The following is a 144,179-nucleotide window of genomic DNA, read 5'->3' on the forward strand; positions in this document are numbered from 1 at the left end:
ACTGCTACTTACCATCGCCAAGTGTACCATTAAGGGCACGTCTGCCCTCCCTCTTGGCCCATACTAAAGTGACCAAGTGAAGCCCCCTCTCTTCACTCGCCTAACTGTGGTACAGAGCGAGAGATCCTGACCGGTGTCCAGCGTAGTTTCTGGCGATTGTTTCAATTTCGAGTATGGTGTCTTATGATTCGTGCAGAGTGTGGCACATAAACCTTAGAGGTCCCAGCAGAGCGAAGTCACGTTACGTGAAAGCGTTCCGCCTCAGTGGCCGTTAAAAGTCTGCCTTGTCTTGGGGATATGGGATGGGAGCAGCCAGCTTCCAGTTCGAGTGGTCTGTTACGCGATTGGCCGTTTGAATGCCTGAAACCTTACCTCCAACGTGGCAGAGTTTTTCCTCCGTCCGTGAAATTTTATGTCGACCATTACTCCAAAACTCAAACTTCGCTGGCCTCTAGATGTCGGTTTATGGCATTACCGGGTGAGCTCTTTCGGCCATCTTGTCGTCTGCTCCTTCTACATTGCTACAATGCTAATTTAGCTTAACAAGCTGTGTGTTCCGCCTTAGAATGAAGATTATTATAGCGATGGCGATTTTGATGATGGTGATGCAGACCCTATATTGAAGCAAGGAAGCATGCTTAATATAAGCAATGACAGTTCTATTGTAAAACTTTGTATATAAGATATTTATGCCACATTTTGTCAACCGCCTTTTTGAGACTAAGACATGCTCATTTTTGTTGTGATGGACTGCGCATATGCGTTAGCAAGTGTCGTAGCTTTGTGACGTGCAGGTGCTTGTGTCAGGAATGAAAACGCAATAAATATATGATTTTTCTACACTTCAAAGATATTATTGCAACTTTAGTAAAGTTGTCTCGAAGAACTTCTCAAATCCACGCAGGAGAGGATATCCTATGAAATTTTGCGGAAAACATTATTGCCAGCTTTGTTATTGTGGCTACTTCAGCAAGTTTCCGTGGCTTTCGAAAATAAAATTGATCAAGTCATGTAATGCATATGTTGGTTTTAGAAGTGGTATGAGCATTATTTATTGAACATTCCTCGTAATACTTTTTACCTCGGTTTTCTCCAGTGCTGTCCATGGTAAGGAAATGATACTTCTTTCATAATTTAGAAAGAACTAACTTGCTTATATAAGTCAGAATTGGAACAGCGATGAACCTTAATTGCGTATAACTGTGGTTTTTCGCCTTGGAAGAAAAATGCAGAAAGTTGGCGGAAACGCTTGGCTGATGCACGAATTCCCACCGACGAAATGAATCATCTTGTCTGAAATATCTCGCGGTGACCGCGGCAGTTCTTGGCAGAAGTGGTGCATCGCAGTTGCAGGTGTCAACGATCTCGAGCCATCACAACGCGCGTGACCTCGATCGTGGCCGTCGCAGACACATTAAGAGCGCCGCCGCCTGGCAAGCGCCACTGCCCCGCCAACAATGCCGCCTCTATTCCCGGCTGCCGTTGCACGCTCTGCGCTCTGCGCCCAGTGTCACCGGGGCAGTGACTGTCACCTTGCCGTCCTGTGTGCTTTGTACAGCACTGCGCTGTCCTCCTGTCCCGTGCCCGAAATCACCTCTTCGTCCACAGTACGTTAACGTACGATTACATGTTTTCCCTATTCGTTCTGCAAGTTATTCGTCATTCTCACATACGTTCTCTATTTTTCATCACTGCCGTACTTTCCTGTTTTATTCTTTATTCCTCAATTAAATAGAAGGTCGACTATAAACTTCGTCTTGTTTGCAGTTTCGCTTCTCTCTGGCCCTTCTAGACAGTCCGATTCCGAACGCTGTTAATACTAGAACTGGTCATCTCAGTCTTGACCCACTCGATACACTCACAAGCTCGTCACCTCAGTGTTTAAAACACGCAGCCAAAAAAAAAAAAAAAAAAAAAAAACCTGAGCACTATGGGACTTAACTTCTGAGGTCATCAGTCCCCTAGAACTTAGAACTACTTAAACCTAACCAACCTAAGGACATCACACACGTCCATGCCCGAGGCAGGATTCGAACCTGCGGCCGTATCGGTCGCGCGGTTCCAGACTGAAGCGCCTAGAACCGCTCGGCTACCCCGGGCGGCCACGCAGCCAAGAAGTGAATCAAGGCAAGAGCGGGCGATAGACATCGGGCACAAAATCCCGTGAGCTGTCTACAGGGGGCTTCGCTTCCCCTACAGCTGCCGCAGCCTCGCCACAAGACGCAACTGTACCTCGGCGGATGACCCAGGGAAAGAGGGAGAGGCATAATGATGTAATGACTCCACCCTCACGCACTCTGAAGTATATTTTGCTAAAAATGTTTCTGATCTTTCATTTGTTAGCTCTCAAGTTTTTCAGACAAATTTTGGAAAGGAAAGTAGCATCAAAACCAAGTCTCGAAAATGCCGAAGCATTATAGAAAGTTTCAAAGCTGTCCATAAAATAGGACAGTTTTAAGTTGCTTACAAAAAAAAAAGCATTATAGAAAGTTTCAAAGCTGTCCATAAAATAGGACAGTTTTAAGTTGCTTACGTGAGAGCCTGCCCACATGGATACGTTTTCGACCTCACCGGCTGCAGAGAACATTCCAGCCAGAAAGATCCACGTTTAGCTACCTGCTGCGAAGACAAATCTGACACGGTTCAAAAGTCCACAGGTTTTTAAACTATTTTTCCCTGCCGAACGGAAGCAGTAGGGCTGAAGGAAACATTATCCCCATTCTATATGCTCACATAACCGTAGATAGCATGCTTGTGTTCACAGTGGTGGTGCTGAGTGAAATACTGATAATGGTTCCTGCATGTCTGGATATTTTATAGCGTGTAAATGATGACGTCATCCACTGAACATTGATGCAATTATATTTCTGAAATCCGTTGTGGTACAAGTGAACTTTCTCGCCTATTCAAAAGATTGATTTTAAAATTCAAAATTTTTCTGAATTCCAGTTTCTTGCAAATTACGCTAAATCGAAATAATCATCAGTTCCTCATTTATGTGGACATATTTCCCGTAGTTGCTTTACAATTTCTGTTGTTACAACTACAAGAAAATGCCTGTTTTTTTTTCTCTCTCTTCACCAGACGCGGTTCGCTTTATTGAGATATTGGATCATCAGCGGTCTTTAGTTAAAGATGTTTACAATTTGATTAGTTCTTAAGATCGAAAACCAGTTCGGTTCGTTAACAATGTGTTATTTATTTACGGTGATTTCCGTTTGGTCTCTTGCCTACTTCTGGAAATGCCTTCTGCTAGCACATCTTTGGTTTCTTTCTTCACTACACACCGACACTTATAGTCAAATTTTTCGCTGCTCTGCGAAACTATGCATTTCTTGTGTTTTACACTGCACAGTTTTTCGCATACCACTTTTTCAGTTTATTTTTATAGTTGTAACTGTGTATTGCGTTTCGTAGAGTTGCCAGCATAAGATTGTCACTAGTTTATCTTTGACTTATACGTTTTAAGTTAATTGTATATGTGTTATTCTGTTTAATTAAGTTGCTGTGTATTTATATGAAGTGCATGAATAATGAAGGGACACTGATGCAGAGTTTTTTCTTTTCTTCTCGGGGAGGGAGGAGCTATGATAAGTGGACATACACTATGTGATCAAAAGTATCCGGATACCCCCTGCCACCTACTGCAAGGTACTCCGTATTAGCGACCTATGTAGTTAATAGACATCGTGAGAGAGCAGAATGGGGCGCTCCGCGGAACTCACGGAATTCGAATGTGGTCAGGTGATTGACTGTCACTTGTGTCATACGTCTGTACGTGAGATTTCCACACTCCTAAACATCCCGAGGTCCACTGTTTCCCATGTGATAGTGAAGTGGAAACGTGAATGGACACGTACAGCACAAAAGCGTACAGGCCGACCTCGTCTGTTGACTGACAGAGACCGCCGACAGTTAAAGAGGGTTGTAATGTGTAATAGGCAGACATCCATCCAGACCACCACACAGGAATTCCAAACTGCATCAGGATGTCAGTTAGGCGGGAGGTGAGAAAATTTGGATTTCATGGTAGAGCGGCTGCTCATAAGCCACACATCCCGCCGGTAAATGCCAAAAGACGCCTCGATTGGTGTAAGTATCGTAAACATTGGACGATTGAACAGTTGAAAAATGCTGTCTGGAGTGACGAATCACGGTAAACAACGTGGCGATCCGATGGGAGGTTGTGGGTATGGCGAAATCTCGGTGAATATCATATGCCAACAGTAAAATTCGGACGTGGTGGTGTTATGGTGTGGTCGTGTTTTTCATGCAGGGGGCTTCCACTCGTTGTTGTTTTGCGTGACACTATTACAGCACAGGCTTACAATAATGTTTAAGCTCCTTCTTGCTTCCCACTGTTGAACAGCAATTCGGGGATGGCGACTGCATCTTTTAGCACGATCGAGCACCTGTTCATAATGCACGGCCTGTGGCAGAATGGTTACACGGCGATAACATCACTGTAATGGACTGGCCTGCACAGTGTCCTGACCTGTATCCTATACAACACATTTGGGATGTTTTGGAACGCTGATTTTGTGCCAGGCCTCGCCGAACGACATCGATACCCCTCCTCAGTGCAAAACTCCGTGAAGAATGGGCTGGCATTCCCGAAGAAACCTCCCAGAACCTGACTGAACGTATGCCTGTGAGAGTGGACGCTGTCATCAAGGCTAAGGGTGGGCCAACACCATATTGAATTCCAGCTTTACCGATGGCGGGCGGCACGGACTTCCAAATCATTTTCAGCCAGGTGTCCGGATACTTTTGATCACATAGTGTAAGAGTGATGGATTGTGAGTTGGAGGATAGAATGAGGAGCAAGAACTGAAATGAAGTTGGGAGTGGGAGGTATGGATGGGAGAGGATGAAGGATGGAGAAAGCTCTTTTCGTTTCCATGTAGTTTTAGGGCTTCAGGATGTTTTTGTACAAGTCTCTGTTTCTGTATGTCTCTAACTTGAAGTGGCAACCAAAGTTCTGTAAAGAATGCTTCCCCGTCCGTCCAGTAGTGAATTTCGACACAGCTTCTACATACCTATTAGGAAAACAAATGCAGTCACAACTTACCTAATACTACGAACTAGAAAATGATAGATAAGAAATGCCACTCAACTAATAGAACATAAGAGACATTAAAATACCTGACACAGAAACACTGCTTTCCTTTGATGTAGAAAGTATGTACAGTTGCATTCCTGTTGTCGTAACCATAAAAATAAGTGAAGAAACCGTGAAAACACACAACCTGCTAGCTCATGAACTCGCAGATGAAACAGTAAAATTGTTACAGCTAATAACACAAGAAAATCGTTTTGGTTTTAATCAAGAACACTATATACAAGAAGAAGGTTTTCCCATGAGTACAGGTATTTCAAGAACATTAGCCAACATTTCATGAATTATATAGAAATATTAATGTTTCGGGACATAATAACAAAGAAAAGCTACAGTGGCATCTGTTGATACAGGTACATGGATGTCATAATATGCAGGTTAAATGAACCTAAAAATAGCTTACAGCAACTTCACAAAGACATAAATACAGTACACAAAAACATAATGTTCACAAGAACAAGAAAACTCGCTACGCTTTCTAGACGTAACCATAAGAGAAGGCAATAATCAAAACAAAATTTACATATACAAAAAAAACAAAAACAAATAACAGTTTCGTAAACAGACTGAACATGATCCTCCAAAAACGTCTGATTACCAGAAAGAGCTGGCCATTGTAAAACAAATAGCGCAGACAAGTACATGTGTCAAGTTGAAATTATCTGTGATCGCTTGGCAATGTAAAAATGTTAATTTTCTTAGCTGTTTTAGTCAAAAGGTACTACCAGTTATATAACGTATTTTGATACTCGCAAACTCACTCAACATAATCCGTCGACTTCGAATGACGAAATTTGGCAAGAAGCAAGGTCTCACAGTACAAGTAAAGTAAAAAAAAACCGAAATTTGTTAAACAGGATGTGACGTCGCAGGTTATTAGGGGATAACATTTATTGCAGTAAGATACGTAGATGTGCAGCTGGTGGCTGTTAGGATGCTGCAGAAAGCCGCCTCAGCTGTGAATCAAAGCGCAGCTGACGCTATGAATGTGTTTTGCCGACGGGCTACCGTGTCACCTAGTTCCACCGTATATTTACACCCCATACGAATCTAAATAAATCGTAGCAAATATTAACCAATTGGTTTCAAACTTGGTATACTTCCATTTGTTATTCATTAGAAGATCTTTAAAATTACAGCTTCCTAACTATTATAGTTTCGGAGATTGAGAAAATTACCTAAGAACCATGAAACCGATACTTACAGTGTACAATTCAGTTAGGAACAATAACCGTTTGTCTTTTGTTATCAGTTGAAATCATTACCAAAGTTCAGAATGTGTAGCATCATTTAATTGGGATTTTTAATTTCAACAACTTTAATTATTTCGCACTTCGTAGTATCAAATTCATGAAAAATTGATATTTGTTTATTATATTGTTGTGGGAATAAATGGGAATGTATGAGAGTGTGTATGTGGGACATACCTAAAATCTGATATTACATTCTGTAAAACATTACGCAATCTGATCGTGGGAAAGCTGTATTGCACCCACATTGCTGATGTATGTCAAGGTGTGATTGCTTTTGTAAGAAGGCAGCCAGAATATCAGTTTGAAGTCTAATCGGTTTCTAAATTAATTTCAAGATTATTTTCTTTTCGGTATTTTTGTTAAATATTATATTAATATTTGCATTTTAGAATTACGTAAATTACTTTCTGTTTAGTGATTGGCTCAGGCAAGTTTTGCTGCGAGAATGATCCAGAAGGATCATTCTGATTGGTCAGTCAGACTCATCAGCCAATCAGAATTCAGCTGTTCCCGCGCGCAGGAAGTTAGATGTCCAGAGAGTGGGGAGGCATCGAGAGAGTCGATCGCCAGCTATCGGACGCGAAACGTCAGGGTAAATGTCACGGTGCTCATTATGTGTAATACGAAGAAATATTGAGTTATTGCGTTTAGTACGAGTTTTGACTAAAGCTATCGGAGTTACGAACATTTTGATGAATGTTTGAAGTTTCTGGATTGTTTTGTTGGAAAGTTACTAGCGTGTGAACTTTCGCCCTTAGTGAAAATTCAGCGTGGCATATTCTGTATTCATTTATGAAGTATTTGGCGAGCACGTCTTTTATGTAAAACCACTGAATGAGACCGAATGTAAAACTCGCAAAAAGTGGTGAATCAGAGACAGAGAGATCGCAAACATGAACGAGTCGGACTTGTATAGACTTCTGGCTGCTTTGCGTGTGAAATTTGTTGGACTTGATAGCAATAAACGTGTGTTCCAAAAATGGCTCTGAAGACTATGGGACTCAACTTCTAAGGTCATCAGTCCCCTAGAACTTAGAACTACTTAAACCTAACTAACCTATGGACAGCCACACACATCCATGCCCGAGGCAGGATTCGAACCTACGACCGTAGTGGCCACGCAGTTCCAGACTGTAGCGCCTAGAACCGCTCGGCCACATCGGCCGGCTAAACGTATGTTATTAAGCAATAAACATTACTGGGCTTGAAATTTTAGGACGCGTATTTCAGTTAAAAATACACCATATTACCACCCGAAATCTTGATAAATAGGAACTCTCAGGAACTGTTTCCACCACGAGAGTTACGCTGACTATACCATGTAGGTATTAGGCGACGTTTTCTTCAAAGCTGATTTTTCGCCGTCAAGTACATACCTACGATTGCAGAGTGAAGGGACGTCGAGCGAAAGCCGTACTGAAGTAGGTGAACATTTAATATGAACAGTACGACGATGTTCGAGACAAATATATTTTAACCCGCTACGCCGCAAGTAATTGCGTCATACAAAAATATATTTTTGCTGATAGTACTAGCACTGCATTCATCATACTCCAAAAGTATAACAGAAAAACACTACTGCATTCAAACATAAAATACAAGTTGAATTCATGTTTTAGTATGTAAGTACAAAAGATTTTAGCACGTATTCTGTCCGTGTTTATTTAAACTTAAGTCCACTGCTCATTTCTTTCTGTCTGCCTGCGCTTACCTCAGGAATTACTGTAGAGATTTCGATACGGTCTTGGAAATATCTTGCGGTGTCGATATCATTCAAAAATCGTCGACATTCTTCATCCTCGGGATGGACAAACTGTAACTAAGTTTGTGAGGAACACTCAGTGCGTGAGTCATACTCGCACCACACACACACACACACACACACACAACACACACACACACACACACACACACACACACACCGTCAATAGGGCTTCTTTATTCGAATCTGCTAAACGTGAACATGTTTTAACTGATAATCTACGAACATTAGGCGTATAAACAGTTTTTATTTGTTTTGTCATTAGCTTGTATTTAGATTGCAAATTATGCAAACGCGAGGGCTTGCTACGTGGTATGGGGCGCCTTGCCACGGTGCGCTCGGCTCACCGCGTCGGAGGTTCGAGTCGCCCCTCAGGCGTGTGTGTGTGTGTGTGTGTGTGTGTGTGTGTGTGTGTGTGTGTGTGTGTGTTGTCGTTAGCTAAAGTTAGTTTAAGTTAGATTAAGTAATGTATAAGCCTACGGACCGATGACCTTAGCAGTTTAGCCCATATGAACTTACCACAGATTATCCAGCATACTGTGTATGTTATCGGGCACTCGAATCTTGTCACTTGCGACTAAATGACGTTTCATCTAAATGATATTAATGTGAATTTGTTAGACGAGTGAACACACCGTGTTACATCCAAACATGATTTTGTTGTGCGAAGATATTTCTGGATTATGTTTGCGATTAGTTCCATTTAGCTTTAGCAAATCCTTCTTCATCTGCATTCGGATGAGTTTTTGAGAAGCGCACAAAAACACTACACATGTTTTGTAGCCATGTACACAGCTATTACTTTTGAATTCGTTTGGATTTTTAATAACAAATTTCATAAGTATATAGGGTTATTACAAATGATTGAAGTGATTTCACAGCTCTACAATAACTTTATTATTTGAGATATTTTCACACTGCTTTGCACACACATACAAAAACTCAAAGTTTTTTTAGGCATTCACAAATGTTCGATATGTGTCCCTTTAGTGATTCGGCAGACATCAAGCCGATAATCAAGTTCCTCCCACACTCGGCGCAGCATGTCCCCATCAATGAGTTCGAAAGCATCGTTGATGCGAGCTCGCAGTTCTGGCACGTTTCTTGGTAGAGGAAGTTTAAACACTAAATCTTTCACATAACCCCACAGAAAGAAATCGCATGGGGTTAAGTCGGGAGAACGTGGAGGCCATGACATGAATTGCTGATCATGATCTCCACCACGACCGATCCATCGGTTTTCCAATCTCCTGTTTAAGAAATGCCGAACATCATGATGGAAGTGCGGTGGAGCACCATCCTGTTGAAAGATGAAGTCGGCGCTGTCGGTCTCTAGTCGTGGCATGAGCCAATTTTCCAGCATGTCCAGATACACGTGTCCTGCAACGTTTTTTGGGACCGTAAACTTTAAACCGTGAGATTGCACAAAACACGTTAACTTTTGGTGAATTGCGAATTTGCTGCACGAATGCGTGAAGATTCTCTACCGCCCAGATTCGCACATTGTGTCTGTTCACTTCACCATTAAGAAAAAATGATGTTTCATCACTGAAAACAAGTTTCGCACTGAACGCATCCTCTTCCATGAGCTGTTGCAACCGCGCCGAAAATTCAGATCGTTTGACTTTGTCATCAGGTGTCAGGGCTTGTAGCAATTGTAAACGGTAAGGCTTCTACTTTAGCCTTTTCCGTAAGATTTTCCAAACCGTCGGCTGTGGTACGTTTAGCTCCCTGCTTGCTTTATTCGTCGACTTCCGCGGGCTACGCGAGAAACTTGCCCGCACGCGTTCAACCGTTTCTTCGCTCACTGCAGGCCGACCCGCTGATTTCCCCTTACAGAGGCATCCAGAAGCTTTCAACTGCGCATACCATCGCCTAATAGTTAGCAGTTGGTGGATCTTTGTTGAACTTCGTCCTGAAGTGTCGTTGCACTGTTATGACTGACTGATGTGAGTGCATTTCAAGCTCGACATACGCTTTCTCGGCTCCTGTCGCCATTTTGTCTCACTGCGCTCTCGAGCGCTCTGGAGGCAGAAACCTAAAGTGCGGCTTCAGCCGAACAAAACTTTATGAGTTTTTCTACGTATCTGTAGTGTGTCGTGACCATATGTCAATGAATGGAGCTACAGTGAATTTATGAAATCGCTTCAATCATTTGTAATAGCCATATATATATATATATATATATATATATATATATATAGAGAGAGAGAGAGAGAGAGAGAGAGAGAGAGAGAGTGAGAGAGAGGATACAGTCAAGATTTCTAGCTCTTTAAATGTCTGCAGGATGATCTTCGATGAGCTCCACCAATTATTCTGATTACACGCTTTTGTGCAATGAACACTCTTTTAGTCAATGATGAGTTACCCCAGAATATGATGCCATACGAAAGCATATGGACAATCCTTCTTTCCGCGAACAATACGAGACTGGAATAGAAGGGAGAACCGATAGAGGTACTCAGGGTAGCCTCCGCCACACACCGTCAGTTGGCTTGCGGAGTATGGATGTAGATGTAGAAAGCGGAGAATGAAAATATGCGTGGTAAGCTAATTTACTGAGATGTATATCGCCAAAATTTGCAATGACCCTAACAGCATAAGTAGCCGAACTCAAACGTTTCAACAAATCCTCAGTGTGTTTTTTCCAGTTCAACCCCTCATCAATGCATACACCTAGAAATTTTGAATATTCTACCTTAGCTATCGATTTCTGATCGAAGTCTATATTTATTAATGGTGTCATTCCATTTACTGTATGGAACTGGATATACTGTGTTTTGTCAAAGTTTAATGAGAACCCATTTGCAGAGAACCACTTAATGATTTTCTGAAAAACATCGTTTACAATTTCACCAGTTAGTTCTTGTCTGTTGGGTGTGATAGCTATACTTGTATCATCGGCAAAAAGTACCAGCTTTGCATCTTCGTGAATACAGAATGGCAAGTCATTAATACATATTAAGAACAGCAGAGGACCGAAGACCGAACCTTGCGGCACCTCATTCTTGATTGTTCCCCAGTTTGAGAAATCACCAGTTTTTTTGCATATTATGTGAACTGCTTATTTTAACTATCTGCACTCTTGCAGTTAGGTATGATTTAAACCATGTGAGCACAGTCCCATTCATGCCACAGTACTTGACCTTATCTAGAAGAAATGGATTCTCAGAGTTTTGTTTCAGCTATTCTTCGTACTCATATTATTTTCATTCTCTCAACTCGTTCCAGTCCTCATGGGATTTTCTGCGAGGCCAGCTGTTCAGTCGTTAATTTTCTGATTAATCGTTTTCCTTCTTGGCATATCAAGTTGTGTTGTTCGTGCTTCCTTCAGGCCTCCTTTCACAGCATCGAACCTACTGTTTCAGTTTTAGCCTTCCTTCTATTTTCGTGCAAATTCAGAACCGTTCTGGTTAATTCGGTTGATTTCATTTTTTTTAACATACTCACAGAACTTCTGCCTGCGTTTTTACACCTCCGAATATCTTCGGTACATTTTGATTAAAATTGTGGACATATGGATCATTGAAATCGTGTTGATAGCAATTATACAGGGTGGTCCATTGACCGTAACCAGGCCAAATACCTCACGAAATAAGCGTCAAACGAAAAAACTACAAAGTCCGAAACCAGTATAGCTTGAAGGGGGAAACCAGATGGCGCTATGGTTGCCCGCTAGATGGCGCTGCCATAGGTCAAACGGATATCAACTGCGTTTTTTAAAATAGGAAACCCCATTTTTATTACATATTCGTGTAGTACGTAAAGAAATATGAATGTTTTAGTTGGATCACTTTTTTCGCTTTGTGATAGATGGCGCTGTAATAGTTACAAACATATGGCTCACAGTTTTAGACGAACAGTTGGTAACAGGTAGGTTTTTTAAATTAAAATACAGAACGTAGATTCGTTTGAACAATTTATTTCGGTTGTTCCAACGTGATACATGTACCTTTGTGAACTTATCATTTCTGAGAACGCATGCTGTTACAGAGTGATTACCTGTAAATATCACATTAATGCAATAAATGCTCAAAATGATGTCCGTCGACCTCAATGCATTTGGCAATACGTGTAACGACATTCCTCTCAACAGCGAGTGGTTCACCTTCCGTAATGTTCGCACATGCATTGACAATGCGCTGTTGTCAGGCGTTGTCGGTGGATTACGATAGCAAATATCCTTCAACTTTCTCCACAGAAAGAAATCTCGTGACGTCAGATCCGGTGAACGTGCAGGCCATGGTATGGTGCTTCGACGACCAATCCACCTGTCACGAAATGTGCTATTCAGTTCCGCTTCAACCGCACGCGAGCTATCCCTCATGTTGGAAGTACATCGCCATTCTTTCATGCAGTGAAACATCTTGTAGTAACAACGGCAGAACATTACGTAGGAAATCAGCATACATTGCACCATTTAGATTGCCATCGATAAAATGGAGCCAATTATACTTCCTCTCAAAATGCCGCACCGCCGAGGTGATGTTCCACTTGTCGCAGCCATCGTGAATTTTCCGTTGCCCAATAGTGCATATTATGCCGGTTTACGTTAGCGCTGCTGGTGAATGACGCCTCGTCGCTATATAGAAAGCGTGCAAAAAATCTGTCATCGTCCCGTGATTTCTCTTGTGCCCAGTGGCAGAACTGTACACGACGTTCAAAGTCGTCGCCATGCAATTCCTGGTGCATAGAAATATAGTACGGGTGCAATCGATGTTGATGTAGCATTCTCAACGCCGACGTTTTTGAGATTCCCGATTCTCGCGCAATTTGCCTGCTACTGGCGTGCGGATTAGTCGCGGCAGCAGCTAAGACATCTATTTTGGCATCATCATTTGTTGCAGCTCGTAGTTGACGTTTTACATGTGGCTGAACACTTCCTGTTACCTTAAATAACGTAACTATCCGGCGAACGTTTGGGACACTTGGATGATGTCGCCCAGGATACCGAACAGCATACATACCATAAGCCCGTTGGGCATTTGTTCACAATAGCCATACATCAACACGATATTGACCTTTTCCGCAATTGGTAAACGGTCCATTTTAACACGGGTAATGTATCACGAAGCAAACAGCGTCCGCACTGGCGGAATGTTACGTGATACCACGTACTTATACGTTTGTGACTATTACAGCGCCATCTATCACAGAGCGAAAAAAGTGGTCCAACTGAAACATTCATATTTCTTTACGTACTATACGAATATGTAATAAAAATGGGGTTCCTACTTAACCCTTTCAGACCCGAAATATTTCTGGAGGAAGAAAAATTTTTCTTTATGTGATAGTGGTCTTAGGCGATTTTTTAATGATTTTAGGAGCAAGATTTATACAAAAATATGTACCCGTTTCCAAAACGTACTTTGTTCACTTGGCTTCACTTTAAGGACTAAAATAATTAATTATGAAATATTCTCTATTGTAAGAAATAGTAAAATGACCATTCAATAATTTCCATGCAAAATAACAACAGCAATATTCAATTATGCCCTGGAACATAGCGAACCGTGTATTCTGGTAGTCACGAGTTGCTGCGCACTGCTACATTGACTTGCTGATATTTTTGTAGTGATGCCCATTGGTTGGCAGCGCTTGCGCGTGATGAAAAGGTTGAACATCTACAAGTGTGTAGCTTCTGTTGCAGCTAACAGACTGTAAAAGTTAAAGTACACAATTGTAGCCAGAGGGTCTGAAAGGGTTAAGAAAACGCAGTTGATATTCGTGTGACCTATAGCAGTGCCATCTAGCGGGCTAGCCATAGCGCCATCTGGTTTCCCCCTTCAAGCTAGACGAGTTTCGTTCTTTGTGGTTTTTTCGTTTGATGCTTATTTCGTGAGAAATTTGGGGTCACTTTCTATGGAGCACCATGTATTTTGTGTGTATGTGTGTGTGTGTGTGGGGGGGGGGGGGAGCGGAGGGAGCGGTCGGGGCAATGGGGGGGGGGGGATAAAGTAACCAAACGTTACGCCCTGAACCCAAACCTGAAACCGCTCCGGCATCCCCACTCCTTGTCTGATGGTACCTTACCCAGCCGTCGGCTGCTGCTGGACAGATAGACTCGAAGCAGTGCGGTATCTCGTGTAAATACCGCTGGCGCGCAGTTACCGGTACGCGCTGTTGACACGAGACGCCGACGTGGACGCGATGCTGTTTTATTTACGAACGGTCCGTGGCAGTGACTTCCGCCCCCCCCCCCCCCTCCCACGTTGCATGAAACGCGAGCGCCGACCGCCGACCGCAGCACGCCTGCCTTCCGTTTGTGCGTCGCGCGGCCGCGCAGGTGACCTGGCTGCACGGTGGCCGCCGACAAATGCCGGGCGCTGCGTATCAGCTACGCCTGCAGGCGGTCACGTAATGTTACATCAGATCTTTTGTTTACACATCACACGCCCATGTACTGCGGCATCGCAGTGTCCACTAAGCCTCTGACATATGTGGCATAGAGCAGGCAGAGCTCTGAGGTTCAACGAATGGGAGAAACACGAGTATTTGTAAAGCAAAGAATATGTCAAAAATTCCTTAGCGTTTTAACTGGTTGCAACACAGATGTGCCCTGCACCTTACAGTGGTTTTTATGCTCCCACAGTGGAAGTAAGTTATGTAGTCGCTTTGCTTTGGCGCCCTGCACTGGAAGCTAAAATGAGAGGGCTGTTCATAAAATAACGTCTGACCGGCTATTAAAATGATAATATAGGGGATAAGTTTATTTTGTATACAAACTGTAATTACATCTTGACATAACTTCACAACATAGTCGCCCCTAAAATTTTAGCCTTGTGTCGCAGCGTGACACATTCATCGAAGAACGGAGACTCCTGGTGCTTCAGGCAGCTGTTCCTTGTGCTCATTGTTAGTCGTGAATTGATGACCAGCCACCCAGGCTTTTATCTTCGGAAAAAGATGGAAGTCGCTTGGGGCCGAGTCCGGACTACTGGGAGGAAATCGGAAAATCTGCCAGCCAAGTTTTTTCTTCCATTAGCAGTATGAGGTCGCGCATTGTCGGAAAAGGGTATGATGCTGTCGATAACCATCCTGCGCCGTTTGTTTTCGGTTGTACTTTGGGGTTTGATTCAAATGGTTCTGAGCACTATGGGACTTAACTGCTGAGCTCATCAGTCCCCTAGAACTTAGAACTACTTAAACCTAACTAACCTAAGGACATCACACACATTCATGCCCGAGGCAGGATTCGAACCTGCGACCGAAGCGGTCGCGCTGTTCCAGACTGTAGCGCCTAGAACCGCTCGGCCAGGCCGGCCGGCACTTCGGGGTTTCTTAAAGTGTTCACTCCAGTACCTTCCGCCGCGGAAGTCGAACACGCGCCAGAACAAATGGACGTGGTCAGCCCATAGAGGGCTCCGCCTCCGCGGCGGCTATTCCGCGCAGCGCCACCGCTATGCCACGCGCAGACAGCGGCCAATAGCCGCTCCCTCCGGTTTCGTATATAGGGACCCGCTCTGCCCTAGTCCGGTTTCCCCCGGGCTTCCCCTCCCCTGTCCCTCTCCTCTTCCCCCCATCTCCTCAGCCATTGGCATCCTTGTTCTCCCCTCTCCCCCCTCCCCCTCAGCCTTCTTCCCCTATTGGCAGGTCCCCGGACTCGCACACGCTAAGTGGACATTCGCGCGCCGGAGATCATCGCCATCAGTGTCTCGTGTGTGCCGTCGTGTTTAGTGTTCAGCGTTTACCGTCACACTCCAACGTTCACCAGTGCTATCGACATCTTCAGTGTTTGTGCTTCGTGTCAACAGTTTGTAGTGTGGATTGTCATCGAGTGTGAACGTCTTCATGTTTTTTTATGTTCATGTGTCTACTGTTTTTTCCCCGCCGTTTTGTTCCAACTCATGTGTCTCCTCTGTTTTTATCATTGTACTATTTTTGGCTGAAGAGCGGCGTATTGTGCTGCTGCCAGCCTACCTGTTCTACGGGTTTTACAATCACAATAAAGAAAAAAAAAAAACCCTAGTCCGGCCAGTCTGGTACTCGCTCTGGATTTCGTTTCTATCTCGGCGGTACTGCGTTCTGGTCGTTGCTCGTTGTTGACATTTGCCTGGCTCTGGTTCCGAGTGGATTTACTGTTGGTGTTTGGTTTTGTGGTTTCCACAAGCCTCCGTTGTTTATCTCTTCCTTGTTGTGTCGGTCATAGTCTGTCGTGGTCGGTTGTTATTAGTTGTCGTTGGTCTGTCGCCCGACTCTTCCTGTGTTTTACCCGATGGTGCGTGCTCCACCGCCGGCGGCTTCCCCGCCTGGCGGCTCCGATCCGCAGCCCAAGGCGTTCCCGCAGTTGGTTTTGGTTACTACATTCACCAGCCTGGAGGTGATCGGCCACTGCTCCTAAATGGCTTGTGGCCGGAACATACTTGGCTGCCATACATATTTATGATTTCCAGGTGTTTTCCGAAAACCATTGCAAGAAAAAAAAAAATAATTTTAAAGGCCCTGCCAGTAACCAGAACCTCGCTGGAGCGCCTTTAGTGCGAACAAGAAACGGCCAATGGCTACATTCTGCAGAGTGTTACATTATTTCGTGGAGGGTCTGGAGCTCAATGAAATCGAAAATTGAACCGGGAGTCCGCGAGTAGAGTGGAAGTTGTCTGACCTCTTCGGATGAGCTGGTATTTCCGTAGAATAATTCTCGCGGCACAGAAAATTGATAGATCCCAGAACTGCGTTCTCGTGTGGACGAGTGTTGGCAATAAGCATGTCTGTAGTCACTCTGTAGATAGTGGCCTCCAATTAGGTTGTGTAGTCAAGTAATTATTTGGATGGTGCTATTAAATGAAAGAGGTTTCCGTTTAAGTCAGTAAATTGTTTTCGTTTCTGTGGAAATTTGAGGTTGGTGTTTTTAATGTAACTATTCCCCTGTTGATTTAGAATAATATTCCTGCTCTGTTGTTATAAAAGTTATTGGCGGCTGCAGGAGGTGTTTGAACTATTAGTGATGTTGCGCTTACTCCCGTCCAGCGATCGGGTGTCGGGATCCTTCTGGACGTGGTTCGATTGCTAGAGAGCTTTAGTTACTGAGAATGGAGTGGTGAGTTTAACCCTTTCACACATGTGAAAGTGGACATTGCGACACTTATTTAGACTGATTTGTAGCACTGCAGACAATTGATCTGCGCTTGTCAATAATCTTTTCTGAATAAACTGTGGAGGGATCGCTCTATGTGTGGGATTGCACGTCTACCCTATAGACTCAGCTACATCTCACTTGTCAGGGAAAGAGAAGAGTGTAGTTATGGGAAGAGAGGTTCCCCGGGCTCGTCGTAATATGCTGAACAATTGTCACACAGGCCAGACACACACACGAGGAGTTTTACAATAAGATTAGAGGTGAAAGAAGATGGAAAGAAGTCAACAGCACGGCAGACTCGGTGACACCTAGGACACTGCAAACAATCAACATGACAGTTACATCACAGGAAGATGGCGAAACTGACCAAAAGAAGACAATACAGACGATGATGAAAACAACTTCATTGACTTTCACATGGTACACTACTGGCCATTAAAATTCCTACACCACGAAGATGACGTGACACAGACGCGAAATTTAAACGACAGGAAGAAGATACTGTGATATGCAAATGATTAGCTTCTCAGAGCATTCACACAAGGTTGGCGGCGGTGGCGACACCTACAACGTGCTGACTTGAGGAAAGTTTCCAGCCGATTTCTCATACACAAATAGCAGTTAACCGGCGTTGCCTGGTGAAACGTTGTTGTGATGCCTCGTGTAAGGAGGAGAAATGCGTACCATCACGTTTCCGACCTTGATAAAGGTCGCATTGCAGCCTATCGCGATTGCTGTTTATCGTATCGCGACACTGTTGCTCGCGTTGGTCGAGATCCAATGACTGTTGGCAGAATTTGGAATCAGTGGGTTCAGGGGGGTAATACGGAACGCCGTGCTGGATCCCATCGGCCTCGTATCACTAGCAGTCGAGATGACAGGCATCTTATCCGCATGGCTGTAACGGGTCGTGCCTGCGATGGTGTACTCAATGACGAACCTGGATGCACGAATGGCAAAAAGTCATTTTTTCGGATGAATCCAGGTTCTGTTTACAGCATCATGGTGGTCGCATCCGTTTTTGGTGTCATCGCAGTGAACGCACATTGGAAGCATGTATTCGTCATCGCCATACTGGCGTATCACCCGGCGTGATGGTATGGAGTGCCATTGGTTACGCGTTTCGGTCACCTCTTGTTCGCATTGACGGCACTTTGAACAGTGGACGTTACGTTTCAGATGTGTTACGACCCGTGGCTCTACCCTTCATTCGATCCCTGCGAAACCCTACATTTCAGCAGGAATATGCGCGACCGCATGTTGCAGGTCCTGTACGGGCCTTTCTGGATACAGAAAATGTTCAATTCCTGCCCTGGCCATTACATTCTCTAGATCTCTCACCGATTGAAAACGTCTGGTCAATGGTGGCCGAGCAACCAGCTCGCCACAATACGCCAGTCGCCACTCTTGATGAACTGTGGTATCGTGTTGAAGGTGCATGGGTAGCTGTACCCGTCCAGGCGTATCAAGGCCGTTATTACGGCCAGAGGTGGTTGTTCTGGGTACTGATTTCTCAGGATCTATGCACCCTAATTGCGTGAAAATGTAATCACATGTCAGTTCTAGTATAATATATTTGTCCAATGAAACCCGTTTATCATCTGCATTTCTTCTTGGTGTAGCAATTTTAAAGGCCAGTAGCGTATCTCACGGCGTCTGATATCATGATGTCTAGTCACGCTAATACGAGTTGAGTAATGCGCAGGTAGACGGGATCCCGGCGGGGTCAGGGATTTTCTCTGCCTCGTGATGGCTGGGTGTTGTGTGCTGTCCTTAGGTTAGTTAGGTTTAAGTAGTTCTAAGTTCTAGGGGACTGATGACCATAGATGTTAAGTCCCGTAGTGCTCAGAGCCATTTGAACCAGGTAGACGGGAACTGTATCTGGCTCATGAAGGCCATCAGATTTAGGAATTTTTGAACTGGGTACATTAGTAGACAAAGATTTTATTGTTACCTATTCGCATGATATACGTGAAGGAATTTGTGGTTGGTTGGTTGTTTTGGGGAAGGAGACCAGACAGCGAGGTCATCGGTCTAAAGGAATTCGTGGCTGCTCTGCTTAAAGCAAGCCTCGCACAACACTTTGGGCATGACCACACTTTAACACACTCCTCCTCAGTCATTTGTGGTGCAGGCTAATGTCGACCCAACGTGGCTGAAAGACAGCAGTCGCAGAGCAAGATTAACCCTTCAGTTCAATGTTGTAGTCTATTATTTATTCGTTTTATCTGCCACCGGGGCGATATCAGAAGAAGGGAAATTCAGAGAGCAGTATTTTAAAATCCTCTGAGGCACCGAACTTCAGCATTTCATGAGTATTACTTTAAGGTAATTCTGTTGTAACTATGGTGCAAAGACATATTCTACAATTAGAGAGAGACACTAAAGTTATTACTGTATCATAGCTCATCTGCAACTTGCCCAAACTGTGGCCGGCCAGCATGGTCGAGCGGTTCTAGGCGCTACAGTCTGGAACCGAGCGACCGCTACGGTCGCAGGTTCGAATCCTGCCTCGGGCTTGGATGTGTGTGTTGTCCTTAGGTTAGTTAGGTTTAAGTAGTTCTAAGTTCTAGGGGACTGATGACCTCAGCAGTCAAGTCCCATAGTGCTCAGAGCCATTTGAACCCAAACTGTGTTGTCGGAGGCAGTAGCTGTTTTAAAAGCATTTACTCCAAACACATTCCACAACAGTGAACGTTTAACGCTGCGTTACCTTAATTACTTGAATTTCAATCACTAACGTAATTATCCGGGCCGATCTGCAAGTGCAAAACAGTTTTAAACGGTCAAATAGCTCCGGGAGAAGAGCATGAAGTTATCTGCACAGTACAAAATGTCGAAGGTCATATTTATTTCAGCTGCATGTCCACGCTCACGGGCTTTAACCTTACTTTCTACAACACGTCTTTCTCCCATTAACTGCATTCATTTTCTATCTCTGTCACGCGTTAAAACAGATAAAAACGCTATTAACCCTCAAATGGAGTTGTGGGGTCCTTTTTGATACCAGTCAAACTGTACACGCGTGCCATTTCTTCTGTTGGTCATCGTATTGCTGGCGGTTCTACATACCTTCTCGGCAGTTGATAGTGAATCTCCTGACGAACTAGCAGCATTGTCGAGTTGTTCTCTTTCTCAGTGCACAGCTGTAAAGTTTGGCCGGTGCCATTATTGACCCCACGACACCGTAAGTGTTTCTGTTTGCCCTACGTCAAAAGTTTACTTATCAACGAAATGTCATTTTATTTTTAGGCTTAGTGAGTGTTTTTATTTATTTTCAGTGTTACTATGGCTTCGAGCTCTCATTCACGTGTGTCAATGATCGATCCAAGTTTTCCAAAGCTAGAAGAAGGAGAAGAGGGTTGTGATGCAAATTATCTGGACGATGAAACTGAACCTTCTTACAACAGTGAACATGAAACTGCTTCAGAACAAAGTCGTGACTCTAGTGAATCAGATAAATTAGAGGGAAATAAATATAGAGGGGAATCATCTAGTTTCTATGGCAGAAATAGGTATAAGTGGTCCACTCTAGAACCTCAAAGGAATGTGAGAACACCAGCCCACAACTTAATAATAAAAGTTCCTACACTGAAAGGCCCTGCAAGCCGATTGGGAGACTCATGCAGTCCATTGGAAGTGTGGGAGTGTTTGTTTACCAGAGATATATTAGAAGAAATTGTGAGTCACACCAATGTGAAAATTTCTTCATATCGATCAAAATTTTCCTATCAGCAGCTCACAGAACTACAAGACATTAATGTCAATGAACTTAGGGCACTATTTGGATTATTATACTTCAGTGCCATTTTCAAATCCAGTCATGAAAATCTGGAGTCTATGTTTGCAACAGACGCCACTCGAAGAGAGATTTTCCGCGCCACACTATCCATGAAGAGAGTGCTGATATTGCTTTACTGCCTAAGATTAGATGACATAACTAGCCGAGATGAGAGGAAGAAAACTGACCCTGCAGCAGCGATTTCTTGGATTTTGGATAGAATGGTTCACAATTCTCAGGCATCTTATAACATATGTTCACATGCATGCGTGGATGAAATGCTGGTTGGTTTTCGTGGGAGATGCGCATTTAGGTTTTATATGGCTAATAAACCAACGAAATATAGGATGAAAATAATGATTTTAGCTGATGCTCAAACAAATTAGTTTCTGAATGCCTATTTATACACTGGAAAAGACAGTGATGGCGTTGGCTTGACACCACAAGAAAAGAAATTTCAGAAACCTACTCAATCTGTCCTGAGACTAGCGAAGCCCATTTACAGTACAAACAGTAATATTACAGCTGACAGCTATTTTGGCTCTATTGAATTAGTTTCGGAGTTGAAAAAACGAAAGTTGTCCTATGTCGGTACATTGAGGAAAAACAAAAAGAAAATCCCACCCGAGTTCCAGCCATCTAAGCGGCGTGTGGAAGGTTCAACACTTTATGGCTTCACAAATGACAGAACATTGAGTTCTTATGTCCCTAAAAAAGGAAAAGCTGTCATTTTGATTTCCAGTATGCATCATTCAAGAAGTACAGATCCAAAAACAGGAAAACCAGAAATAATTTCCTTTTACAATAGCACAAAAGGTGGAGTAGACTCTCTTCACAAGAAGTGTGCTACCTACAGCACAGGCAGACGAACACGCAAATGGCCTCTTGCTGTATTTTATGCAGTTCTGAAAGTTCTCGGAGTTAACTCGTATGTAATACAAACGTCCTGCAAGAAGTACGTACCTATTTCCCGGTTTTAATTCATCAAGACACTTGCCAGGCAGCTTACGGAACCCTATCTCAATAGAGGCTGATGAATGGCAGACTACCAAAAAAACTAAGAGTTTTGAAGAAACCTTTCCCAAAATCACAAATATCCACTCTGGATTCAAAGAGGAAATGATGTGCTCTTTGGCCACGTGCCAGTGAGAAAAAGACAAACCAGTATTGTACCTGCTGCAGTCGCCCAGTTTGCCAAACCTGTCGTTCGGTTGTGCGTAAAGAGTGTGGAGAGGAGAATGCCGGTGATTATTGACGATTTGTGAAAAACTCTGTATCAATTCATATTTGATGTTCATTACACGCAGCTAATTTTTCAAACACTATATATTTATCTCGCAGCAGTCTATTACTATTTCGTGTTAGTTTGAATTTTTATATTGCATTTCATTTCAATGTTAAGTAGTGTTGCATAAACTTGTTTTCCTTTTATGATTTTTATAGAGATTTTTTAGTTTAACTGGAGTTTTGTGTTGTAACAAAGGCAATTAAGGCATTTATAAATAAATATTTCTAATGAAAGTAAAGTAAATTAATTTTCTTGGATAAAATTGAGTGGTATCCTTTTGGACCCCACAACACCATTTATGATACTAAGAAGTCACCACTCCGTTTGAGGGTTAAGATGAAGGAATCCTGACACCTTGGAAGCAAAATACCGCGTGTCTCATGAAGCAAGGAAGATATAGCAAGCAGACTAGAACAGTCAATGATGTCACTACTCGATATAAACAGACTACAAGTATCAATGAAAGGCCCTGAGTTGAGGGAGAATTTTTTTTTAATGTACGTTGGGGCACAACATTGTATAGGACTGGACAGTGGAAGTCGTAAAGCTACAAAAGAAAGCATTAGTGATGTTGTGATGCAGATGCATGCTGAAAATTAAGTGAATTGATAAGATGTCACGTGGTTCTCCACAGACTCACCGCTGAAGGGATTATATGAAAAATAGCGAGTACAAGAAGTGACAAGATTACGGAAGATCACAAGATTTCTTGAGACATCAAGGAAAGACGTGCACAGCAACAGAAGGAACCTTGGGGGGCAAAAATTGTAGGTGAGGGGAGCAGAGATCACAGTATATGCAACAAAATATTGATGACGCTATTTTAGGTGCTTCTCTAAGAGGAAAAGGTTGGAACAGGAGAGTAATTCCTGATAGGTCGCATTAATCCAGTCAGAAGACTGGAAAAGAAAGAAGAAAATTATTTCACAGTCACTACATACGTAGATAACACTCGATGTGAAATGAGCAGTGAACCACGCCTGAATGTCTGCCAACATCACTGAGTACTGAACATATTAGGAACTAGTGGAATGACAGACATTTCAGTATGTTTACGAATTACTTTACAGCCTGCCGGAGTGGCCGTGCGGTTCTAGGCGCTACAGTCTGGAACCGAGCGACCGCTACGGTCGCAGGTTCAAATCCTACCTCGGGCATGGATGTGTGTGATGTCCTTAGGTTAGTTGGGTTTAATTAGTTCTAAGTTCTAGGCGACTGATGACCTCAGAAGTTAAGTCGCATAGTGCTCAGAGCCAATTACTTTACACTTTTTTGGGACCAGTTCTACGTTCCGAAAAATTGGAATACAGTTGTAAATTCGCTGTACAGAGCAACATCCAGCATGCTCTGTCTCTTCTGGTGATAGCGGGGCAGCGTTTGTCATCCCTACAGCGAATAACCGCATAGAGTTCGGAGAACGTCTTTTATACTGAGAACCGCCCTTATAACCGCAGAAGACGCCAGCTGACCAAAGTAAATTAAATTAATCGTTATTAGTGAGATACACAACACAACCTTCACCCCCGCGGGCATTAATTTCGTAGTAAATCATTTATCCACCGTTGAAGTTTCTAGCACAGATTTACCAATTTTTTCTTGTCTACGGAATTCAAGTACATAATAAAAGGACTTACTCTCAAGCACTCGCCGTGGAAAACATTCCCATCCTCATTTGAATGTTCACCCATGAAAGACAGAGAATCTGCAGAGAGAAAAAAGAATTTGAGTTTGAAATAATTATCCCTTTTATAGGGCTCATAGACCCAAAATTATCATGTTCCATCAGACCAGTTGTCAATCGCAACAGCACATGGGTATCAACAGGCTAGTGTGGTTTGTGTAATAAATGATTGACCGCACTCAATCTATGATACACATTGAGATTTTTCGTTGTGTACGGTAAATCACTGCTGAAAGGTACCGAAAGATTATGTGCCATTTTTGTCGTAAGTATTTACAGTTTTCGCTAGTTTTGTGTAAATCACAAATGGCTAGTTCTAAGAACATTGAACTAATTAATACATAAATTAACCACATTATGAAGGTTTTATGGAGCTGCTTCGTCTAATCGTTGGTTGGAAAATGCACGAATCGTTTCAGTAGTGAACCATCCAAAAGGGAGTGATATATTTGTAATCGCAATACTTCCTGCGGTGTTGGCAAATGACGTGGAGTGAATGTGGCGTACTTCCGGCGTATGTGAACGTCGCATGTGCCTTTTCCAACACCCGCCTGTTGCAGATTTCGGAAGGACGTTGGTGTAGCAAAAACTTTGACATTAATTGTTAAGTAAACTCTGTCCTACCAGAACACAGAAAAGTAACCTTCGTCTTATTTTCTACAGGTGAAAAGTCCCTCTGCGTCTTCTGTTTATGTACAGTGGAGTGTCTAATTTCTTGTTCTTCAAAATGATGATGATGATGATCATCATCATCATCAGTCTTTCTACTGGCTGGCAGATATGGATCTATTAGGAATTCTCATAATGAGAGAGGTTCCTGCGTTATGTGTAGCTGGAGTAAAATATGGCAGCCGTGATCTCCCTCGGGCTTTCTTCCGTTGCTCAAATGTTCAAATGTGTGTGAATTCCTAAGGGACCAAACTACTGAGGTCATCGCTCTCTAGACTTACACACTACTTAATCTAACTTTTGCTAAGAACAACACACACACCCATGCCCGAGGAAGGACTCGAACCTCCGGCGGGAGGGACCACGCAGTCCGTGACATGACGCCTCGAACCGCACGGCCACTTCGCGCGGCTCTTCCGTTGTAACGTTCCATATACGACTTCAGACTTAACCAGTTCTTTGTAGGACTTCTTGTTTGGTAGTTTCATCTGTCCACTTTGTTTTTCATATACATGTTGCACATATTCTACGTCCAAAATTGCAGCACCCCAAATGCATCTCACATCATATCATTTTTGGCTTTTTGAAGTTTTTCTAATCTATTGTTATGTAAACGAGTCGTCACACACAGCAGAGAAATGGGGAGCCATGCGTCTTCACAACGGCATCTATCGACAAGACACAGGGTCAACCTTTTTGTGCAGTTAATGTATTACCTTGCAACAGTATAGCAGGCCTCAATGTGACAAATGCAGTACTGCAACTATTTTGCAACTCTTACAGGTGATTATGCCCTAAACATATTTTGAGTATGGAAATAATTGTAGCGCCGTTTTGGGCGTTTCAGTTGGTCCCCTCCTAGAAGATTATCTGACTCTCCATTCTTCGCTGAAAGTGAAGTAATCATGATTTGTCGTTAGTTTGGTAGCACAAGTTTCCTTGAGAGTCCCTGGTTCGATAATGGAACTAAGGCTCTCCTCCTCCGTTTTTCTACAGTGGTGATATTCCCATGATGGGAGAATCTGAAGATGCGCGTTTGGTTTAGAGGGGGCGTGGCTGGGGGAGGGAGGGAGGGGGGGGGGGGGTAAAATTTAGTGTTGTCGAGAATTTGTTTTTGGCAGGAAGATATGCGTCGATAGCGGATTTCACTTCTTTCCCCTATTTTTGGAGGCCTCTGAGGGAAGTCAAACTGAACGCTCTGAGGGAAGTCAAACTGAACAACGGATGACAGCTGCATGTTACAAGAAAGAAATTCATACCGAACGACATCAATCACAATAAAATGATTGGGGCTTCTTTAAACTGTCTATTTTTACGACTCATATTATTCTCCTTTGCAAAGGAGATATAACAAAAGTAATAGACAAGATATGTTAATTGTGAGCTAAGTGATAGCAAAATGTAGGAAATTCAGCAACACATTGTGGTTCCGTCAAAATTTTTCGATTTTCAATGGAAGTAGTGTCCTCTTTGATTTTATTCACTTTATTTCTGTCAGATTTCTACCCCTTGAGAATGAAAATAATCATAATAACTGTCGCGAAATTAAAAGACATTTGATTTAGCTTAAGTATTGAGAACTTTATACAAATTTTATGAAAGACGTGTAGCACCATAAGCTTCGATTAAACGATACCTTATCCTGCTGGGACTAGTTTTGATATAGTTTTATACTCTAGCAGACTTCACAAAATATAGGTACACTATAATTATGTATATGTGTTTCATGCCTTTTTGAGCAGCAAAGTCTGCCTGATGACGTATATCAAACTAGTCCCAGCGTCATGGGCTATTATTTGATGCCAGATGTTAGTGCTATAAAAATAAGTCTTTAATGCCATGTATCCTACGTGTAGAACACAATTTATGCAACTCCTGTCACGAAAGACCCTGTAATCACACTTTTCAGAACACCTTAGAATGACCTGAAGCCGCAGGATGAATAGAAATGACAAAATATTAGCACTGTTGGTGAATAAGGTTGAAATACCAAAGACATAGAATCTACACAGCAAGGTATATATTGCTGACAATGAGCTAATTAGTTATATGAAGCTTGGATTGGTTGTGCTCTTCTTAAGGAACGGTCCTGGCATTCACCTTAAATAGTTTAGGGAAATCACGAAAAACCCTTTTTATATGGCTGGAGAGGGATTGAATTGCCTGCCACTGCTAATGGACTGCATCTGCATGGCGAAGACGTGTGAGTAGCACTCGCTCCACACCACTGACTTTTCATATGGCTCAGGATCACTTTGCTGGCATTTCCCTCCCTACCCTTAAAGGAGAGGGGCGCTCGCCGGGTGAGATCCAGCACGCACTTCGAGCTACTACGTGCCTAAGAAACGTGGGCAGCTCGAGCTTCAGTCCGCCTGCGTCTTGCAATCTACTGTAATGTTTGGAAAAAGCAAAACATTAAGAGCGAGAGGTTTCGAGGCGCGTCCACAAAGAATTTTCTGTGGATGCAGAAGGGCCTGAACGAGCTAGTTGCCGACAATCCACATCCCACACACGTTCGAGGGGCGCCATGTCAGGCGAACGCGCAGTCCAGGGAAGCAGTGATACCCATCGTTCTTCGGGTAAGGCTTGCATATTCCCCGCCACATGCGACCGGTCGTTGTTCTGCTGAAATATGGCATGTGGAGTTGCCTTAGGAGGGGCAGTGCTTCGGCTGCAAAACTTCCCTTATGTAGCAGTAGCTGTTTAGATTGCTCTCAAGAGGTAGGAGGCGAGATCGCGTGTTACAGACAATGGCGTCCCAGACCATGACACTTGGCGTTTGTTCGCTATGCCGCTCAACGATGCAGTCTGTCCGATTGCGTTCACCACGGTAGAATCGAAAACGTACGCGGCCATCGTTGTTGGACAGGCTGAAGCAGGGCTCCTCCGAAAACACTACATTTTGCCACTCAGCAATGTTCGCGTACATATGCCCATTCCAGTCTGGGACGTAGGTTGGCAGTGGTCAGTGGATGCCGACGAAATGGCATGCCTGCCACCAGTCCAGTCCTCAGAAGACAGCGTCGAACCGTCGACGCAAACATTTCCACACCCGTTACAGCGCTCCAACGTCACTCCAACACTGTGGACCAAGCTCTTTTGTCCTTCACGCCCAGGTTGACAAGATGGCGGTCAGCTCGCGCTGTGGTCACATTGGGTCGTCCAGTACCCTGTTAGCGCTGTGGTACGGGTCGCTTCTCTCCAGTGGTATCACATACACCTCACTGTTGAAGCAGCGTGCCCTGTACAGGCGGCCGTGTCACGGAACGACAGACCAGCCTCCCAGAGACCAATCATTCCTTATCATTCGAACGCACACATTCCGATATTCCACACTGTAATGTCGGAGAGGCGAAGTGGCGCTTGGTTACACGTTTCCACGTCGTATGGCGGTCCCGCACCGACTGAGCGTTGCGTAATAAGTCTGCCTGACCGGTCACAAAAAAGAAAGCGCTGTTGGGCCAACGTACACGCCACCTCTCTGCCACGCCCTCTTGTCGTGACGTGTTGCAGACCACTGCTTCTGTGTGTGCCACTTTTTACAAACAGTATAAGCAAGTGGGCAGTGCGGAGAGAGCAGCAACTGGCCATAAACGCCCAGCATGTGGCTACGTCATTAGGCGAAGTAATGTCGGTCCGATCACTTTCGTTAACTTTCACCATACTATGCGAGGTTTCTTCGCCCTCACGCACCACAGCCCTGTCACGCTCGGCCGTATCCAGTCATCCAGTGTCTTACGATTCCGCTAATTCAGTACTTAAACGTCAGTCAACTGACATAAAGACCAGTGTTCGATGGTATGAGTGGTTGTAGTGGTAGTGGTATTTAGAGAACCGAGAACGTGATGGGCTGGTGGACGATCGCCCAGTAGGAGGAGCCGTAGCGGCTATTTCTCCGCCTGCCGTCACTCCGTGCGGCGCGCGGCCCAACTCATCCGCGACCGGCCCGCAACAGCTCGGTGTGGTGTGGTGTGGCGGGGCGCAGAGCCAGTGAGTGAATCGCTCGAAATTTCGGCCGTAATTCGGCTGGTTGCCAAAGCGGCAGCGGAGCCGAAATTGTAACCGAGCCGGAACGCCTCAGCTTTCGTCTCGAGGAGCAGCTCCGTCTCATGAGCCCTACACTAGCTAGAGATGAGGAGCTGTGGGTGAAGTGTACGGCGCGAGACCTCGTACAACAACATAGCATCGGATACCTGAATAAAACCGGCATAGGCAGAGGTCAGATCGGAACAGAGAGATCCTACTCGCATCTGCACAGGATCGAAAGCACCCTTATCCGCAACTGCATCCGCAAGTCGTATGCGCATCTTATCGACGAATATTAAAAAATTGTAAACCAGTGCGTTCGGTTCGCAGGAGCTCTGACGATATGTCGTCTGGCTTGATTTTCGTGTGCGACCTCGCAGTTTACATCGGATTCACTAAAAAATAGAAGCAGATTATGACCGCATCTTAATGAAAGGCAGTCTGTGGTGCTCTTGATACGTCATGGAAGTTTCAGTGTCTCACAAGTTACAGTTTGCTGTTGTACCTACTGAAACCAATTTTGGGAATTTTTCGTTGGGACATTTCTGCAACGCTGTGAAGTCAGAAGTAGTCCTTGAAGTTATTGTCACATTTCGCATTCTGTTAGAAGTTTGTAGTATAGTTCGTTTATCAAGTGAACAGTAATTCTCGATGGCATTAAATCATGTTAACGTACTATACTTCTCACTGTGATAACCGCTGCAGTGTATGCACCGAGCGAGGTGGCGCAGTAGTCAGCATACTCGACTCACACCCGGGAGGATAACGGTTCAAACCCGCGTCCGGCCATCCTGATTTAGGTTTTCCGTGATTTCCCGATATCGCTTCAGGCAAATGCCGAGATGGTTCCTTCGAAAGGGTCCGCAGCTCTGGTGGCTAGCGTTGCTGCCTTTGGATCACGGGGTCTCGGGTTCGTTTCCCGGTCGGGACGGGGATTTTCTCCGCCCGGGGACTGGGTGTTTGTGTTATCCTCATCACCTCATCATTTAGGAAGTGCCGAGACTGAAAATGGAAAGGTTTGCAACTTGTATGGGCGCTGATGGCCACGATGTTGAGCGCCCCACAAACCAACACCATCATCATCCATCGAGAGGGCCACACCGCTTCCCTCCCCGTCCTTCCGTAATCCTCCGGGACTCATGACGTTGCTGTTTGGTCCCCTCCCTCACATCAGTCAACCAACCAAACAACCAGCAATGTGTACTTGTAAATACATGGCCTAAAAACAGAGTGAAGGACCCAGGAGACATGGTCGGTTGTCATTATAGCCTCACTCCGACAGGTAGAACGACCACCAGGGTGCATTAGTGGCGTTCGTGTTTAATGTTGTTACCAGCTGTCGTATATAGGGGGCGTGAACAGCGCCAGTACAGTGATCACTGTGAAGGACACGGAGGTGCTTCCTACTCGTGTGAGACAGCGTTATCAGCAATGAAGAGTGTGAAAAGGACTGTATTTTGGATCTCCATTTGGTTGGCTGGTCGAATCGTGCAGTAGCTGGATTTGCGGGAGATTCGAAGGTGACAATGGTCCGATATTGGACAGCATGCAAACTTCAGGTAGACATACCTGTCGTATAGGTTCTGGTCGACCAAATTTGATCAGAACAACGGAGGATCGCCGTAAAGTGCATCAAGTCTGTAAACCTGTCACATCGGCGCCACCCGCGAACAGTGGACATCCTGCAACGTTTTGTGTCATTCGCCATCAGTGGTTGGAGATTAGCAGCAACCAGACTGGGGAATTACTGTCCCGTGCCTAGGCTGTCTTTAACACAATAAGACAAACGGAGTGCATTTCGAGAGATGCCGTGAGAGAAAAGCATGGATTGCTGATGAACGGAGTCGCATTCTGTTCAACGATGAATTGCGTTTCTGCACTACTCCGGGTGACTATCCTCGGAGATTACGGTCATGAGACATGCTGTGCTTCAAATGCTTTGGCGAGGCACAGCAGAGTTGCTTTGATTCACGAGTGGACGACAGACTATTGAATCGACTCCAGATATTTCCGAAAGATTTCTAATGCAGTATTAAGTGGGTGCAGTGAATACGTCGCACATCAGATTAAAACTTCCCCTCTTTGTAATCTGATCCATGTGCCATCGGACCACGTAAGTGTATAATGTACGATCCAAGTTGTTCTTTAAGGGTGTCTGCTAATGATTTTGTTTCCACTTTCGTATGTAAGTAGTCCGTAGTATTCCTATCTTATTTGTGTGATAACTAGAAATAATAGATGAGGCAAAATCTGGACTAAGAGTATCTATTCAGTAGTTAGATACTGCCCTTTATCATTTAATATATATGCAAGACCAGAAGCCCTTGTTGATTTATGAGGGTCCTTTATGCGTTATCTGTTGACTACAATTTTTCTTTGCGTATGTGAACACGTGGGGAGCGCTTTGACTTCTTCTGAGTCCAGAATGAGTCCGGCAATAAATCGACCAATGAAATCGATGCTCTTCACCGGTCTCTTACAGCTTAACACAAAAATAATTATTATTGTCGAGCAGATGTAACCCAAATAGGTTGCAGGTTCGAATCCTTCCTCGGGCATGGATGTGATGTCCTTAGGTTAGGTAGGTTTGAGTAGTTCTAAGTTCTAGGGGACTGATGACCTCAGAAGTTAAGTCCCATAGTGCTCAGAGCCATTTGAACCATTTGAACCAAATAGGTTGAAGTCGTAATGTTGACAGTAACCTTTAGCTTCTAACCATAAGGTAATAATTACTATTGATATCCACGGTTGTATTACCACATATCCACATCCGTCCAATCTTCTGGCAATGGATTGCACTGGATTACAAACACAGTATTCGCAGTGTTCATGAAGCTGCTGAAAACACTCATTCATGCCATTTACTGCTGTCATCCACCACCTAAAGTATCAGTCGGCATGTAAAGCTGACACCTGTCCGACATGATGGTCACCGTTGCCCGCTCTACTGTATATTTAACTGGTAGCTGCCTGTTTCATTGTCGTCATGAAGATTTTTCAGTAAAGACCGATTTCGGTTACAGGGGCCTAAACAAACTCAACAAGTTTCCGTTCCTGCTTCCTGTTACTTTTATTCATCTTTTCTGTGTAGGTGTGAACAACCTTCACTAGTCAACAACCCCTTTGCGCTTCATGGTCATTTCCCAATCTGATTTGGTGGAGAACTTGTTACGTGAATGAGTTACATAGGGGTATGCAGGGTTATTTGTAAGTACCTCCAGGGTTTCAGAACACGACTGAGCAAAAACTCCAGGATGGGCAAAATAACGCTGACCAGGAAATTATATCATGCGGCGTCAGAAAGGCAACAAAACGTAACACGATTCTCATCCAGCTCGGGTGCTGTAAATTTTTTTACCTACCTTCAGGGGCATGAACTACACTGCGCAACAGAATTAAAGTATCAGTTTTTTTGAAACCACTTAATTGTCTCCCATTCGGACATAAACGTTTAAAATTTGGCTTAAGGGTGCATACAACCTTTTTCTGTAACGGTACAAAAGCATGGAGTTCTACGACGTCATCTTCGGACTCGAAGACGCTTCAAACACCAAGGTGTCGACACACGTGGAAAAAAAAACCAGCGCTCACAAGTACATGTGACATGTAAAATGGGTTATGATATCACATAAACACCAAATTTCACCACAATTCTGCCCAGCGAAACCTCGGATGTGTCACATTATAGGAAGATCGTTACAGAACTTTTTATCCACATTTCACCCCTTCTTTTGACGCCTCTGCAGTGTAGTCAGAATCGCGACGCTCAGCACTGAAATCACACACGTTTCTTATTGGCCAAGGAAAACATTTAAAACATTTCGCCATTCAATACTTACACCAAAAAGTATAAGGTATGGCATAAAGGGCGTCAGTTTGTTTGTTGGGAAGTTAAATTTCTTATATTTCGCGATCGAAAGAAAAAGGTCAAATGTTTGTGAAATCTTATGGGACTTAACTGCTAAGGTCATCAGTCCCTCAGCTTCCACACTACTTAACGTAAATTATTCTAAGGACAAACACACACACCCATGTCCAAGGGTGGACTCGAACCTCCGCCGGGAACAGCCGCACAGTCCATGACTGCAGCGCGATCGAAAACGACAGTTCGCACTGCGATGAGAAAGACGACGTTCTTGACAACCTTGTGCGTTTCTGACACATGCTGGACGATTCAATCCATATCGATCAACATCACGGTGTTGCACCCCAATTGAACGTCATCTCACCGCTAGGGAGAGCAGCGCGGCGGCAATTTTTGCTCTGGTATACAGTGTGGAACCACTAGGGATCGTTCAAAACCATTCGACGATATTTCAGCATGGTCCGAAGCAACAAAGTATCCTTACTTTTCTTCAGTGCTCCTATTTCACACCCTCCCGTGGTGTGATAAAAGAAGGATGCGACCTCGACACACGCGTGAATAAAACGGCAAACGGTTCATCTAAAACTTTTAGGTTCCGAAAAACTCTCGGTGGCACGTCCACATTCATGATTTTAAAAATGTTCCTTGGCAGAGAAAACGTGCGAAATATTTCTAGGCACCTATAGACAGACGCCGGCCGGTGTGGCCGTGCGGTTCTAGGCGCTTCACTCTGGAACCGCGTGACCGCTACGGTAGCAGGTTCGAACCCTGCCTTGGGCATGGATGTGTGTGATACCCTTAGGTTAGTTAGGTTTAAGTAGTTCTAAGTTCTAGGGGACTGATGACCTCAGATGTTAAGTACCATAGTGCTCAGAGCCATTTGAACCATTTTTTTGTAGACAGGCAACTGGCCTCGAATATGTGTTACGTGGTTGCCTACATGCAAGTGTCCTGGATTACTTCGCAGGTTTTCGATGTAAATGCACATTGTTTAAAATTCCTTTCGCGCGTATCACAGAAATATTCTGCTCACCATATTCTGCCTCAGTTTTAACAGCGGATGGTTCCGACTGGACCACTACAGCCTACAACTGATTCACTGATGCTTTCGTGATTGTGACATCGAGAAGGACATCAACCACATAATTTTTGGCTACCCACTGCAATACCAATTCATTACGGTGCTTAGTGTTTCGTGGACCACAACTTTTTTACCAGAATGAAGACATAACTTCTATCGAATGATGTGTCACTGTACAAACATATGATAAATATTATGATTTAATTAATATGTTCAGAATCTAAATATTCTGTAAAATGTTTCTAATGTGAACCATGTTTGTGTGTAGGTGTTGCATTGAGTATGTCTTGTATTCAATAAAACAAGTGTTACATAATTTGTAGAACATCATGTACTGAAAGCGAACTGACTGGATCAAGTCTGAAGGTCACAAATAAACTAAAATAAATGATTGACTTATAGTACTCTTCTTTTTGCATTTCACACAATCAGATTTGTAATATGTTGAGTTTAGATTAAAACTATTTCCCGGACCGAGATAGGAAACGAGGCACTGGCAGAATTGAAGCTATGAGGGCGGGTCGTGAGGCGTGCTTGGGTAGCTCAGATGGTAGAGCACTTGCCCGCGAAAGGTAAAGGTCCCGAGTTCGAGTCTCGGTCCGTCACACAGTTTTAATCTGCCAAGAAGTTTCATATCAGCGTACGCTCCGCTGCAGAGTGAAAATCGCATTCGGTTTAGACTATGTATTTACCATTGTTTAAAAATTTTTCTTCCCGTGCACCAAATATCCAAGATGGCCAATGTATTGCCAAAACCGGTAAAACTTGATGCCATAGTGTTAGTACGATTGCGTCTAAAATAAGTAAGAGTTTATAACAGATTTAGAGTAGGACAGGCGACCATGAAAATGTTGGTAGACCCTAATAGTGGACATTACTGACACTTTCATGATAGCTTTATTATTGTCAGATTGATACTGCGCTTAATCGACAGTACTTTCCAGACAAAGAAGAGAGATTTTGATTATATGGTTTGTCTTTTTTGTTTCAGTCACCATTAATTTTATGAGAATTTGCAGTTCCTTTTTAATTTATTGAATTTCTATACTCACTTCCAACAGGATGGTGTAGGTTTTGTTGTCCCAGTACGATACATCAGTGTGTCACTGTATGAGCATCTTTCGTACGTTGGGATAACACAGGATGCGCGTCGCAGACTAAATATTCTCCAACTTCGTGAAATAAAGGAGTTCTCAATAGGTATAAATTCCCTGCAAATCCAATATTAGCTCCCGGGCTGGGTGCGAAAAAAGAAGGGACGCAGATCGCGAGATTTTTCTCAGCGTGCGGGCTCTGAAAAGGGTTTATTAGTCTGCTGTAGCAGACCCCACCTGTACCGTTGAAAATTGAGGGGCAATCCCCGCTTTGCGAGCTAGCACGGACTCACCGGCACTGCCTCTCCACCAACCGGGTTGCTACTCATTAAAAAAATCAAAAAGATGACGTAGCTGTCTAGAGGCAGAACACCACACAAGCTTTCGTGCTTGAGAACATCCAGTCGCATGTAGAAATGTGCAAAGAGATGATAGTTTTAATGGTGAGGACACTATTATTTCAAAAATTGTGGAATGAATCTGTTACAAAATTTAAATTATACGGGGTGTTCGGAAATTACCGTTACAGTATTCTAGTACTTTTAGAGGGGAGTGAGTAAAAAATGTTTTGAATTGCAACTCGTGTCCGGAAATATAGAGTTTCCGTACAATAGCCGTTTGAAAACATGTTTACTAGGTAAGCATGCAACAGGCTACTCATGATGGGAGGTGGTTACGTCGGATCGACTGATGGCATTTTACACTGTCCTACCTCTCTGACCTCGTTGGAGTCTCATTCACGTGTCTGTGACTTTTAGAGCAACTCGATTGAGCATAAGTTTGTACAGTTCACCGACATGATCCTCCTGAATGGCAAAGCACACGCAGTTAAAGAGCTACTCATTGCTTTTATCAAGACAGTTCTCCACAACGTCCGAATTCATCGCATACCCTTTTCACCACAGTTACACAACGGCTTCGAGAAAGGGTACCTTGACCGTCAGCAGGCGTGACTGTGGTGCTCTGAGGAGAGGAAGTGGCCGTACTGCATTCCGTTGAAGAGAACAGCACAACGAGTGGACGAGCAATTTATTTGGCTATTAATGAGTGGAACTGTAAAACAAGTGATGTACTGGGTCCCCCTTAATGAGTTACTCGTAAAAATGGTCATTTTACCAACATATCTTAAAATGACTGTAGCACGGAAACGATACATTTCTGTACATAGGTTCCAGTTCAAAAATCTACTCACTCCCCTCTACAGGTCCTGGAAGTTTGTAACAGGAATTTCTGAACACTCTGTATACGTTGGCAAGCGTCATTGTTCAACGGTGATCATTGATATGTGTATTATGATCACATTCATACGACCCTCAATTTTTCAGACGATTTATTGGTTTCGATAAATCATTCGAGAACATGAAGTGTTGTAAGATGTTTGAAATAACAAAATAGATACAGCCAATCGAAAAAATCGGTTATTAGAAATATGCGCGACAACTAAGAATGAACACTAAAACTGAAGGAGCAAGAGAGAAGTGCTCGGAATAAATCTGCATAATGCCAGGATATACACTTGTCTCCTCTTTTCTTCGAGTTGTATATAGTAGAAGAAAGTGAGATTTAACCTGAGGATGAAATTATGGCAATGGTAAGATTCGCTGATATTGCTACCCTCAGTAAGACTGAGGATTAATTGCAGGACATGTTGGCTGGAATGAAGTGTATAATGAGCACATAATATGGATTGAGAGTAAATCAAAGGGAGACCAGAGTATTCAGAAGTAGCATAAATGAGATTACAGATCAATTTAATATAAAAATTAGAGGGCCACGATGGGTAGAGAATGAAGAAATTCTGCGACTTTGAAAACAAAACTAAAGAAGAAGAACAGATGAAGTAGAGTGACACAGAGTATACTCGTCAGTAAATATAGTCTGCAAGTATCATAGGCCTTAAATTGAGACAACAGTTCCTGAGGACGTAAGTCTGGAAGCGAATCGTGCGTTGTGCGAAATCAGAAGAGATTCTAGAACTCTGAAATGAACTGCTACACGATTTAGAAATACACTTGTGTCCAAAATTAAAGCAACAAACGGAAATTTTGCCACCAGGTGACGGTAAGAACACAAAACGTAAACAACTGAAACATGCATAGCGGTAGACAAAAGTGTTCTTCGTTTTTTTCCAACTTAACGGACTTGTAGACAAGTTCTGACAACTGGCTAATGTGCTCAGTATGGGCTGTGGCCACCTCTGGCAGCAATACAGGCATGAAAACGACGGGGCATGCTGTGAATGATGTCAACAATCTTACGTTGAGGCAATAACTCCAGTTCCTCCTGCAGAGCCTTGTATCCCAGATATGATCTGTTGGATTCAAATCGGGACAGCGAACAGGCCACGCCGTGGGTGCAATATCTTCCGCTTGTAACAAAACATCAGCCACCTATGCTCTATGAATTCCGCATTGTCGTCCGTCAGTACGAAGTCTGGGCCCGCAGCAAATAACAAAAACCGCACATGATATCCGAAGATCACGTCACGATACTTGACAGCAGTTAAACATTGCCGATTCACCCGTAAAATTTCTTGAAGAGTGTTCGTGTGAACATAATCCACGCCCACGCAATGATGGAGACTCCTCAATATCTGTCTCTTTGCACAGTGTTTGAGTCCCGAAATCGAGTTCCACGTTCCCTCCAGATGCGAATCCGTCGAGACTCGCTCTCCAAACAAATCTGCTATGTGAAAATAACATTGTTCCACTATTCGACCGTCCAGGCAGCATGCTGATGATTCCACTCTGGATGTTTCCTTCTACGAAGATACCTCAGAGGTACACTTACAGCAGGTCTCTGACAATAAAGTCCACTCTGCCGAAGCCTTCTGTACACCGTTTGCCTCGATGCAACACGTCCAGTGGATACCGCGGGGTCAGATGCCAGTTGTCGAGCAGTACTTCGGCAGTACCGTCGTGCCCTTACAACCAAATAATGGTTGACAAACGGTCGGCCTTGCCCTGGTCTCCGGGTAACAGTTTCTGTCTCTATAAACTGCCCACACATTCTAGAAACAACAGACAATTCACATTAAGTCATCGGGCCACATCAGTTTGCGATTGTCCTGATCCCTTTCTTCCCATGACCCTCCACCACGGAGAGTCTGGTAGGCGTCTTCTCTGGTCCATGCTGCACCATCTGTCACTATGTGCACAGCAATAGTGAATGAGGGACAACCCGGGAAACACTACCCCTTTTAATAGATGCCCTGACATCGTTGGCTTGGTTTTCCTTTGATGGAAATGCCATCATCCGTTTGCCCTTTATGTTTCTTCATTTACATCATGCACAGCGATGCACGTGACAGTGTGTGGCGGGGGATACACATGATCCCCCTTTTCATATTCCATCTGCGAATGGTGTGTGGAAGAATGATTGTCTGTAAGCCTCTGCCGAGCGAGGTGGCGCAGTGGTTAGCACACTGGACTCGCATTCTGGAGGACAACGGTTCAATCCCGCGTCCGGCCATCCATATTTAGGTTTTCTGTGTTTTCCCTAAATCGCTCCAGGTAAATGCCGGAATGGTGCCTTTGAAAGGGCACGGCTGAATTCCTTCCCCGTCCTTCCCTAATCCGATGAGAACGGTGACCTCGCTGTTTGGTCTCTTCCTGCATACAACCTAACCTGTGAGCCTCTATATTAGTTCTAATTGCTCGAATTTTCTCATCGTAGTCATTTAGTGAGATGTATATGGGAGGAAGTAATAGATTGTCCCACTCATTCCGCGAAGTGCTCACACAAAATTTCAGTACTAAACCTTTCTGTGGTGCACACCACCCCTCTCGTAACGTCTGCCACTGAAGTTTGCCGAGCTTCCCTGTAAAGCGCTAGTGCCGACTCAACATATCCGTAATGAAACACGCCGTTATGTCTTGGATCTTTTCTGTCTCTTCTATCAGTCCCACCTGGTAACGATCCCGAATTGATGAATAATACTCAAGAATCTGTCGAACAAGCGACTTGTAAGCAACTGCCTTGGTGGATGGGTTACATACGCTTAAGATTCTTCGTCTGAATCTCAATCTGGTATCTGCTTGCCCTCATATTTATGTTGTCGTTCCGCTTAAGATCACTCTGGATAGATACTCAAATGGTTCAAATGGCTCTGAGCACCATGTGACTTACCTTCTGAGGCCATCACTCCCCTAGAACTTAGAACTACTTAAACCTAACTAACCTAAGGACATCACACACACCCATGCCCGAGGCAGGATTCGAACCTGCGACCGTAGCGGTCGCGCGGTTCCAGACTGTAGAACCTTGAACCGCTCGTCCACCACGACCGGCCCAGAGCCTGCACAAATCATCATTGTCCTCTTAGCTTATACTCCAAATCGATACTGTCTTCTGGTGTAGCTACTTTCTTGCACACAAGTGCATCATCTGCGAGCTATCCTAAAGAGCTTCTGTCGGTTTTTACTAGATCATTTACATACAGTGTGAACGGCAACGGGCCTGTTGCACTTTCTTTGAGTACTCCGGAAATTATCCTTTCATCTGTCTATTTTGTTCCGTTAAGAGCGACGCGGTGAGTTCTGCCTGCAAGGAGTCTTGAATCCAGTATCAAATCTGGTCCGAAACTCGGTAAATTGACTTTTTTCACTAAAGGGCAAAGCGGGTCGGTCTTAAATGCCCCGAGCGGTCTAAGCTGCTGCAGTCGTGGACTGTGCGGCTGGTCCCGGCGGAGATTAGAGTCCTCCCTCGGGCATGGGTGTGTGTGTTTCTCCTTAGGATAATTTACATTAAGTAGTGTGTAAGCTTTGGGACTAATGACCTTACAAGGGAACCTCCCCATCGCACCCCCCTCACATTTAGTTATAAGATGGCACAGTGGATAGGCCTTGAAAAACTGAACACAGATCAATCGAGAAAACAGGAAGAAGTTGTGTGGAACTATGGAAAAATAAGCAAAATATACAAACCGAATAGCCCATGCTCAAGATGTGCAACATCAAGGAAAGTGAGAACTCAGGAGCGCCGTGGTCCCGTGGATAGCGTGAGCAGCTGCGGAACGGAAGGTCCTGGGTTCATCAAGTCTTCCCTCGTGTGAAAATTTTACTTTCTTTATTTTCGCAAAGTTATGATCTGTCCGTCCGTTCATTGACGTCTCTGTTCACTGTAATAAGTTTAGTGTCTGTGTTTTGCGACCGCACCGCAAAACCGTGCGATTAGTAGACGAAAGGACGTGCCTCTCCAATGGGACCCGAAAACATTTGATCGCAAGGTCATAGGTCAACCGATTCCTCCACAGGAAAACACGTCTGATATATTCTATACGACACTGGCGACGGCATGTGCGTCACATGACAGGAATATGTTGTCGACCCACCTAACTTATACACTTCGCGAATAGGTAAAAAGATTCTTCTACCATGCCCGATTTAGGTTTTCTTGTGGATGTGATAGTCACTCCAAAAAAAGTGATGAAAACATAAGAGTCTGTCATGTAAACCGGAAATAAAAAATTAAAATTTTCACCCGAGGGAAGGCTTGAACCAAGGACCTCTCGCTCCTCAGCTGCTCACGCAAACCACGGGACCACATCGTTCCTCTGTTCACACTTGCCTTGATATTGTATATCTTGCGCATGGACTACTCAGTTTGAATATTTTGTTTATTTTTTCATAGTTCCACACAACTTCTTCCTGTTTTCTCGATCGATCTGTGTTCAGTTTTTCAAGGCCTATCCACTGTGCCAAATTATAACTAAATCTGAGGGGGGTGCGATGGAGAGGTTCCCTTGTTAGTAGCTAAGTCCCACAAGATTTCACACACATTCGAACATTTTCTTAAATGCCGTCTGAAGTCAAGGAACGAAACACTGAACCGCATTGTATGTATACTAGTCCAATACCCTACACATGTTCACACTTAGATATTAGAAGTTGGTTATTACACCAATTATGAATGTACAAAATCAGTGCCAGGTGTCTGGCGTTGTCGTGAGCAGGGCGTCACTGCCGTATTCTTGGAGTTCTTGAGAGTATTCATCACTGAAACTACTCCACTATTTGCGTCTCAGGGAGCTTCCTGTCCAGTAGTAGCTGAGAAACTGCATTATTAGTCTGTAGATAACTAAATTTTCTGTCGCTACAAATGTGTTTACCGGATCACGACAGTCGCGTGATCTTGTGATTCCAGATTGCTTTCCTGATCGGTTATAGCGTAGTGTTGGGGAAAGTCGCCGGCTACGGCCAGTGGTGGCCGGTAGGAGCGCGTTATGGTTATCCAATATGTCAGGCGGACGGGCAGCGGAGAGCTCGCTGTCCGGAGAGATTGAGTCCCGGTAAAATATGGCGCCCATCCCGGCAGGCTAGCGCAAGAGCACGGCGAGCCGCGCAGCGCCGCTCTGTTTACGCCGAGCCGAGCTGAGAGGGGGATTCCCCACAATCAGCCGCTGATGGGACTCCCTCTCACCTCCTTATCCCCGGCTGTTTTCCTACACCGGAGGCAATTTTTCACTCTGGTGGACGGCGCACCTGGGAAAGGGGGAGACACCCGCAGCACTTTAGCCGGGAAGCATTTCTCAGCTCCCAGCGACAAAACAGGTTTGCCGATCAGCGAGACGCCAATAACGCAGACAATTTCGTCTGGATATCTTGTTTATTCTCACATTACGATAACAGGAGCGCGTCGCGACTCATATTTCGCAGTAAGAATGGTAGACTGCGGTCGTGAAACCCAAACAGTATCTTGGCTGGACCGTACTTGTAATCCACTGTCTTTATGGTTATCCACCACGGTAGCCGAGATTACTGTGCGGTGGCGCTACTCACTGACGAAGCTGGTTAGAATTTTGGTGGTGGAAGCAATTTTCACCGCCAGTATTTGGCCGACAAGCGGAGCAAGCATGAACGGACGGGTGGCGTGCCGTTCCAGATCGCCAGACTTCGAGCAAATATTTGGGTATGTGACACTGCAGCTGACAACATTAGGCCCGATGGATCGCTTGGTATTATTCCAGAGCAGTAGCATACTAGCCGGCGTTTGGTTTCACTACCTGCACAAGAACTTGCCACAGTCATCCCTGCGACACAGGTAAACTGTTGACACTTCATAACAGGTTGCTGGAAGCCAATAACCCGCACTTGGCTCGGTCTCAAATAGTGCAGTTCACGACGTAAGTTCACGGCTTGTAGAAAATAAACTAACGCTAAATTGCAATAAGACTCAGTTTTTACAGTTTCTTACACACAATTCAACAAAACCTGACGTTTTAATTTCACAGAATGGCCATATGATTAGTGAAACTGAACACTTCAAATTTCTAGGTGTTCAGATAGATGGTAAACCGTTGTGGAAAGCCCACGTTCAGGATCTTATTCAGTGACTTAATGCTGCCAATTTTACTATTCGAACGGTACCTGAAGTGAGTGATCGTTCGACACGAAAAGTAGTCCACTTTGCTCATTTTCATTCGCTTATGTCGTATGGTATTATATTTTGGGGTAACTCTTCCCATTCTAAGAGGAATTTTTGGCTCAGAAACGGGCGGTTCTGGCAATAAGTGGTGTAAGTTCGCGAACCTATTGTCGACCCTTGTTCACGAGTCTGGGTATATATATATATATATATATATATATATACACATATATATATTGCTGTCATTTCTTGTTAACAATATTAGCTTATTCCCAAGAATAAGCAGCTTTCACTCAGTTAATACGCGACAGAAATCAAACCCTCATTCGTAACGGACTTCCTTAACTCTTGTGCAGAAAGGTGTGCAGTACACTGCTGCAGCCATTTTCAGTAGGCTACCACAAGAATTTAAAACTCTTAGCAGAAATCCACGCACTTTCAAATCGAAACTGAAGAGTATCCTCATGGGTCACTCCTTCTATTCTGTCGAGGAGTTAAGCTGATTCTTGTTGTATTGTTGATTGCGTTTACTTAAACTTACGTCCGCCCCCCGGTAGCTGAGTGATCAGCGCGACAAAATGTCAATCCTAAGGGCCCGGGATCGATTCCCGGCTGGGTCGGAGATTTTCTCCGCTCAGGGACTGGGTGTTGTTCTAATCATCATTTCATCCCCATCGACGCCAAGTCGCCGAAGTGGCGTCAAATCGAAAGACTTGCACCTGGCGAACGGTCTACCCGACGGGAGACCCTAGTCATACAACATTTACATTTTACTTTAACTTATGGACTGACTTTTTCCGGGTCCATAAACATTTCATTTTGATCTCTTAGTACTTTTAAGTTGAAATTTAATGTACTGATACGTTCCATGAAGATTCGCTCCTCAATTTGATCCTAAGGAACTTGGCGTGTAAATAAAAGGAAAACTATACGGCATCTCCCTCAGGAAATACAATGTTAAATTCCCGCATCCGTCCCCAAACACATCATGACCTCTTAAATCAGCTGATTCAACAATTTTTCAAAATTAATCTAGCAACTACCGTAGCTTGTGAGGTCTTAATGTATCTCCCATTTCATTCCTAGATTTGACTGGACGGGCAATTCATTACTATCATTGAAAGCAGTAGACGAATTGTGCTATCTGGGCAGCTAAATGACTAATTATGGTAGAAATTGTTTTCTGATAATGAAGAACATTTTAACATCTAATATAAAGTAACGTGTCTGGAAGTCCTTTCTGAAAGCGTTTGTCTGGATGTGTAGCCTTGTATGGAAGTGAAACGTGGACGATAAAACAGTACAGGCAAGAAAAGAACACAGGTATTTGGAATGTGATGCCACAGTAGAATGTTAAAGATTAGACAGGAACATGTAATAATAAATGAGGATTTGCTGACTCGTTTAGGAGAAATTTATACTATAAATTGACTAGATGGTGGGATCGGTTTGAAGGATGTCTTGAGGCATCAAGGACTAGACACTTTGCTTGTGGAGGGAGGTGTTGGAGCAAAAACTACAGATGTGGACCAATGTTTGACAAGAGCAAGCATGGTCAATGGGATGTAGGTAATAGTACTAAAGCGTGCATGAAGAGTCTTGCACACAGTACACGAATGAGGAGAGCATATCAAATCAGTCTTCAGGCTGAATAACACAAGAATAAGTACTTCATTAACACTCAGTGCAAGCAATCCACTCAAACATGAGAAACTCTAAGCCGTCTAGACCACAAAAACTGTATTTCAAACACTAAAATCAAAGGGTGGATATACAACTTCGAACCGGCCTCCGCTAGAACCGGTGTTCTCGGAATGCCACGAATCTGAAACAGTGTTTTTGATGAAGCAATCATGTTTTAATTAATTTATTAACAGCTCAGTAACAATACAAAACCAGAGATCTTAAGTTAAAAGGATAACTAAGAGCCGGCCGAAGTGGCCGTGCGGTTAAAGGCGCTGCAGTCTGGAACCGCAAGACCGCTACGGTCGCAGGTTCGAATCCTGCCTCGGGCGTGGATGTTTGTGATGTCCTTAGGTTAGTTAGGTTTAACTAGTTCTACGTTCTAGGGGACTAATGACCTCAGCAGTTGAGTCCCATAGTGCTCAGAGCCATTTGAACCATTTTTGAATAATTAAGAAACAACATTTTTCAAAATAGCGCCAAGTTGCTTACAAATTAGCGTATGACAGGTGTTTGGGATAAGCCCATCATCGTGAATCTGACAAAGGACGTAATGAACCAACTTACATGGCTATAAGCATGGTCGTCACGTCTGATAATAAAATGGAAGAATGAAAGAAACTCGCAATACACGAATACTAATCACATCTAAGTTGGCATCATGGGTACTGCCTAGCCATTGTCGGCGTTGCTTTGTAAAGGGAGAAAACGGGAACAGTATACACTGACACGAATAAAAAGAAAAAAACCATCCTACGTCAGTTAACCATCTTACATACGCTAATAAAACATATAGTTCTCTATGAGAAGTCTGAAGCAAATAGCGAGGTAAAACCTACAGCTTATGCTAGCTACAGTAGAAGGCCAATTCTTCCGAATCCAGCACACACAGCAGAACTCCAGAACCCGTGGTCCTATGAGCTTGCTCTCCGTAACACACAAATTATTGACTAAAATTATAGCAAAACTCATAGGAAGAAGTACAGGACTTTAAATAACCAACAGAACTTGCTGAATTTGCCAGTGGTTGGTTGGTTGATTTGGGGGAGGGGATCAAACATCGAGGTCAGCAGTCACAACGAATGAGGATAGGATGGGGAAGGAAGCCGGTCGTGTCCTTTCAAAGAAACCATCCCGACATTTGCCTGAAGCGATTTAGGGAAATCACGGAAATCAGTATGCCCGGATGCGTGTTTGAACCGTCGTCCTCCCGAATGGTTGACCAGTGTACTAACCACTGGGCCACCTCGCTTGGCTGGCCGTGAACATAGCACAGTAAACAATTCCGTGAAATCAATTAGAGAACGGAGTACTAAGTACGAATTACATTATCAGAAATCTTGTGAGCCAGTTTCACCAAAATGGATGCTGGAATATCTTGAGGAAACAGGCTTATGCCAGAACACCACAGAATAAGAGTGTATGTTGCATGCTACAGCGTCCATTAAGCGTGATTGGGTAGAGAAAGATTCAAAACTGAAAGAAAATGACAGGTAAGAAAATTCCATGTGAACAAAGTTTGGTAGTCCTGGAGGATGTTTTCATAATCTTGAACTTTGAAAACGGAATTTGTGTTTATCGGAAATAACTGAGCCACCTTTGCTTTGTTATGTTTTACGAGTACTGATTGCCGCTAGTGTAATTACGCTTCTAATTTAATAGCCCATACTCGAATAAATGTTTTAAAATGAGCCGCGCGGGATTAGCCGAGCGGTCTGAGGCGCTGCAGTCATGGACTGTGTGGTTGGTCCCGGCGGAGCTTCGAGTCTTCCTTCGGACATGGATGTGTGTGTTTGTCCGTAAGATACTTTAGGTTAAGTAGTGTGTAAGTTTAGAGACTGATGACCTTTAAGTCCCATACGATTTCATACACATTTGAACATTTCTTTTTTTTTAATGATTTTTGAAACAAAAACTATGTGTAATCATCAAATCAGAAATAAAACTGTACAAATCAAAAATCAACTCTTAGAACCATTTGATGAGTTTTGTATTTAGTGCAGCTGAAAATGACGACTTGAAGGGTAGCAAATGAGATACACATTACAGTAAAATGGCCTGGATATGCGTCTGGTAAAGTAAATAGATCTTTCAAAAGCAAATCTCCGGTATATTTGAAACAGAATGATCATAATCATTGTGTACTGCCAGACAAAACAATCATTTAGAACTGAAGGCTCGCAATAGGCGAGAGAGACACGAAAGTTGCAAATTACTGAGAGACACACGAGCACCGACATCCGGCTCAGCGAAAGGACTGGAGTGGATGACGCATTATGACTAGCCGGTCGCTGTGGCCGGGCGGTTCCAGGCACTTCAGTAGGGAACCGCGCTGCTGCTACGGTCGCAGGTTCGAATCCTGCCTCAGGCCTGGATGTGTGTGATGTCCTTAGGTTAGTCAGGTTTAAGTAGTTGTAAGTCTAGTGGACGGGTGACCTCAGATGTTAAGTACCATAGTGCTTAGAGCCATTTGAACCAACCATTATGACTACAGTACTAATGCCGTGTAGGTGTCCGTGAGACATGGTCAGGCAAATGGGTTACAGATGAGGCGAGGAAGTTTGTTTGCTGAATGCTGGTCCGCAGCTCGTGGTCGTGCGGTAGCGTTCTCGCTTCCCGCGCCCGGGTTCCCGGTTCCCGGGTTCGATTCCCGGCGGGGTTAGGGATTTTCTTTGCCTCGTGATGAGTGGATGTTGTGTGATGTCCTTAGGTTAGTTAGGTTTAAGTAGTTCTAAGTTCTAGGGGACTGATGACCATAGATGTTAAGACCCATAGTGCTCAGACCATTTGAGCCATTTTTGAGCTGAATGCTGAATTCCATGATATTGCTTTTACTAATTTTCTTATACATTTTCCCTATGCACCCACATTCATGAACTCAAGTACGGTTATAGCGAACAGCAATATTTCTCTAATGGAACTTATGCATACAAATACTTGCCTTTTTCTTCCTTCGTTAATATTTAAAATTTGTTCACAGAATGACAAGCTGCTATTGGTATAGACTTCCAAAGCAGTGTCTAAAGCATTGTCTTGTCGCAAGAATGTCAGGAGAAGCAATTTTAAGGAAGGTGAAATGAGATGCTGATACAGTCATAAGTATGCAACATTGTGGCTTGCGACTCTGGCTGCAGCCCGAAGCCGCGTGTTAGTGTAAATGAAGCGACGCATAGCGTCGACAATTTACGGCGGGCAGTCAACAGCCCCGCTGCCATTGCTGTGACGTTGGCAGTGCGCGGCGGACGGCCGACGCTACCGAAATAGCAAACTCGAGCAGTGAATAACTTTGGAATTGTGCGCCACATGCTGGGAACAGGCTGTCTGGATCTGCGGCGGAACAAGACGTTTGTTTCTTCTGCCGCAATATATCAAGTGGGCGCAGACAATCGCCGACGCGAAAGAGTATAATCCCAGACGCCGCCGCTGCCGCCGGCAGCTGGAGGACCGCTTTTGTTCGCGGTCGCTACGCTGCCGCGTGGCGTATAAATTTCTCCGGAGCCACCATTATTGGCCATTCGATTTTGAATTTTGCCTATCTGTCTCCCTCCTCACGAAAGCCGTAGGCCTACCGATGAAAGCGTACTTGTCGGAAAATATACATTAATTTTATTTAATGGGTCAGATAGAAAGACAGATTGCAAACCATTTCAAGGGCTGATTTATACTTGCGGGCCCTTATTTTCTGTCGACATTTTCTGCCGTGAAGTGAAATGCAATATGCGAGCAGTCGGCGAGCAGTGTCTACAGAACAGTGAAAATAGTACCATTTTTAAGACGCCGTTATTTATACAGGGCTGTTACTAGCTTAAAGTATGCGTTCATCGATAATTTACAGAACTGAAGTTTCGTCTACTGTCACCAGGAAGCAGAATATTATTCGTATATTAAGAATTAGTTTGAAAAGGTTGCACTCAAATCTGTCTTATACCAGACTTCTAAGGAACATCCTACATGATCTAAATTGCTTTCGTCGTTTTCTAATTCATAGGCTACATCCAAAAACCAAAAAATTAATGCAGACACGTCTTCTACACGACTCACCAACTAATCTGGCATGTGAGTGATTCATCAAGTAAGTTTCCGCCAGCAACTCCTAGACATTACTTTGCACTTGGTGAGTGATTTACAGAAAAAGAAGCGTGAGCATAGGACTAGATCTCAGAAAGAAATATTAAATTAATGTAATGATCATGTAAGTAAAGTCCATGCAGATTATAAGAGGGGATTTATGTATACAGGGTGAGTCACTATTGCCACCAAGAATAACTCCGAAAGCATGATAGGAGCTGAAACGTTTGTGGGACAAAAATGCGTAGGACAACGGGGGCCATAATGTGACGTTGGTTTTTTGTTGCTACATGCTGTCGCTTCAGAGATATGAAGGTCAACTTTGTTTTTTTAAATGTGATGCTATAGTTTGTTAATTTGCGGCTATCGAGACGAAACCAATGGTGTGTAACAGTAAGGTCTTCAAAGGTCAAAGAAGGTTTCAAATGTGGCATGAACGTCCATTTACAGAAGGTGTTCGACGTGATGACCATTGGTATTAATGCAGTGCTGCTATCTTCTTATCATGGATTGAGTGGTATTCCTTATCACATCGTCACTTATCGAAATACATTCTCTAGCAAGTCTCTCTCGCATATCTTCAGGTATAGTTGTAACGTCTTTATAAACAATGTCTTTTACCAATCCACACAAGAAAAAGTCCAGAGGCATCAAATCTGGCGTCCAATCCATCAATCTGGGAACTGCCGGCCGATGTGGCCGAGCCGTTCGACACGCTTCAGTCTGGTTCGAATCCTGCCTCGGGCATGCATGTGTGTGATGTCCTTAGGTTAGTTAAGTTTAAGTATTTCTAAGAGCCTATTTTTAATCTGTTTCTGCAACCAATTTCTAGCCATCAGCGAAAAATGTGCCGGACATCCATAGTATTGATACCACATTCTGTTCCTTGTTCCTTAGGGTATTTCTTCCAATAACAGACCTAATGTTTCTTGCAGGAATGTGGTGTACTTGCTACCATTAAGATGTCCTTCGATGAAATAGGGGCCTATAATTATGTCTTCAGAATCCCACATCATACATTCACTGACCATGGTTTCTGGTGCGCAATTTGCCGCAGCCAACATGGATTTCCGGTTGTCCAATAATGCATGTTACGCAAATTAACATTTCCGTGGTTTGTGAATGTAGACTCGTCAGCAAATGAAAATGAGGCGCCTTTTCACGGTCCGTGCGGCTTCCCCTGTTGGAGGTTCGAGTCCTCCCTGGGGTGTGTGTGTAAAAGTTATTTTAAGTTAGATTAAGTAGTGTGTAGGCTTAGGGATCGATGTCCTCAGCAGTTTGGTCCCATAAGATCTTACCACAAATTTCCAAATTAATAAATGTGTCATCTCTCTGAATCTGAAGTTGAGTCCATCGGCAGAATTCAATGCGACGCATACAATCCGTATCAGTTAATTCTTGGTGGAGACGGATACCGAAAGGATGGTATTTATGGCGATGCAGAACAAGAATAACACTACTGTGACTCATGCCAGATCCCCTTGCGATTTGACGCGAACTAACACAAAGGTCACGAATCACAGTGGCAAGAGTACCTATTTCCGTTTCTTCGTTAGTAACTTTCCTTTGCTGGATATGTTTCCGGTGCGTTAAAGAGCCAGTTGTTCTCAATTTACCATACACATATTTAAATGTACAACGTGTAGGGTGAGTACGGTGATGATATTTTCAGCGTATAAGTCTCTGGCTCTCACTGAATTTCGTTGGCATTAACCGTAAATGAGAAGCATATCGACTTGTTCTTCGAAGTAACGCATCATTCACATTCGATTGATTCGACGATACAAGTCTTACCGTTCCTGTTAGTGCTGTATTGCGAAACCGTCGAATGGTGTTTACATGTCAGTGGCACGTTAGATGGATACACCGTATTCGGCGGTTATTTACTATTTGCACGATATACGAGAGAGAATTGTTAGAGCATGAGCTTCGATAAGTGCCGAAGTGATAAGGAATACCATTCAATCAATAATAAGAAGATGGCAACACTGCACTGATACCAATGGTCATCACTTCGACCACCTTCTGGACATCCATGCCACCTTTTTGACCTTCGTTGACCTTCAAATACCTTACTGTTACACATCATTGGATTCCCCTCGATAGTCGCTATCAGAGAATAAAGTACTAAACTATAGCATTCCATTTAAAAAAGCAAAGTTGTCCCTCATTCTCTGACACGACCTCACCTAGCAACAAAAAACCAACGTCATATTACGGCTTCTGTTGTGCCATGCAACATTTGTCCCACAAACTATTCAGCTACTATCATACTTTCGGAGTTTTTCTAGGAGGCAATAGTTAGTGACTCACCCTGTATATATATTTATGTATGTGTGGTAGTATCTTCCACATCTCATCCTAAACAACTGGATGGATTTCGACCATACTGGGTACACAAACAACTTGCTGTATGGAAAGAACCACGTGGTTTACGAACGCGTGGGAGTGAAGGTGAATAAGAGTAGCTGACGACGTGCAAATATCTGGAATATATCCCTCAATTATTCGAGAATGAGAACACTTCGTGATTTGCAAACAGCTTTTCACATAATTTAATACCTGTACGAGACTTTTTCTTGTTGACAGCCCCCCACAAAATCATAGAAGGAAGAAGTTTGTCGGTTACTACATTTTCACTGTTCAGGCAGAAAAACTGCTACATCAGACAGGACCTTTTGATTTATTACTTGTTTACAACTACCACTGTTTGCAAATCATTTTTCAGGAAGTATTTACATGTACCACTGAATGTACTAGCAAAAATATATCAAAATACGATACATGCTTCAGGAGATGTGATGTCATAACACTGAGATACGTGAATAACTGCTCCATAACGCATCACATTAATTTATTACTATTTTTTACTAATTCTATTCTTAACACGTTTCGCATAAAGTGTCCACATATATCACTGAATGTAACTGTAAAATTATATCCTTGTATGACTCATAATTCATGAGATATGACGTCATAAACATTGATCTCGAAATTATATGGCCAAATCCGCTTGAAATACACATGAAATATGTGTACAAATGTGTGTGAAATATGTTCAATATACGTGAAATTTGCGTTTGTGGGCAAAGCCCTGGGTAAAAAGCTCCTCGTAAACCCTAGGATCAATTTCAGTCAAACTTGGTATACATCAATTGCTATCTGGAAAGAAATACTGTGGGGCTAAGTGTGTTTGTTTAAGCTGTCGTCAGCACAGTGGTCAGCAAAGAAGTAGCGGGAAGATCGATAGTAGGCGCTGGATGAAGCACGCCTATCACGAGAGAGCTCAGAGACAAACCAACAAGCAACATGCCGCCAACGCCCTCTCGACAGCAGGTATTAAGGCCGCTGCCGCTGAGCGGAGGGGATCACTCAGGCTACGACAGTGCATAGCGTCCAGATTAGTGTAATAGCAAGAGTACTGACATTTTCTGCAAGAGGATTATTACACATGAGCTTGCACCATAAAACTGAACTCAAATTAAGATAAGTAATTACTTCCAGTTCATGTAAATAGAGAACTGTGTTAATCCACGTGTGTAATTGTGCATTTGTGTCTGTAGAACGAGAGTAGTCGCCATCCGTGACAATATCCTCTCCCTTATGGTACAAGACACTACAGTGGTGGCGAGGACACTACAGTAAGAACCAGCAACATCTTATAGTAATGAGAGTGATAACGTGAAGAGACTGGGAAGCAAGAGCCGACTGACAGAAAGAGAAGGGGAGGGAGGACTCACACGCAGGGAAGAGAAGTAGCACGTCAGATAAGAGAGGGGGAATGGGTCAATGGACAGGAAAGGGGAGGAGAGGGATAGAAGGAAGAGGAGGAGACGGACAGAGAGAGGGTAGAGGAGGGAATAGACCGAGAGAGAGAGAGAGAGAGAGAGAGAGAGAGAGAGAGAGAGAGAGAGCGAGAGAGGGAGATCGGGAGGAAGGAGGTTGAGATGGACTTGAAGGGGTGGAGAAAATGGACAGAAGATGCAAGGGGTAGGTGGACAAAGAAAGGAAAGGGGAGGAGATAGACAGACAAATGGCGAGGAGGGCATAGATAGACGGAGGAAAGAGGAGGAGGTGGACAGAGAGAGGGGAAGGAGGAGATGAACTAATAAAACATTCAAACAAATACATCCAAGGCAATGCAGGGTATTCAGCCAATCAACATTTATTTACTGTAACTTTGCATTATAATCGTACTGGCTACTTACTGCTCATGAAACTTTACCAGTGAGTGTTAAGGCATCCCACGTGCTTCGAAACGTCATTATTAATAAGAAACAAGTTGTGTAAAATATATGTCTGCTTACTACAGAACAAGCTCTACCAGTTACGTCGCTCTCGAACTGCTTATCCCGCCACGGTTTTAGGCGAATGCTATGTCGAGTAAGCTCAGGTAGCCTGGAAGCTCTTGCCGCTCTGTGTTGGAGGTGGAAAACCCGGAGTCCCTCACACATTCATTGAAAGAACGTAAACGAACGGCATCGAGCTGCGTAACGATGGTAGTCCCATGTTTAATTAGTTTCCTTTCTCAGATCAACGACAACGTAGAAACAACAGCGCAAAACATTACGGTAGTTCAGTCTATTGAAGAACCTAAACTTGGATAATGTAGCAATGGACAGCGGCATGTGTGAAACTGTATTTGAATACAGTTTCTTTACGTTGCAACGTCAGTGTGCTACATCTATGTATCTTCTCTCGGTTACGATCGTTACCCAGGCCAACAATAACCTCTGTTATGCCACGTGATCGATAACTGGTTATTGCGTCAATTACGTCACTGCTTGTCAGTACCAGCTACGTTCTGCGCATCGCAACTGAAGGCGTTGTGTAAACCTATGTAATGGAAGGATTTGGCATTGAGGTGAGATAGAGCTACCTTCTTGCTGAAACTCTGACGAACAGAGAAGTGTGCTTTTCTAAGAGCACTAATGATGATGTTTCGTAAATACACTTTTTTTTAGTGTGATACGTAATTTTCCTGTCTTGAGGCTTTCAATTTAGTGGGAATTGGGTTCTGGTTACTAATACGTTATCATTGTTACAGAGAGATACGTCCTGTCGCAATTATTTTCATCACAGCTTTCGGAGTTTCATTGGTTCAGTAAACCTGATTACGGGAGTTGTGAATTCAAAGCATTCCGCACGAGATGTTCTTAGTTGCTGAGAAAGTATTTTTCGTAAATTAGTCGTTGACCAGTAGGTTGTTCTACGTTCATAAGATTAAGCGATTTGACTCTGACGTAAGTATATTCGCTTTGACGAGCAGTACTTGCAAAGACATTTGAAACTTACTTCCGTGGTCGAAACTCAACTGTAAGAGAAACAAAATGAAAGTTACTAGTATACTCTCAAAATGCGTTTTGTATGTTTCACATTAGGTTTTTATTTTATTTATGCACCGAGATCTGTAGTGGCCGACAGCAAAATGCCAAATTCATTATTCGAAAATGTGCAGCTTTATGTGATGTGAAAAACCTGTTTAAAGCTTCCACCTACTCGTGTAGTTGTTGTGGATTCGTAACATAACATTTCAACTTCCGTTTTTGGCAGACATCGTTGAAAACGCAAACCAAAATCCAAATAGGGAATACGTTTAATCGTTTGATCTATGCTTTTCTTGTTTCCTTTACTGGTTACTTACAACGTCTTTGTGTGGTTTTATTTATTTATCGACTTTCTGGACGTGCCCATGTAGCCATCTCAGCAACAGTAATGGCCATACAGACGTAAGGCAACACAACACCTAGTCCCCGAGCGGATTACGACGTCTCCATAATTAGACAAACATTTTTGCTGGCGTACGGGGCATAGGATGGTGCTGATGGCGTTGCTAATATGTTCTGTCCATAACATGGACAGCATAAGCATGCTTTACAAACTAACTATTAAAGTGAAGGGCCCACGGTCTGTGTTCAGCTAGAATTGCCAAGAAAGCTGTGGTTTCACGGAGTCACAATGAAGAAGCGCCACCTGAATATAGTTAGAACATAGATGTTACTGTAGTCATCTCCACCAAATTAAAGCCAAAGACTCCACAGTGTACAATCAATGATAATGAAGAGAAGGTGATATAAATCGCGTAATACAAGCTTGCACTAAATGCCGAACACAGCAGATAAAATTATACCGCAAGCTGAAATAGCTGAAGGTTCCATTACGTATGTCGATCACTGTGCTTTTCTCGTAAATACGGATGATACAAGAATGTGTCACACCATAGGAATCTCCTACCTTCCAAACTTTGGTAGGTGGAAGACGAGGTACTGGCAGAATTGAAGCTGTGGGGACGGGTCGTGAGTCGTCCTTGAGAAGCTCATATGGTAGAGCACTTGCCCCCGAAAGGCAAAGGTCCCGAGTTCGAGTCTCGGTCCGGCACCCAGTTTTAATGTGCCAGGAAGTTTCATAACAGCACACACTCCGCTGCAGAGCGAAAATCTCATTCTAGAAACCAGTTACGATGCCACATGTATGACCTGAGACGGATGGTATACAATAAATAAATAAGGTACAAAACGGTCACCGCGTTCCCAAAGGGCAGTGTGCCTGTCATTTCCTCTAGACAAGTCCTCCTACTACACAGACGAATATTTGGTTGAACACTGGTAGCATTTACAGTATAGCAGAATAAACATATTTACTTTGTTGATAAATCTGTCTTGCTATTGTCCCCCTGAGTTATATGTTCAGTGTCATTAAATTTAAGCCACTGTGCCATTTCATACTTCGTAAACATCCAATATGAGTCATACGTACACAAGCAAATGATCGATGTATAAATAGAACGTAAACTGACTCGTCCGATATAATGTAGACAAAAATTCTGAGACTCATTTATGGGAAATTGATTGTGTACACTGTCAGGAAATGAATACAGTTAATCAGTGACGATTTGATTAATTCAGAATTAAATATGTATGACTTGCCGTACACGCTTTGTACGTATGAGGTTTAAAAGATAATAATTACCTACTGCAGCGGTGAGCTACATTAACGCTTCCTCTTGAAAATGGCCATATAACCATAGGAATGATAGGGCGGGGAATTACGAAAAATTATGCTCAATGTGCACACTAACGTTACCAAGCACTATTACTTAATTAAGATATTGAAGTGAAAAGAACAGCAAAAATGTTAATGTCCAATTACGAACGTCAACGTAGGTATACGGAAGACACACATTCCTAGACCATGTGCTACCTCCGTACAAACCACACAAATCTACTCGTATACATTAATCACGTACGAGTACACGCATCCAAGCCATTTGCGTTGATAATGTGTTCACGGGCTTCCAGCCGCCCAAGGTTGTTAAAAAGCAACGAACGCTCTGTCAGGTGCTACTGGGCCATTCTAATGTACAGACTGTCTAGTGACTGATGCTGCCGTCATTAATGGGTGGTATCAGAACATACTGTGGACACTGAATTGCATTCGATGAGACATCTATTACTGAAAGAACATGTGGCCTCTGAGAAAGCAATATAAACGACGCGATAGAGATAAAGAAATTTCGAAAAGCAGCCTCAACAAAGGCGGCGATCCGCATCCAAGCACAGCTTCAGACTCGGCCATTGGGAGGATATAACTGTATGCGGCGCTGGACTGGCCACCAATGACGGAACAGGCGGCAACACGGCTATGTAACAACGGCAGCAGCAACCAGACAACAGTCACAACTTGGCAATGGTTCTGGAGCATTCTGCAGAAGGCTCGTGGGTTTTTAACCACTTGACATTGCTGGAAGCTAAAGATTATGATTACAAAAGGACCGAGAAAACTCAGGAAAAGGTGATGTAACACATTGTAAATAAAGTCCCAAGAATGTGCATATGGACTATACCAAGCGTTTAGTTATCAGTCTGCCGTTAAACATATTACGATTCAAGTACAGGACAAGCGCTCGCCAATTAATTACAAATTCACAACAGTCCTTCAGCCAAACTGTTTGTGCCTTTAGTTTCACTCGTAAAGAAGATACTGGACAAGCGAATTATCCACTAGTCCCGCTATACAGGGTGTTACAAAGAGGTGCGGCCAAACTTTCAGGAAACATTCCTCACACACAAAGAAAAGATGTTATGTGGACATGTGTCCGGAAACGCTTGATTTCCATTTTAGAGCTCATTTTAGTTTCGTCAGTATGTACTGTACTTCCTCGATTCACCGCCAGTTGGCCCAATTGAAGGAAGGTAATGTTGACTTCGGTGCTTGTGTTGACATGCGACTCATTGCTCTACAGTACTAGCATCAAGAACATCAGTATGTAGCATCTACAGGTTAGTGTTCATCACGGACGTGGTTTTGCAGTCAGTGCAATGTTTACAAATGCGGAGTTGGCAGATGCCCATTTGATGTACGGATTAGCACGGGGCAACAGCCGTGGGGCGGTACGTTTGTATCGAGACAGATTTCCAGAACGAAGGTGTCCCGAGAGGAAGACGTTCGAAGCAATTGATCGGTGTCTTAGGGAGCACGGAACATTCAAGCCTATGACTCGCGACTGGGGAAGACCTAAAACGACGAGGACACCTGCAATGGACGAGGCAATTCTTCGTGCATTTGACGATAACCCTAATGTCAGCGTCAGAGAAGTTGCTGCTGTACAAGGTAACGTTGACCACGTCACTGTATGGATTGTGCTACGGGAGAACCAGTTGTTTCCGTACCATGTACAGCGTGTGCAGGCACTATCAGCAGCTGATTGGCCTCCACGGGTACACTTCTGCGAATGGTTCATCCAACAATGTGTCAATCCTCATTTCAGTGCAAATGTTCTCTTTACGGATGAGGCTTCATTCCAACTTGATCAAATTGTAAATTTTCACAGTCAACATGTGTGGGCTGGCGAGAATCCGCACGCAATTGTGTAATCACGTCATCAACACAGATTTTCTGTGAACGTTTGGGCAGGCATTGTTGGTGATGTCGTGATTGGGCCCCATGTTCTTCCACCTACGCTCAATGGAGCACGTTATCATGATTTCATACGGGATACTCTACCTGTATTGCTAGAACATGTGCCTTTACAAGTACGACACAACATGTGGTTCATGCACGATGGAGCTCCTGCACATTTCAGCCGAAGTGTTCGTACGCTTCTCAAAAACAGATTCGGTGACCGATGGATTGGTAGAGGCGGACCAATTCCATGGCCTCCACGCTCTCTTGATCTCAACCCTCTTGACTTTCATTTATGGGGGCATTTGAAAGCTCTTGCCTACGCAACCGCTGTACCAAATGTAGAGACTCTTCGTGCTCGTATTGTGGACGGCTGTGATACAATAGGCCATTCTCCAGGGCCGCATCTGCGCATCAGGGATTCCATGTGACGGAGGGTGGATGCATGTATCCTCGGTAACGGAGGACATTTTGAACATTTCCTGTAACAAAGTGTTTGAAGTCACGCTGGTACGTTTTGTTGCTGTGTGTTTCCATTCCATGGTTAATGTGATTTGAAGAGAAGTTGTAAAATGAGCTCTAACATGGAAAGTAAGCGTTTCCGGGCACATGTCCACATAACATCTTTTCTTTATTTGTGTGTGAGGAATGTTTCCTGAAAGTTTGGCCGTACCTTTTTGTAACACCCTGTATAAGCTCACGTACTTGTAAAGCGGCTACAGTAAGTATTTGGTGACTACAATTTCGTGCGCTAGAAAACGCAAAATATCACCCTCCAGTTCAACGAGAAGTAGCCTGGACGCCACTGGCAACATGTGCAGTGATTATAAAAGTTTTCATTACTAATTCCACTATTCACAGCGCTACACATACGACACGCTCTAGACAGCACATTTCTCCGAAATGTCATCCTGCGAAACGGTCAGCGGAAACCGACGTCCAGGTGTTCGTCTTACAGATAAACAGAAGATGGCAGCACGTTGCAAATCAGTTACCAAAGGCAAACCAACTCTACACAGATCATTTTTGAGAAAAGCAAAGATGTTTTTCACCTCTACACCTACATGTGTACGCTTATCCTGCTACTGAGTCTAACTTGTTTTGCAGAGGGTTCATAAAACAAGTTTCAGACCATTTGTCTACCGTTCTGGTGTCGAATAACACGGGAGAAAATGAATACTTTACTCTTTCGGTGCAAACTATGACTTCTCCTACTCCATTATGATGGTCATGTAGGCAGGAGTCAACAAAATTTTCTGGCATTCGGAGGAGAAATTTGTTGATTGAAATTTCGTTAAAAGATCTCGCCACAACGAAAACCGCCTTTGTTTTAATGATTGCCACCTCAACTAATTTATAACACGACTAACACTCTCTACGTCTTATGAAAAAGGAATTGATGCTCAACTTTTTTGATTTCCTTCGCCAGTTTTATCTGGTAAAGATTCCACAACGCACGGCAATCAAACGTAGTCTTTAGTCCACCTTCCCCAGAAAATATTCTGTGGCATGGCTCCAATTTCATTTGTTTGTAATTGTAGTTCAAATGGTTGAAATGGCTCTGAGCACTATGGGACTTAACTTCTGAGGTCATCAATCGCTTAGAACGTAGAACTACTTAAACCTAACTAACATAAGGACAACACACAAATCCATGCCCGAGGCAGGATTCGAACCTGCGACCATAGCGGTCGCGCGGCTCGAGACTGTATCGCCTAGAACCGCTCAGACACTCCGGCCGGCTGTAATTGTAGTCCCTAGATATTTAGTTGAATTTGAAACCCGTAAATATGCGTTCTGTGTATCCAAAATTTAATGGAATATGTTTGGTACTAATAAAGGACACCTAACACTTTTTATTGTTTGGTGCCTATTGCCTTTTTACGCACAATACAGATATGGTCTTTAAATCATTTTGCAATTCGGTTTGATCTTCTGGTGATTTTAGTACACGGAAGCGACATCATCATCTGAAAATAATCTAAGATGGCTGCTCAGATTGTCTCATCAATCGTTAACACAGATTGAGAGCAGGTGAAGGCCTGTAACGCTTTGTTGAGGAACGTCAAATATAACTTCGGTTTCAGTAGATGACTTTTTGTCAGTTGCTGTGAGTTGTGACCCTCCTAAAAGTAAATCACGAATCCAGTCACACAACTGACGCGTTACTGCATAGACACGCAATTTGATTAGAAGCTGCAAGTGAGGAACGGTGTCAAAAGCATTCTTAGAATCTGGAAATGTGGGATCAACTTGAGATCCTCTCCCTATAGGACTCATTACTTCGTGTGAGCAAAGAATCTCTGCCCATTTATTTATTTATATCTCTGCCCATCAGTAAGTTAGCATGACTTGTAGGGAGTGATGGTAAGCTGCAGACACACCACCCGCAGGCCGTTGGAGTCTTCCCGTCGAGCGGAGCCGGCGATGCCAGAAACGGCACACCGCTCAGTGGCGGACAGGTCCATGAATACTTAAGAAGCGCCAGTTGAGAGAGAGTGCGTATCCCGGTGGCCGTAGCAGCCGGCTGTGCTCGCCACACACTCCGGCGGGAATTTTTAATTTCCCCGCTGTCGCCCGTAGCTCGCCCTTTCACCTGCATAGGACTCGGTTCATCCATTAGTTAGATACACTGGCCCTATTCCTAGCCTCCTTAACTGACATTTATGTTACAAACATACACACAGCTTTACACTAAGCAGGGGTGCTATTACCTCAGTGATGGACACAAGGTTTCCCTTATGATTGAATTTCAAGAAAATTTGAATTGTGCTCTATTTATTCTCACCTGTCGTATATTCTTAATGCTTTTACGATGGACGTTCAATAAGTAATGCAACACATTTTTTTATTAGCCAGTTTCGGTTGAAGAAATGCGAAATTTGTTGTGGGACATCGTGGAATATTCCTGCTTCAAACTCTGTAGTTTTATGGGGTTCCGGTAAGTGACTGTGCTGTACGTAGCCTTCAAAATGGCGTCGTAACCGAGGTGCGTTCCGAGCAGAGAGCTGTCAGTTTCTTTTGGCCCAAAACCAGAGCATCGCAGGTGTTGCGCGAGGCGTCTGTCATCAGCGCAACAAGGTCGCGCCAACCTGTCCGATCCCCGCCGTGCCGGTCGGCCGCACACACATGTAACTCCTTTAATATTGAAACGTGCGGACACTCTCACTCGAGGTGCTCGATGTATCACAAACACCTAGCTGCACAACTGGGCGTCTCTGCTGATAGTGCTGACAAAGTCATACAACACTCAAAAGTGCGTGCCCGGTGTTTTCCTCTCCGCCTAACAGAAAACAAAATTCAAAGCCGCACACTCCACCTGTAAAGGCATGACGACAGTCTTCTTGCACTCTGAAGGTGTTATTCTGTTCTCCCTCATGGTGCAACGATCAACTCTGAAGTGTATTCTGCTACCCTCGGGAAATTAAAGAAACCACTTCAGCGTGTTCGTTGCGACAAAAATGCAAACGTACTTACCGTCTCCACGACAACGTAAGACCTCATATAAGACGGCGCACCCGAGAGGAGCTCACAGAACTTGATTGGATTTCTCTTCCTCATCCACCCTACAGCCCGGATGTCGCACCTTCTGACCTATCTGTTTGGCCCAACGAAGAATACATTCCACGTGAAGCAGTGCGTGGGTGATGGGGAGTTTACTGATGCTACTAGACATTGGCTCCGATGTCGATCAGTAGAATGGTACCATGCTGACATAAGGTGGTCCTAGTAAAGTGGTCTAAGGACAACGCACTGAACGGATTACTTTGAAAAATATGATTTTGGGGCTAATAGAGTGTGGAAAAATATGATGTGTTGGAATCCTGACTCAAACCAACGTTTTTTCAGAGAAAAGTGTTGCATTGCTAACTGAACGCCACTCTTACTTTGAGGCCTGATAAGATACGGAATTCAAAGAATTCGAACCTTGCCGCTGTCCCCGTCAACTGCACGGTGCTTGTCTTCTGTGTGACACGCGTTAGACATACACTCCTGGAAATTGAAATAAGAACACCGTGAATTCATTGTCCCAGGAAGGGGAAACTTTATTGACACATTCCTGGGGTCAGATACATCACATGATCACACTGACAGAACCACAGGCACATAGACACAGGCAACAGAGCATGCACAATGTCGGCACTAGTACAGTGTATATCCACCTTTCGCAGCAATGCAGGCTGCTATTCTCCCATGGAGACGATCGTAGAGATGCTGAATGTAGTCCTGTGGAACGGCTTGCCATGCCATTTCCACCTGGCGCCTCAGTTGGACCAGCGTTCGTGCTGGACGTGCAGACCGCGTGAGACGACGCTTCATCCAGTCCCAAACATGCTCAATGGGGGACAGATCCGGAGATCTTGCTGGCCAGCGTAGTTGACTTACACCTTCTAGAGCACGTTGGGTGGCACGGGATACATGCGGACGTGCATTGTCCTGTTGGAACAGCAAGTTCCCTTGCCGGTCTAGGAATGGTAGAACGATGGGTTCGATGACGGTTTGGATGTACCGTGCACTATTCAGTGTCCCCTCGACGATCACATCTACATCTACATCTACATTGATACTCCGCAAGCCACCCAACGGTGTGTGGCGGAGGGCACTTTACGTGCCACTGTCATTACCTCCCTTTCCTGTTCCAGTCGCGTATGGTTCGCGGGAAGAACGACTGTCTGAAAGCCTCCGTGCGCGCTCTAATCTCTCTAATTTTACATTCGTGATCTCCTCGGGAAGTATAAGTAGGGGGAAGCAATATATTCGATACCTCATCCAGAAACGCACCCTCTCGAAACCTGGCGAGCAAGCTACACCGCGATGCAGAGCGCCTCTCTTGCAGAGTCTGCCACTTGAGTTTATTAAACATCTCCGTAACGCTATCACGGTTACCAAATAACCCAGTGACGAAACGTGCCGCTCTTCTTTGGATCTTCTCTATCTCCTCCGTCAACCCGACCTGGTACGGATCCCACACTGATGAGCAATACTCAAGTATAGGTCGAACGAGTGTTTTGTAAGCCACCTCCTTTGTTGATGGACTACATTTTCTAAGCACTCTCCCAATGAATCTCAACCTGGTACCCGCCTTACCAACAATTAGTTTTATATGATCATTCCACTTCAAATCGTTCCGTACGCATACTCCCAGATATTTTACAGAAGTAACTGCTACCAGTGTTTGTTCCGCTATCATATAATCATACAATAAAGGATCCTTCTTTCTATGTATTCGCAATACATTACATTTGTCTATGTTAAGGGTCAGTTGCCACTCCCTGCACCAAGTGCCTATCCGCTGCAGATCTTCCTGTATTTCGCTACAATTTTCTAATGCAGCAACTTCTCTGTATACTACAGCATCATCCGCGAAAAGCCGCATGGAACTTCCGACACTATCTACTAAGTCATTTATATATATTGTGAAAAGCAATGGTCCCATAACACTCCCCTGTGGCACGCCAGAGGTTACTTTAACGTCTGTAGACGTCTCTCCATTGATAACAACATGCTGTGTTCTGTTTGCTAAAAACTCTTCAATCCAGCCACACAGCTGGTCTGATATTCCGTAGGCTCTTACTTTGTTTATCAGGCGACAGTGCGGAACTGTATCGAACGCCTTCCGGAAGTCAAGAAAAATAGCATCTACCTGGGAGCCTGTATCTAATATTTTCTGGGTCTCATGAACAAATAAGGCGAGTTGGGTCTCACACGATCGCTGTTTCCGGAATCCATGTTGATTCCTACATAGTAGATTCTGGGTTTCCAGAAATGACATGATACGCGAGCAAAAAACATGTTCTAAAATTCTACAAGAGATCGACGTAAGAGATATAGGTCTATAGTTTTGCGCATCTGCTCGACGACCCTTCTTGAAGACTGGGACTATCTGTGCTCTTTTCCAATCATTTGGAACCCTCCGTTCCTCTAGAGACTTGCGGTACACGGCTGTTAGAAGGGGGGCTAGTTCTTTCGCGTACTCTGTGTAGAATCGAATTGGTATCCCGTCAGGTCCAGTGGACTTTCCTCTATTGAGTGATTCCAGTTGCTTTTCTATTCCTTGGACACTTATTTCGATGTCAGCCATTTTTTCGTTTGTGCGAGGATTTAGAGAAGGAACTGCAGTGCGGTCTTCCTCTGTGAAACAGCTTTGGAAAAAGGTGTTTAGTATTTCAGCTTTACGCGAGTCATCCTCTGTTTCAATGCCATCATCATCCCGTAGTGTCTGGATATGCTGTTTCGAGCCACTTACTGATTTAACGTAAGACCAGAACTTCCTAGGATTTTCTGTCAAGTCGGTACATAGAATTTTACTTTCGAATTCACCAGTGGTGTATGGCCTGTGTAGGAGATCGCTCCCCACACCATGATGCCGGGTGTTGGCCCTGTGTGCCTCGGTCGTATGCAGTCCTGATTGTGGCGCTCACCTGCACGGCGCCAAACACGCATACGACCATCATTGGCACCAAGGCAGAAGCGACTCTCATCGCTGAAGACGACACGTCTCCATTCGTCCCTCCATTCACGCCTGTCGCGACACCACTGGAGGCGGGCTGCACGATGTTGGGGCGTGAGCGGAAGACGGCCTAAGGGTGTGCGGGACCGTAGCCCAGCTTCATGGAGACGGTTGCGAATGGTCCTCGCCGATACCCCAGGAGCAACAGTGTCCCTAATTTGCTGGGAAGTGGCGGTGCGGTCCCCTACGGCACTGCGTAGGATCCTACGGTCTTGGCGTGCATCCGTGCGTCGCTGCGGTCCGGTCCCAGGTCGACGGGCACGTGCACCTTCCGCCGACCACTGGCGACAACATCGATGTACTGTGGAGACCTCACGCCCCACGTGTTGAGCAATTCGGCGGTACGTCCACCCGGCCTCCCGCATGCCCACTATACGCCCTCGCTCAAAGTCCGTCAACTGCACATACGGTTCACGTCCACGCTGTCGCGGCATGCTACCAGTGTTAAAGACTGCGATGGAGCTCCGTATGCCACGGCAAACTGGCTGATACTGACGGCGGCAGTGCACAAATCCTGCGCAGCTAGCGCCATTCGACGGCCAACACCGCGGTTCCTGGTGTGTCCGCTGTGCCGTGCGTGTGATCATTGCTTGTACAGCCCTCTCGCAGTGTCCGGAGCAAGTATGGTGGGTCTGACACACCGGTGTCAATGTGTTCTTTTTTCCATTTCCAGGAGTGTAGTTTATACCAGCTAATCTACTGTATAAGTTCATTAAATTATTTAATTGATACATTTAATTTTCTACGCGCTCTACTTTTCAATTACAAGTTTCTCTCCTTCCCTAGAGTAGTTAATGAACTGATCATACAATGTAGGCTTTCACGACCGGTATTGTCTACACTTAAAACTTCCGGGCTGATAGGCCGTGGTCGATGAATAAAACTCTCCCCAGACGTTTCGTCTCCGACTGCGTGAGATATCCTCCGAGGTAAAGCGGCGAACTGCAGGTGTTTTACGTGAGGAGTACATGAATTCTCAAACAATTCTTCACGTACTTCCAGTAGTCACTTAGCGGTGTATTCCAGTCACTAATTATTGAAAACACCCGGGTTTATAGATATTTCATTTCACCGACTTGAAAGAAAACGACAATCCTAAATGTAGCCCCTTGCCAATGATTGATGAAAAGTTCTACAATTATTTTGGGATTGAGATACCAGTAACGTATATCAATGGTAGGAAATGAAGTAAAAGTCATTGCTGAACAGTAATTAAATAAATTGCAAATTCGAGAAAGACAAGAATATAAATAGAGAAATTATGAAGTGTTCTAAAAGATATAAAATACGTGGGACGTATTACGAATATAGTGATTAGTATTTTAATACGTTAGCTGAAGCAAAGAAAAAAAGTTATGTAAACTAATCAACTAATATTGTCGTACGACGAAATAGTCAAGAGAATCTCAAAGGATATTACATAACATTGGAGTGTTGGATAAAAAACTATAGTTTGTAGCAAGAGCAGAAGAAATCTTTTGAGTTTTTCAGTAGCCTCTTCAAAGAGAAGAAACATAACGGAACGATTATGAAGTACTGGATATAAAAAAGCTGCAAAAGAAGGGGAACTGAAATTTGTAAGTTCTCCATAAAAGATTCTTATGTGGAGGCGACAAACTGAATTCACATAGATTTGTTGTGCCAGGTGGCTATAATTACAATGCATCTATTCACAGAGATCTAGTGGTTGCTGTAATTTCGTATGGCAGCGAAACTTGGTAGATATACCAATGCGTCAATGCAGAACGTATTTACGCTGGAAAAAGTTAGTTCCTATTTTGGACACCAGGTGCAAATCTGGTACTGTACAGCATCTCATCAACGTCTCCGATGCTCATACTAAACAAATTGTGTAAGCAGCGGTTGACAATTGTGGTGTGCGTACTGTAAGACCTTCGGTACACACACCATCAGATTATTTGACTTGTCGCTCTAACGAAGTAGGCGAGTGTCAGCAATATGTCTCGTGGTCTTATCGTGGCGTGTTTATCTTCTGTCTTTAGGTCAGATGATAGAAATGCCACTTGCACGCTTAGAGTAGCAGATTGACGGTGACCAACTTTAGACAGAATTTGATTAATTTTCACACACATTTATTAAAAAAATAAAAAGCATAGAAATAACTTGGTTCTGGATGCTATTTACAATTGACAATCTGAAGTTCCTTTGGTCTTGGTACGTTAATCTTATTCTCACATATCTCTGATACTTGACAAAGTGCCTATTCATTTATCTTCATGGCTATGTACAGGAATCGTATTAGGCGCATCCTTCTGAATCTGCTTAGTGTATTCAGCTCTTGGTCTCCCTCTACGATTTTTACCCTCCACGGTGCCCTCCAATGCTAAATTTGTGATCCCTTGATGCCTCAAAACATGTCCTACCAACCGATCCCTTCTTCTAGTCAAGTTGTGCCACAAACTTCTCTTCTTCCCAATTCTATTCAATACCTCCTCATTAGTTATGTGATCTACCCACCTTATCTTCAGCATTCTTCTGTAGCACCACATTTCGAAAGCTTCTATTCTCTTCTTGTCCAAACTAGTTATCGTCCATGTTTCACTTCCATACATGGATACACTCCATACAAATACTTTCAGAAACGACTTCCTGACGCTTAAATCTATACTCGATGTTAACAAATTTCCGCCCGCATCTCGTGGTCGTGCGGTAGCGTTCTCGCTTCCCACGCCCGGGTTCCCGGGTTCGATTCCCGGCGGGGTCAGGGATTTTCTCTGCCTCGTGATGGCTGGGTGTTGTGTGCTGTCCTTAGGTTAGTTAGGTTTAAGTAGCTCTCAGTTCCAGGGGACTGATGACCATAGATGTTAAGTCCCATAGTGCTCAGAGCCAACAAATTTCCCTTCTTCAGAAACGCTTTCCTTCCCATTGCCAGTCTACATTTTATATCCTCTCTACTTCGACCATCCCTAAATAGCAAAACTCCTTTACTACTTTAAGTGTCTCATTTCCTAATCTAATTCCCTCAGCATCACCCGATTTAGTTTGACTACATTCCATTATCCTCGTTGTGCTTTTGTTGATGTTCATCTTATATCCTCCTTTCAAGACACTGTCCATTCCGTTCAACTGCTCTTTCAAGTCCTTTGCTGTCTCTGACAGAATTACAATGTCATCGGCGAACCTCAAAGTTTTTACTTCTTCTCCATGAATTTTAATACCTACTACGAATTTTTCTTTTGTTTCCTTTACTGCTTGCTCAATATACAGATTGAATAACATCGGGGAGAGGCTACAACCCTGTCTCACTCCTTTTCCCAACCACTGCTTCCCTTTCATGCCCCTCGACTCTTTTAACTGCCATCTGGTTTCTGTACAAATTGTAAATAGCCTTTCGCTCCCTGTATTTTACCCCTGCCACCTTCAGAATTTGAAAGAGAGTATTCCAGTTAACATTGTCAAAAGCTTTCTCTAAGTCTACAAATGCTAGAAACATAGGTTTGCCTTTTTTTAATCTTTCTTCTAAGATAAGTCTTAAGGTTAGTATTGCCTCACGTGTTCCAACATTTCTACGGAATCCAAACTGATCTTCCCCGACGTCCGCTTCTACCAGTTTTTCCATTCGTCTGTAAAGAATTCGCGTTGGTATTTTGCAGCTGTGACTTATTAAACTGATAGTTCGGTAATTTTCACATCTGTCAACACCTGCTTTCTTTGGGATTGGAATTATTATATTCTTCTTGAAGTCTGAGGGTATTTCGCCTGTCTCATACATCTTGCTCACCAGATGGTAGAGTTTTGTCATGACTGGCTCTCCCAAGGCCATCAGTAGTTCTAATGGGATGTTGTCTACTCCCGGGGCCTTGTTTCGACTCAGGTCTTTCAGTGCTCTGTCAAACTCTTCACGCAGTATCTTATCTCCCATTTCGTCTTCATCTACATCCTCTTCCATTTCCATAATATTGTCCTCAAGTACATCGCCCTTGTATAAACCCTCTATATACTCCTTCCACCTTTCTGCCTTCCCTTCTTTGCTTAGAACTGGGTTGCCATCTAAGCTCTTGATATTCATACAAGTTGTTCTCTTCTCTCCAAAGGTCTCTTTAATTTTCCTGTAGGCAGTATCTATCTTACCCCTAGTGAGACAAGCCTCTACATCCTTACATTTGTCCTCTAGCCATCCCTGCTTAGCCATGTTGCATTTCCTGTCGATCTCATTTTTGAGACGCTTGTATTCCTTTTTGCCTGCCTCATTTACTGCATTTTTATTTTTTCTCCTTTCATCAATTAAATTCAATATTTCCTCTGTTACCCAAGGATTTCTATTAGCCCTCGTCTTTTTACCTACTTGATCGTCTGCTGCCTTCACTACTTCATCCCTCAGAGCTGCCCATTCTTCTTCTACTGCTTGACATACTAATACGCGGGTCGGCGGAAGTCATCTCGTAGAGCGGAGACGGACGAGCGTTGCGCCTGCGCTGTTGTGCTTTGCCAGTTGAGCACGCGATGCCGATGAGTGCGGTCATTGGAACCCGCACGTCCGAGCCAGCCGGCTGGGTCGCGCCGGGGCCGGCCCCTGGCCGGTCGGTGGGGCCTGCCCCACAGGACGGATACAACGGCGACGACCCCTGCAACAACGGATTCTGACAGGCAACATAATGAGGACAGGACCACGACGAGTGATATGCGAATGCAGAGCGGAGGTCAACGAACGTCAAACCCCTATAACGAGAGGCATCAGCTAACACAGAACGATCGGCAACAACGGGAACTACGACGTGAAATACAACACATGATTCTGCAAAGTCAGGAAGTATACGACAACCGCACTAGTACAGTTTCTACTTCACCGCCTGAAGAACAAGTAGACGATGTGGAACAATTTTCTCCACCAGAAGACGACGACGAAATGGAGGGAGTCTCCTCTGAAGAAGTTTGGACCATGCAGCCCACCGACGGAGAGGGCGATTTTACACTAGTTCGCCAAAGAAAACGACTCAACGCTTCTCCTAAGCAGAACAGCTCTCGGAAGCGACAACGTCCAGAAGAACTGAAAACTTCCAACCGTTACGCGGTTATTGCGACTGAAGATACTACGAATGCTCCAGAACGTATGGACCAGACGAGTGATGTCAATCTCGAAGCAGATAAAGAGGGGACAGATGGCTCTGGCCGGAACTTACTACGCAAAGTCGCGCCCGTTACAATTTACCATACCAAGAACTACATGGAACTCAACAAGGCGCTGAAAGCGAATATTTACGGCAGTCTTAAGGCCATCTACCAACGAGACAGGGTCAAATATCACTTTGACTCCTACGAAAATCAACGGCGGGCCATCAATTTCTTTGTGTCGAGTGACATCCACTTTTTTACACATCAGGCCGCAGAGGACAAGGACCTCAAAGTGGTTATCAAACGTCTACCTGCCGAAGTTACGGAGGAAGAACTGAAAGACGCACTGATAGAGAATGGTTTCCCTGTCATCAACGTCCACCAGTTTAAAAATCGAGACGACAACACGATGGAATCACGACCTCAAGATGCTTACTGTGTCACGTTACCAGCCCAAAAGGAAAACTACAAGATTTACGACATCAAATACCTTCTATATACCAAAGTCGTTATTGAAACCTACAACAGACAAGAAGGACCTGTTCAACGTCGCCACTGCCAGCGATTCGAACATACGGCTAATTATTGCAGCTTGCCTGCTCGCTGCGTTCGTTGTGGAGGGCAACACCGATCTTCAGCATGTACTCATCCCCGAGGGGCTCCGCCGAAATGTGCTAACTGTGAAAAGGACCATCCTGCCACATGGCGTGGCTGCCAGAAGTACCAGGAACTTCTCAGGAAGTACAGACAACGGTCTTCCCCGCAGCCCTCTCAACGGAGGACTCGTGTAGTACGGAACTCCAACCTGACCCCACACCCTCCGCCCCACCGTCAGCAAACGCCACAAGAACAGCCGGCGGCGACACGGCAGCCAGTAACGCAGCCTCCTCCTGAAGCACTTCCACCTCGACGGCGGCACCGTCAGCATTATTCATACGCCCACGCAGCATCACCACGCCGACCGGACCCGGAAACCTACGTCTCACCAGCTCATTTGATGGAATCTATAGCTCCAGCGCTCTCTGATGTCGCAAAACTTCTCACCGCCGTACAGCAACAACTAGTGGGGATACTTTCTTTAATCGAAAGTGTATTGAAGGCCTTTGGAACACCTTAAGATGGATCGCCCTGGGATCACGAGAAACCTGAAAATCTGTATATGGAACGCCAACGGAATGAAACACAAGAAACCAGAATTCACTGAATTTTTACAACGTCACAAAATCGACATCGCACTTATATTGGAGTCGCACCTTCGTCCAAAAACTGAGCTCAGATTTCGTAACATGTACGTCTATAGAACCGACAGACAAGGTCAACGAGGTGGAGGGACCGCAGTTCTGCTTAAAAGGGAACTGCGGCACCATTATGAAACACTACCACACCTCCAACATCTGGAGGCAACATCAGTAACGGTTCGATCGGCGGCAGGCAACATCACTTTCATTGCGGCGTACAACAGCCCCGGTAAAAACTTGGTGCCAGACGACCTACGGAGTATCTTCACCAATTTTGACAAAATCTTACTAGGAGGTGACCTTAACAGCAAGCACGTCGCGTGGGATTCCCGGCGTACGAACCCTCGTGGACGAACTTTGATTGCCATTGAAGAAGAACTGGGCATCACAGTCCATGGCCCACGAGAGCCCACACGGATTCCTTACGTGGATCGGCAAGAAGCAGACGTCCTAGATATTGCTGTCATCAAAAATATTGAGACGAACTTCCAGTTCCGCACCGTCGACGATCTTTCGTCTGACCACCGACCTGTTATCAGCATAGTGGGACACGCAACGGCCAACCTTCCGCCCCCAAACTCACAAACTATGAACTGGGGTCAATTTCGGACATATCTTGACAACAATATCTGCCCGACGCAGGACATTTCAACACCGGAAGCCATCGACATCGCGGTACAAACTTTGACGCAGAAGATAAAGGTAGCCAAACGGAGGGCAACTACTCACACGGTCTACCCTGTAGTAGCTTTCGACGAGTTCCCGCCTCTACTCCAAAAACTGAAGACACAGAGAAACAGGAGCAGGCGACGTTGGCTCCCCTATAGAAATCCGATCGATCGACGAGAAACACACAACAGGAGAACTGCACAGGAGAGTGGCCGAGTGGCGAGAACAGGTCTGGGAAGATAAGATGGATGAATTCTTACTTCGAACCAAGAACGAATGGCAGGTAGTCAAGAACATACGACACCAGCGGCCACCTAAACGAGCCATCAGAGGGCCAGATGGCCTCCTCTATGACGAACTCGCTCAGGCGGAGCTGTGTGCTACGACTTAACAAGAACAGATGTCTACACCAGCGACCCCCGTGAACGACGTTCGCCTGCAAGAACAGGAAGCCGTCGTGCAGAGCCGCCCACAACTCACCACACCAGCAGAGATCCGTAAAATTATCCGGAAGACTCGGAGTAATGCGCCGGGCAACGACTCCATAAGCAACACCGATTTGAAACTTGCCCAGGAAGCCAACTGTGCTCCTTACCCGAATTCTCAACAGCTGTCTTCTGCAGGGGTATTTTCCTACGGCATGGAAGACGGCTCGAGTAGTTCCAATACCCAAGCCAGGTAAAGACCCAGCAGAACCCAACAGTTACCGGCCAATTAACCTCTTGCCGACCCTTGGCAAGGTGCTCGAGAGAGTGCTGTTGAAGAGGCTCCATGACACTCTTACAGCGCATGATTTTATACGACCCGAACAATTCGGTTTCAAGGACAAGTTATCTGCCGAACTTCAACTTCTACGGATCACCGAACGGATACAAGAAGGATACAACAAGCAGCATTCACGATTGGTGTCTTCCTTGACATCGAAAAAGCTTACGATAAGGTGTGGCGGCCCAACCTTATCGTCAAACTGCATCGCACTACCCCTATTGCGGATTGTTACATTAGACTCATAGACGGCTTTCTGCAGGACAGGAAACTGTATGTCCAAGTCGACGATAAAAACTCCGAAATGAAACTGATCTCCGCAGGAATTCCGCAGGGCTCTGTCATTTCGCCTCTGCTTTTCAACTTATATATAAATGACATCCCAACAGTCCCCCTTGTTACGGCGAGTTTTTATACGGACGATACGGCCTTTCTGAGAACTGGACGACACTTGGACCAGCTAACCGCTAGGATGCAACGGCAGCTTGCTGTAATGGAACGCTGGGCGCTGCAAAATAAGATAACGATCAACCCGACGAAGACGGCAGCCGTTCTGTTCACACGGAGGAAACCAGTTCTGAACGACAGACTCCAAATAGCTGACCAATTTATCCCATGGTCGCCGGGAGTGAAGTATCTCGGTGTCTACCTTGACAAAAAATTACTCTTTACGCAGCATATTGACGACAAGAAGACGGCAGCCCAGAAGATGGCCAGGTCATTGATTCCGTTCCTGAAGAGTAAGGATCTCAGCCCTAAGACAAAACTCCAATTCTATAAGGCAACGGTGGAACCCACAATGTTGTATGGCTCCACCTCGTGGGGATCTACGTGCGTCTCCAATTACAACAAACTCCAAACGCTGCACAACATTTGCTATCGATGGATCACAGGAGCTCCATGGTGGACAAGAAACGTCGACATCCGCACCGCACTCTACGAGACCCCTATACAAGAGAAGGTCCATGACAAGGCTCTACGAGTTTTTGACAAGATCGATGCCCTTAGGGACGAAGTTCGACAATTAGAATCGGTAAGAACAGTAAACCCTGCAAGATGGCACAAGTATCGAGTACCGAAGTCAATAACGTTTCACCCTCCATAGGCAATCTGTCATAACACGAGGAAACAGGCACACATAACAGCCTTGACACATTTCACCCTCCACAGGAGATAGACATCACCAAAGACAACAGGCTAAAGGACCCATTGCGTGCCCAAGCCTAACTAAATGTGTAATAAATAAAGTGTTTTCCTTTTATCCTTACATCCCATCCTAGAAGAATAAGTCATCAAGGATGATCTCTTCAGTCCACACCACACACTAAAAAAATATTTAAAAAAATTGTGCTTAGCGGGGCGCGCTCTAGTGGGAAAGTTGTGTACGCGCTGACTACGCGGAACTATATACACAACAACACTAATATCAACATTGTGCCTTTCTACTTCTTTGACATCTTTTGACCACGTCCCGTTCCTAATCCATTACACATGGAAACATTTCCATACATCTTTCTTAGATTCGTAGCAACAGATTTGCACCTGGACTAATTTTTTTGAGCGATATCTACAATGTTTCTCTGTCACACGACAACTACAGACCATGATGGACCTCTGTGAGTAGCTGCATTTTAATTGAAATCACCCAGTGTTCGTATTATGACTTACACCGTTGACACTGCGAATCAAAATGTAAAAAAGGAATAAATTTAGGTTTCTGATGTGTACTTTGCTTTATTCCTGTATTAGTGAGTTACATTGTCGTCATAAACCAACAGCCGTACCTGTTGTCCAATACGGCATAAGGTGTTGGTGATGATGGGTTCTGTCCATAAGGCAGTCCATCACTGCAAAATCAGTAGCCACCAGATTTCTTGGTAAACCGCTATGCTTTTTATAGTTGTGTATGACACACTTACCTTAATATCGTCAGTTATCTGGTATCTTCTTAGCCCTCTGGTTCTGTTTCTAGTCATCGTTCCTTGTGGTGAAATCTTTAAGCAGTCACTTCTCGGCGCGTATCCTAGCCAGTTTCGTTTTCTTCTCTTCACTTTTTCCATATTCGCCTTTCCTCCTTCACTACATGCAACACAAAGTGGCGTATAATTACGCATCAACCGCCTTCTCAGACTAGGTCATTAACACACGCCACTGTTTTGTGGGATAGCGATGAAGAAACTAATTTCTGTCAGAGGGGTCCAGGCGAGGAGGCGGTAAGTTATGGTTCCTTGTTGAACATCAGCATTGAGCTGTTTTGAAGAGCACGCCGCAACACGTGTGAAGCAGCCGCCCTCCGTTTCTGGCGGTGGCGCCGCTATGGCAGTCGCAGCTGTGGTGTCTCCCTCTGGTGGCAAAGGGGAAAGGTTGCCTGTTCACGTGCATTTAAGGGGCGCTGGGATCTCGCCAGTTGACTCCGTCTCCTCAAGGTCCTTTCTGGCCATACATGAGGTCTGGACCCCTCCACCATCCTCCATACCTATAAATCCCTCATTCGCCCTATCCTTTGCTACGCCCACCCTGCCTGGATCTCCACTCCCCCTACCTTTTACAAATCCCTTCAGATCCTCAAACGCCATGCTCTTCGCCTCGCTTACCGCATCCGTCTCCCCTCCCCCACGCGGATCCTGTACGACCTTATTCCGTTCCCCCACTTCCTCCTTTTCCTCGAACGATTACGGATCCTCTAAACCTCCCATAAACTCGATCCTCCTCACCCGCTGGTCTCTCCCATCCTCTCCCACCCCCGTCCGCTGCCGCACCTGTATTTCCATGTCCCACCTGCTCTCCATCTCTCCACTCTCCATACCCTCCCCCAAGGTGGCTTCTGCCAGCTCCCCTTCCCTGATGATGCCCTCCTCCACTCCATCTACCCCTCCTACCAACTTTGATCCTCCCTCACTTTTCCTGTTTGTTCCTATGGGCACCCTCTCTCCCTACTCTCCCCCTTTCCTCCCTCCTCCCTTTCTCCCCACTCCTCCCCCGGGCTTCCCCTACCCCCTTACCTCCATTCCCCCTACCATCTCCTCTGCCATTGGCGTCTTTGCTCTCCCCTCTCCCTCCCACACCCCCTTCTCCCCCTCTTGGCAGGTACCCGGACTAAGCTCACGTTACGTGGACATTCGCGCGCCGGAGATCATCGCCATCAGTTTCTCGTGTGTGTGCCATCGTGTTTGTGTTTAGTGTTCTTCGCCGTCCCACTCTTACTTTCAGCTGTGCCATCGAAGTAGTCAGTGTTTGTGCGCTGTGCGGACAGTTCTTAGTGTGTTTTTCGTCGAGTGTGTACGGCTTAGTCTTCTTTGTATTCTGTGTCTACTGTTTTTTGCCAGCTAATTTGTTCAGTCTTTTATGTGTCTTCTTTATATTTTTTCATTGTCAAACCCGAGGCTGAAGAGCAGCGTAGGATGCTGCTGCCAGCCCACCTTATGCAGAGGTGTTAAAATAACAATAAAGGAAAAAAAAAGCTCGCCAGTTGGTCAGTCTGGGTGAGTCTGCAGTCAGTCTGGGGTCAGTCTCTCGTCCCTAGCTTGCTAGTCTGTCTCTCGTCCAAATTTGTGGCGCAGCGAGAGAACTCAACGAGTGGTGGCCCAGTCGGCGACTTAGTTCCCGCATCTGAGTCTGCGCATTAGGCCGCCAGTCTGCTCGAGTTGCTCAGGCAACGGTCATTGGCAGTTGGATCGATCGGTTGGTCGGTCGTGCACTGAGACACAAGATGACTTGGCCCCCTTGAGCGTCGGCGCATGTGATGTCGCCACGTGAGTGCAGTGGGCCGCGGAGTATAGCGAGGGGTAGTGACTTTGCGGCCGACACGAGAGCAACAGGAGTCAACCCACGACATCGGTCTGGCCGGTGCGAGCTGCGACGCCGTGAGACGGGAGATCGGCGCGCCTTCCTGCGTCCGTTGAAGCGGCTGGCAGCGGGCGGTTCGGGAGAGCATTTTGGGGGTGCTGCGCCACGTCTTCGCCAGACATTGCAGTTTATTATAAGTTGAGTGATTGTAGATACGTTGTTTCATTTACTTGTTAAATTCTACTTGTTTTCTTGTTGACGTCACAAGCCGCTTTGTATTGGGGTCGTCCCACCATTCTTCTCCGTTTTCCCACTCGCGGGAAGGTGGATATTTATGAATTGGGTGGTCCGTTTTTCCCTTGTGGAGTAGGGGCAGGTTAGAGCAACCTGCGGTTCGGGTTGTTCGGTAGTCTCTCTATGAGTCTGCCGTACGTTAATAGCTGCCTCTGTCATGTTTGTCGGATTCGGTGTGTTAACGAATTTCTTGCTTGAAGTGTAACAGCCTAATTCTTGAAATATGTTTTTATCTTGCCTATCATCTTCAGCGGCGGTATATGTGTACTGTAGAGCTTATTTGGCCAACCTTGTATAATTTTATGTAAGATTGCATTTCATGAGCTTTTATTTCAATGGTCATTTTAGTATATAAAGTTGCCACCCTTCCACTGTAAGACTTTTCTTACAAGTTAAAATCAAGTTGCACCTCCGACGGCAAGTTAATCTTTTAAATTCTTAAGAAAAGTTTCGAAAGTAAATTCACGGTTCAAGCATCTTGTGAGTCATTGGGTAACATAAAACAGGTAGGTTTAGCAGAGTGAGATGTGTCAACTGAAGGGATGTGAGCACATAGAACAGTATGTGTATTGATTCCCGTCTTTGCTTTCTGCGGGGATATAAAGTTTGGCAGCTCCATTGGTTTTGTTTGAGATCATGAGGCTGTTATTCAGAGCCCATTCTCATTCATCAGACTTACCAACGTCAGAAACACGAAGTCCACACTCACTGATGTTCTCTCACGATTTTACTTCTCATCCTGTTCCATTCGCGGAAGGTACGAGGGAAGGAAGACTCTTCGTAAACTTGTGTTTGAGCAAGAGTCTTATGTTAAAAGTGCGCTTGTCTGTGGTGGGACGACGCCCTTCTTGTAAAGTCTCCAGCTGCGCCGGCCGCGGAGGCCGTGCTGTCCTAGGCGCTGTAGTCCGGAACCGCGGGACTGCTACGGTCGCAGGTTCGAATCCTGCCTCGGGCATGGATGTGTGTGATGTTCTTAGGTTAGTTAGGTTTAAGTAGTTCTAAGTTCTAGGAGACTGATGACCTAAGATGTTTAGTCTCATAGTGCTCAGAGCCATTTGAACCATTTCTCCAGCTGCAGCTTTATTGAGCAGCGCCGTAACGCAATCGCGCCGACTAAACAAACTCGTGATGAATCGTATAGCTTTTCTTAGAAGCTTCTCTACTTCTTCCGTTTATCCAACATGGTGAGCGGCGAAATATATCTGCGAATTGTAGGGACAAGATTAAAGCGGGAGTTCTATTTCTTGGTGATGTTACACTTCCTCTAAATTTGTCTGATCTTACCTTCCCCACCAAGATTAGCTTTAAGCGGCCATTCCACCTTAAATAACTCCGTACTGATGCTCATTAAAATTTGTCGCTTCTGGCTCATTCTAGTGACACGTCGCGGAATATTTTGCAATTTTAATTTCTTCGAAACACTGTGAAACTGTGTGTAATACTTTCCTGAAGCCAACTAACAAGACGTTAATCGTTGTTCTCACCTTACTAGCTCTCGTGAGCGTACAGCAAAAGTTTACTTTCGCAGTTTCGCACGTCCACATTTTTTCCGGCCTTTTTATTTACTCTTAGGAGCAGTTCGGTCTTCAGCAAAGACAACATAGGTGCAATAAATAATATTTTCATAATTCTACTGCAAAATTACTCTGAATTGCACATCTGCTGTATGACATACGTAGTCCAGTTACATTAATGTGACTGTCACTTATGTCCGTCGTCAACGTGCAATAACCACTCACAGACGTCAGGTGGTAGTACAACAACGGAGGGTTTATAAAGCGTGTCGAGGGGACGCGGAAAATGATGCATTCGTTGTCGCAGTGCCGAAAATGAGTGATTTATCTGACGTGCAAAAGGACACGATGATCGGTGTTCGGGTCAAGGGTGAAAGCATTTCCGAAACGGCTAAGTCTGTAAACTGTTCGTGTGCCGCTATGGATAAAGTACACTGTGCATGGCAAAATGGTACCATCCAAAACCGGCAAATGTGGAGCATCACAGACGCTAGATCTTAGGGGTGAAAGACAGATGTGGAGATGCTTACGGGCGAATACACGTACACCTGCTGAGCTCTTGTCAGCCCAGATGAACCAAGGGGCTACTAACATTGTCTCCACAATGATCGTTCAGCAAACGTGGCTGCATATGGGCCTCCGTCGCAATCGTCTGGTCCTTGCACCCCTGATGAATGCTACTGATCGGCGACGAAAGTTGGCTTCTGCAAGCCAGTACCACAAATGGATCTCCACTGAATCGCAACAGGTGGCTTTTCCTGATGAACCACTTTTTATGCCCCATTGGAGAGACGGCAGTTGGCTGGTACGGCGTGAAGCGTCTGTGATATGTTTTCATGGCCTCCCCCCCCCCCCCCCCCGCGTTATATCGTCTTTCTGGAAGTCGCAGTGGACCAACAAAACTATGCATCTATTGGGGACCATGTCCACCTCTACAGTCAGTTTGTTTATCCTCGCCACGATGGTATCTATCAGCAGGACAAGGCAACGTGTCACACACCTCGCAATGAACGAGCGTTGTTCTAAGCACACCAGGATTACTTTACCGTTCTACCCAGGCTACCAAACTCTCCGGGTTTAAAGCCACTCGAGCATATGTGGAAGCACCTCGACGGGCTGTTCGCTCCATAGTTCCTCATCCGGCGAACCTAGCGCAGCTGCCACGGCACTGGAGTCGGCGAGCGGTTCTAGGCGCTACAGTCTGGAACCGCGCGACCGCTAAGGTCGCAGGTTCGAATCCTGCCTCGGGCATGAATGTGTGTCATGTCCTTAGGTTAGTTAGGTTTAAGTAGTTCTAAGTTCTAGGGGACTGATGACCTCAGAAGCTGAGTCCGATAGTGCTCAGAGCCATTTGAACCATTTGAACTGGAATCGGCGTGACTCCACATCCCTGTCGGTACCTTCCAGAACCACAATGACACTCTTCCTGCAATTCTCGCAGCGGTCAGCTCTGCAAAATATGGTTATTCAGGCTTTCGAAAGGTGGTCACATTATTATGACTGGACAGTGTATAATTAATGACCCAATTTAAAAATTTTAAATACTGTCATATTCCACGCATTAAGACGTTTTATCTTAAGTTAGAAGTATTTACACAGTAAATGTTAAACTAGTTAGAAAATGTGTTACATATCCTTTGGAAGCGTAAGTCACAGCATGCAAATTACTCACACTTTGTTATTCCAGGATTTGAGAATGAGAACAGTTACCGACTTCTACAAACTTTACACTTAATTTTAAACTTATACGAAACTTTTTAGCACTGACACCCGTCACACAAGAATAAAAGAGAAAAATGTTAATCATATACTACATTTTGACAGTATTGACGTCCACTGCTGAATGTAGCTGTAAAATTGTATCCTTCTAAGACACAGTTCAGCAGTTATGACCTCCTAAAGTTTCAGATACCTCAAAAACTGGCCTTTCTCGAAACGGAGCGCGGGTTACCAAGACCATACTTATTCACTGTTTGATAATTGGTTCACTTAGCGATTTAGAAAAAACTACAGCCCCTTAAAAGGGGAATAAATTTTGAATTGGAAGAAAAAATAAAAAAACAGATTTTGTAGGCAATAACGCAGTGTTTTACAGTGCATAAAGTCGTATCTATACTATGTTGAACGTGTCAGGTATAATTAGGTATGTCGCATATTTGCGGCAACAGCGTTGGAGAAAATTAAGGCTTAAAACACTTCATTCAGTAAAACCTGTTTATTTGATATTTTTCTGATACGTTGACAGGATTTAAATAATTAAAATTGAAAAGTGGATACAAGATAGCCTTATTCGTGAAAGTCAGGGAAACAGTTTATTTTCTTGTGTGGACACAGATGAACGTTGCATTTACTACACGTGAATACTTCTTATCCTATAAAATTTGGTCTTCTACATCTTTACCTTTTGACAGTAATCTGAGAACAGTAATCTACTGCATCAGTTCGGGGAGACTTACCAGGAATCGGTTTTATACGACTCTGTTGCTGCTGCTTCTGTACTCGCTGAAGGCCTTTTCCCTGCTTGCTGAATTCAGATTGCAGTAGATCATTTTGTTTATTACGGGGAATTTTGACAGTCTCTTCCGGCAGGTGGTACACCAGCTTTGAAATCTCCATTTGTATTTCGTGGAGTACATAACCTCGGAGTTCTATCACTAATAAAATAAAATCTTCAATTAGTAGTTCATTGGAACTTCATGTCGCAATCAAAGTGGTATGTAGCAGACGAAACAGCTTTGAGGTCAAATCTTCAAATGAGTTATGAGAAACAGCTAATAAATTATTGTGTGTATACGTAAATATACGTAAATATTCTTGTGCTACAGATCAAAGGAAATATTTGATTTCACTTCGTTTTGTTCCATCAGTTGCGTGCGCCCACAAAGGAACACAAACACTTCATTATGCGTGTTTTAGACAAACAGCACTTTCGAATTCACTCGCACGTGTAAAGTGTTTGTTACATGATAATGTAATCGCGTCACAGATACTACAGGAAAAGCATATAATTCTCAAAACTGAAGATGCCTCTGTATCTAGCTGTAATTGTCCAAACAGTGACGGTAACTTCGTGTATGGGTGTGGTGAACAAAGGCACGAACAGCAAGTCGCTCTAGAAGTACACTCAGGAGACAGAAGCAGCGGTCACAGGCGTTGCTAGCTTCGTACGGGATCTACACCTAACGTCACAGACACTGGAAAGCAATTAACCTTTCACTTATTAGCTTCACTCTGGTATGGTGCGAATTCGCGACCCGCGGCATTAAGGGTGAGCTGTGTCAATTTACAGTAAGGTTTTGACATCCCTTTGATTACATTAATCTACACAAATTACTTACTTACTAACGGCAATCACAAACGAGACAAAATTACTCAATGCAAAGAGGAAACGATTAAATAGAAGCATAGAATTAATCAGAAAAGACATACAGAAACAAACGCCCAGTGTACTTAAACAGACCACCCAGAGAAAGCGAACTTTCAATTTAAAAATTTACTAGGTCAAACATTTACAAAATTAATTAGAAATGGAAACTCGCTGAATGTAAGATATTGTAGTAATTTAATTCCTCAAGTGAATCTAATTGTGGAAGCAACCAACGACAAGCCTTCGCTGAACGCCAGCATTGGCCGTCTGAGATAAACTGTACACATCAGTGTACAACAGTATGGACAGGAATTAATAAAACACAATTAAATAAAGCAATTACCAAATATGAACTCTTTCAATAAACAAATGAATTAGTACAAAACGCACTTTAAAAGGAAGCCCACCAGAGTTTGGGTCTACATGGGACTTCTAACCAACAATCGAACGCATAATTGACTTCACTTAAGTGTAATAAAACACATAGATTGCCCAAACGTGCAGAGATCAGAACGAGCTAAAAAAATTATCTATAAGTAAAAGAAACTATAAAAAATGCCGGTGATTACAGCAATTAAAATTAACGGCTCAGATCTGAAATACATACTCTCTTAGCTGCTCCGTTCCCAAAGAAATTAAAAGGAGGTACATTTGTAAATGAGTCAGAATATGCGTTAGAGTAGTAACAGACAAATGTAGTTACAAGTAGCTTGCCACTGCTACCTTACAATCTGAAAGAAGAATAAAATTTTTCAAAACCAGGAACGTTGCATAAGTAGCACAAGAAGGTGACAACATTATACAGCAACGTGTTTCTAACACCTCATTACAATTAAAGGGCAATACTGATGTCAGTGGAGAGCACCACTTTCAACCAGTTACCTCACGGTGAAGTCGGGAAATCATTCACTTGTAAACTGATCGATGCTCGTCGTTTTCAAAATGTAGCGCTAGAGAGCCTCCACAAACGCGTTCCGTGATCCAGTTATCCATCTAAATGTGAGTACCCGACAAGCGTGAAGACAGAGTTCAGCACACACCTCCATGCCAACTCAATTCACGGAACTACGTCTACGTGGGAGCGTGAACACCACCACATGCCACAGCTATACCTGCTGGCCCCCTCTTACGTTCAGTGTGGCAATAGACACACAGCACACCGCGTCCTAATACAGGCACTACACCACAGCCGGACTGGTGCGACTTCATCTACACAAAACGAAAGCATTCAAAACCAGCTAACACTTAAGCGAAGGTACAAAGCAGATCGCGCAGACAGACGGTACCTGAGACGAGCCGGGTACTAACTCTAACTACCGGTGGATTGCGGTTATCGCTGAAACAACCGTTCTTCGGTTATATCCGCGCCAATTTAACCTGACTGTTAAAACCGCTCAAAATAAGCGGTTTCTGAAATAACTGATTTTCCGATTTGTATTCCTGTTATTGTCACTAACAGCTAAAACGTCCAGCCCCATCTTACTTGCAGCCTCTGCCAGCTCTACCTTCTTCCCAGAGTAGCCCCCATTGATATTAATAGCTCCCCATCTCATTACCATTTGTTTGCCAAGTCGTATCTTAGGAGTCCCTGGTTTGTCAGTTAGAGGTGGGACTCTGTCACCTCCAAAGGTCCGAGGTATTTTGCTCTGATTGTTGCCAGAATCATATTTAAAGTACCAGGGAAGCAGGTTGCTAGCCTTACTTGCCCCGAGTCCCATTGGGTTTTACCGCTAACGGCTGAGGGACTAACCGGTGGATTTGGTAGTCTTTGCCGTATGAGCACAAAGGTGACCACGACTCAGAATATGTCCGAGATGCCCAGCCTTATTCCAAAGTAACTGGTATCCCGACTGTCGGGACCACTTACTTGGCCACTCATACGTTGCCCGCCGTTCATGAACTAGGACATGACTACAGGAACCCACACCATGATTTCTACTCTCTTCTGCAAGAAGGAAGTCAGTACCAAGACTAAGCTATCTGTGCACCGTTCAATCTTCCGACCAGTTTTGTTGTATGGGAGCGAAAGCAGGATGGGTTCAGGTTACCTTATCAACAAGGTTGAGGTTACGGATATGAAAGTAGCTAGGATGATTGCAGGTACCAGTAGATGGGAACAATGGCAGGAGGGTGTTCACAATGAGGAAATCAAAGAAAAACTGGGAATGAACTCTATAGATGTAGCAGTCAGGGCGATCAGGCTTAGATGGTGAGGTCATGTTACACGCATGGGAGAAGCAAGGTTACCCAAGAGACTCATGGATTCAGCAGTAGAGGGTAGGAGGAGTCGGGGCAGACCGAGGAGAAGATACCTGGATTCGGTTAAGAATGATTTTGAAGTAATAGGTTTAACATCAGAAGAGGCACCAATGTTAGCACTGAATAGGGGATCATGGAGGAACTGTATAAGGGGGGCTATGCTCCAGACTGAACGCTGAAAGGCATAATCAGTCTTAAATGATGATGATGATGATGATGATGATTCCTGTTATTTTCTGTAATAAACGTAGAAGTTCAAATGGCTCTGAGCACTATGGGACTTAACATCTGAGGTCATCAGTCGCCTAGAACTTAGAAGTACTTAAACCTAACTAACCTAAGGACATATCACACATCCATGCCCCAGGCAGGATTCGAACCTGCGACCGTAGCGATCACGCGGTTCCAGACTTAAGCGCCTAGAACCGCACGGCCACACCGGCCGGCAAACGTAGAAGTCGAACAAGATACATACCATCAAAACATTAAACGAAATATGCAAATAAAAAAAAGTTATTCCGTCCACCACTCCCTGCATTTCTCGGAAAGTGACAAATGGCTGAAAACAACAAAAATCATCAGTTTTTTCCTGTTGTTGACGGTCCGTGGACCCGCAGCGTAGAAGATACTGCTTAGCGACAGTATGTAATACAATGCCAGATTACTGCTATATCAGCAGTCTCGCTTTTATTACATAATTCTGCTTTGTTTCTAATTTTTTTAACATTCTGCTCAAAAATAAAGTTGTATTCGCGGATAATACCACTATTTTGGCATCACTAGTAGTCAGTGCTAAAGTATGAAAACTAAGGATGAAGAATTCAGGTTTTCGAGTTGACTTGTCCGTCTTCAAGGGCTAGAAGCAGATACAGACATATCATGTAGACACGGCCAGCAGATCAGTTACTCCTATATTTATTGTATATTTGGGATGATTTGTTGTTAAATTTTCAGTTTAGTACTGTTACCACAGTTTACTCCCACTTTTATTATTTCATACGAATGGCAGACGCATCTCTAATCTTTTAAAGGCAATGGAGCATTTTGCTATGTCACTTCGTAAAAATATTTCCAGCCAAGGGTCACCGCCATTCTCTAATGCAACAAATGTCCGGCAACGACGACGAGAAACTACCGTAGAAATCAGGTGGGGCAAGTCTTGCACACTATACGGACGCGCAAATCTTAAGCCATTACACACGGCAACAGCGACGTTATTGTGTCAGCAGTTCTCTACCAGTTCTTATGCTATGTGTTCGCTGCTCGTTTCTGTCAGCATTGTTGTTAAAATAAGACTGATCGCTTTTCACACATTCTGTAATAACGCAATTGCCGGCCGGTGTGGCCGGGCGGTTCAGTCTGGAACCGCGCGACCGCTACGGTGCAGGTTCGAATCCTGGCTGGGGTATGGATGTGTGATGTCCTTAGGTTAGTTAGGCTTGAGTAGTTCTAAGTCCTAGGGGACTGATGACCTCAGATGTTAAGGCTCATAGGGCTCAGAGCCATCTGAACCATTTTTGATAATGCAGTTCCAAACAAATGCAAATTTTGTGAATAAAAATTTGTCACTGCTTCTATAAGTAATTGATTTTTTTGTGTTTATTTACTCGATTATTGGTGAAAAATAAAAATCATCTGTTATAAACGAGACCAAACCAATACCGAAAAATACTGGTCATTCAGAACTAAAATACCGGTATCGGTTTTTCCCAGACCAATAGGCACCTAGCGAACAGCGCTTTCATACATACATGAGTTGGAGAGAAACCGTTGGGATCCACTGAGGACTGGCTTAAAGTGGTCCAACATGGTCATTAATTAGTAGGTGAATTATCCGAAACTAGTAAAACCTACATAAAAGTAATTAGGGTTTTTGGTCTTCAACCGTAAAGATTATACATGCGCGACGTCAAACATTTAACACATTGAGTAACTTGTAAAGAAATCCGGCGTCTGAAGCGGTTTTATGCATCGAAGTTCGAGTCTTTGAAGACTCGGGAGTGGCAGTGGGATGGAGAGTTACTGGTATGTAATAAGAACAATATACAACTGTACGTCATACGTATGTGAACAAACGGTTTCCAGTAGGTTCTAGAGCGTTACCAGAGTGGTCGCCGTTCCTCAGGTGCGGCGGATTTTCGTGTCTGAAACGCTCGTATGTCGGAGACGTCGTCCAGGTTGCCAGCGCGCCTGCCCCTGGCTGCCTCAGTGCGCTGCGGGTGGCCTGCATTCCGGCGCGCGCCTCGCCCACCGCTTTCTCTTCTCTCCACCCTGGGCCGAGCTGGAGAAGCCAGCCCGACCCAGCCCGGTCCGCTTCTTTTGTGCCGGAGCTTCTTTTGTTCGCCAGCCCGCTGCTCCGGGCGGCCCCTTGCGCCGAAATTGATGGAGGATTGTGAACTAATATATCACCCCGGCAGCACCCTCCGCCGCTATTAATTACTGCGCCCTATCGCGTCTGCGGAAACACACATCCGCGAGCGCCCGCAGCGGTCACCGCAGGAGGAATTGTTGCGCGTTCCTCGTGGGAGGAGGGCGTGTCGACTCGGCCAGCACTGCTCCAAGACTGCTTTGTACCTATGGAAAAAGTCTGAATGGACCTTCTAAACACCTTACAGCTCTACAGTGAACTAGCAAGAGAGCAATTTACAACTACCAAATTCGTCTAATAGCTTTAAAGGAAACGTCCACACTTTTTGGAGCCCAATAAATGATGATAATTCTAAGTAACCTCTGTAGTAGTAATAGGCACGTACTTACAAATCGTCTGAGATGAATCCGCTAGAGCAGTCAAGAACCAGCACTGACCTTTTGACATGACACCTCAAGCCACACATGTACCAATATTATTATAAATTGGTACCTACATAAATTAGTATGTTATGTGCCCCCAATGCGTTAGTTATAGTAACGACGCAGCAAATTGGCTGCCTGCCCCAAAGTACTAATCCTGAAATGTCGCGTGCACTATTCTCTGTTTAAAATCGTTACCACTCTCAGCTACGCCAAATGACATAGTAACTGCCTGACGAAGTGGTGTTGTGGTGGCCGTGTGAGTGGATTAATTGATTAATGATATTATTGTTCAAAAGCGTTATGCTAATTAGACACGATCAAAAATGTTTAAAAAAAGGTTCAAATGGCTCTGAGCACTATGGGACTTAACTACTGAGGTCATCAGTCCCCTAGAACTTAGAACTAGTTAAATCTAACCAACCTAAGGACATCACACACATCCATGCCCGTGGCAGGACCTAGCGCCTAGAACCTCTCGGCCAAACCGGCCGGCAAAAATGTTTACTACATACGTAAAACGTCATTTTTCTTCTATTCATTGCATTGTATTACAACAGCCTCATTTTAGTCTCGCTGTGTGTGTTGATGCAGTGGTTAGCACACTGGACCCTCATTGGGAAGGACGGGGTTTTAAATCCGCTTCCAGCCATCCAGATTTTCCCTAAATCGATCCAGAAAAATGCCGGGATGGCTACTATAAAAAGGTACGGGCGACTTCATTCCCCATTTTTGAAACAGTCCGAGCGTGTGCTTGGCCCCTACTGACTACGATGTCGACGTGACATTCAATCCTAATGTTCCTTCCTTAATGTAGTTTCATATTGCTTCCTACAAATATGACTGCATTTGAAGATGGCTGCCTTTGCAATGTACTATAAGAAATCTACTTTACTTCCTTTTCAAATTTATGAGATAGCAGCTGGCCAATACGAGTCTCGCACGCCAGCGAGTTGGTAATACTTGAAAGCAAACAACAAAGCATTCTCCCTCTTACATCCTCCAGCCACGCAGTGCCAACGTAATTACTCTTCTGCCCGTGAGGTAAGGGGCCAAATTTCCTCAGTTTACAGCCGGATTCACCAGCATAAATTAAAATTAAGCACAATATTACTGTCCCGGTAAATATTTTTCTCCATATACATGTTCCGCAAGTCACCGTATCGTACATGGAGAGGGTACCTAGTACAACCTCTGTCCATTTCCTTCCTGTTCCAGTCGCTAATAGATCAAGGGAAAACAATTTCCTATACTTCTCCGTACGAGCCCTAATTTCTCTTATCTTCGTATTTCGTGTACCCTACTTTGGTAGCAGTAGAAACGCTCTGCATTCAGCTTCAAATACCTGTTCTCTAAATTTTCCCTATAGTGTTCGCGAAAAAAACGTTGTCCTCCCTCCAGGGACTCCCATTTTCTTTCACGAAGTATCTCCGTAGTAGCGCTGTGTTCATCGAACAGGTAACAAATCTAGTAGCACGCCTCTAAATTGCTTCACCGTATTCATTCAATCACAGCTTGCGCGGATCCCAAATACTGTAACAGAACTCAACAATGGGTCGCACTAGTGCTCTGTACGCAGTCCCCTTTATAAATGGGTTGAAACTCTTCGATAAAGTCGAAGTCGACCATTTGTGTTTTGTTTGTTACTGGGCAGAAATGCTACACTCTTAAAAAGCTCTTGATGATAATTTTGGATTCGGCTGTCAGTTGCTAGATGCGCATTATTAAAAAAAGGTGGACTGCACGAATACCTTATTCGGACCGTTTGATGACCGTTCCGCTATAGAAAGTGGAACAAAAGGACAACTAAGTGAGTTCAGGTTGTCGCAGTTCAGTAGCATATACATACCAAAGAAAAATTTAAATAATATTGTGGCAAAACAGTCACAGACGACACACACCTCGATTCACTATTGCCAGTTTCGTTCTTCAGACGCAGCCATCATATTACAATCGTTGCCCTGGAGTTAGCCCCACTCGGTGTCACCTCATCATTTGCTGTGGCGACGTGGTACTTTCGACGCCCGAATGTGCTACTGCCAGGATAATGAGTATCTGATGATCCTGGTTATCTGATGAGCGAAACCGGTAATAGCGGATAACAATGTATACAATCTCCGGCTGTTTTATCTGAATGGTAAATGCATTGGTCACGGTGTACCCGGCATGCAATACTTGTATTTGCCAAAAAACTGCTTAAATAAAAGAAATCATTTGGATCAAATCTCATATCAACTACAACGAAATAGCAGCCCAAACAACAAAAGATGTAAACGAAAGTGCAAGATAGCTGAGATAAAACCATATAAGCAAACTTCCTTTTCACAATTAAACGGCAAATACTGCTTATGTATGAGTGGTAAAGAAAATAAAGACGAAAAAATTGGATAAAACCTACGCTGGTGTACATCTGTTCTGCAAAGCCCCGAGACGTGAAAAAATAGCGTCCATTTTATGAATGCGCCACAACCATGGATATTTTGCCTCCTCCTTGTATGAAAATCAGCATAATTTAACACTTACCTCTATCGACGTCATAACCCAAAAAAACATGAACTAAATCGAGTCAGTGTGAATCTCATGAGTGCAGCAAGAGCTAACTTTCTAAACAGGGACTTGAACTTTCCTTTGTGCTTTCAGGTTACCGCTTTGCATATTTTCTGCACAAAAGTCTAAATGTAAAGATTGGTGTCCTTTTGAAGAAATAACGGAATAACCTTGTTAGAACCAACACTCGGTTATCTATCGATTTGTAGTAAGGAGTGACATCGTATTTTTGTGGTGGTATCATTCTGGTAGCAGGTATGACGTCAGGCCTCTAAGCGCGTTTCTGGCCATTGAATTTGCAGAACTATGAGGGCAGAATGCAACAAAAGTCAAACCAGTATGCGGAGTGGTACGTACTTAGATGTGCAAACGATTAACATTTCAGCCAATGGTGAGCAGAAGAACCACCGTTGCAAGCCTCCTTGTTAACTGAAATTTGACTAATTTTGACTTCGTAGCCTTCTCATGAAATGTATTTTATAGGATACGATATCTTACTTTAAGAAATACCCTCCACCAACGAGTACAGACGTAGATCGTGAACGTCCAACTATTTATTAACAAGGAGCCCGAGCCTGCTCGTCAGCACCGATTTCGTCCAAATGTACGGTGGTTGCGGACAATGGCCTGAAATGAAAGTGACAGAAGGGGAACTCCAGATGGCAAAGAGTTTAGAAAACAGTGCTTCTCGGAGCGGTCGGGCGAGGCACGATCCGTTAACGTTAGCATAGTCTCCACGAGAGACCTTGGCGCGACGGAAAGAGAACAGAACGGCAATTCGTGGATCGTGGTGTAGAAACCTGTGGGAACATCTTTATTTTTTTTATTTTATACGTTAAGTACAGCGCAAATAAACCGAAATAACGCTCCATATATTGTATTTATTAGTATTTTCACGAGAGGCATCGTAAGGCAAAGGATATTGTGGGACTTTGCATAAGTTTCTAGGAAGGGATTGTAAGCCCTAAACGAGAACTTCGTACATAAAATTACTTTCTTTTGGTGTTTTACATCTGATGGTTTACACGTGCGGGTGTGATATTATAAAGACAGGGGAATTAACCGACCGCACGCAGCTGCCGAAAGCTTCACGAAGAAAATGAAACAAATGCAATACGAAATCATGTACGCTTTAATTATAATCCCTTCTTGGAAAATTATTTGCAGAGTTCAAAAAATGGCTCTGAGTACTATGCGACTTAACTTCTGAGGTCATCAGTCGCCTAGAACTTAGACCTAATTAAACCTAACTAGCCTAAGGACATCACACACATCCATGCCCGAGGCAGGATTCGAACCTGTGACCGTAGCGGTCACGCGGTTCCAGACTGAAGCGCCTTTAACCGCACGGCCACACTGGCCGGCTGCAGAGTTCTCGTGGGTGTAAGTACACTACATTCTTGGAAATTATTTGCAATGAGAAATGTTATTTGCCTGTCCTTTTCAAGTCTTTTATGAAGATATTAAAAAACAGAATGTATGGAGCATTTTTTCGGTTTATATGAGGTTTAAGAACGGTAAAAACTGAAAATAGAGAAAGTAGTTTTGCATTGGAGCTCGACCCTACGACACTCGGACACCGTTCAGTGCTCTTTCCACTGGTCCAGTCGCTGCGTGGAGACTATGATAACATAAATATCTTATGTCTCCCGACCAGCGCCATAATCACTATTATGGCTAATCGCTTGGTCGTCTGGAGCGCTCCACTTCTGTCTATCTCATTTCTATCCAAGCGCAGCATCCACTATGTGGTCTTGTCCCCTGTTCGCCGATTGCGCATACACATGAGAAGCTCCGTCATCCACCATACTGAGTTGGGATACACGCATTCGGCTGTTTTACTCAATAACATATCGCGTTTTAGTGGTGTTTTATTTTTACGGACGACGGATGTTGCGTATCGATTTCCGAGCTTTTTAGCGCTAATGTTTTATTGTATGGCCGGCCGTGGTGGTCTCGCGGTTCTAGGCGCGCAGTCCGGAACCGCGCGACTGCTACGGTCGCAGGTTCGAATCCTGCCTCGGGCATGGATGTGTGTGATGTCTTTAGGTTAGTTAGGTTTAAGTAGTTCTAAGTTCTAGGGGACTGATGACCACAGCTGTTAAGTCCCATAGTGCTCAGAGCCATTTGAACCATTTTTATTGTATGTTACCCTGATTATGTAGCTCTATGTGCCCTGAAACAAGTAATCATCTAAAAATAGAGGAGTAAATAAAGCTGAAGCTGTTTATTAGCACCCAAGGAAACAAAAACTGTCCGGAAAATCTTTGTAATTGATTCGTGTTACTGAACAAGTGAAGTGCCCATCACAAACAATGCAGGGAACAGTGATTTCTGCTGAAACGTCTGCTGCTGTTACACATCCCCCACATGCGAATCTCCCACGTGCTCTGTCCCGAGTATTTCACAGTGTCATTACGTTTGAGTTGGGAGAGGAACATACGTGCTTAGCAACCAGCTGAGTGCAACTCTAAGAAGTGCTCACGATGAAACATCACGCGTCGTTTTGGGGTGTTTTGTGGAGCAGAATTCGCGGAAAACGTTGGCAGTGCTGCTTGCACGAGAGTTTGAGACTAGGAGTGTTTTGGCAAAGCCTCCACCATATGTGGCAATGTAAATCTTGGGTAAAAAGGCGGCCGTTTCCTGTGTCTTCTGTGATGTTCATTAACAAGCCTCAGTGCCGTGTCACTCTTTCTTGAAAGTGATTTCCGGGCCTGTTTTATACTGTCCACCGTGTATAAGCGTCCGTCGTAGGTCATACTTCAGCGGATGAACTTTGACTAAACACTTTCGTAGTGCCCGAGAGTAGGTTATTTATAACAGTCCGCCGGTAAATGTTTACACTGTCGTCCGCTTTGCAGTTACATCGTGTGTAGATTACATATATTCTGGTACTGGACAATACATCTGAAGGAAGCGTGGATTTCGTTGTTCTCTGTTTTGGAGAATTTACAGAACCAGAGCAGATGAAACATTACAGGCCATAAGGGCATAAGTGACTGCCACGGCGTAAAAATATTGGCAGCATTCTCTCGCCGGTAATGAGAAAAAGGTTGCTGTCGTTCTCACCACCACCAGCCGGTGAGAAACATGCTTATAATCTACAGCTTGGCACACAAAGCTACAATGAGGACTCAACACCTTGGGGAATACATCAGTCGTTCATAGCAATAGTCTCTTAAATTACGCCCCATGTGCTGAAGAGATCAAATTCTCGAAATAATTTGTACCAATACCTTCAGATTAGCTGCACTATCCAGAGTATTTAAAGCTACAAGGAATACTTTTAATTTATGATGATTTCTCACAGGTTCGTGAAATCCGTGTATCTAATAAGAAAGCTATGCAAGATGAGTGGGATCGTTAACGGGAATATAAATTTAGTGATATCGAAAGGTGATACGATACCGGAAGACAAGTTCAAATGCCCATCAGATCGTTCGGAAATAAGTTTTCCGTTATTTCCCAGAATCTTTATAGGCGAATGCTGCCATGGTTCCGTTAAAAAGGGCACGTTAGACTTGCTTCTTCTTTCTTCCATAATCAAGATTGTACTCCGAAGCTTGTTCCTCGTCTTCCCTCCTTCTTAGTAAAAAGATATTTGAATTCAGCAAACAGTATAATTATTCCAGATAATTTCCCCAAAAAATCTCCAATCAAACGTATATAATTCTGTATTTGTGGATTTCACCAAATGTCATATTCTGTACCTTTTGTCTGCGTGATTAACGAATCATAACTAAAAAGTTCTTCAATTCGTCAAACATCTCTTAATTTGTCGGAAAATCACTTACATTTAATTGTGGCCAGGACAGATGACATGCCTGGATTTTGGAAACTGTTTTGTAACTTCTCTGGTAGATTAAAACTGTATGCTGGACCGATACTTGACCCTGAACTTGCATTGCCTTTCAAAAACAATTTTCTTACCTACTGAACTATCGAGGCGCGACTTTTGACTGGGCTCTGCAGCCACAGTCTAGACGGCATCCCTTCCGACTATTTTCCTGTCTTTCTCGAGTGCGAGTTCTGCTAGGTGTATAAGAGAAATTCTGTGAAGTGCAGAATGTTGAAGAAGCGTTACTGGTGGGAACAGAGCCGTGAGAGCGGTCCGAGAAACACATTTGGGAAGGAGAAGTTTCGGGTTCGAGATCCGATCGTTCACACAGTATTAATTTGCCAAGAAGTTTCAAAACAAACTTGTTTTTGAAGGAACCATCATTCATTTGCCTTAAGCAATTTAGGAGTACTATAGAATGTCTGCGTGGGAAACTGAATCTTAGTAGACGTGAAATTGCGTCTATTGTATGACATACTACGCCTCTTCTCTCGATGAAAGTTTTGACCATGATCTCCCCGCAGGATGGGGCCGTTGAGTTTAGTGGCACCTGTGGATATATTCAAGAGGTCTAAGTTATGTATCGACATTGGGATTCACACTCCCTTTTTCCTTCCAACAGCAACAGCAGAAACGTTATATTACAATCCACACGCGTCCATGATTCACGTTCAGTAAAGAATCACACTTAAAGCAGAACACTCAAGATCCGAAAGGAAAAGCGTCCACTGGTTGCAAATGAGGAAAGCCTTTCCTATTTACATGATTGAACATCTAGAACGTACTCCTGCCATTAATGACATGCATCACCATTTATCGCATTTGTGAGAAACGAAGTTTATCGAAGTGAACAAGAAAAACCATTTTGACGCTTTCTGACAGCGTAGTAATTTTATATTTCTTCTTTTGCAGGTAATACCAACCTCCACCAGAAATAATATCGGGAAACTCCAAGAACTTGTTCCAGCACACAGTAAGCACAGGCTAAAAAAACTTACATCGTCTTTGAATATATTAGTGATTAGCTATGGAGCACTTTTCTACTCTCTAGATTATTCCTACTAATTTTAACCAGCTTCCTATCAGGTTTGTATCTAGTAACAGGCTGATGGGTTTTGCAGTCAGATACTCAAACATAATTCAAATTTCAAGACTGGTAATGTGTACTCCTCAGCCACGTATTGGAAATGCGGAGCGCAGTGTGTGCATAGCGGTCATAGTGTATTGTTGTCACGCAGGGGAGTTTGATGTGAATATATTTTGTTGATAGTGGTCCGTCCATTTAGTTCTTGTGCTTCCTGATTCACCTCTTTTTCTGCTTCTCCTCTATTGTTACTTTTTTTCGTAGCTGTACTTGTAAAAGCACGAGTGAATTGATACGTAAAGCAAAATTCAGATTTCATATATAGCCAGCCCTGAGTAACATTGCAAAACAGTAATGTACTACAGTATTGTTCTCCTTAGGCTGCTCAATAATGTTGTGCACTAATACTGTGATTCGAAATGTTGGACGATAGAGATTCTGCTGCTGTGATAATTTGTCTACTTTTTTGCAAGCAGAAAAAGAAAGTGGATTGAAAATTGCTTCGTGGAGCGTCAAAGATATCTCAGAAAACTGCCTGAGACTGAACGAAAAAAAGAGTATCGTAATCAACATTTGATGCTTCATTGAAAAAGCTCCTCCCATACACTGGCGTCCCCACAGGTAGGCACTTGCCAACCTCACCCCCCATAACTGCAGCGGACGATCGTATGCCCATTATAAAAAACCCACATAGTTCAATAAGACACACTTCCACCAAGTCAGCACTTATCTATTACGCTACGATACCGGGCACCCAGCAAGTGTTTCGAAGACTTGAGATTTTCAAGTGCAGTTTGACCTTACATTATTTGAGACTTTGTTACGGAAACGTATCATGCAGTAATACGCGCATTAAAGGCTTACGCTCGGATAAGCAATGTGCACATGAAGATAAATATCCATATATACTTTTATTCGTAACTTCCCATTAATTAGATTTCTTAAAAAGATCTTCCTTCGTGGCTGTTCCCTGTATTTTCTGAGCAACAGATCATACTATTCATCACTCGTAATTAACACTTCTGTTTTTTCTCCTTGTCTCCCCTTATATCTCATCAATGCTGGCAATGATTAATGTGTTTCGGTGCACTCTAATACTCATGTTCTTTCATCTTGTTCAGAACTCAGTTTCCACTCCATTTGTTTATTTAGGACGTGAGAGACTCTCAGTGATATTGTCAACACCACCCACAGACGCACAATATTTTCGGGAAACGCAATATCTTTCCCAATTCTTGAAGTTCTCAATATTATTGTGCAGTCTCTTAATCTCACTCCTAGTCGGTTAATGTTACTGCACATTCGGGAAATACCACAAATAGGAGAGACCGCCTACAGGCATCTTAAGAGACGAACAATGGTGAAGATGAATGTGTTCGATATGTAGACGTGAGATCGGAGTTTACCATTTAGTGAATGAAGCAGTGGTGGCAGGTTATGTCGTGCTAACGTTCTACAGCATATTTTAAATATCGTACCAAAGTATGTTACAATACTTTTTCCGTGATAATTAGAAACCAGTGTTACAGTCCTGAAATAATCAGCCGCGCTATCATCAACTCGCAGAAGGGATGCAGCTGTCTCTTTCGGGTGTCAAAGCTCTGATGTAATCCCTTCTGGCACTATGAGTGCTCAGTTGCTCACAGCACCATGACAGTAATTTTGTTTCAAGGTGCGTGTGTCGTACTACGCTGGCGTAGAGTGTGAAGGATTTCTCAACAGCAGTCCGCGCAGTGGCACGTGTCAAGGGCACTATTTGTCAATTCACCTAGGATTCGATACCCGCTCCTATATTCATGGCTTGTCACTGTATTTTATTCCTCGTAATGTGAAATTATGCGTTATAAAATGTTAATATGTGTAAACAGTTCAATTTCTATAAGTAAAATTAAACATGTGTATTTAATTTACATAATTATGAGTAGGTACTGGGAGGTCAAGAAGCTTGCACAGGATAGAGTAGCATGGAGAGCTGCATCAAACCAGTCTCTGGACTCAAGACAACAACAACAATTATTACGAGTACTACCCTTGAAAGTCAAAAGGGTACAGATGGTGGTAAAAAACCGATTATACGAGGAAATTTGGTATGAAATCGTTTTATGTAGGTAACTGTAGATGCTAAACTAAAGAGGCCTTTTCAGATAGATCTCTGGAGGAGAAAGTGCGACTTAAAGAGTTAGGTAGATATACTCCAAATGTAATCTATCAGCAGCAGGGCATGGGAATAGGCTCACTTTGGCTCAAACTGTGTGAGTAGAAGCAGGTAGATGCCCCTTTCGGTTTCCTAGAATATTTCGCTTGAGTGGGCCATAGGACAAGGTAAAGTGTTCTCTAAAGATTTCCACGTACGGTATTAGAACCTTTGGGCAGCTGTTCATTTAATGGCGCGGTAGCCCAGTGATCATGTGAACCGGCAGGCAATTTGTCGGTTCCAATTCGATTCCCGCTATGTTATATAATGTTATCCTTTCCATGACTTCCGCCAACAGCTGCGTGTTTTTAACGTTCCGACGACAACGAAGTTTAAAATCGGATTGTTCTCTTAAGGATGAGTAAAGAAATCGGCTGTACACCTGTCAAAGGAACAAGCCCGGCATTTGCCTGGAGCGATTTATGGAAATACAGGATCCAGATGGTCGGGCCCAGGATTTAACAGTTATCCTCTGGAATGCGAGTCCTGTGAGCTGACCATTGCGCCACTTCCCACGCTGCTCCAAACGCTAATAAAATGGAAAGAAGCCTTCATAACTGGTATATTGCGAAGTACCCATCTGCTAAGGACTACGCAGCAGTTTCCAGATATAAAGGTAGATGCAGAAATAAAGAATTCCCTACGGAAGTAATCACGTTAAAAGAAATCCTGGAGGTAAGAAGTCAGCTCCAGTGAGGAGTCGGCGCAAAATCTGGAACAAGAATTGCGACGCAGGCGCGTAATTCACGCTCATTCGTGCTCTGAGACTGCCATCTGTATGCCGCGCTCTACTTTGTCCGAGTTTCCATAACTTGTGATTGCCGTCGCGGGTAATACGATAAGAAGGCGGGCTGCGCGCTAGGCCGGCAGTTAGAATAGGAATGCGGGCCCGGCGCTGCCCTGCTGCGTACACACGCGCGCTCATCCCGGGCCGCACGGGCGCCACTCTATATAATCAACCGGCAGTGCGCGCGCCCTGAATTTGTAAGTCTGCTGCGGCACAGCGCAGGGCACCGGGCGCGGAATTATATTTTAGTGCGCGACCACTTTGCGAGATGGCGCCGTAAAATACTCGAATTCGGCGCTCGCGGCAACACAATGGCTGGCCACGCTGCGGCGCTGCCCGTTTCCGCTTCCGACCGCCGCGCAGTCCTTGAACGCTGTCCAGCGGTTGAACTCCGACCAAAAATTTATGGTTTGCCCCGCTGCCGGTTGAGGGCCCTCCGTTCCGCTGCGTCGCTATTGGCTGCCGGGGCAATTTATGCCAAGTGTTGCATTTTCCATCCGCACGCATCGCTAATTGCCCGCAGAGTTGCAGCGTTTTTTTAGCGGGTCGTGTCCGCTTACGAAATAGTGCGTCATAGCTCTGCCCGCCTCTGTAACGCACAGTATTACGGTATGATTCCACCAAGGCGTACCTTGTTTTGCTCCTGCCGTACAAGTTTTTTTCCACTGTATTTGTCAGCAAAAATACAGGACATTTCTCGTATAAGTGCAGGTACTTCTATTGATGACTAAGGACAGTGTACTGGACATCATTATATCAGTATTATTTCGCTTCATTAGCACACTGCCGGCCGGGGTGGCCGAGCGGTTCTAGGCGCTACAGTCTGGAACCGCGCTACCACTACGGTCGCAGGTTCTAATCCTGCCTCGGGCAGGGATGTGTGTCATGTCATTAGGTTAGTTAGGTTTAAGTAGTTCTTAGTTCTTGGGGACTGATGACTTCAGAAGTTAAGTCCCATAGCGCTCAGAGCCATTTGAACCATTTGCTGATACGAGGATGCAAAACGTATAGTCTATACTGACATGCATAGTTCGTGGCACAGTTACGACAGTGCAGAAAACATCAGCTGGTAAATTATGGGATTACTTTGTGGGGAGATTGTTAGATGCAGAGAAAAAAAACAACTAACTCTCTCAAGTGGATACATACTTAGTTACCTATACCCATAAGACCCTGTACGTCAACTGACGAGCCAAAACGGCACGACCACTACGACTACTTCACAAGGCAAGACTCAACACTGTCTGGTGGCGATGCGGAATGTAGTGCAGTAAGGAAAGTACGTAAATGAAGCAGAAAGATATAGGGAATCCTCCTAGGGACGATATGGGCCACAAATGTGTTACGGAAGTGATCCGATCACCGGATCAAAGGCGCAGGAAGTTAATGCGTGTGTATGTGTAATGTCCTAGCTCGAGGACGGTTGTATAGAACTATAGAACGTGAATGGGCTGAAGCTATATAAGTGGGATAGCAAATTCCACGGATGGTCAAAATGAATGCATTCAGGACAGACAAAATACCATCACCTAGAAGCAGGTTAAGAATATTGGGGGATGAATAACCCATTTTTCAGTTACTTAGGGTCGGTGATAGTATCTGATGACTATGCTTGGATAAGCGTGTAAAGTTACTATATTAAATTCTAAGCGCTATTGACCAGAAAGGGTCAAATTAGTATGGCAGAATTAATGTAATTGCGTGAAAGGACGTACAAGGTCGCCTTCATCGTCCTTAATATCCAATGACCGACAGAGGCCATTCTGGATAGTGCTATCGGATATGTACCAAAATAGTGTCTTTATGCGAGTCTTTCGCCTTTTGGGCGATCTGTATTAATGTTGGACCCTGCCTCTTTAGGCAGTTTGTAGTTTTTGTGTGTTCCGAAGAAGGCGTGGTTATCCGCGCTGAAACCCAGGTCAACATCCGGTTTCTATTTGCAATCGAGGCAGATGCTTTATAATCATTAAATTATTCACGATTGCTGACGCGCTGCAATGTTAAAAGTTCTCAAGAAAATGTAAAGGTTCTTCAAACTTGAACAAAGTTTACGATTTTAAAGCAATAATTTCACAGTACAAAGCTTTCACTCAGAAAAACAGTAATTTATTTTAAAGGAACTGCAGAATATCTTTGGATGACCTTTAACAAAAACCTTTTACTGGGAAAGTGATCAATAAGTAACACTACACTTCACATGAACCAATTAATAACAGTTTTAGCAATTTGCAGTGGGATCGAACGAATAATGACAATATCCAAAATTTCTTTACAAAGGATGATGATGATGATGATGATGATGATGTTTGGTTTGTGGGGCGCTCAACTGCGCGGTTATCAGCGCCCATACAATTTCCCAACCTTTGGTCAGCCCAATTTCGCCACTTTCCTGGATGATGATGAAATGATGAGGACAACACAAACACCTAGTAATCTCGAGGCAGGTGAAAATCCCTGTCCCCGCCGGGAATTTACAAAATATAACATGCCCCAAAGGGTGCAATTATACTAATAATAATTCTAGCGTAGAAGCAACCGATGATTGGAATAAAGGGCAAAAACCTGATCTAGAAAACAAATAATTCTGAACAATACATGATAATCGCAATTAGCGGGGACAAGATGTACATACAGTGAATACCATGAGCGAAATTCTTAACGCCCACCAACTTTTTTATTAAAGCGTCAGCATGCGAACTTATTTCTTTAAAATATATAAAAATAAAACAACAGTGAAAAAATACACCAGACTCAACACACAACCTGGAGGTATGTTAACATACAAAACTAAAACCCTTTTCCTTAACATTGAATTTAATGACCACTTGGAGAGCACAAGCTATTAAAGCAAATTGAGTCAAATAGTCTGAGGGGTAACACAAAACAAATATAATGTATCTTGTATCAGAATTCCGTGTCGGAGTGACCTCCTCTAACGTCGTCGCTTATAATGCTAGTCCCGGCTACTCACTGAGCCCGACCGCTCGGCAACCACTACTCAACAGTGTACTGCTAGACCGCTGCTTGAAAACAAGTATCATAAGCCCCAACCACGCTAGAAGACTCTCGGTCATGCATACCAGTACAAGTGTCATTAGCAATCAAGTTTAACATAGGCGACTCGAGCACAGAGCATACATTGGTGAACATTAAAATACGGGGACCTCAGCTGCGTGAACACAGAAATCACCTGTAAGTGCGGTGACACAATTTCAACCGAGTGTACAAAATATAAATTAGAAATACACACGGGTGCTACGGCAAAATCAAAAGGAACAGTCAATCCCAGGTAGATGCCGTGTATCTTGACTTCCGCAAGGCGTTCGATACAGTTCCCCACAGTCGTCTAATGAACAAAGTAAGAGCATAAGGACTATCAGACCAATTGTTTGATTGGATTGAAGAGTTCCTAGATAACAGAACGCAGCATGTCATTCTCAATGGAGAGAAGTCTTCCGAAGTAAGAGTGATTTCAGGTGCGCCGCAGGGGAGTGTCTTAGGACCGTTGCTATTCACAATGTACATAAATGACCTTGTGGATAACATCGGAAGTCCACTGAGGCCTTTTGCGGATGATGCTGTAGTATATCGAGAGGTTGTAACAATGGAAAATTGTACTGACATACAGGAGGATCTGCAACGAATTGACGCATGGTGCAGGGAATAGCAATTGAATCTCAATCTAGACAAGTGTAATGTGCTGCGAATACATAGAAAGAAAGATCCCTTATCATTTAGCTACAGTATAGCAGGTCAGCAACTGGAAGCAGTTAATTTCATAAATTATCTGGGAGTACGCATTAGGAGTAATTTAAAATGGAATGATCATATAAAGTTGACCGTCGGTAAAGCAGATGCCAGACTGAGATTCACTGGAAGAATCCTGAGGAAATACAATCCGAAAACAAAGGAAGTAGGTTACAGTACACTTGTTCACACACTGCTCGAATATTGCTCACCAGTGTGGGATCCGTACCAGATAGGGTTGATAGAAGAGATAGAGAAGATTCAACAGAGAGCAGCGCTCTTCGTTATAGGATCATTTAGTAACCGCGAAAGCGTTACGGAGATGATAGATAAACTCGAGTGGAAGACTGGAGGAGATACGCTCAGTAGCTCGGTACGGGCTTTTCTTGAAGTTTCGAGAAAATACCTTCACCGAGGGGTCAAGCAGTATATTGCTCCCTCCTACGTATATCTGGTGAAGAGACCGTGAGGATACAATCAGAGAGATTAGAGCCCACACAGAGGCATACCGACAATCTTTCTTTCCACGAACAATACGAGACTGAAATAGAGGGGAGAACCGGTAGAGATACTAAATGTACCCTCCGCCACACACCGTCAGATGGCTTGCGGAGTATGGATGTAGATGAAGTTGTAGAATCCAACTAAATTATATCTTAAAACGCTCGGGTACATCAAAACTACATCAAAACTCGCATTAAACTAGTTCACAAATGTACAATTTAGTGCTGTCGTAGAGTCAATTATGATCCAATGCAGAGGTAACGCCCAAACCTCCTCAGACAATATCTGGCGGAATAACAAGGTTGTCGAATATGATCTCTGCTCGTCAGTAGATGGTGCTGCCTTAAGACATTTACGAGAGTCCACGTCTGACAGCGTAAATTCTCCATTTGACAGATAAATGAACCAAGTCCGCATAGCAGTCAACGACCCCCAAGAGCCTAGGCTCCCCAGCTAGTCGCAAGCCCTGCCGGGGCCGGCCAAGTCGACGTCCACATAGCGAGGTACTTTCTAGGCTCCTACTGCCCTCACCTCTCCTGCGACCCCTTTTCTCTCCAACAGAGCACGCCACTTCACGATGTATTCGCAACTGACGACCAAAGATCAAAATTGAAAGCAAGAGTGGATATCCGGAGAGCCTCCATTGCTCAGTCTGTAGTGCCCTGCTCCCGATCCATTGTTAAGACAGTTGATTCGTAATAAATGTTCTTCAATTCAAGTGCCAGTGCGATGGAGCTCTGTCATGGTAAAAAGTGAATTTCCGTTTCTCTCTCGCAAATCTGAAAAAACGATGTCTAACTCTCCCAGGTATATCATTCGCCCCTGTAAAACGTCATACGTCAACATCTGAATGGCACAAAGAAAACTTTGTTTCCATGCCAAGTTTTCATTTCACGTTTCTGACTTGATTCGTGTGCGAGATAACTGTGTAGTGAAATCGGATCAATCTTTTTGCAACATGCTGTAGTACATGAAAACCTGCCCGTACCTGGAAGCTAAGTGTTGCGAATTGCCCGTTAGCGCGCGTGCCAGCGTTGCGTGCCAGACCAGCGGGCGGCGGCCTCATGAGCTCGCCGCGTTGCTCTGGGCCGTGTCCCACTTGGCGCCGCCGAGGCTTCGCGCGCTAAGAATAGGCGTGGCCGCGCGTCCGGAAGTTTGCGGCAGGTGGGTGGTCGACGGCCGGCTGGGCGCCAAGTCGTCACTGCCTCTAGCGCCGGCGATTACCGTCTGCCGCAGATACCAGGCCAACTCAATGTGCAGACACTGTGTGACCGCACACTAATACCCACTCACCGATAAGCCATGTACGCAAAAAAAACAGGAATTGTTTTCAAAAGCTACACTACTGGCCATTAAAATTGCTACACCACGAAGATGACGTGCTACAGACGCGAAATTTAACCGACAGGAGGAAGATACTGTGATATGCAAATGATTTGCTTTTCAGAGCATTCACACAGGGTTGGCGCCGGTGGCGACACCTATAACGTGCTGACATGACGAACGTTTTCAACCGATTTCTCATACACAAACAGCAGTTGACCGGCGTTGCCTGTTGAAACGTTGTTGTGATGCCTCGTGTAAGAAGGAGAAATACGTACCATCACGTTTCCGAATCTGATGAAGGTCGGATTCTAGCCTATCGCGATTGCGGTTTATCGTATCGCGACATTGCTGCTCGCGTTGGTCGAGATCCAAGGACTGTTAGCAGAATATGGAATCGGTGGGTTCAGGAGGGTAATATGGAACGCCGTGCTGGATCCCAACGGCCTGGTATCACTAGCAGTCGAGATGACAGGCATCTTATCCGCTTGGCTGTAATGGATCGTACAGCCACGTCTCGGTCCCTGAGTCAACAGATGGGGACGTTTGCAAGACAATAACCATCCGCACAAACAGTTCGACGATGTCTGCAGCAGCATGGATTATAAGCTCGGAGACCCTTGACGCAGCATCACAGGCAGGAGCGCCTACGATGGTGTACTCAACGACGAACCTGGCAAAACGTCATTTTTTCGGATGAATCCAGGTTCTGTTTACAGCGTCATGATGGTCGCATCCGTGTTTGGCGACACCGCGGTGAACGCACATTAGTAGCGTGTATTCGTCATCGCCATACTGGCGCACCACCCGGCATGATGGTATGGGGTGCCACTGGTTACACGTCTCGGTCACCTCTTGTTCGCACTGACAGCACTTATAACAGTGGACTTTACATTTCAGATGTGTTAGGACCCGTGGCTCTACCCTTCATTCGATCCTTGCGAAACCCATTTCAGCAGGATAATGCATGGCCGCATGTTGCAGGTCCTGACGGGCCTTTCTGGATACAGAAAATGTTTGACTGCTGCCCTCGCCAGCACATTCTCCAGATCTCTCACCAATTGAAAACGCCTGGTCAATGGTGGCCGAGCAACTGGCTCGTCACAATACGTCAGTCACTACTCTTGATGAACTGTGGTATCGTGTTGATACTGCATGGGCAGCTAGCTGTGCCTGTACACGTCATCCAAGCTCTGTTTGACTCAATACCCAGGCGTATCAAGGCCGCTATTACGGCCAGAGGTGCTTGTTCTGGGTACTGATTTCTCAGGATCTATGCACCCAAATTTGGTGATAATGTAATCACATGTCAGTTCTAGTATAATATATTTGTCCAATGAATACCCGTTTATCATCTGCATTTCTTCTTGGTGTAGCAATTTTAATGGCTAGTAGTGTACTTATTTTCAAATTGTTTACAAAACAAGTATCCCCCTTCAAAATACTCTCCATTACAACTAATACATTTGTCCCACCGGTGCAGTCATCTTTAGAAGTAGCTGACAACTCTTCCTTCTTTCTTTTCTTGACTTCTTCGGCGTTGTCATATCTGTGTACTTCCATGCCCCTTTTCATGCATGGAAATAAGACTAAGTCGCACGGAGCCAGGTCAGGCGAGTAAGGTGTGTGGGACAGCGGAATAATGCCGTTTTTAGTCAAAGGTGGAAAACCCAATCTCCTGTCTGCCACAAGCCGGGTCTTTTTTTGACGGTCACTGTTGCACAATCTCCGGCAGTTGATGAATTGTCTGTCGACGGTCCTTGAGCACAAGCTCTCGAATTTCTTCGATGTTTGCATCGATAAGGACAGTTGATGGACGCCCATAACGAGGTTTGTCATTAGTCTAGATGTCGCCATTTTGAAATCGAGCAAATACTTGAGTTTTCCTCATGACGTCATCTTGGCAAGACGTTTTCAACATTAAAACAGATTCAGGAACGTTTTTACCGAGTAGAAGACAAAATTTCACTGATGCACTTTATTTTCTCAAACTTCGTTTCAGACAAAACGAAACAAGAACGATTCAGCGTTAGAAAAAACAATCGCAGCAGATGAACAGAACGAGCCAGGTCGACAACACAGGCGGCACTGAACTGGCAATGAATTGCGCTTTATACACCTAGCGGCAGCAATGCGTACTACACAAGTTCGGCCCACGTCAATGTTATTCCGGTCTTTTTTTGCAGGGGGGCGAGGCGAGGGGGGGGGGGGGGGTGGGAGGGGGCGTAGTCCCTCGTAATGTCTATTATGTCAGCAACTCTCTAAAGCGTATATTACAGATGCGACTTTCTGTTCTGGGTCTGCATTATCGAGTCTCTATCGAAACGTGATAAAGACGTAACGGTCCTCGTTGGTACCTAGTTCGCCTGAGGATCATTGCCAAGGAAAACATGTACATCTGTATTTTTTTTCCCGACTAGCTGTACTCCACAAGCTACCTTGCGACGTGTGGCGGAAGTAGCTTTGTGCACAACTGTCGCTTCACCCCTTTCATTTTGATCGCGAAGAGTTCGCGGGAAGCACGATTGCCGGTAAGCCTTCTTGCGGGCTCGAATCTCTCTGATTTTATCTTCGTGGTCTTTCGCGAGATACACGTCGGAATAAGAAATGTATTTGTTGACTCTTACAGGAATGTACGCTCGCGGAAATTTAAGAGCAATCCAGAACGCCCCTCTTGTAGTGTCTGCCACTGTAGTTGGTTGATCGTCTCTCCGACGCTTTCGTTCTTGTTAAATGAACCTACAAAGATGCGCGCTACTCTTCTTTCCATGTTCCCTATTTAAAAAAAAAAATGGTTCAAATGGCTCTGAGCACTATGGGACTTAACATCTATGGTCATCAGTCCCCTAGAACGTAGAACTACTTAAACCTAACTAACCTAAGGACAGCACACAACACCCAGTCATCACGAGGCAGAGAATGTTCCCTATTTCCTCAGTCATTCCCGTGTGGTATGAATATAATAATGACGAGCAGTAAGCGATAATGGAGCGAGTATTCTATAAGCTACTTCCTCTGTTGACGGACTTCACTTCCTGAGAATTGTTCCAATGAATCTCATTCAAGCATCAGTCTTATTCGCGATTGATTTTATGTGCTCATTGCACTTCAGAACGCTCCATACACACATCCCTAGATAATAAATGAAAAGCACCAGTTTGCTTTTGTTCTATAATATTACTTTTATTGTTAACCGGTTTTCGGCTTACTAGGCGATCTTCAGACATTTATCTGAAGATGGCCTAGTAAGCCGAAAACCGGTTATCAATATGTTGTGTACATAGTTCCGCGTAGTCAGCGCGTACTCAACTTTCCAACTAGAGCGCGCCCCGCTAAGCACAACAGCGCAGGCGCAGCGCTCGTCCGTCTCCGCACTACAAGATGGCGCTGCCATAGATACGGACCAGATTCTGCCTCCGACGATCCGCGTATTAATATTGCTGCTAACATAGAACCTTTTCTCCTCGCAGATCACACTCGCGCAGTGATACATGAACGCGCGAGGTATTATAACGAGTGTACAGACCTCCGATTAGTCAGTCTGCAATTGTCTGCATCAGCCTGTACCAGTCGGCATCAGTCTGTACCAGTCTGCATTAGCCTGTACCAGTCTGTACGAGTTCTACCTTTGTCTGTACCAGTCTATAGTCAAGTTTCGGTCTGCGTCTAATAAGATTACCATATTCCTGTACATAGGCATGAACATAAATGAATAGACACTTTGTCAAGTATCAGAGATATATGTGAGAATAAGATTAACGTGCCAATACCAAAGGAACTTCAGATTATCAATTGTAAATAGCATCCAGAACCAAGTTAAGTAATTTTTAAGCTTGTTATTATTTTAATAAATGTGTGTGAAAATTAATCAAGTTCTGTTTAAAGTTGGTCACCATCAATCTGCTACTCTAAGCGTGCAAGTGGCATTTCTATCATCTGACCTAAAGGCAGAAGATAAACACGCCACGATAAGACCACATATATTGCTGACACTCGCCTACTTCGTTAGAGCGACAAGTCAGATAATCTGATGGTGTGTGTACTGAAGGTCTTACAGTACAGACACCGCACAATAAAAGTAATATTGTAGAACAAAAGCAAATTGGTCCTTTTCATTTATTATAATGTTGTTCTACCAAGAACCGACGTAAGATTCTATTAACATTCCTAGATATTTTATGGAAACGTCTGCTTTCACTGACTGTTCTGCAATAGTGTAGCCATACAATAAAGAGTCTTTCTGCTTATATATTAACAAAATGTTACATTTCTTTATGTTTAGGGTCAATTTCCACTTCCTGCGCTAAGTGTCGAACCTCTGTGGGTTCTCCTGCGTCCCGCCACAGTTTTTTAGCGTTGCAGCTTCTCTGAATACAACAGTAACATCCACGAAAAGCCTCATGGAACCAACCTTAAACACTAGATTATCTACGAGGGCTATTCGGAAGGTAAGGCCCGATCGGTTGCGAAATGGAAACCACAGCGAAAATCAAAAATGGTTTATTTGCAACACTTCGCTACATCTTCCAGCTACTTCTGTATATTCCTTTCCCAGACTTATACATTTGTCTTAGCTTGGTACCTCGTCACAGAAGGCAGCTGCCTGTAATTTCCTTCACTTCTCTGCTCTCGTCTGCAGTTCGTTGTCTGTGCCAAAATGCTGTCTTCATAGCCAGCGGTTCATGTAAGCAGAGATGAAAATCAGATGGAGGTAAGTCTGGACTTTAAGGTGCGTGATCAAACACTTCCCATCGAGAACGCTGCTGGGGCGTCCTCATTGCACTAGCTGTGTGCGGCCGAAGAAAGAACTGCACGACAGGTAAGTTGCGTGGAGTTGCATGAAAGCAGGTGAAACATCTCAGCTTGGCAGGAGACACTGTTATTCTACACATCTCTAGGTGATCAGTGTTCCCAGAGCTAAAAGAGCGACGTGACGTGATTGACTGTTGTACTATAAACACTGCCCAACACATCGGTGCAAAGCTTCATCGGGTTTTGACCATCGTTTCCATGTTGCGACTGATCAGACCTTACTTTTAAAAGCCCTGTTGTATACAATGTGTAGCGCAGATATTTCTATTGATGACTGAGGATAGTGTCCTGAACAACATTACATCATTGTTATTTAGCTTATTTACAGACTAATAATTGCAGCTATTATGAGTAGTATATATTTAGACTGTTTAGTATCTCCATTTACATGTGGCAAGAGCAAGGCATTAATGCTTACTTTCTCACGGGGAGCAGTCAGGTGTTAAAGTGTGGATATGTGGACGCTAAACGGTTACTCTGTACTGACAGGCACAGTCTATTTAGTGGTGCATTAACCACTGCGTAGAAAACATAAGGTAGAAAATTAAATGACATATATGCTAGATGACTGTTAGAACCAGAGAAAAAAACAATTAGGACACTGAAGTGGGTACCACAAATAAAAATATCCGCAGTTTACCTGTAACACACTGTTTGTTATGAAAAGTAATTGTCCGATAAAACGTTTTTAATGAAAGTTGTTTCAACGTTAAAAATGTAGCATTAATAAAGTAGAAAAATAGGTTTCAGTATTATTTGGAACCTACAAGAAAGATATAAAAGCATACAGTAAAAAGGCGTTGTAAACTGTCTTCTGAATATTGTTTAAGGCGTTTGCAGGAATTTGTTTTCAAGGGCAAAGAACTTTCGACGTTTTGAAAAGTTTTCACAACGCTTTTACTACTCCTTCAAACCTCAGCAATGTGGAGAATTTACCATACGACCTTTGTCAAAAACATCCACTACGGTACGCATTTCGCTTAGGTCATTGATGTTGATGTTGTGGTCTTTAGTCCTGAGACTGGTTTGATGCAGCTCTCCATGCTACTCTATCCTGTGCAAGCTTCTTCATCTCCCAGTAACTACTGCAACCTACATCCTTCTGAATCTGCTATTCATCTCTTGGTCTCCCTCTACGATTTTTACCCTCCACACTGCCCTCCAATGCTAAATTTGTGATCCCTCGATGTCTCAGAACATGTCCTACCAACCGATCCCTTCTTCTAGTCAAGTTGTGCCACAAACTCCTCTTCTCCCCAATTCAATTCAATACCTCCTCATTTGTTATGTGATTTACCCATCTAATCTTCAGCATTCTTCTGTAGCACCACATTTCAAAGGCTTCTATTCTCTTCTTGTCCAAACTATTTATCGTCCATGTTTCACTTCCATAAATGGCTACACTCCATACAAATATTTTCAGAAACGACTTCCTGACAGTTAAATCTATACTCGATGTTAACAAATTTCTCCTCTTAAGAAACGCTTTCTTTGCCATTGCCAGTCTACATTTTATATCCTCTCTACTTCGACCATCATCAGTTATTTTGCTCCCAAAATAGCAAAACTCCTTTACTACTTTAAGTGTCTCATTTCCTAATCTAATTCCCTCAACATCACCAGACTTAATTCGAAGGTCATTGATAAACTATGTTATTGTTACTAGTTCGGTAGCTGCCTTGCTATAGGAGCATTTTTTTATTCAAGTAGTGCGGTCCTTCATAAGCTCAAGTTTGATCGTGGATTATGAAAACTGTACAGCAACACCACTGGCATGCCATATTTCTTCCCTTTTCCTCAACTGTAATGCGTGCACCCAATATGTTCATCGCTGGTGAACATTTGGTTGTCGATGACGGTGACATAGCTGGCGGCATTCGTTAGCCCGACCGCCCCGCGCCTGCTGGCAGCGCAGCGTTCCGTCCGCGCGGCGCCCAGACGTAACGCCACTTGTGCGCGCACTTCACCTGACTGGCCAACAAGTGGTGCAAAGTAGCGCGGGCGCCGGCCGGAATGCGGCGTCCCCACAGGTGCGCGCCGCGGGCACTGGAGCGTGCTTCCCCGTCCGCCGCGCCGCCGCAGGGGTGGCCACGCCGCAGGGCCCATTGTGGCCGCGCAGGTAAGCCCCGCCGTCCGCTGCTTCCAGCAGAGTCAACAACTGCCACATACCACTGCGCTCTCGTCCTACGACGCCTGGACAATCCCTATGCACCCCTGTCCGCTCCTCCTGATGCGGTGCACAGTTGTACGCTCGAGTGAAAGAGAAAATAAACGTCATGTCCACATTCCGTAGCGGCGGCTTGACAGAAAAACATGAATACTCTGGAATTTTTACAGATACTTTACTTCAAAAACCGAGCTTGCAGCCAGACAGGTAAAAATCAACAAGTCGATCGTCCGGATGTCAGTGACAAACCCGGACACGGGGCGTCCCCCATACCACGGGACGAAAGATTCTCCGAAACTAGAGATATAAAAGTCGTAGTGCTGTGAGTCGACACTTAAAGCATTAAAAATATCGTCTCAGAATTTTTATGTGAAAACACACACAGCTCTTTTAAATACGAGGGGCTTTCAATAACTAATCACATTTGTTTTCTCGTCCAGTTTCGTTTGAAAAAAATGTGGTATTTGTTGCGGGATTTCGTGGACTATTTCCGCCTGTCTCTACAATTTCATGAAGTCCGACAGGTGGTGGCGCTATTCGTAGCGTTCAAAATGGAGTCTTTAACACAGGTGCGTTCGAAGCAGAGCGCTGTCATTCAGTTTCTTTTGACGGGAAACCAGAGCATCGAAGTTCTTCATAGGCGGTTGCAGATTGTCTACGGAGACCTGTGGGTGAACAAAAGCACGTCGAGTCGCTGTGCGAGGTGTCGGTCACCGTCGCAACAAGCTCGCGCAAATCTGTCCCTGCAGGAAGTCATTCACAAGAAGTACACGATGGGGGCGCGAATTGTCGTCCATGAAGACGAATGCCTGGCCGATATGGTTGCACTGTCGGTCGGAAGATGGCATTCACGTATCGTACAACCATTACGGCGCTTTCCATGATCACCAGAAGCGTGCTTGGTCCCCACATAATGCCACCCCAAAACAACAGGGAACTCCACCTTGCTGCACTCTCTGGATGGTGCGTGTAACGCGATCAGACTGACAGTGTTGCCTCAAAACGCATCTCCCACGATTGCCTGGTTGAAGGCAGATGCGACAGTCATCGGTGAAGAGAACGTGATGCCAATCCTGAGCGGTCTATTCGGCATATTTCTGGACCCATCTGTACCGCCCTGCATTGCGTCGTTGTGGGAACGATGGACTTCACCATGGACGTCTGGACTAGTTGCGCATCATGCAGCCTATTGCACACAGTTTGAGTCGTAACACGATATCCTGTGGCTACACGAAAAGCATTGTTTAACGTGGTGGTGTTGCTGTCAGTGTTCTTCCGAGCTATAATCCGTAAATAGCGGTCATCCACTAAAGCAAGAGTCCTTGAGCGGCCCGACCGAGGCATGTTCCTGTCTCTCTCTCTCTCTGTCTGTCTGTCTCTCTCTCTCTCTCTCTCTCTCTCTCTCTCTCCTCCATGTTTTTAGAGACGCTTGGATCCTTTCCTTGTTGCGTTCCTGGCACAAAGTAACAATGCGGACACGAACGAACAGCGGTATTGACCGTTTAGGCTTGGTTGAACTATAGACAACACGAGCCGTGTACCTCCTTCCTCGTGGAATGAGTGGAGCTGATCGGCTCTCGGGCTCCCTCCGTTCAATAGAAGCTGCTTATGCGTGGTTGTTTACATCTTAGGGCGGGTTTAGTGACATCTCTTAACAGTCAAAGGGACTGTGTCTGTGATACAATATCCACAGTCAACGTCTATCTTCAGTAGTTTTGGGTAACGGGGTGATAAAAAACTTTTTTTGATGTGTGTATATCCACTTTAGATTTGGACTGTGCGTTGACTGAATGAAATGATACCATTTATAGTATTTTAGCATCCTCTCGTTCTGCTTCGAAAGCCGTCGGTTTTGAGTCGTCTAAGAGCAGTGAGGAAGTACATTGAGCTGTAGCAGTTTCTGTCGTTCGTCGGCGGTTGCCTTCGGCTTCGGCTTGCTCGCCCACCTCGGGAATCTCCGTTGGTGTCCGTGGGTGCTCGAAATCCCGGCCGTTTCCCATTGCGTGTCTGTGTGCGCGACCGAGAGCAACGTGCGCGTGAGAAAATTTCACGTAGCTGTGAATTCGCCAGTCATACAAATGCAGATATGAGTTTTACGAATAGGTATTTGAACAAGCAGGCTTTTGTAGATCACCATTGAATAGCTAGTCTTTCGGTTCCTTTTTACTAATTTAATTGCGAAAAAATACTTTGCCGAGTTTCTCGCGGTGTCATGCTCCAAGGCTGCAATGGCAATTGTGTCAATAGCGTCCTCTTTGAAACCTAATGTCTCGTTACCATCGTAGTTTATATAAAAGGTCACTCTAACACTTGCACACTAATAAAAGGAACTGATACAGGAATAGAAATACATATTTGGAGTAGGAACATATGGTACTGGAAGTTATACTGAGCCAATGAAAGCTTTCAAATGTTAGGAACAACAAGGATACTCAATCCATACGCACCCTAATTTCAACAAGCGGCATGTATTTTTTCTGTGTACGTACAGTTGGCTGCCACTAGATGGAGCACTCCTCTCTTGCAAGAACGTGACGTACCTAATGCCACATATCCCAGGCGTTCCATCGAAAGGGAAGTCCAGTTCTGTAGTCACTTCTCTCCTCTCATCTGAAACCTCTCGATTTTTTTTAACTGTGGAGGCGTATCAAAGGCCTCTTATATGTGACACTATTTCCAGAAGGAAAAAAAAAAGCTACTCATTAGGATACTTGCACCGCCCGCAGTTCCTGGTATACTATGTAGTGCGCGCCAGAATTTTCTACGAAGACTTTCGTTTGTATTGAATGTGATGGTCGCTATTTTGAACACCTGTAATGTTGAAAACTTTTGAGTAAACAGTACATTATTTTTTCCGACCTTAAGGCGGATTAATAAAAATTGGTATACTCCTGTATCAGCTCCTTCAGTTTTTCCACATACTTTTGACTCACAGACTGTCGCACAGTGACACTCCATGGCACGGAATGCTGACGTACGCCGGCAGCGAAAGAATTTCCGGAAGGAGAAAGACCTTAAAACTAACAGAATTTTGGATTCAACGGTAATTTCTAGCCGAATATGGAATAATCACTAAAAAGTGAGGTGGAAACTCAAAAAAATTAGTTTGAAACCATGAAATTTAGTAAGTATAACTTGCTCTCACATACTGCAAAAATTGGTTAAGTGAAAATTGAAATTTCAAACTGAAGAAACCTGGAAATCTTGCGATGAAACGATGTTGGACCCTTTATATTCTGAAATTCGGGAAAAATGCACAAATGTACTATTTTTCTTAATTACAAGTGATCCAAATAGTGTACAAGAAACCATGGTTTTATTAAGTTGTTCTAACATAATTAACGCTGAAAATTTATATCCACTATCAAATTTGCATTTCAGTGGTTGCTATGGCAGAAAAAAGTTCTGACTAATGTTGTAGAGTAGTTACGAGTTTCAGGAAAAATGGACCGTGGTCACGTTACACATCTTCAGTGCAAAAGTGTTTTCAAAGAAGTACTTTATACGGACAACATATCCAAACTTTTACGAAACCATCGCATTTACTTACTTACCAACACCCTATCTTATTCCCCAACTCGGACCTCTAATCTTAGATTCAGGCAACAGGCATTGCACACGGCTGCATGTAAGGAGAGCGTTTGTGATGGTTTCAGCTGTTGTAGTTCTTAAATCAATAACATGACTTACCTACGTCTCATCACCGTCTTACAGCTCTCACGACAGCATCTGAGTGGAAACTATTAGTCACGTAGTCGCTCCTTCATGATTCCCAAGACGCGGAAGCCTGGATGTGCTAAATCAGAACGTTACGGTGGATGTGGTCTTGTAGCGATCCTACCTGATAGTTTACGCTGAGAGGCATCCAGAGTAGCTATATCCTTTTTATTACAGAAAACTGTGCACACAACTCTTCTTGTAGATGGATGCGTCTTGAATTACTTAAGTAGAATTTGATTTCTCCTCTCCATTCTTTTGAGTTCCGCCTCATATTGATGACACCAATGTCATCTCCGGTGACGATGGTGTTGAGAAAACTGTCACCTTCAGTCTCGTATTGGCTCGACAGGTCCCAAGAAATACTTATTCGAAGATTATTTTGATCTACTGAAAGCAACTACCGGACCCATTTCGCAGGTACGTTTGGAAAATCAAGGTTATGTAGCATTTTGTTTACGGCATTACAAACGAGATTCAGCTGTGCACTCATTTCCTTTTTCGTAATCTGTCGACCATCACGGACGAGCTGTTCGTGACGGTGGCCATTATGAGGAATCGCAACTGAGCAGCAATGATTGGGCTATGGCTTGCCGTGCACATGCATTTCACCACAGCTGAGACGCAGCATCTACCGCCTCACATCACTCACATATACTGTATCGTCTCTATGAACCTCTAGCAACTGTCTAATGATACCGGTTTGCGCGATTTATTCATCACTCAGGAGTTCAGTGACACATCTCTGTTTTATACACATCTCTGTTTCAGGCGCCATTCTCGAACGCTCCCCTGCTCCTGCTGGTCGTTGATTATTTATTGAATAGCCAAGGTGGTCTTGCAGGTAGAACACTAGACCTTGGTCCATTTAGATCCCCGTTCCAATCCCACGTAGGATCGGGGATTTCGTCGTACCTTTCCGTCCATTACGGCCCGAGGTCCACTCAAGCTGCTGCCAGAATGAGTACCGGGTACCTTTCCTAGTGGTGATAGGCCCTCCACCCAGCCCCTGCTAGTGTCCCTACGAACTACTGCACTCTACTTGCAGTTGGGTGCTGCTAGTGTCCCTACGAACTGCTGCACTCTACTTGCAGTTGGGTGAGAACCCCGTTCACATGTTGAGTGCTGCTGACTTAAACTTTTGTCTTTTGTATATATATATATATATATATATATATATATCCTGACAAGATTAGGGCCATCTGTATCACCTATTTTACGTAATGTTCCCGCAACAACACAGATCTTACAAAAGACTTAAATCTAATACGAGATACAACACTTTGCAGTAACTATAACTGAAATAGCGGAAATCAGCGACGGCTAAAGAGGTTAAAGAAGGAAAGAAAAGAAGAAAAAAAACTGTTTGCAGAAGTTCATGAATAAATGAGCGATGAAGTTACATTACAGTCAAGTAAATTTAAACTGATGGCACTCACAGCAGTGATTGCTAGAAGAGAAATAGGGGGTAGAGAGAGAGAGAGAGAGAGAGAGAGAGAGAGAGAGAGAGAGAGAGAGAGAGAGGAGAATCATGATATAAAACACACATCATGAAAAGAAGGAAAACAAAATGGCGTGATTGACTGAAAAACGAAAGTAAAAGGAACCATAACTGCGAGAAGAGGCATTTGATTCATTGTTCGATAGATACAAACAGGCAATGTTTGTTGATCGTAATCTTAAATGAAACAGGGCACTGAATTACGCACAAAGTTCAGACTAGCCTGTTCCAGAGACGGACAGCAGCAACCGTGAAGGAATTCACAGATGTTATGTTTTTGTATTTGTTTTAGGATACTTGAAAAGTGATGTACTCAGACTTTTATAGGACGTGGTACTTCATGGCTATTGTGAGATACTAGAGTACACGCACAGAAGGGATGCGATGAATTTGACGCAGCGTGTGCTAGTTACGTAACTTATCTGGCCGTAACCTTCCGAACTAGATCCTGAAGCCGTCAAATGTAACGGTGACGCAGGAAAAACAGTGATCAAGTTGAAAGGGTACAGTACCGCCCGACATTGAAAACAGATTCAACATACTTCATTATTTTTGTCAGAACAACACATTTTTTTGTAAAATAACTCAATTTCAATTAATACAGCGAAGCCGGATACCAGCGTGGGAAAGAATGACAATTTATTTATTTAATTGATCACATGTTCACTCCCTCAAAATAAATCCCTACATCCAGTTTGGTGAGATCTGTGAAATGAATGAATGTATGGTCGTCTGCTAACCGCAGATAGTGAATGTGAATATATGATCATCTTTGAGACGATCCTTTGGCCACCTTTGATGGGACCAAAGAGATGAAATTTACCTGAGCTTTGAGCGCCTGAAATGTGGCTGACGAATACGGTAGCAAGGTGCTCCCCACTTCAGCAGAGGTGCGAGAGGACCTGAAGAACGGCCATGTTTCAGCACTCTGCCGCTGGATCTTGTGCTGTCTTAGTTGTGCTTCGTAGAGACAAAAGAGTGGAGACATGGTATGCATGTGGAATATTTAAGAGTAGTTTGAAATAATAATTTCTCTATTTCAGGAACTTTTGTGGGGAGAATTAAATGTCAGGCAGGTAATATTAATGGGATCGTAGTAATCTTCGGAAGTGACCAACGGTCACAATGAAACCACGTGTGGCAATAAGTTTAAATACTTGCGAGTGCTTAAGTTAAGCTGAAGTACTAGCGTGTGTACTATAAGTTGAAATATTTAAGAAATGTGCAGGACTTGAAATTAGAGACGAGTACTTCCACGTGGTGAGTACTGTGTGAGTCTCAATCTGTGCATGAGACAAAGGATAAAGAGAAGTACTCGTCCATGGTATCAGTTGAGGACTCGTGTGTGTGATGAATATGTTCTTAATATTACTTTGCGAGATATGTTTCCGTGTGACGCTTGATTCAAACTATAATACTCTGAGAGAGAAGCAAGGTGAGTCAGCCGTCTATCCAGCAACGCCACATGGATTGCACTGCACAGGAAGACGTGCTTATATCTCCAGAGTTCATAGTAGGAAAGTAGAATTACGAAGTGGGGCAGTGTCGTGTGAAACTGGGATAAATACTAATTGAAGTGGGAAAGCTGAAAGTGGTAGTGTTGTGACTATTTATTGTATTGTATTCCATGTTGTAGTGTGGTGTATGTCATGTAATTTGGGTATGTGTGGTTTGCATGGGAGAGTAGCAAGGTAGTTTCAAAAGATTAGTGGGTTATGCTTGTTCCTTCTGTACCGCTCGATCTGGAGGAAAGTTTCGTGATGATGATTGTGAGAGTCGAAGTGTGAGATATAATAAAAGATCCACCATCCTATCCAGAAAGTGCACTGTAGCGTTAAATAATTACGAGACCATAAGATAGAGATTCACGAATGTAAAGCCATGCCCGCTGGGCGGAATTTCTCATGTGTTATTGTTGTAGGTTATAGAATTTGTGTGTTTAGGTTATAGAATTTATCGGAATAAATAAGATAGTGAAAAGAAAAAGATTGGTGGCCTTTTCCTTCGAATTGTATGTTGTCATGATACCCAGAATTTATAATGTGTGCGCCACTCATATTCAGTGCGATGGCCACGTATTGATAAAAGCCGTTAAATAAAAAATAAAAAAAGGAAAATGTGGTATTGCCAGTGCATAGTGAACAGAGTTCTGTAAATTACTGATAGTCAGATGTGCGTTTCCGTTGCGTATTATTCATACAGAGGGATAATTTGTAACTTAATTGTGAGTACGAAATTTCATGTTACTCGATAAATAAGAATGAATCCACTCGCTTGGCAGACCACTCATCTTGCAGGCCTGACTGCTTGATGCCACAGTATGAGCAAGGCATGTGGGTGCCTCTCAAAGTTTAACAAAAAAAGGTTCAAATGGCTCTGAGCACTATGCGACTTAACTTCTGAGGTCATCAGTCGCCTAGATCTTAGAACTAATTAATCCTAACTAACCTAAGGACAGCACACACATCCATGCCCGAGGCAGGATTCGAACCTGCGACCGTCGCGGTCGCTCGGTTCCAGACTGTAGCGCCTAGAACCGCACGGCCACTCCGGCCGGTCAAGTTTAACAATTTTATTGGGAACGAATTACGTCTGGATCGACGGTAAGAACAAACAGCACAAAATACGGCGTCGCTAGGTACTGGTACAGAAGTTTGACACAGCTCCTATCTAAAATCGCCTCACTGTTCGTAGTATGTAGTAACACCATTAGGAGCTTAGTAGAAAAATACACTTACAGAGTAATAATTCACCTCCGGAGAATACCGTCCTGATTAACTCCAACGCAAACACAGAAAAGTCTAATACAGTCTCAAGCCCACGGAGGAAGCAACGATGAAAGGGGTGTCGGTCCCTGCGATGGGCTTCGAGGGCGTCGTGAGACTGTAATATAAGATGCACCGGGGGCCAGTACAGGTTCTCGAAGCTGGAAGAACTGGATGATTTAGCGTGTGCGCCGTCCTTTATAGCTCCAGGCGGCGGAATACTGTTGGTGCAATTCTGTTGTCACGTTTTGTGGTGGCACGAATAGGTCCTTCGGAAGTAGCGGCCTTTACCAGCGCTGGTACCGCAGCATGGTGTAGGTCGTGACTGCGACATGGGGAGATCGCAATGCTGAGGCGTGCAGGGGCACGCGTGCCCGATGTGCCACAGTGGTTGCCGCTCCCTTTTGCGTAGATCCGCGATATAGCATGGATGTTGCAGATGTAACGCACGCAACCGTTCATGGTCAGCTCTAACCGTCTCCATTTTTCACTACTCGTTCCGCATACGACTGCTTCACAATAATGGAGGTTCAGTAGAATGCGTGATTGGACTTCACATCCTGTGGACATTTTTTCCGAAATTTCTGGACGGCAAATTGCTAAATTTGTCTAGCACCATTCTGGGCCCACCGTTGTTCCGGTTCCTCTCTACAAACCACACAGTTGGCCTGGTACTAACTGCGTCCCTCGGGGCTCTTGTCAATAGCTCAGGTAGACTCAAGTTTCCCCGAAGACAAGTCGACTGCGCCCGATTAGAGACATGTAGAACGCAAGCGGCGAGGGGATTTCGCTTCCGAGCGCCACGCCTGTTTCCGGAAGGCGGCGAGCGCGGCTGATGGATTCTGGCCAGGAGGGCGTGGCCAGCGCCAGGTGATTTACTCCGCTGGCAGCGAGCGGGCGTCGCGGCAGGTAGTTGACCGCATGCCAGGAGGGTGTACGGCGTCCGCCGTGCAGCCGCAGTCCTCAGGGTCCCCGGCTGCAGCTGCGCTCAGTCTCTCGTGGCGCCCCGGTCGAATATTTACCGCTCGAGGCGGCGAATAATTGAGTCAACCGGCCGGGGCGCCTGAATAAACAGCCACAAGCCGCCGGGCATTGACAGCCCGTCACACGGCGCCAGGTATGACTGCTAGAGGCAAAAATACCTCGGGAAATATTTAGGCGCTGAACGTGAGCGCTGATTTGGAGACGAAATGAGCGAATATAATCTAAAATACACCTGATAGTGTAACTGATTTTCCTTCGGTGTGGTTGATGTGTGTGAATGTGTAAGTAGGCTCTTTAGGTTTTGTAAGTTGGTAACGTCACGTAGCGCTCTGTATGAAAATAAATGAAAATAACTGGCTGTGCTGTGTGCAGTCTGTGGCTGGTTGGCATTGTTGGAATATTTGCTGCTGTAGTGTTGGGTAGTTGGATGTGAACAGCGCGTAGCGTTGCGCAGTTGAAGGTGAGCCGCCAGCAGTGGTGGATGTGGGGAGAGAGATGGCAGTATTTTGAGAGCGGACGATCTGGACGTGTGTCCATCAGAAAGGATAAACTTGTAAGACTGGATGTCATGACGTGTATATATATATATATATATAATGACTTTTGAACACTATTAAGGTAAATACATCGTTTGTTCTCTATCAAAATCTTTCATTTGCTAACTATGCCTATCAGTAGTTAGTGCCTTCAATAGTTAGAATCCTTTATTTATCTGGCAGTATTGGCGCTCGCTGTATTGCAGTAGTTCGAATAACAAAGACTTTTGTGAGGTAAGTGATTCATGAAAGGTATAGGTTATTGTTAGTCACGGTCATTCTTTTGTAGGGATTTTTGAAAGTCAGATTGCGTTGCGCTAAAAATATTAATAAAAATATCCAGAGGTATGCTGCCGGTCTATAGTGTCCAACGGGCACAATATTTCGGCGATCATACATGTCGCCATCATCAGGTGAACTGACGGACTGAGCTCCTGTGAACGTGCCGGCACGGAGATCCGTGCGCTATGGCTGCTCAGAGGGAACTGGGTTCGGTCGCGGCGGCGGCCGATTTAAATACCCTCCGCCCGCGGCGTGCTCCCTCCGCCGTCCGCGCCCCGCGCCACAGTCGCGCGGCGGAACAGATTGCGACGGCGTCTGAGATGACGTTGGTGTGATGGCTCCGTCCGCCATGGTCGTCACAACTATACGTTTGCTCGATTTACTCTTGATTAACCCGATCGCTGGTTCCCAAGCCTTGCTAAGATTATAGCCACAGTCACGGTTTATGAGGTCGTCATTGGTGCGAATTTCGATGGCCTCTCTAACAACGCTGTCCCAGTATCTCGACTTCTGTACCACAATCCTCGTGCGGTCATACTCCATGGCGTGATTTTCCGACAAACAATGTTCAGCGACCGCCGACTTGCTCGGATACATCAGTCGAGTGTGCTCTGGTGTTCACGGCATGCATTGTGACATAAACTACTGAAAGAACTGATTCTAAGTTCAAAGTCATTGAGCGCAAATGCTTGGACATAATTCTATCTGAGGGGTTAAAATCCACGAAAGCTGGCCAATTTGAGGCGCTGCAGTGTAATCGTGGTTGTTTTTCCATATTTTTGGCCACGATGGAACAGAAATAGCAATTTATTGTAATCTCTGTTACATAATTTTAATTATGTTCAAACCAGCTGTCTGATGTAGATATTAGCTTTTACTCTTTTAAGGTAACAATTGTGAACGTCATATCTACGTTTACATCTAAATCTACATCACTACTCTGCAATTCACACTTAAGTGCTTGGCAGAAAGTTCCTCGAGCCAACTTCGGACTATTTGTCTACCATTCCACTGTCGAACAGCGCGCGGAAGGACGAATACACAAATCCTTCCGTGCGAGCTCTGATATCTCTTACTTTTTTACGAACATAATTTCTTCCTAAGTAGGTAGGTGTCAGTAAGATATTTTCACAGCCGGAGGAGAACTTTCGATATGGAAATTTCGTAAATAGATCTCGTCGCAACGAAGAACGCCTTTCCTTAAATGATTGCCATTCCAATTCGCCTGTCATATCACTGTCTCCCCTGTTTGCACTTCTTTAACTTTTTCGATGACGACCGTCAGTCCTGTATGGTAAGGATCCCATAGCGCATAGCAGGAAGTCAGAAGACGTCGGTCAAGCGTAGTGTAGGCTGTCTATTAAAAAAAACTCGTTGTATCGTTCAAGAGTTCAGCCAATAAAAGGCAGTCTTCGGTTCGCCTTAGCCACAACGTTTTCTATGTGATAGTTCTCGTTTAAGTTGTTCGTAAATGAATCCCTGGGTATGTAGTTCTATTCACAGCCAGTAGATTTGTGTGATTTATTATGTAACGAAACATTAATGAATTCCTTTTAGTACTCATGTGAATTACCTCAGACTTTTCATTACCTGCAGGCCGCGGTGATCTAGCGGTTCTGGCGCTGCAGTCCGGAACCGCGGGACTGCTACGGTCGCAGGTTCGAATCCTGTCTCGGGCATGGGTGTGTGTGATGTCCTTAGGTTAGTTAGGTTTAAGTAGTTCTAAGTTCTAGGGGACTTATGACCTAAGATGTTGAGTCCCATAGTGCTCAGAGCCATTTGAACCATTTGAATTTTTCATTACCTGGAATCAATTTCCAGTTTTTGGCAGCACATAGATATCTTGTCAAAATCATTTTGCAACTGGTTCTGATCTTCTTACGATTTTACTAGCTGGTAAGCGACAGCATCAACTGCAAACAGTCTAAGACGGCGGCCGAGATCGTATCGTAAAATGTTTATATGGATTAAGAACAGCAGAGAGCACATAACACATCGTTGGGGAACCCCAGACATCTCTTCTCTTTTACTCAATGACTTTCTGTAGGTGACCACGAACTGCCACAATTCTGACATCAAATCACGAATCCAGCCGCACAGCAATTTGTGAGGAACGGTGTCAAAAGCCTTCTAGTAATCCAGAAATATAGAATCAATCTGAGATCCCCTGTCGATAGCAAACATTACTTCATGTGAATAAAGAGCTGGTTGCGTTTCAGGCGTTCGGTATTTTCTGTCTCAAATCTGCGCGTCGTTTTCTTCGAGGTGTACTGTTAATTCTATGGTTATAGTAATGAGAAGTTCGTTTCGTTTTTGTTCTGATGTCCTGTAAATTATTTTCGCTTAGTATAATGAAACTCAAATTCGTTTACGTTTATTGTATTTAGTCTCTCACTTTTATGAAGGAGTTACTTTTATGAAGAAGTTGTGTGATGTACCTTGAATCAAATATCATGGTTAGTAAAATACAATCACTTACGTTGTGGATGAAACTGAGTATTTGTCAAAAATAGAGCGTTTTCAATCTACTGATAGTTGCTCAAACATTAATAGGGACTTTAGCCATAATGTCGCAGGATGCATAAGAGAGAGAGAGAGAGAGAGAGAGAGAGAGAGAGAGAGAGAGAGAGAGAGAGATGGAGAGGGAGAGGGAGAGAGAGAGAGAGGGAGAGAGAGAGTTCGCTCCTCCAAACGTCTCGTCACTGTGTTCACATAAGAATGTATTTCGTTTGGAGGCAGGCGGATGCGTATTGCTGAATATCCTCCCACACGATGCGGCAGCATCTACTCAAATTGTACGGCGCGAACAATTGGTGGCCGAGAGCTGTAGACAGCACTAGCGTAACAATCGACAGTGTACGAATGGATGTTGATTAAGGTGTGATAAAAGACGTTTAGGGATTCGAATTATTGAACAAGAATATGTTGGCTGGATTTCTCAGCGCAATAAATAAGTGACTTAAGGTTGAATAACAAGTACACTGTTTTTGTTCTACTGATTTTCGTTAATTTCAATCTAGATGTCGGCTTATTAGGCCATCTTCAAGAAACAATTGACTAGCATCTGAAAGGTAACTGTACATTGTAAGCAAAAATATATTCCACTTGAACAGTGTCTTGTGCATCAGACTTTTTTCTTAACGTTGCAGTTACAATTTTCACACTGGGCAATGTTAAGTATAATAAATAACTGAACTACACATTATTACAGGTTAAATGGTTATAATGCTAAATTTTGTGAGGTCTTGAAATTGACTGAGAAACTGTTAAACTAAACACTTCATTTATGTTGTTCAACAAACATGTTTTTTGACATTGTAAACTAAACTTCAGGCGATGGACAATATTGCACATTATAACCATTTAACATGTAATATTGTGTACTTCAATTATTTATTGTACTTAACGTTGTCCATTGTGTAAACTGTAATGTCAACGTTAAAACAATTTTGATGTCAAACACGCTATGCAAACTGAGTGTATTTTTCCCTATAATGATTGCTCATATAAGAATTAGTGTACCTTTCTAACGCTGGTCAGTTATTTCTTGAAGATGGCCTAATAAGCTGACAACTAGTTTGAAATAAAAAACAATCAGTACAACAGAAAAAAATGTACTTGTTGACCAACTTCGCATAAGGAATTTCTCTATCAAGAAGTAACGCAAGAATCAATAAATAAAATAGGTGAAATATTTATATTTGCAATCCAGTAAATATTCAGTCCATTGACAGTGACCAGGCCAAATATCTCACGAAATAAGCATAAGAAAACAAACAACGAAACTCGTCTAGCTTGAATGGGGAAACCAGATGGCGCTATGGTTGGCCGGCTAGATGGCGCTGCCATAGGTCAAACGGATATCAACTGCGTTTTTTAAAACAGGAACCCCCATTTTTATTACATATTCGTGTAGTACGTAAAGAAATACGAATGTTTTGGTTGGACCACGTTTTTCGCTTTGTGATAGATCGCCCTGTAGTAGTCTCAAACGTTTAAGCATGTGGTATCACGTAACATTCCGCCAGTGCGGACGGTATTTGCTTCGTAATACCTTACCCGTGTTAAAATGAACCGTTTACCAATTGCAAAAAAGGTCGATGTTGTGTTGACATATGGCTATTGTGATCAAAATGCCCAACGGGCGTGTGCTATGTATGCTGCTCGGTATCCTGGACGACATCATCCAAGTGTCCAGACCGTTCGCCGGATAGTTACGTTACGTTATTTAAGGAAACAGGAAGTGTTCAGCCACATGTGAAACGTCAACCACGACCTGTAACAAATGATGATGCCCAAGTAGGTGTTTTAGCTGCTGTCACGGCTAATCCGCACATCAGTAGCAGACAAACTGCGCGAGAATCGGGAATCTCAAAAACGTCGGTGTTGAGAAAGCTGCATCAACATCGATTGCACCCGTACCATATTTCTATGCACCAAGAATTGCATGGCGACGACTTTGAACGTCGTGTACCGGGCACAAGAGAAATTACGGGACGATGACAGATTTTTTGCACGCGTTCTATTTAGCGACGAAGCGTCATTCACCAACAGTGGTAACGTAAACCGGCGTAATTTGCACTATTGAGCAACGGAAAATCCACGATGGTGCGACAAGTGGAACATCAGCGACCTTGGCGGGTTAATGTATGGTGCGACATTATGGGGGGAAGGATAATTGGCCCCCATTTAATCGATGGCAATCTAAATGGTGCAATGTATGCTGATTTCCTACGTAATGTTCTATCGATGTTACTAAAGATATTTCACCGCATGACAGAATGGCGATGTACTTCCAACATGATGGATGTTTGGCACATAGCTCGCGTGCGGTTGAAGCGGTATTGAATAGCATATTTCATGATAGGTGGATTGGTCGTCGAAGCACCATACCATGCATGGCCCACACGTTCACTGTATCTGACGTCCCCATATTTCTTTCTGTGGGAAAAGTTGAAGGATATTTGCTATTGTGATCCACCGACAACGCCTGACAACATGCGTCAGCGCATTGTCAATGCATGTGCGAACATTACGGAAGGCGAACTACTCGCTGTTGAGAGGAATGTCGTGACACGTATTGCCAAATGCATTGAGGTTGACGGATATCATTTTGAGCATTTATGGCATTAATGTGGTATTTATAGGTAACCACGCTGTAACAACATGCGTTCTCAGAAATGATAAGTTCACAGAGGTACATGTATCACATTGTAACAACCAAAATAAAATGTTCAAACGTACCTACGTTCTGTATTTTAATTTAAAAAACCTACCTGTTGCCAACTAAATCATTCATATTTCTTTCCGTACTAGACGAATATGTAATAAAAAATGGGGGTTCCTATTTAAAAAAACGCAGTTGATATCCGTTTGACCTACATAACAGCGCCTTCTAGCGGGCTAACCATAGCGGCATCTGGTTTCCCCCGTCAAGCTAGACAAGTTTCGTTCTTTGTAGTTTTTTCGTTAGACGCTTATTTCGCGAGATATTTGGCCCGGTCACGATCAATGGACCACCCTGTATATACAGTTATTGAAACAGTAGGTCTGAAACAGTATACTTCGACCTTTGGGATAAGGATAAAGGAAACGTAAGAAATAATTGAAAACAGTATCACTGAACGACGAGATAAACGTCAGAAGTCCATAGGCAGAACTGACTCAAAAATTTACACACAGATAATTGCAAGTAGATGATGCACGGGCTACTTGGACTCTGGAGTTATCACTCTGGATGCGTATAACAGACGCTACAGTGAAATAAATAATAGCATTCAACTGTTGTTCTTCGGTATTTAAAACTCATTTGAGTTGTAGACATCAAAATGGCTCTGAGCACTATGGGACTGAACTGCTGAGGTCATTAGTCCCCTAGAACTTAGAACTAGTTAAACCTAACTAACCTAAGGACATCACAAACATCCATGCCCGAGGCAGGATTCGAACGTGCGACCGTAGCGGTCTTGCGGTTTCAGACTGCAGCGCCTTTAACCACACGGCCACTTCGGCCGGCTACAATGTAGACATCAGTTACGGTACTTTCCATACTTCATGCCCCCAAAACACCCATCGTTCTTGCCACAGTTATTCCCATTGTGTTCACGTTGGTGTGTGTGTGTGTGTGTGTGTGTGTGTGTGAGTTCTAGGTGACCCGGAACGCCAGTAGTTCTGGTGCACTGTGAACAATGCCCCTTCATTGTGCGCGGCGCCACATACATTTGAAACAGACTGAGCATAAACAAGTTAGAAATGAAAGATCAACACTGCGACGCAGTCGCTTTTTGCTCCTGCCTCCTCGCATCGCTTCTGTCCCACAGATCGGCTCGCGTTCTGCCAAGTCCTCCCGTTTCTGTCTCCACACTGGCGAAGCAGACTTTCTGCAGTGCCGGTAGAGCGTTTCCTGCAAAACAGTAACAGTAAGGATCGAATACTTACGTGGTATTTACTCTGTCGTGTGGGATTACGCTCGCAAACGCTCAGATACATCGTCCAAGTCGCGTATCAGAAAATAAACTTAGGATTCACATGTGACCATAATATCTGTCAGGAGGGGCCATTTCCGTGGAAGGAAGGTCGAAAAATTATGATTTAACGTCCCGTGACGACATCGTCATTTGCGATCGGTAGGGAAAGAAATACGCTGCATCTAAATCTGATTGGCTGGACGAGGTTTTGAACCGGTGTCTCCCGAATGCGAATGCATTGTCGTAACACTCGCTGCATAACGTCCTAGGTCGAACTGCGCAGAGGACATTTAACTTTTTCATCGCCAGAAAGTAACACTAGTTAAAGGATACTTTTTATTTCTAAAAGCAACATACATTTTGCAATAAACACATTAGCACCTTTTGTAGGTACGCTCAGTGCTAAACAATTACAAAGGTTTCTGTGCTCCGCAACCAAGAATGTGGTTCACGTTGCGTGCACGTGGCTTATATCCATATAATTTATAGCGCATTTCAGCACCTTGCGGCAGGAGACGAAATAGCACGAGTTGAATTTTGTTGTCGGCTAATTCCAAATCATAGACCAACCCAATGAACACTGGTTGCTGACGAAGCTGTTCTCCTCTGTGACGCTATGTGTAACAGTGGTAATTCACAAGGGTTATCCGAAGAAAACTCGCATGGTTTTGTGCAGACATATTGTTAAACGCACTTTCCTGTAAATTGGTGGTGTGCTGTGACTGTCAAGACGGGAGTTCTCTCTATGTCCCTATGTGGTACTCCCGCAGCTCCGTCTTCATACACCACCTGTTAGTATACGCTCAGTGCACGCGCTTGCGATGGTAAGCACGACCTCTTCCCATCTGGCTCTGCAATGCGTTGTTTTCTGCCTATTGAGCTGTTTAAGTACGGCGCGATATTAAGCCTTATTTCATTCGTGTTAGTTTCGTGCTAGACCTTAAGACAGTTTTATATTCAATTTTTTGGGGAATGAACTAGGATTTAAGATTGAATAACGTGGGTCTTTACCAGTATGCTTTTAAGTTCCTTTTGGGTAAATGAGAGACCGGTGGTGCTTTACATAACCCCATAGAAAGTATTCGTTAGCTAACCAGTTATGGTACTCCTAATGAGTAGAATTCAGTAGTATTTTACCTACCAGATACTTTGTTAGCAGGGAGTTCTTATTTTAGCTCTTTCCCTTTCTAGGTATCACGGGAGCATTCTTTGTTGTTTTATGATGCTTTGTGATTGACGTCCGCTACACACACCGGAAAGTTGCTGACTATGAACGCTGCGTCATCATGTTCTCTTTTTTGATTATAACGTGACTTGATTGTGTGAGTTTGTTCACCTCGTACGGGGGCTATTCGGAAAGTAAGGTCCGATGGCGTGCGAAAGGAAACCACAGTGAAAATCCGATGCAGCTTTGAACAGTTACGTTGGGAAATGTCATTAGTAGGCCCATCGGTCGTGTCACGTCGTTCTTTTCTGTTCTGAGCGCACAGTGAATACGTAAAGATGCTTACAGCAATAGTGTCTCCCACCAAGTATGAGGGCCTGGTATGAGATTCTTCTGCATGACAATTCTCGGCCGCAGTCTGAAGAGGCAATGAAGATGCTCTTGCAGCGTTTTCAATGGGAAGTGTTCGATTACCCATAATAGAGCCCGTAATTGACTCTCCCTGAGTTTCATATCTGCTCACATGAATAGCTAGCTATGAAGACGACGTTCTGGCAATGAGCTATAGACCAGCTTAGAGAGTTGGCAGGAAGCACAGGCGGCTTGCTACTATGAAGAGGGTATTGGAAAGTTGGTTCAACACTACGAAAAATGCCTAAATCGGAGCGGCGACTAAGTGGAGAAGTAGTTGGAAGGTGTAGCTAGCTGCTGAAAATAAAACACTTTTCATTTTCACGGTGGTTTCCACTTTGCGACCAATCGGACCATACTTTCCGAACAGGTCTCGTATACCTTTTCATTTTAGTTGCGTTTTCTTGCCTTACGTAAGTTTTTGTCTATTATTTTGTACAGATCGCACCTGATGATGCAGCTAAAATGATGCAAAGCCGGTCGAGCTAGTAAATACGACTGAACTGTTGTATCTACAAAACCTTTTATGCATATTTCACTGCATACAAGGAGACATAGCCAGAGTCCCGGTGACTGTATTGACAATACGATTAGTGACAGCAGTTTTTGGATCGAAACCAGTTAAAGAGCAACTCCATGCAAGTTATGTGCATCGAAATAAGGATTCTTACAGTCCATTCTCCTTTCACTTTCATACAGGCTACCGATCCTTAACACGCTGTCAGTTTTAAAATTTTGTTTAGTTTTAAGATAATGTCTAAATGTTGCACGCTTGAGCCGTCTCACAATACGCCATTTAATATACTGTGCCTTAGAAACATGCAACGGAAGCATACTATGTTTATGATAAACAGCAGATAATGACCTTTGAATCGAATCACAGTGTTCTGAGTGTAAATTACATGTAATAGCACATTCCCTGTTCAATTTACTCGCAGCAATAATACTCACAGATTTCCCGCAGCAGAACGAAAGTCTTCTACCAGTATATTTCAATTGTGAAATTTAGATGATATTTGAGTGTAGTACTTTCTTTTACTATTTGCTAGAATGCTCTACTAGTAATTAATTCGCAATGGATGGCAAGCTCCAGTCTCACTCTGCCGCTGCCGCTCCCAAGTGTTTCATTATTAGCTGCCTGAGTTGCGCAACGTATTGGCACATGCTGTACCAGTTCACCCAGCTATATAGGGTGTATCATAAATAATGGTGTAAACGCATACAGTTGAAAGTACACGATACTAGATGCAAAAAAGTCTCAGTAAACATAGGGGCGAAACTGCATACCTTAAGAGCTATGAGCAATTTGTCATCTTCGATACTGTGAAGCAAACCTCTTCTACTGCAAGTTCTTTGCTTTCCATATTTTGGGAACTGGTAGTATGGACCAACACAAAAAATAAAAAAGACCAGTAAACATGTGCTCTAAAATGCATTTCTGAAGAGCTATCAGCAGTTGTTCATCTTTTCAGCTTTGAAACACAACTCTTCTAATGATAAAGTGCTCGTAACTTTGAAGGTATGCGTTTTAGAGCATATGTTTGCTGGACATTTTTTTCATATTTTGGTCCATACTACCGCTTCCCAAATTATGGAAAGCAAAGAACTTGCAGTAGAAGAGATTTGTTTCATAGTATCGAAGGCGAAAAAAATTGCTCGTAGTTCTTAAGGTATGCATTCTCCACCCTATGTTTATTAAGACTTTTTTGCTTCAACTGTATGCGTTTACGCCATTGGTTATGATACACCCTGTATAATATTCAGTTGTCAAGATGCTGGCTGATAGTGTTCATCGTGTTTATCGTTTGCGTCCCACAATATATAAAATTATTGCGAACATTGAGACGGACTGCAATATGAATGTTGATACAGCAAAAATATTTCTTGAAGTGCAATGTGTTTCTCACGGTTGTCGGTTTGATTTTCCGTTGAAAATTATTCTCATCATGACGTTTCGGTAGATCGGACAGCTACAGAAACGCAGGCTGAAAATAAATTAGGAGGCGATATAGTACACACAGAATCCCACTAATGAAATCAGGAGTCCTAAACGACTGTACATTCACTAGAACTGTGACTTTGCCTCTCGTAGTTGTCTGCTACGTGATGTAATATACTGGTTTGTAACCGTATGTGATGAAATACATACGAGTTTCTGAAATGAAATACATAATCTGTGGAGTCCATGGGCCCTCCCTTAATACTAAACAATGAAGAAAGATGGAATAAGAAAATATACCTACACAGCACAGGCACAGGACCATCATCACTTAGTGACGGTGACAGTGTAACAGACAAAGATCAGATGTCATTTACATGCATCAGTCAGTGGAAGCTGACATCAAAACTGCAAGGAATATTGTGAAAAAGAAATACTGACTTCCAACATCTGTGCCCACATTATTAGCAGTCTCACATGTTGCAATGTATAAAGAACTTCACTGCTTCGTAACAGAATTAAAGAAAGGATATGAGCTAACTGATGCAGCCTCAAATGTTTTTGTAATCTCATTATCTTCTTTGAAGTTATATTTGCATTTCTTTCATGTTATCATTAGTACAGTTTGTTTTCAGTTAAATCTGAAGAGTGGTTTGGTGCAGTCTTGCACGCTACTCAGTACTCTGCATGTCTCTTTACAGCCTCTCACAAATCTACTCATCTAATGTTGAGCAAACTTCTGTAGCAGCATAGTACCACATTTCAAGACCTGCTGCCGCCTTCTTATTGGAGCTGTTTCCTTACATTGATGCAAGGCTGCACTGTAGACCGATATCTTCAGAAAATACTTGTCATTACTTATAATTGTATTCGATGTCAACAACTCATTTTCAGACACGTTTTTTTATAGCTATTTCAAGTATGAAATTTATATGTTCACTATTTCGGCCATTGTAATTTACTTGGCTCTTCAAATCGCAAAAAACCGCCTATTACTTTTAGTATCTCATCTACTAGTCTAATTCCAAGAGCATTGCCCCATTTGATTCGACTGCATTCCATTAATCATGCTGACGTTCATCCTGTAACATCCTTTGAAGCTTCTATCGATCTCGTCCACAGCTCTTCCAAGTCCTTTGACGCCTCTGACAGAATTACGGCATTGCCAGACATCAAAGGTTTACTTTCTTCTCCTCGAAAATTTTCCCATTCGAAGGTTATTGTAGATTCACACTGAGGTGGCAGAACTCGTGAGATAACGATATGCACGAATACAGATGGCTGTAGTACGGCGTACACTAGTTATGAAAGGGCGGTGCATTGACGGAGCTGTCATTTGTACTCAAGTGACTCATGCGACAAGGATTCCGACGAGATTATGGCCGCACGACGGGAATTAAGAAAGTTTGATTGCAGAATGGTGGTTGGAACTAGACGCAGGGGACATTCCATTTTGGAAATCGTTAGGGAATCCAGTATTTGAAATCCACAGTGTCAAGAGGATGCCACGAGTAAACATTTCAGGCTTTACCTCTCACCACGGACAACGCAGTGGCCAACGGCCTTCACTTAACGACCGAGAGCAGCGACGTTTGCGTAGAGTTGTCAGGCCAACAGACAAGCAACAATGTGTGAAATAACTGCAGAAATCAATGTGGGACGTACGACGAAAGTATCTGTTTGGACAGTGCGGCGAAATTTGGCGTTAACTGGCTATGGAAGCAGACGACCGACGCGAGAGCCTTTGTTTAAAGGCAGCGTTTCTTCTGAGCTCATGACCATATTGGTTGGATCCTATACTACTGGAGAAACGTGACCGGATCAGTTGAATCCCGATTTCAGTTGGTAGGAGCTGGTAGTAGCTTTGGAGTTATCAACGAAGCACTGTCGATGGATCAGTTGAAACCCAATTTCAGTTGGTAGGAGCTGGTAGTAGCTTCAGAGTGTGGTCCGGACCCCACGATATCAAAGAAGCACTGTGGGCGGATCAGTTGAATCCTGATTTCAGTTGGTAGGAGCTGGTAGATAGCCTTGGTGTGTGGTGAGGACCCCAAGTTATCAACGAAGCACTGTGGCCAGATCAGTTGAATCCTGATTTCAGTTGGTAGTAGTAACTTTGGAGTGTGGTGCGGATCCCAAGTTATCAACAAGGCAGTGTGGCCGGATCAGTTGAATCCCGATTTCAGTTGGCAGGAGCTGGTAGTAGGTTTGAAGTGTGGTGCAGACCGCAAGTTATCAATAAAGCACTGTGGCCGGATCAATTGAATTCTGATTTCAGTTGTAGGAGCTGGTAGCAGCTTTGGAGGGTGGTGCGGACCCCAAGTTATCAAAGAAGCACTGTGGCTGGATTAGTTGAATCCTGATTTAAGTTGGTAGGAGCTGGTAGTAGCCTTGGAGTGTGGTGCGGACCCCAAGTTATCAACGAAGCACTGTGCAAGCTGGTGGTGGCTCCGTAATGCTGTAGGCTTTGTTTACATTGTATGTGCTGGGTTTTCTGGCCCACCTGAGATAGTTATGCTCGGCTACCTGGAGAAAATTTGCAGCAATTTTGAACTTCGTGTTCCCAAACAACGATGAAATTTTTGTGGATGTCAGTGAGCTGTGTCACTGGGCCATGATTCCGCGCTTGATTTGGAGAACATTCCGGACAATTCGAACAAATGATTTGGTCACAAAGATCTTCCGACATTAATCCCATTGAACTTGTAGGGGACATAATCGAGAGGTCAGTTGGTGCGCAAAATCTTGCACTGGTGCCACTTTCACAATTATGGACGAATATAGAAGTAGCTTGGGTGCATAAATCCAACTAGCGGTAAGATGAATGTCATAAGCGCTAGACTTTTTGACACACTTAAGCTCTAGATGTGGGGTAGCAGCATACGATCCTGGTGGTGTGTGGGGGTGGGAGCGGCGCGCATCTGCAGCCAGCCCGGCTGGCCGGGCTGTGGCGTGTTTGCGCGCGTGCTGCCCAGCCATAAATCTCGGCCTGGGCATTGATTGGACGGCGGCGCGGCGCGGCTGCTTGACATTCCTATTAGGGGCGCACACCACCTACCCCGCCTCATCCCCCGGCCCCTTCCCCCTAGGCCGACGGCGCCGACTGTGACGGCGACGCCAGCGGCGGGAAGGCTAGGCTAGGCTGAGAGCTGACTGCCGCCTCCTGCAGCCAATTTATGGCCAAAAACACTGGCCGCTATCTGGGCAGGTGTACCGGTGTCCAGATAACCTAGCGTCCGCGAATCCATGACTTCTCTTCTACCAAATCCGAATTTTTGCCCATCTCCTACTTCGTTTCGCCTGTGTCCTGCACTAGGTTCAAACAGAAATCCACGGCCAAATCACATTAATGTAATCACCGCCTATGCACGACGTCAATCCTAACATTAACCCTATACACATATGTTAAAATTTTATTAACAATTACACAAAAAACTTAAATTCATCAGTAATATCGTAATGTTGAAATGTTCCAAAATTCTTTGCTTTCTCATCATGCTTCTCAATAGCGGCCATTTTATCATACTCAAAGCGTACACCATCTGTTTGAGTGAACTCAGTACGCCATCTGCACATTCGACCGAAAATGGGCCTAGTCAGATTCGTCCGACGTCGTATCCAACTTCGCGGGCGTGCAGCACGAAACCTGCGGTACATCCTCATCCGACGATATATTGACAACCTCTTCCGAGGCCTCCACATCCGACGCGTCCGACGGGTCCACTTCATCCTTCATAGAACGACAATGAACAATATGACAGTCAGCGTGTATAACTTCCAATCTGGATATCAATGCTTCATCACCTATACTAAATTCAATGGACACAAATATGACGAGGCCACGATGTGCAATAACCATACCAGGTTTATTCATCACATTAACGGTAACCGGACGACCTTCAATTATACGTTTCAAAATTGAGGCATATTGTCGCCATTTTGACCATTCGAATTCTTCAAAAACAATAACTTTATGAATACGACTGTCATAGCCACCAAATCCGAATTCGGAACAAAATGGCAAATATACGTGTTGTTTCTTAGACGAAACCTTCTCTATAAGCGTGACTTGCCAATATTTGTAGCGCCGAATAAATACAATTGTTTCTTACGAACCTGCGTGAACCGAAAGGCCTTGTTATACCACCGTACGACGCGACCCGCCCAGCCATTATACTTAAGATGGCACTCGGTCAAAAGATGCACGACTACACGGTTAGCCTGAAAAGATTCAAAGTACTTCTCTATAAAACGTATTTGACTCCAATTATTAACAAGAAAAGGATGCGTATAATCAAACCTAGTGGTTCGCTCGGCCGATCTATGTAGCCTGGCATTAAAAGACAATGCAGAATCATAACAGTTCGACAAAGGTTCAGCATCATATTTAGTTATATAAATCAACGCTGAATTCCTACTCTTACAGCTCTGAACATCAAAAACACCTGTTATACTACCAAACATGAATTCCAAACCTTTACGAACTTCATCTAAATACTTTTTACATTTCAGTTTCAAATAACAATGCAAATGTGTAGCATTACCTTGCGGAAAAGGTTCCTCAGAAACACAATACTCCAGAACAGACCAAATACTACGCAAAGTATCAACAAAGTGTTATTTGCCACCAACAGAAGACGCAATGCGGCGACTGAACGATGTATCTGACGTCCAGAAGGGCTTGATCATTAGTTTTTGGGCCAAGGGTGGATTTATTTCCGAAGTGGCTATGTCTGTAAACTGCTCACATGGTTGAAGTATAAAATGGCGCTGTCCAGTACTGGCGTCGCTCCATCGGCCATGGATGTCAAGGCTGAACGACGGTTGTGGAAATGTGTACGGACGAATAGACGTGCAATTGTTGAACAAGTGACCGCCCAGACGAACCAGGGGGCTACCAACAGTGTCTGCTCAACTGGACGTCCACTGCGTGATGACAGGTGGCGTTTTCATATGAATAACGTTTTTATAGTCTATTAGGGCGTGACGTCACAGAGCAAACACACAGTAAAAATCCTCAGAAAGGTTCAAGGGCTCATGCTGAAGGAGGGAGCGTTATGGTCTGGGGAATGTTTTCATGGCATTCCCTGGGTGACCTCGTTATTCTAGAAGAGACAGTGGATTAACACAAGTATGCATCTATCGGTGGGGACCACCTCTACGTGCAGTTTGTTTTTCGTTGGCACAAACGCATCTACCTCACCACCAGACTCCTTGGTTTAAAACCCAGTCGATAATCTGTGGGGCCACCTAAATCGCTCTGTTCACACCATGAATACTCGAGTGAGTAACCTAGAGCAGTTGACCACGGCACTGGAGTCAGTATGTGTCCACATCCCTGTCGGTACCTTCCAAAACCTCGTTGCACTCTTCCTGCACGTCTCGCAGCTATCCGCACTGCAAAAAAGTAATTAATCAGGTTTCTGACAGGTGATCACATTGTGACTGAACGGTGTAGATGTTAGTGAGTAATATACACTGTTGCCCTATGCAACCGCAACACTATGAAGGCGACGTGATACGTTCGTCATAGTGTCATGATGTGTACTACATGCTCGGATTTGTAAGTGATTAGCAGCCGTATAAAATATATACAAGTAACATGTTTATATTGTATAGATGCTATATCATAATTCCTATTACAAGCTTGTAGAGGTTGTACAGGGGACTCAATTTAATTGATAACGAACCCACGTCCTTACCATCTGTATATACCGAGGGGGTGGCGCAGTGGTTCGCACACTGGACTCGAATTCTTGAGGACGACTCTTCAAATCCACGCCCGGTCATCCTGATTTAGATGTTCGTTTCCCAAAATCGCTCCAGGCAAATGGTGGGATGGTTCCTTTGAAATGTCACAGCAGATCGCCTTCCCCATCCTTGAAACAATCTGAGCATGCGCTCCACCTCTAAAGACCACATTGTCATTGCCTTTCTTCCTTCCGTCTAGATACAAATTAAATCTGAAGATCGGATCACTGTCAGACCACCCGCACCACGGTACGCACGCTGCAGACACAATGAGCGTTGAGCAGTGTGCTCCACGGGAGCCAGTGGCATGGACAACTTTCCTCTTACTCGACATCGGTTCCCGTCTACGTGACATATGACGTCCATATCAAAGTACAAAGTGCGGCGCATTCGTTGAACACCAGAGTCAGCCTACATAAGTGCAAACGTATCAATTTCTCACAGATCTTGTTACAGGTGAGCGAAAATGGTTTGCAAAGTTATGATTACAACAGGACTAAAGACGCGTCCCACTTCTCAGTTTGAAGAGGGAAATTTGAAAGTTATCCGATATTCCAACTTATTTTGTATCCAAATGGTGCATTTCCAAAGGTGTATTCCTCGCCAAAACTGTATATCCAAGAGCCCTCTACTGCCCATAGGAACCTGTAATACTAGAAAACCCTGTATAAGGCAAGACAGGTTTCTCACTCATAGATCGCGTTTGAATGTTGATTGTCTGTGAGAAGGTAGGTGTCGTGTAAGAAGGAGATACGTCTTCCGGCAGCTGTTGGAATTTCTCAGTGGTAAGATCGTGGCTTATCGTGCCTCCGGTGTATCGTTCGGCGATAATTGCTGCTACCATTGCTCGCGCGATCCCGAGTGCCCTGCGAACATGAAATCGATGGGTTCAGGAGGGCCTTAACACCATCCAGAATATCTACGGACTCGCGCATTAGCACCAGAGAGAACAGGAGTATCGTTTGCTCGCCAGCGTACTACGAACCACGATTCAGCGAATGGGCACGTTTGGAGCAATACGAGTGTTCACACGGACCGTGGTACCCCCCCCCCCCCCCCACCCACCATTGTTGTACCAGCAGAGGGGAGTGAGCTAACAGTGATGTGACCAAAGTCAACACTGAACACAGCAGACGGACCACGTTTTCTTGCCAGACGACTCGAGGCTTTGTGTACAAAATCGCAATAGACGTGTCCATGTGTGTATGGAGCGACAAGTACGAGCTTCGGCACACCTCATTCGTCGTCATTATATGGACCCAAAACCTTGTGTGGTGGTGGCACTGGGTTCTCAAATGGTTGAAATGGCTCTGAGCACTGTGGAACATCTCAGTTCATCAGTCCCCTGGAACTTAGAACTGCTTAAACCTCACTAACCTAAGGACATCACACACACCCATGCCCGAGGCAGGATTCGAACCTGCGACCGTAGCGGTCGCGCGGTTCCAGACTGAAGCGCCTAGAACCGCTCGGCCACACTGGCCGTCCGTTAATTACAAGTCGGTGGTTTAAAGTAGCGAATCTGGCACCAGATAGCGTCCCAAATGTATTAAGCTGCGTTCAAATAAGGCAAATTTGGTATCCATGACATCAACCCGAGTTGAGTACAATGCTCCTATAGCGCAATTACAGTCCTGCGACAAGGGAAGTTATGCTACTTTTAATAGGAATATATGTGATAGCCACCGACCACAAAAAGTGGGAAATTTAGCCCGCACTGTCCGAGTTCACGAATATGTAAACCAAAAGCGACTGTGCTGAGAACGGTCGCGGGATCGAATCCTGCCTCGGGCATGGATGTATGTGATGTCCTTAGTTTAGTTAGGTTTAAGTAGTTCTAAGTTCTAGGGGACTGATGACCTTAGATGTTAAGTCCCATAGTGCTCAGAGCCATTTGTACCATTTTTAATTAACGGGAATTATGTGATCTGTGCGTAGACTGCCAATGTCACACGCATCTGGAAATCTGCCAAGTACTTGACGAATTCAAGGCATCCAGAATCGCTGTTGTACTGCATTTCTTAGGAGGACTATTAAGGATATTGTCATGATTTTTGGGTCACGAGTACACAGTATCCGTCACTCAACCAGAACTCGATAAGAGAATTGTTGTTTGCGAGTGACAGAGAGAGAAGGAAATTCTACGCCATCTTTTATCCAACATTAATAAAGCTGGAATTCACAAGCGCGATGCAGTACGTCATCGCCAGCTCAAGACAACCCTCGTCAGAAACTGCGGAGTCGTTTCCATCCGATGTAACGTACTCGGGAAGATAGTTCTGAAGTTCCACCCTACAGAGCGGAAATTACCCTTCAGCGCTCTCCGCGGCTGGCGTTCTCCGATGTGACGGCGTGACAGGTGGCGACCCGGCCAGGAGTCTCCGCTAAGGAGACCCACAGCCAGTCGACTGTTCACAGGCCAGCGGTGTTGAGAGAGAGTCGTTCAGGAGAAAGTGGACTTGTAGTCAGTCCGATGGGTACGAGTATTCTAGCACTCTCTATTAGTAGTCAAAGAGAGAAAAACTTCGTTTCATAAACCCAAACGCCCATTTCTTGGCGCGACATAGTATTTATTCACATTGCAGATGCGTTTCGCCGTTTTCATTAAAAGTATCTTCAGTGGTTTTTTCTATAATAATGCAGTTCTGTTTTTACACATCATAATTATAGATTCGAAATAGTTGTCACCATAATTAAGGGGAAGTTACGAACTGTTTAGGATCTATAAATATCACATGTGAAATTCGATTCTTCTTATCCTTGACGACTTTGTGATTCTGTCTGTGTGTATGTTTGTTTCTGAAGCTGCTCTCTTTAACACAGTTTTAGCTCTGGTTCGAAAATTTTTCGTTCCTGTTCCTCTCTTCCTTTGTGAGCAATTTTGTCTGTCTCTTTTTTCGCACTGTATACTGTACTTCTGGAAGTATGGTTGTCTTGTATCAATTCTGCACAAAAAGACATGAATTTTTTGTTGTAGTGACTCCTCGTGAGAACGTAGCCCTTTTGCAGTTTTATGAAGCGTTTTTTTTATTGGTCTCTACATTTCCTAATATCTGAAAGTTTCTCCTAAGTATCTGAAATGAAAGACTTGTGAGGAGAACCTCACGCTGTACAGTGTTTTCTTGTATGAAAATAGCAAACCAATTCTTCGTGCAATTTTGTGTAGTTTTATATGATATGTTTGGCTTCCTGTTCCTCGCAAGAATTTCAAGACTGTCCACAAATGTTGGGCATTCCCGGTTGAATCGTATTTCTGTTCATAAACCAATTTCGACTCTTTCAACTTCTTTTTCCCACGCTAAGATATTTTTTACAAGTGTGATGTTAAAAACTAAATTGTGAGAATGTCATCCTGCTCCACTCAGGTTTTGCCATCAAATAGTTCACTATTTCTACACAGAATTTACTTTTGAGGTTGTGTTAGGAAGTTTTCCTGGAAGGATGTCGCTTGCCGTTCGGTCGATGACAAACTCTTCAAGTCTTCTCGCGTGTCAAAGAGTGTCTGTGAAGTCAGAAGACTTCAAGTCCGTAAAATTGATCATCGTATTTCTGGTGATTCGCGTGTGAAGTATCGTTAGATTAGAGATCTGTTCTTTCCAGGGACGCTCATTGCGTAAACTTGCCTGCTCCTCTCGTATACGGGGTCAGCTTTTGTTTGAGGCGACATTCCAGAGAGTTTTGTGTGACTGACTGGAGTTCGATTCATCCGTAATGGTGTGTGTCTGTTTATACTCGCTGTGTGCGGTTGCGGGTATATCCCCATTCAGAGCTAATTCATTCAGCTTTACAGATTTCTGCTACAGCAATTCCGTCTTCTTCCATGGCTCTGTTGTTTCTCAGTAATTCAATAACATCTGGTATTTTCTTGATGACTGATGGTTCTGAATCGGGAGTAAGCGTGGTCTTTTCGAAGATTTTCTCCATGGGGAATTTCGCAGTTGGGTAGTTTGTTGAAATAGTGCGCAGGTATCTGGCGGTTATTTTTGGTAACTGTATCATTAAAGAACTTTATTTTGTGCACACATTCAGCATAAATTGTAAAAAGTATGAATGGTTAGATGTAAGAGTGGATGCCACAGTGTTATCCTTCCGAGGTAAAAGCATGCATAAATAAATAAACAAGTAAATATTTCTGATGAACATTTTTCTTATCGCTGTTACTGAGACTGACCACTTCCGTCACCCACACTAGCTCGCGGCGGCGACGTCAAGACTGGTCCTGGAAATTGTGTGGGATATATAAACTCGTTACCTGGTAAAGGTGTTTCGCTGTTGTCTTGTATGAAACTCATCCTTCCATTTAACAGCAGTTTGTTCTTCAGTCTTCAGGTCCAGATTGTATACCGATTAGGTTCCTTTCAGATTACGCTGATACAATAGCTCCCTACTTAGCAATCACATACAGCCGCTCGCTCACCGATAGATCTGTACCTGCAGATTGGAAAATTGCGCAGGTCGCACCAGTGTTTAAGAAGTGTAGTAGGATGAATCCATCGAACTACAGACCTATATTATTGACGTCGGTTTGCAGTATGGTTTTGGAGCATATACTATATTCAAACATTATGAATCACCTCGAAGGGAACGATCTATTGATAATTAATCAGCATGGTTTCAGAAAACATCGTTCTTGTGCTACGCAGCTAGCTCTTTATTCGCACGAAGTAATGGCCGCTATCGACAGGAGATCTCAAGTTCATTCCGTATTTCTAGATTTCCGGAAAGCTTTTGACACCGTTCCTCACAAGCGACTTCTAATCAAGCTGCGGGCCTGTGGGGTATCGTCTCAGTTGTGCGACTTGATTCGTGATTTCCTGTCAGGAAGGTCGCAGTTCGTAGTAATAGACGGCAAATCATCGAGTAAAACTGAAGTGATATCAGGTGTTCCCCAGGGAAGCATTCTGGGACCTCTGCTGTTCCTGATCTATATAAATGACCTGGGTGACAATCTGAGCGGTTCTCTTAGGTTGTTCGCAGATGATGCTGTATTTTACCGTCTAGTAAGGTCATCCGAAGACCAGTATCAGTTGCAAAGCGATTTAGAAAAGATTGCTATATGGTGTGGCAGGTGGCAGTTGACGCTAAATAACGAAAAGTGTGAGGTGATCCACATGAGTTCCAAAAGAAATCCGTTGGAATTCGATTACTCGATAAATAGTACAGTTCTCAAGGCTGTCAATTCAACTAAGTACCTGGGTGTTAAAATTACGAACAACTTCAGTTGGAAAGACCACATAGATAATATTGTGGGGAAGGCGAGCCAAAGGTTGCGTTTCATTGGCAGGACACTTAGAAGATGCAACAAGTCCACTAAAGAGACAGCTTACACTACACTCGTTCGTCCTCTGTTAGAATATTGCTGCGCGGTGTGAGATCCTTACCAGGTGGGATTGACGGAGGACATCGAAAGGGTGCAAAAAAGGGCAGCTCGTTTTGTATTATCACGTAATAGGGGAGAGAGTGTGGCAGATATGATACGCGCGTTGGGATGGAAGTCATTAAAGCAAGGACGTTTTTCGTCGCGGCGAGATCTATTTACGAAATTTAAATCACCAACTTTCTCTCCCGGATACGAAAATATTTTGTTGAGCCCAACCTACATGGGTAGAAATGATCATCAAAATAAAATAAGAGAAAGCAGAGCTCGAACAGAAAGGTTTAGGTGTTCGTTTTTCCCGCGCGCTGTTCGGGAGTGGAATGATAGGGAGATAGTATGATTGTGGTTCGATGAACCCTCTGCCAAGCACTTAAATGTGAATTACAGAGTAATCATGTAGCTGTAGATGTAGAGTACTGTGTGCGAAATACCTCTCTTCAGAAAATTGTGTATTTCGAATTTTAAATTGCGAACAGTCAGAATTTTTTTGCGTATTAAATACTGGTCAAGGCAACCAGTTGTTTTCCAATTACAGCCAATAGCTGTTCTCTTCGAAAATACAAAATACCGTTTCGGTCGCTGTGGTAGACTGGAGACACTATAAAAAAATAAACTGAATCGCAATTCGAGCGCTTACGGATACGTACAAATTTTCCGCAACGATAACTTTTAAAGAAATGAAATTGATACCCGATATTGATTAGTAAATTAATCCGACGCCACAAAACCCGTTCTCCATGAAAATTAATTCTGCGACATTCGCACGCGAGCCGTACGCGTTCCGGTCTGACAGACCATTTATACTTCGGCCGGTACGCGGAAGAGAACCCCTTTCAGAAACAATAAGCGGCCGAGATGAATGTGTAATGGCTGTAATTATGGCTGATGACGGCCACGGCATAAACACAGGCGGTGTTTTGCAAGATTAATTGTCTTAGTATGCTCTTCCAGTTGTCAGGCCTCAAATATTGACTGCTCTGTCTGCGGAACAGCCTTCTAAACTTCAGCGGTTAGCTCTGTAGTTTGGGGTTCAGTAGGCGTTATTAAGGTGCAGAAATTAACTATTACGCAGACACTTTTTGGCGTCCAACAAACATAAATAGCGAAGCCTAATTGTTTCCAGGACATCACACTGTTAGTATTGTATTGCGGTAATTGGTGCTTCTTGTTTGTTGAAAGTAACTGTTAGCATACTGACTAGTCCAAAGCCCTCGACTCATCGGTGAATGCTTCCCCGTCTTACCGAGTGAAATGGCAAAGTGTTCTACATTGGACACGCATTCCCAAGGACGGCGGTTCAAATATCCGTACTTCCATTCAGATTTATGTTTGCAGTGGTTTCATCGCTTAAGACAAATGCTGGCAAGATGACTTTCAAAACGACACGACAGATTCCCTACCACAACCTGATCTTGTCTGTCCATCTGTTTCTTCTTAGTTCCGAGTTTCTATGCTTCTGGCAATTCTACTCCGTCTCAGCAGCTGCAGTTCTGGAGAGTTTCATTCATTGCGATGTTACTATCCTTAATAGTTTCCTGTGACGAGGCATAAAACGCAGTTTAATATGCACACAAAGGGGAAAATGGCTTTAGTGTTATCTCCTACGAAAAGTTAATCTCCAATATGCAAATCCTGAATATGAAAAATAAACCAACAAATATCTTAAAATAAGGCATCAGGAGCTATACGCAGAATAATTGTAACTCGTTGTAAGCAAAATGTATCTCGAGCCAAACCTAAAAAATTTGTAAGACAGGAGGTGTGCTTTGAGTCACAGTGCTCGGGGTACATTTGTGAAATAGTAGAAGTTGTGACATGGGGGATAATGAGTGACAGAGTCCGCTCGGGGACTGGCTGTTGTGTTGTCCTCATCTTTCATATCGACACGCAAGTCACCCAACGTGGCGTCAACTGGAAACAAGTGCAACTTGGCAACCGAACTACTCCAGATGGGGACTCCTGAATATCAATGCCATTTGATCATTTCACTTCACTTCATGTCCAACCCCTGTAGGTAGATTCAACGAATTATAATAACACGAGAATGAAAGGAATACACCTTAAAAGACAATTGAAAGAAAACAGCTCTCGGTCACTATTTTTAACGAATTAACCGGATTTCATCACTGCTAGGAGTGTCTTCATCAGAATTTAAATCAAAGAATGGTCTATAACATGGTCACAGAACTATGACTAAAAACGTATGACACAGAGTATAAGTAGAGAAACATCGTGAAAAACTGGCAGTACTTATATGTCCCTTGTTGTTGTGGTCTTCAGTCCTGAGACTGGTTTGATGATATGTCCCTTATAAAATAATAAATATGCCAAAAGGGCATTAGTCGCAATGATATTTAAGATAAAAAAATGTGATGGCGGGCCACTAGGGGCTGCTCGTTACTTACGCGGTTACAGTTTGCAAAACGGACTGAGGTGCCCGCGTTAACAAATGCGGCCAGGTGAAACAGTATTTGACTGTTCATTTATAATTATTTCTGCTTATATTTCAATGTGAAGTAGCCTAATTGTATCTACGGCTGCTAGATGGCGCGCTCATTGCAGTGCCATGTTCACCTGGCCGCATTTGTTAAAGTGGGCACCTCAGTCCGTTTTGCAATCTGTAACCGGGTAAGTAACGAGTAGCCCTTAGTGGTTCGCCATCACAATTTTTTATCTTTGTGACTAATGCCCTTTTGGCATATGTATTATTTTATAAAGTACATGTAAGTACTGCCAGTCTTTCACGATGATTCTGTACTTATACTCTGTATCATACGTTTTTAGTCATAATACTGTGACCGTGTTATAAACGATTCATTGATTTAAATTACGAAGAAGACACTCCTAGCAGAGTTGAAACCCGGTTAAATCGTTACAAATAGTGACCGAGAACTGTTTTCTTTCAATTGTAACTATTCACGGTCTCTGAACGTGCAGCCATGTACAAAATTTTGCGATGCCTTAAAAGAGTTCACGTAATGTGCAGCAGATGACACTCGAGGTACACCAAACACGATATGCCTAGTGTTTAACAGTATCCAATGATGAACTGCTGTTCTTCAGGTCTGACTATGATCAGAATATTTAAGCAATTGAAAAGATACCAGAATGAGATTTTCACTCTGCAGCGGCGTGTGCGCTGATATGAAACTTCCTGGCAGATTAAAACTGTGTGCCCGACCGAGACTCGAATTCGGGACCTTTGCCTTTCGCGTGCAAGTGCTCTACCATCTGAGCTACCGAAGCACGACTCACGCCCAGTACTCACAGCTTTACTTCTGCCAGTACTTCGTCTCCTACCTTACAAACTTTACAGAAGCTCACCTGCGAACATTGCAGAACTAGCACTCCTGAAAGAAAGGATACTGCGGAGACATGGCTTAGCCACAGCCTGGGGGATGTTTCCAGAATGAGATTTTCACTCTGCAGCGGAGTGTGCGCTGATATGAAACTTCCTGGCATCTAAACATTCTGCGTAGTGTCTGTTTGTTCTATATCGTGTCACCCTACCACTTTCGCGCAACGACGCTCTGAGCGTGTTTTTTAGGGAATTGACTAGTTTGAACCTGGGATCTGTTGTTGGTAAGGAGACACCAGACCACACATGACATGTAGAATTCAGAAGAGTTAATGATTTCAGCGTCAGCTCCACTGCACTCCCTGTAAAAGAATCTTAATACTAACTAAATTTAGTGGAAGGCGTTCAAGGCTTTCCTATTTTTAGTTAGCTGGTAAAATAACGTAGAAAAAGCAGTTAAGTTTACCATTGGAAATTTTATTCTACTCACAAAACATCGTTTATAACTTGCACTATTTATAAAAGGAATTGTTTTAATACAGGATGGTAAAAACCAACTGCGTTCAACAAAAATGTGAACGAATATTCCCTGAATGGGTTTCCAAGTTCTACAATGGATCGAAGGATGACTTATGCCATATCACATCTATAATCTAGGTTTAAATTAAGTTTCACAAAAGAGAAAACTATCAAAATGGTGTACTGTGACCCTCAATTATCTTTAATTACTTATCTATCTTGTCGTAAATTACAGTGGCTGATGTGGCTTCTCAATAACTATATAACAGAAAAATCCTCGCGTTTCAGATTTTTACTTCAAGTGGCAAATGTGAACACCATGAGCTTTAATTGACGATCGACACTAGTATTACGTAAAGGGGATGTAACAGATAAGACTTCTGCAGTTCTGAGTGAAGCCTAATGCGCTCAAAAATGCGGCATTGCGTGCGTTCATTATCATGTCGGTGTTCGTCAGGGAGCAGCGGCCGGCGCAGCTCCGTACAGCTCGCCCTCTTGGAAGCAACTCTCACTAACGTCTCCATACTACAATTTACCGAAGTTGGTTTAAAAAAACTATCTGACTGTGTTTTCATCTGACCAATCAGGGTCTCAATGTTAACCTTAAACTCCGCCTACAAAAATTCTGTCTATCCAATGAGAAACATTCTACTTTTCGTGGTGGGGCAATGATTTTAAAGTTTGCAAGATAACAGAGAAGCGAAAAAGTCTCACGCTAAAACTTGCAGCTGGTGTGGTCCTTTTAGCGTTATCGTAAGATCTATACTGTTCTTCTGGAGGGCTCTATCTTTTAACATGGGCTGGGGGGTGGTCCTAACGTAACAGAGACGCGAAAAAATCTCACGCTAAAAGTTGCGGGTGGTGTAGCCCTTTTTGTGTTATCGTAAGATCTATACTGTTCTTCTGGAGGGCTCTAGCTTTTAAAGTTGCCTGGGGGGTGGTCCTAATGTAACAGTGACGCGAAAAAGTCTCACGCTAAAAACTTGCGGGTGGTGTGGTCGTAGCGGTTAGCTGGCGACGTGGGTGTCCGTCCCTTATCGTAGGGCCTTCTCGCTTAACACGGTTCTGCTCTCGGCTTCTGTTCTCGTTTCTCCCCTCGGAACTGCGTCTGTCACACGGTGGGAAGGTATGACATACATTTATGCATTCTTGTGTTAGTCTGTGGTATTCCATTTGCTCACTCGTTACTCGTATTACTATGGTTAATTTAATGTCACGATTTATTCGGAGCTATGTGACATACTACTGGATTTGCTTATCATGTCAGGGTTTTCATGGAAGGTGTTGGATTTGCCTGACACCTTACAGGCAGATTAAAACTGTGTTCCCGGCCGAGACTCGAACTCGGGACCTTTGCCTTTCGCGGGGAAGTGCTCTACCATCTGAGCTACGGAAGCACGACTCACGCCCGGTACTCACAGCTTTACTTGTGCCAGTACCTCGTCTCCTACCTTCCGAACTTTACAGAAGCTCTCCTGCGAACCTT

Source organism: Schistocerca piceifrons, chromosome 5, assembly GCF_021461385.2.
Source record: "Schistocerca piceifrons isolate TAMUIC-IGC-003096 chromosome 5, iqSchPice1.1, whole genome shotgun sequence".
NCBI classification, from domain to species: domain Eukaryota; kingdom Metazoa; phylum Arthropoda; class Insecta; order Orthoptera; family Acrididae; genus Schistocerca; species Schistocerca piceifrons.